Source organism: Cinclus cinclus, chromosome 6 (genome assembly GCF_963662255.1).
Source record: "Cinclus cinclus chromosome 6, bCinCin1.1, whole genome shotgun sequence".
NCBI lineage: Eukaryota > Metazoa > Chordata > Aves > Passeriformes > Cinclidae > Cinclus > Cinclus cinclus.
In genome coordinates this window covers 50,689,223-50,833,401 of record NC_085051.1, presented here as the reverse complement: position 1 = coordinate 50,833,401, position 144,179 = coordinate 50,689,223, and the positions used below count along the sequence as shown (strand labels likewise).

Sequence of the window (144,179 nt, the reverse complement as noted above, 5' to 3'; positions counted from 1 at the left end):
TTCTGTTTCATGTCTTCAAATATCTGCTGGGGTTTTAATAGACCTCAATACTTGCATAAGGATGGAGTTATACTGGGGGTGGGGATGGAGGAGGAGAGGGGGCAGAGGCAATACTGAGCAGAACTGATATCAGATAAAAAGTGCTAATTTTATATTCTAACAATCACAGTTGCTCAAATGTTTGCAAACTACAAACCAACCCCAACAAACTTAACAATATTCTTATTTTAAATGTAATTCATAAGGAATTCTGCAGCTACAAGGTTATGAAAAAGACATATATACTCTGCAGCAGCATAAAATATAATCCTATGTACAATCCAAGCATCAATTTTCTCTTCTCTATCACCATCAGTATTTTATCTTGAAGGAGCATCTGTCAGATTCTCCAGAACTAAAAATAGCAAAGACCCCTTTAAAGAGAACAGTTTCTGGTTGATATTTATAACTACCCTGTACTCGCTGTTTCTGGCTGCATGGCTATGAAATTTGTGCAAGATTTAATCAATTACCCAGCGTTGCACTTCATCATGCAGTTAAGCTACCGTTACCTGCAACGAACCCTTCAAGCACTTCTCCCCATGCACAGGGTAAAGATTCTAAAACGCAATAAATATCTGCATATTGAAGAACTAACTGTAGAGCTGACTGACATTACACAGCAAAAACCTTGTGAGAACAAAAACCAAGCACACTGATGTATAAAACAGAGAGCCTACCTGAATTCTTCAAATGCATACATGGCCTAGCAACTACACAAATGCTCTGAAATTTAAAATAATCTTCTTAACGTGCAGAGGACCATTTAGTTTGTCAAACTGCAGCAAAATACATAATGACGAGACAGTATATTTGGAATATTCTGAGGAGAAAGGGTATGCAGATACTGGCCTGCAGCCTACAGCTCAGCCAGCTGCTGACAAGCAGCAGCTAACAGGAAAAGGCGATAGAGTACCATGTGATCATTCCTGCAAGTCTGATTAATGCAGTATACTCCAAGAATACAGGCTGGTATCTTTATTATTCAAGCCAAATAAGTCAAATATGGTACACGACAGGCTTCACAGCTAAATTATCATTCACATGCTTCATGCACAAGCAGAGGAGAATAAAAAACTAAATATATATTGTAACCGAAGAGATTAATTAGGCCCATTCAAGCTGAATCTCTTACCTTGTAGTGATATTTTAGTCTGTTTTTATTCATCTAAACCATCAGTGATGGAACAAAAGACCGCATCCACAAACCTCCCCTTCCATGAATGCCAGAACATTTAAAGTAGTTTATCTGCTAGAAATCATTTCCTCTGTAGTCTATCCCCAACCACTTTAACTCCTTCAGCCCTGAACTCATTGCCATAAACCCTGTTTGCAGTGCCACGCAGGCTTTCTAGGGTTTGCAGGGTTAACACCAAGAGATCGCAGCAGTGCAACTGAATGAAGTGGGATAAGAGCCAAAGGAGTCATATCTGCGAGATCACAGAAGGGAGATAGGAATGAGGAAAGTTGAGCATTTCGTGGCATTGCAGTGTGCAGGCGAGGATGCTTCAGCTGCCTAGCAACAGCGCACGCAATCTCCATGGCAACAGCGCAGCCAGCGCAGGGGACAGAGCATCCTCTGCGCGCCCAGGGGCGACACACGGCGACAGGCTGGTCGGCACGGCCACACCACCCTGTGCCCCGCGCCGCCAAAACCCACTGCCGGGGGAGCCCGAGCTCCGGGATCAGGGGTGCAGCCTGCTCTCCTCCGTGGGCAGGTCACGGACACGCTCCTGGAACAGCTTGGCACATCTGCTCCTCTGAAATAGCAGCGATGCGTGAGGGGGTTGGGTAAACACTGCTCACAGTGCTGGGGAACACACCCCAAACACCAGGAGCCAGAGCTCACCATCCCCCTAGCAATCCCTTGGAAACTCTGGACGTGCGAGGATCACGGGCTGGATGGCTCCCATCACCAGTTTGCTTAGGGATTGTACGGTGTTAGCTGTGAGACTGGGGAGACTTTGCCCAGGCAGCCAAACTCATCTGCGTGATGGGGAGGGCCAAGGGGAGGTTTAACCCTGAAGCTGTGGACGCTGCATCACCTCAGCATCAGCCACCACAGCCTGGGGCCACCCAGGGGTGCCAGCACTGGCCAGAGCGGGGACAGGCTCTGCCAGTCACCTGCTGGCTAGAGAGCAGCTAAAAGGTGAGGACTGCTGGCAATGAGGGAGATTCAAATCCTGGGAAATCAACCCCAGCCCTAGGAAGGAGGGAGAACGGGGCAGTGGGAGAACATGCTGTCTGGGAAAGTTACAGGGAGACAGCAAATTCAAAGTTACCTCTGGGGCTGCTCCCCACCTTGACTCGCCTCTTTTACTGCTAGGGCTGGTTTCTAGCACAAGGAAACACGTGGAAGATTTTGGCTGAAGTCTGAAATACCCAAACCCAGCTAGAGCTCCTGAGGTTCATTGTGCTCTAGGGCAATGGCTGTCCCACTGAGCCCTGGGATTTGAAGGCTGGAAAAGCATCTAAAGGCTACAGACTGCCACATCTCCTAGACACAGGCCACAGTAACTGTGGCATCTGATCTCATGGCTCTGAAAAATATAGGCGGAAAGGGTTAGAATGAAAGAAAAAGGCACTCATGGCAAAACAACCCTAGCTTTGGGAAAAAAAAAATAAAAATCCACGTTTACTTGAGACATGGTGTTTTAATGTAGTAGTGACCTTGAGTTTAATTTTATTTCCTTTAAACAAATGTGATAGTATTAAGTGACAATAAAGGCACGCTGTAGGAACACTAAAACACATGCAGTCACACCATCTGACAGAAATTAATTCTTCCACAAGCATCCAGCAAGAAAAGGACTGCGAGGTAGGTGATTCTGGCTACAGCCTAATAAAAGACTAAAATTGGCAGAGAGGAGAACAGTGCAACCGTCAACAGAAGCCACCTTCCATATTTAGGCTGAACTTCACTGCAAGTATGCTCACTGTACACAGCACCCAAGCAGCTGGGCACAGGAGAGGTACCCCCTTGCAAACAACTGTTCTGCTACTGACTTAGTAGGAAATAGTTTTATATCTTCAGAGCTAGCCAAGATCCCTCATGGGGGAAGGACAGAATTCTGAAGTTCTGCTTTCTTGCTCACCACAATCTTCCAGTAAGTTGAATCAAGTGGAAGAGGGCTGGTTTTCACTTGGAATGTGTTTCCTTTTCATGTTGTTTATCTAAAATAAAACCTTTCCAGAATTAAGAGCAAACATACTACTTCCCCTAAGCATTCTTTTTGAAACAAAGTTGACAAAATCACTATCTGGTCTTCCAATATCTGCAGTTTCTCAACAGCCACAATGCAAATAAATAGTCAGCTGTTCAAGTCAAAGCTTCTGTCATCAATGAGTTCACTGTGAAGGACTAGAAAAGCAAACATCCTCCACAAAGTTTTCATATACAGTAGAGGTCAGCTGTTGAAAGGTTTCATTAGGATAACATTTTAACTTTCTTTTTTCTTGGCCAGCCTTTCATAACAGCTGATAGCATTACAGACAGAAACAGCAGGACTTCTGTCTTGTGAGACAACCAATAGTCTCAATTCTGGTTAAATAATTATGATGATTCCCATATTCAACAGTAAGATCTGAGACCCCCTATGTCCTACTGTAGACATGAATGAGGCTCAGCATGAAGTTTTACCAAACAGAACTCACAGGGCCTTCAGAAAGTCACATAACACATGCAATGTCCAAATACATAAATAGATGCAAGGTTATAATACCTTTTTATAACTTTTTATCAAAGACTTTAACCTCCTGTGCCCTGAGCCAGACTGAAGATCTTGAGAAGCAGACAGAAATCATGTCAGAAACCACAGTCAGCAGTGAAATTTTTTTACAAGAAGTTGTTTATTCCCTTCCTGGCAGTATAACTAGTCCAGACATTTGATGACAAATGTCCCACATTTCACCAAAAATTGAGATTAAGTCACATGAAAGAAAAATGTACTAAATATTGGGTGGGACAATTAATGCAATGGGAACTGTGGGACCCAGACCCTGCCTTCTGACCAGAGGCCAAGAAGATGTGACATTGAGTGCCCCTCCCACTGAAGACAAGCAGTAGATTTTGAGAAACAGTTTGCAATTTTAATGCTGGGCTCTAACAGAGAAGTGGTTAGTGTAATAGAAGTGGTTATCCATGACCAAAGGCTGCCAAAAAAGCAAAGGATGCAAAAAAAAAAAAAAAAAAAAAAGCCTGGAAATATGACAGAAAAGAACAAGGCAGAGAGTACTGGTGAAATTTCTGGCTTCATCTAGTATTTCACTGCCATCCAAGGGCCTCATGCTGATAACTCTGCTAAGGGCCTGGTTTCCTCAAGTGTAATGTCTTGCATTATTGTAATTTAGTATTCAGTGTATCAGTATTTGTTCTCCTGACCTGAGATTCCACCAAGGTCTTTGCCAGATGCTTGGTGACATTATCTGATCACAAACAGACTGAGATATTTTAATGAAGTAACTACTTATTCCCTTGATCAAGAAAGGAAGAAAGCCACTAACACAGTGGACTTCTGTCATTAAGCCTGCACTATCATTATGGTGAAGTGATATTCAGACCACTCTAAAAAAAACCCCTGCAACTGTGCTTAAAAATTCAGCATTCACTTCAATTCATGAGGAAGAAAACAGAAAGAAGAGAAATAAGCCAACAAGAGCATATCTAATGAGTTCATTCACTGCAGCTCCAAAATTTCTGCACAGTGGAGAATGTGGCAATCACAGGCAGTATCCCAGAATATGCTGAAAAATCTCCTTTTGACAGGATTTTCTCTAAGTTCAAAAGTCTTTACTGGGTTTAAGAAAATTAGATTTAAAATGTTTATTGAAATAGAAAATGGGTGGCTACCTTAGTTTGTTCAGGTACTGGGGAAATTGTAAAAATAATTGCAGTGCGCTTAAATTTACAGAACGAGGATGTATTCAGTATTGGAGTATTGACACAAAGCTTCAGCTGTTAAAGGAAAGGATGGGTGGGGCAAAAATGAAAAATTTTTTTCTCCTTTTATCAATGGGATTTCTATTATGTGTTGCCTTAAAATACAGTGTGAATTTTGATGCACAAGGATAATCCAACATATTTCAGGCTTCTCCTTTCACTCTCAGGCTTCAGGTCAACCACAAAAGTTTGTTTTTTGTGATGTCAACCTTCACCAAAAAATCCTACCTCATTTATATATCTTGAAATTATCACAGCCCATGAATATTTTCACAGAAAAAAAAATCAATTTTTTCCCTCTCAGCTCTAGCCCAGGTATGCTTCATGCTTTGCAAATCTCAGGATTTGAGATTCCTGATCACAGGATGACTGATGGCTTCCCCACGTTCTTCTCCCACGTCTTTACTCGTATCACACTGGGAGTATCACATTCCATTTTCATGAACAGATCCCTTGTACCAGGTGCAGACGAGCACACTGCAGCACACAGGGCTGAAAGGGGATGTTTTTCCAAATACAGCCTCATCTGCCTTATTCTAGTGCTTTAGGGAAGATGCACTGGAGTGAACCAGAGAGAATGGGGTTCTTACTGATTTTCTATCAGCCCTTGGGGATAGCACCAAGTCACAACTAGCAATCCAACAGAACTGAGCCAGTCGGGGTGAAAACTAAAAGCTCCATCCAGATTATTAAGTTATTGATCACTGCAACAGTGCCTGAACCATCCAGTCAAGGGTAGGACTGTACGGTGCTGAGTGCCATAGAAAGCTGAAAATGGAAAAGCAGTTTACATATACGACAGACAAGGATATATGAGAGAAATTCAAATCAGTAAAAGAAAAAATATGGTCAAGCCACCAAACATCTAAAAACTAAGACCCACTTTGTATAGCTTACAAATGTTTATTGATATGACCAGGATTGGGGTATTGCTTCCTGTTTATGATAAATTATTTTAAATCATACAAAATGTAGCGACAGAACAAGGGACAACTGCTTCAGACTGAAAAGTCATTTAAGAATAGATATTAGGAGGAAATTTCTCCAGTGAGGGTGGCAAGGCACTGGAACAGGTTGCCCAGAGAAGCTGTGGACACCCCATCCCTGGAAGTGTTCAGGGCCAGGCTGGATGAAGCTTTGAGCAGCCTGGTCTAGTGGGAGGTATCCCTTCCCATGGCAGGAGGGTGGTACTAGATGGGCTTTAAGATCCCCTCCAACTCAGACCATTCCATGACCCTGTTCATTAAAGAAACAAAAATCCTTTCCAAGGAAAGGGACAAGGCTATAGAAATTTGAAATGCAAGTAGTAATGTGTTATTTTTCCTAGATAAACCACTATCAACCTTTTTTTTCGGTTCAGCATAGATAAATGTGAATCATGCTGCAGATGAAGAAGTCTTCTTTGTAATAATGAATTACACTGCCTCAATATTCACCTGACAGTGACAATATCTTACAGCAGCTACATCTTTGGTGATTAGTATCTGTAACAAACACAGAACAGAACACAGAAGATACCATCAGAGAAAATTAAAGGAAATGTATGTTGAAAACTTCCTTAAACCTAGCTGAAATTAGTTAATTTTACTTTTTCCAAGTTATGAGGGAATAAGTGGGGGGAAAGGGAATTTAGAGGCTAAAACTCCACCAGCATTATCACCACTATCAAGTGAAATGTCAGTGGAACTGGAAATAGTGTCTGAATAAACCACGATCATCCACTAAAAAGGGCCCTTCACAATAAAACATTTGGACACTTGTGTGGGGTGTACACCTCAAATCTCAAGAAACACACACTGGTGTGCTTCAGACATTAATACAAATACACATACCACCACAAACACCCTGGCTTCTTGTCATTTCCAAGCAAGCCAGTCTTACAGATCTTACAGTTCTTTTATGTGTTTTAACTGTACAGTGGCATACTTGCAGTCAAAAGTAGCAGCCACCATGAACCAAGCAACTTCCCCCACACAAACGGGCACATTATTGTCTGAATTTCAGATTCGTTATCAAGTATACTGGCAAGACAGAAGTTACTCTGCATGGAAAATATCAGTGTCTACTAGACATCTTCTTGGTAAACATTAGAAGAGTATTCCTAGTAACCACTGGGTCTTCTTATTGTGAGAGACTGAAACAGTTGATGGATTCAACATTTCTACAACCACAGAAGGGCTTTTTCCCACTGAAGCAAACTGCAAAGAAGCAGGTGTCCACCTGCAACCATCCCCAAAGCCCACACCTCCCCAGATGTGAAGATCAACAGGAATTTGGACTGTGATGGCAACATGAGATAAGATAATGGGGATACTATTGTTTAATCATCCCAAGTCTGGGGAGAGGAATGTATCCACACGGGGTACTGGAAGAGAGGCTGGAATGGTGATGCTCAGACATTCCCGGGAAGCTCCGATGTGCAAAGTGCCAGCCCAGGCTCAGGGGTGAGCCCAGCCCTCCAGGCACAGCTTGTGTTGAGCGAGGAAAGGACAGAGGCAAACCCTGCCAGGCAGGTCCTGTAGCCTCATCCTTACTCCAGTGAGCTCAGCTGGGATATCCCCCTGCCAGGCAATCACATGTGGCCTGAGGTTTCCATCTCTGCTGATGGGCCATAAAGGACCATAATGGACCCAACTGCACTGACCTTACAGGCAGCTGTAACATCTTGGAAGGTGTCACAGAGTCCCTCAGCATCCCCTGATCCACAACATTACATCATCCACCTTAAAGTCCCCACCCAAGGGAGGTACCTGGGTGCTCCTACCTGAACCCGACAGAACAGAAACCCAACAGGTGGTATGGTCTGGGCATTTTTTTTCACTGCCTTTTTAGGATTACCACCACTGCTACCTCCTCATGGAATCAGTCTTCAACGATCCCTTTGACCAACAAACATCAAAAATAAACAAACAAGCCTCAGCATGAGGCCCATGGGTGGTGAGGTCTTTTCTACTCTTATTATTTCTTTCTCTTTCTTACACATTTCCTTAGGTGATACTTTTATGCTTTCATACTGTCATATTGCTGTAGCTAACTACAACCAAAATGGGTACATACCTGCTTTCCTGTGCAACCAAATTGTTCTACAATGAACCCTACATTTGTATATTTACAGACACAGAGCATTCAGTGTCATTTCCCTCTATTCTGCCCCAAGGGATCTATTAACATAACCTGGGTTTTGTTAAGCCAGGGGTGGGTTGTAACATTCACACATCTCTACTCTCTAGTTAGATGGTAGGATGTAGGCAAGAGAAAAACGAAGGCTAAGTTTAACAGTTCTGCTTCTTGGCCAAAAGTAACCTCACTGCGACTGATAAAACTCCATGGCTAAACTATCTGTTGAGAAAGCTCTCTGAAGCACAAGATCACAGCACCCAGGTCTTAGGAGCTATTGGCTTATGGCGATTTTGCATACACACGATGTGAAAGTTCAGACCGGATCAAGGCCCGGAATTTCACCTGGAACATGGAATTGTAGAATTATAGAATGAATTGGGTTGGAAGGAACGTTAAATATCATCTCATTCCAACACATGCAATGGGTGGCGGCATCTTCCACTAGAACAGGCTGTTCCAAGCCCCATCTAACCTGGCATTGAACCTTCCAGGGATGGGCAGCTTCTCTGGGGAACCTGTGCTAGTTCTTCCCCATGCTCACAGAAAATAATTTCTCCCTGATACCTTATTTAAACAACCCCTCATTCAATTTGAAGCCATTGCCTCTTGGCTTACCATTATAACCCCTTATAAAAAGTCCCTCTCCAGCTCTCCTTTAGGTGCTGGAAGGCTGGTGCATGTGGGGGTTATTCTGTGCAAGATGCTGTTGACAAGAGAATCTGCCAAAACTGAGCTGCATTGCTATCCCATTAGCAGGTACTCTCCCCATTCTTCCTACAAAAAAACAAAAACCCCACAGAATTTTTCTTTCCCTTGCATCTGATGCAAAAGGTGTTAGAATAAATGTGCTCAGGAATTATTCACACACACTGTGGAATTCTTTGTTCAGAAACAGCTTCTGACAGCAGCACCAGATCTAAGCTGTGGCAATTTCAGAACGTTTCCTCACTTCCATGAGAACAAAGTTCTGATTCCTCTAAGGCTTCATTACATCCTCATCAGCACTCATCAGCACTTCTACACACTAACCCAAATGACCTCACTGGCAGGAGAGTTTCCAATGTGTGGTGCCACTGGAGCTGTGCTTCCAGCCAGAGGGAGGTGACACCACTGTCACACTGGCCAGGTTCTGGCCAAGTCTGCATGAACAAGTCTTGCCTCCAGTAAGGCTTTTGACATCACATCATTATAGACACATTCACCAGTGTGTAAAAATACACAACGGGGGAGTAAAGAAGACAGTCAGAAGAAGACAGTACAGAAGTCAACTTTTTCTCAGATGTGGCAGGACAAGAGGCAATAGGTCCAAATTTTGAAATACAGGAAATTCAATTAAGAAATAAGAAGAAACTTCTCTACCATGAATGCTCAAACATTGGTACAAGTTGCCTAGAAAGGTTGGCATCAGCATCTTGGGAGGTACTCAAAATTCATTAGGACAAGGTCCTAAGCAAGGGTTGGACTCGATCTCCAGATGTCCTTGCCAACATCCACAACTCTTTGGTTGTGTGAGCAGGACCTTCCCATCCCTTGGGCACAGAACAGTTTGTTCCCAAAGTGTGTCTGGCTGCTACAGCAGATGTCCCACAAGCAGCATCAGGTCATTCCCACAACCTCTCCCCTTTGTGATATCTCATTTGGAATTTACTTACTGACAACGCGTTCTCCCCAAGGAAAGCACATATAGGGGAAGAAGATCATCTTTAACAAGAACCACTGACACAGTTAGACCACAGTGTTGAGACTTCATGCTGCCTTCTTCCTTTAAGGCTGGAGGAAAGTTAGGGGTGGCCACAAGTATATTCGACAACCCCGGAGAACTTCAGGGGGGCCTTTCTCTGAAATGCATGTGGTTTGGCCATGCTGACCTCTGCAGAGGGTCAATGGATATGTGCCAACTTTACCAATCTCTTGGCAGAGCATCAGTAAAAGCCAATACTTTTGAGCCAGACATAGCAAGGAGAAATATTCTATGATATTCTATGGCAAATCAAGACCAAAACAGGAAGCTTATACTGCAAAGTATTGTTTTGAATATCATGTTTCTATCCCTCACTTGTTCTTCACATAAAGAAAGACTGAAGATTGAAAAACGGTAGATTTTTTGTTTGTTTTTATTCAAGAAGCTGAGAAATATCACAGCTCCTGTTTTTTTCTGCTTCTGCTGGAAGGGTCCATTGGAGAGGGTCCACTGACTTTTCCAGTGAAACAGCATTAGGTCTGACACTTCAATTAAAGTGTCAAAATGAACAAAAAACTTTTTACCATAAGCTACACATTACCCTTTAGAGTTAAATGCATGAAAATGCCTTTATACAATCCATGAACCCAGGCAGTATTTAGGACTCCACATCACCTGAACATCATCCGTTCTCCAGTTTCCAGTGGCAGTAGGGATGAGATTCAATTTCCTAACAAAAGCAAAAGCACTAAAATTCATAAAAGAAAAACCTGAACAGAGACCCCATGTTAGGGGGAGTTTGTTTTATAACCAGAACTCTCCATGCATCTCCTAATCTTCCTGTATCTTCTCTAATAAGAGCAGGATTTCTGAGGTGGTGGCTGGAATAGTAAGTAAAGCCCTACTCTTTGCTTCAGGACTGTGTAGCAAAGTCACTGATTACATCTGAATTCTCATTTTGGCTCTGCCAGCCCCCAGACCTCTGCTCTATGCACAGTCTAAAACAGTCTTCAGCAAATCTAACCATTACTGTGACCTGTCCCAGGAGCCTAAGCCCTGGCCATCCACCACTCCTGTTCAAGACCCAGCCAGAATAAACCAGGACAGCCTGGAGGAGGAGCAGAGCAGGAGGTTACACATACACACTACTTGCCCAGCTATAATTGCATGGCTTATCATTTCTCAACTGAATGATCCCATTTTTTCACTCTGCCTTTAAAAAAGCTGCCTACTTAGTCTATACAACTATGACTAACTACCTATGGTAGAGCTAGTAGCATTTTTACAGCCAAGTAAGAAGCAGTAGTACAAATTGCCTTACACTACCACGAATCAAGCTTAGTACAACAGCAATTGCCTCCCTACCTGTGCTGAGGGGGCCTTTTTCATCACTGAGGCTAGACTAAGAGACAAGCCACTGCAGAACACATCCAATCTGTCCTGCAATCAGGTCACAACCTTGGAAAAGCAATGAGAGACATTTTTGTCTGTCCCAAAACTGCACAAAGGTATCCAGGACCAGGAAAGGACAGAAGGGGAAATCAGGAGTGGGTTTTGCAATCACAGCAGTCTGGCTCTAGTTCCACTGACTTATATTTGTACACCAAACCCCACAGCAAACTGCAGCAAGCAAAACCCTGCCAGCTGTGCTCACAGCTGAAACACTGTGTGCTCCCAGTGCCATCCTGCCCAGCACTGCTTGGGGTGCAAATCCAGGGTCCAAGCATGTGTAGAGTGTCTGGCACCCAGCTGGGCTCTGGTCACGGCCATCAGCCACGCATCCAGCATTTGGATACTCCAGGTCATGTGAAATGGAACTGGGCACCAATTCAGTTCAGAAAACCGTCTCGTATCTTCAAGTAGGAAGTATTTGTTCATGAGTCAAATCCCACTTGCCTCATCTCTGGAGGGAAAGAGAGAGGTGAGCACGACCTGTCCTTTAACATGAGATCTGTCTTTTCAAGTATGAATGACTTCCTGAAGCAAATGGTTCAGGTTGTCCCAGATGAACACTCTAGTAAATCCCAGTTTAGCTAATTTCTAATGAATGAAGCTACAAAGTAACCAGTGAATCCCAGCGACCTGAAAGGGAAGACAGAAACAGCAAGGCCCTGGAAATCAATTCACAAGACTCATAAAATGAGAAATTATTACAAACTGTCAAATACTACAAAAAAATTATTCCCCTTGCTTCCAAAATTCCTTCTAAGTTTCCAGACACAAACAAGAATCCCTGTTCTTCAACATTTTTAACTCACATTTCTCTCCCAGAGCACTGCACATCAGTCTGACACATGCTCCTTCCAGCCTCACATTCCTAGATGCATTGCCTGCACTGGTTGCAAATAGCTCAAGCTCTCTCAAGTTTCACAAATCTTCCTTTCCCATCCACTGCCGTGGGCACTGCCCCTTTTGCTACCTCAGGCTGGCATCAGATGCACAATACTAGGTGACATTAGTACTGACATTACTACCCTTGGGTTTCTTCTGCTCCAGGTCAGCAGAGGGCTTAACTCTTCCCTCTTCTTGCCCTCTCCCCCTGCCCTTTCTCCAAAGCCACACCAGCAGCACCAGTCAAATACTACCTCTGTCACTGCAGGGCAGGGGTGGGAACAGAGCCCAGCCTGGGCAGCTGCCTCCCCACCTGCTCAGGAACAGAAAGGCACTGGGAAGAGCAGAAAAGAGCTGAAATCTGTGTTGGGTCACTACAAGCATGGCAAGAACAGGTCAAGGGAAACCTGACAAGCATGCTGGAGGAGAGGATTCAATATCCTGGGGAGAAGGGTATTTTGTAGGAAGCAAAATCTGAAGGATAGGTACTAGTCCCACAGACAGACTGTGTTGACCTCACTCTCTTCTCCTGACTTCTCAGCTTCCCCAAAAACTATATTTATTATAAGAGTATTGTTGATGCTGGAGGGTGTCCTCTCAGGTATCCATGTTGTGACAGATCCATACGGCATTGCCCATCATTGTGCCCCAGGTCTCCAACATCAGTGTGGCCTGGAGGCCCTTCTTCCTTCAGAATTCACTCAACTGTGCAGCTGAAGTCTCTGAAGTAATTTTATATTCCACCTCTCTATCATATAGACAGAGGATTTAGGAACAACCACAGTGATTTTTAGGTTGCAATCACACCTTTCTTCTCTAATTCCCCTCTCTCTTTCAACTACCTCCTCTGAAACCCTTTCAAAATGTTGCTGAGATAAACTATCTCCTCTCTCCCCAAACAACTCCAAGTCTAAAATGCTTCTGTCTCTGACACTCTCCCTTCAGTTTATTATTTATCTTTATCCTGCAGGCTCTTTTATCCCACCACAGTTCACAAGGTGTTAGAAACATAAAGGAAATGTTCCTAAGGACTGTAAGGATCAAAAGTGTGATATCAGACCAGATTATTCCTAAACAATCCCACACTTACATAAACAGAAGACAGCACTCTCAACAAATGAGTAGTGAGAAATAAAAAGCTTATGGAGAAGTAATTATGATAAAAACATTTGAGTTTGCTCAGGAATACTGAAATACCAGCAATTTTTCATTTTATCTTTGAAAACCTGCTTTTTCTCTACATACTTTGGATAAGAGAGGTCAAAAGGGGTCTTTGGCCTCTTTTGACCAGCATATTGATTTCTCCTCAAGCAAATATTCCTGGGGAGGGGTGAAAAAGACACACAACACTTGCAATCTAGCACTGCACAAACCCAGGAGATTCCTCACTGAAGAACCATATAAAAGAAAACTGTAACGGAGCCAAAATATTCTCCTGTGACAGCCAAGCTTCTTGCAAGTTCCCAAATAAGGCCATGACTTTAAAGAGTATGTCTTTTCAAAGCCTCATTGATTTTCACTGCCTCATGAAGAAGCACATTGTTTCCGTGCCTGGGTGTGCTGATATTCCAACAGGATGGGATGGGCACAGCTCGGTGGTTTCAAAGCCTGGTTTCCAGAGGGAATGAACCAAATAATCACAGGAAGCTTCCAAAGGCTGACAGCACTGCTTTGGTCACTTTTTGGGAGTGATTCCTGGTGCAAACTCAGACCAGAAGGTGTGAGGATGCTAGCAGGAACAGCCAGCGTTTCCCAGTACTCTGGGGATAGACCTCAAGTGAATTTTGAAGCACAGTATTATATCCCACTTCACTTTGCAAAGTTCAGAGGCTTTTGCATCAAAGTTAGAGTTCTTGTTAAAATTCAGGACATGTTTTGGAGAATTTCTCTATTCTCCAAATAACAGTTTACTCCTATTCAGAGAAAGAAATAAATAAAGGAAAAAAAACCCCAAGCTATGCAATTATATCATCTTTGCTGTATCTAGTTCATATTTACCATCCACTCCTGTCCTCAAGTCTCTCCAGTATTTTCAACTTGGCAAGTTGTTGAAAATGATCAGGTGCTCCAGTTCAAACTTTACACTTGAATCACAGCACTGTTTTGCACAATTCTTTGAAAACAAAGTCCATCCTTTTAAAACACCCTTCACAAAGACTTCCAGGTCTCAGGCACTCCAGCTATCCCATCTTTACAATTATGGTGTGTCCATTCCCTTAATAATCATACAGCAAAAAATACACTCACTTCAAGGCCACCCACAGAAGAAGAAGAAGAGAAGCAGTCAGAAAGTGGGTCAGTAGAGCTTGTATGTATTGAGGGCACGAGGGTGATGCTGCTCAGAAGCCACATGCTCTGTAGTACTACTGAGGCACGAAGGACACAAAAAGCCAGAGGGAAAGAGTACAAGCCCAAGCCAAGTAATAGGTCACAGTTGTACATAAACACCAAGAAAATCAAAATTGGTGGTATGTGACTTTAAGCGACTCCAGCAAAGCTCATTTCTTCTGTCCATGTACTGTGTAACCCAACAGTGTGGGTGGAAGCAGGGTGTCTCTTGCACAGAGAGTTGACCTGAAGTGATTTCCCACCCTCTCCACCTTGATCACACATTCACACTCCTGTCTTCACCCTGTGGAGCACCACGCAGCCACAAATCAGGTGAAAAGGTGACTAAGCCAACAGAAAACTGATTAATTTCCTTTGCCTGGATTAGCAAATTAACAAAACATCCCACAGCAAAATGCTCACGAACTGCCACAAGAGGAGAGCAGTGGGAAAGTCCTCCTAGAGCCAAGGGGAAGTAAACACAAAATTATACCAGTTTAGGCCTAACTAATAAATTGTCCTGTAAGGTTTATCTACATGAGAAAGCTTTAGAAAGGTAATCTGAATTAACATTTCTGTAATGAATTAAACCACATTAGATCCCTGCAGACACTCTCATTATTAATTAAATCAACCCTATTTCATATTTAGTATCATTTACTTTGATGTGAATTAAGCTTAATCAAATTAAGGTCACTTGAATGCTGAATCAGGTAATATATACAATGGTTTAATTTAGTTTACCTAATTTACTTTACATTCACATTTTTGGTGATTCGAATTAGTTTCCCCTCAAATCCTTGCTCAGTCAGCTTTAGAATAGAAAGAGACAGCAAAAACCTGAGATGATGCTGCAAAAATTCCCCCCTATAATCAACGGTTTTGAGCTGTCAATGAATTCACCCCCCAGGAAAGGGGTACTCGAAGCTGTGTACCCCACTGAGGACACACTGCAAGGGCTGCTGCATGCTCAGTCCCCATGAAGGCTCTCCCCTGTCTCTGTCTTCACTGAATTTCCTCTGGTGCCCGGAGGCTGGAGAGAAAATCAGACCCTGGAAGTCTTCACTTCATCCTCCTGCACTGCAAGAGCTGAACAGATGTTGATGGGCCATGAGAAATGCATGTCCTGAAGGAAAATGCGACAATCCTCAAGGAAGCTGAAGCATTTGATGTGGTTATTTTTTAAATAGCAGGTCACGAAAATATTTGGCATGTTTTTTACTGCTGGGAAAACACAGCAGTTATCAAAGTTCTTGTTTGTAATAAAATAACAAAAAAGATCATAGAAGCCTGCTTCTTTAGGCAGACATGTTAAATTGAGTTGCCATGTTTATTCACAGTTTTAAGGTCTTCTCATTTTGTTTACCCTGCTCCAACACTTAAAAAGTCACCACTGAGTCTTCTAGCAATCTCCCTTCACATTCCTCTTACGTGACTATGCTTTTTATCATTAAAGAGATTTTTCTGTATACACAGATGTGTAGACAAATGTACTCTGTCGTATTTAGGACACTAGTCATCTGATATTTTCTGTGATGCAGGTACCATCTGTGAAACTGAACTGTAGTTCAGGTCTATCATACTGAGATGGGTGTTGGGGAATCAGAGACAGAAATTGATATTACATTATAATCCCAGTGCATTCAAATAGAAGACAAGGTCTCTAGCAAGGTCAGGCTAACCTTTACTACCCAGGCATACCTTTAAATATTTTTTCAGGGAACCTTTAGCTGTGTTGTTTGTTTTGCAGTATCCACTCAGGATTATCATTTTTTAAGGGCCATAAAAGGTGTCCAAACCTCTGAAGCAAAAGGATGATGAAGAAGCCCTGATTGCAACAGATGACAGCTGGCATCAGGGTGCAACTAAGGTTGCAGTGACATATTTTGACCAAAGTGACAAAGAGATCAGAGAAGGAAAACCATATAAAGCATTCCTGGGTGAGGAAAAAGGACTATTCTTTTAGCAATTTAGCATGGAAGTCCTTAGCAAACCACTGGGTTAATCAGACCATGCAGTGATCTGAATGTGAGCTGTTGCAAGGATGAAATCAGCACTGTGAGGAGGGTCAGACATGGAGCATCATTTCCACTTGGGCTGACCTGCTGCCTTGTGGGGCATCACAGCCTTCTCTGTCACTCCCACTGGTGTGGTGCTGACAGACATCTACACAACTGATTGAGGAGACTGAGCCAGCTGGAAACTGGAGAACTGACTAAACCAGACCTGTACCAGTACTCAGGACAGCAGTAACATCTAAATGCACACGCAAGGCATTCACCCCGCACACCTCTGAACACACTTCATAGCTTGAGAAATGTCCTTGTGTGCCTTTATTGCTCTTACTAACTTGTTTCCACATTCCCTAGCTTGCTGGCTCAGTGTCCCCTCTGCTATTTCTGTAACACTCTCATATTTAATACCATGAAATTTTAAAATAGCATGCTGGCTCAGGTTTTTTGAGCTCCTGCAAAGGGTTGCAGTCATGCAGTTCCCGGACTATTTTTGTTTAGCAAGCCAGGACAGAAGAGACAAGCAGACCCTTGCAGCTCACCCTTGGGTCACATCTTGAGGAATATAAAACGAGGCATTCCCTAGGGTCAATGTAACAAGCCCTAGCCCCCCCCCCCATAAGACACACACACTCTTCAGCCACACAAAACACACTGACCATCTTTCTGTCCCCTTCTTATTTCCATTTTTGCTTGTGAACCCCTGAAAGGGAAGCACCCACTTCACCTGCCTCACTAGGATGGCTCTGGAAGCCCCAGCCCTCCACACTGTTTCTCAGCAAACCTGCTCCTTGTACCACCTGTACACCTCCTCTGCTCCCCCAAGGGCTGGGGTTGTTTCTGACTTACCACAGGTCTCCAGGTAATAATTGTTCTTTGAGGGTGGGGGGGGATATTTAAAATACAATGCTTATATTCCTACTTGTATATGTTAAAGGTGAGGAGTTCCATACAGAGGATAGGAATAACTTTTGTCTCCCCTCCTGAAAGCTGCAAATTTCCCCTGCTGAGTCCTTCCCTCAAATGAAGAAGAGAGCCTTCACTGCTCCATCAGACCCCAACCCCTTCAATAGTTGCATGTATACTTAAATTTATTACGGTCAGTGGTCTCGTCATAATGGCCATTAGGTTCACAAACATCAAGGATGCTGTTCCCAGTAATAAGGTCAAGAATGTGTACAAGTCCTTTCAAGATTAAGGCCTTAATGCCATAGCATCAGCTGGCTTTCTCCCTGCCTCCAGCATTAGATGTGGGCAGCTGAAATCCCCAAGGATGGAGGCTGATGGCTCCAGGCTGACATGCAGGTACAGGCACGTGCCTCTGGACTGCTCCTGGGTGTGTGATGAACCAGACATCCCTGGGCATCACCCCTCACCACGGTGGCCTTGGAGACAGCTGTGTGTGATTCTGCATGCTGTGAACCAATGTTTGACAGTTCAGCACCAATTAAAACAAATAAACACAAAGCCAAGAGGCAGCAGGTCAGGCTCTGGGAGGATCCATCACAGCACTGGGTTACCAGTGGAATCTAGTGCTGTGAGTTGTGGATCGCTTTGGTGACAGATGAAAAAGCAGCACCTCTAATGGACAATACTGCATGTGCCAAAGTGTGATGGAGAGATGTAACTCCTTGTTCCACCTACCCAAAGATGGTTCTTACTATCAGGCAAGTAAAACAACAAACAGGGACTGATAAAGGACATTTTATTAAGCATACAGGTGAAATGAACATGTAAGTTCCTGTTTTCTCTCTTCTACTTACTGAATAGTCAAAGTAATTAATTGCCTGAGAAGACTGCTTTGTTTGGATGATACAACTCTTACTTCTCAAAATAACAGCCGTGGAATCAAAAACTAACCTACATTCACCTAGGTCATGTATTTAATTAATTAAAAGAAAGATTAGCATGCAAATGTGTTGCAGCATTCAACAATAATTCATGATGAAGTCATAATATTAAAGTGACATCATTCTGTCAAAATATACTTGTCCAGTATTTCTCTCATTTTAAATCACAAATCCTTTTCAAAAAGAAATTCACAGATTAGCTCAAATCCCACTACTGTTTGGCAGGTGGGAACTAGAATGACAGAGAAAACAGAGCCATGTAATAAAATCATTTTAGTATCAAAAGTATTTTAAGTGGGTAAAAAGAACAGTAGCAAGCTAACAGGAATAGGTACAAACATAAAAACTGCATGAAATATGCGCATAAGAGGATGGTTTTAAACTGCCTTGCTTATGATTTTTAAAATTTTTGTAGGCATTTTTTGATCTCTCTTTTGATGTCCTCTGGACCACGACACATGAATTGAGCAGTGCTAGTCTGTCCAGTGCTAAAGACATATTCCCACTCATCCAGCACACATGCAAAGACATTTCCAATTACAGCTTTAACACTTGAATTTAGTGAGTTCAGCTGTCCTTTCACCATGAGCATTCAGCAGCCCTGGGTGTGTTTAGCCGATCCTGTCGCATGCGAACACAGACCCTCGGAACATCGCTGCAGCCAAGCTCTGAACCGTGTACAGCTGTGGAGAAAAAGCATTCAGCATGCAATTAAAGGGATTACGGTGGCCACGGCCCTGCTTCTCCTTAATGTCATTTAACTGTATTTTCTAGATCTCCTCGTTACTGAGGGAGTGGCTTGCTGACAAGGGATAAAGGAAGGAAGCTACACACATGCAGACTAAGAAGCAGCGAATGATGGGAAAAGAAGGAAGGGGAGGAAGGGATGAATGGATGGCAATACACAATGGACTTTGCTGTAATGCTTAGCATTTACTACAAAAATGGTTGTCATCCTCAGAAATGCTTTTTGAACAGGAGACTCTCATCTAGCAAAGCAAGGACTGCAACAGGACCAAACTTAAGCCTTAAATCCTGTGCTAGACTGAGACCCAGCTACTTAATCATCTTAATTCCCTCTCAGGTAAGAATTGTCATCCTCCAGCAGATAAAGCAGTGATGCCAAAAGGGTTACGAGATTTAGCAGGTGCAGAGCAGCCAAGGAAGCAGAGCATGCCTGCACCATAAGGCTCACCCCAACAACAAGGACTGGGCCTGACCAGCCTTGCTGCATAAACACAAACTGCTGGAGCATCTCCCTGTGCCTGCACCCGTGGCACACTACGAGTCACAGTACTACAGAGATTGCTTTTTTTTTTTATTTTCTCTTTTACACTCTTTTCACAGAAAAAAAAAGATGTCTATCCATCCTGACACCTATGTGAAGCTGAAGAAAGAGAGAAATATAATTGTGAGATCTCAAGTTGCAGGAATGACACCTACTGCCTGGGAAATGAACTGCTCACCTAAATGAGATCGAACTCAATGGTGAGGAGCTTCCACAGAACAAACCAACATGTGGACATGAGCCAGCAATGTCTGCTCACAGCCTAGAAAGCCAATTGAATCCTAGACTGCATCAAGAAAGGTAGCCAGCAGGTAGAGGAAGATAATTCTGCCTCTCTACTTCATTCTGATGAGACCCCCACCTGCAGTGCTGCACCCAGCTCTGGGGTCCCCAGCACAGGAAAGACAGGGACCTGTTGGAGTGATTTTTAATGTCCCTTCCAACCCAAACCATTCTGTGACTCTACAAAACAGGTCCAGCCTCAGTGCTGACTTACAGAGTGATCACATGAAATACATGAAAATACAGGAAACTCAGTCAGGGAGGGAGGCTCAGTGATTCAAGGTGTTTAATTCCTGTTAAACAGTATTTATAGCTCAGGATAGGTAGAAACACCTCCATCATGGCCTCAGGTGAAAAATACCTTTTTTTTGAGAGGGAACATGGTTAGTAGTTAGAAAATGCTCATCCATACCCACGGCTAGGCTACACAGTTTGTACCTCAAAGCACTTGGGAGCCTGCAGTGGAACGGTCTGCAGAGCGTAAGAAGAAAAGGATAGTCAGAAATGTGAAGGCTTCCAGGCTAAAACTTTTGGTAAGGACTTGCCCACTCTGTCTCCTCTGACTAATAAAGATATATATCCTTAATGCTTCTACAGTTCTCAAGTGATGAATAGTTTTGGAAAGACTGTCAATAACATTCCAGGCATTTGCTCAACGCAAAAATGCAAAGTCTCAGAGGAAGAAGCATTCTGCAAGGCTAAATAGACCAGAAATTGTGGAGGGGAAATAATTAAACTGTTTTCAGTTTCACAGGGTCACAACCTGGACTGAAACACACTTTGAGTGTTACTGGGTGATGTGCACACACACCCATGAACCCGGAGGTGTTATGGGAAAAATGTGCCAGGTGAACCATGAGGTTCCTACAGCACAGGGCAGAGATGTCCCCACCGTCCCAGCCACTGGGAAACAGCCTGCCCCTACACTGCAAAGCTTCCCGTGGGCTAATCAGGAACTAGGTAGACTAAGCCAAGAGAGGTTGTGTGCTGCCATGACTTGCACCCTGTCTGGAGGTCTGGCGTCTTCTCTCTGGGTGGCATCAGGGCTGCACTGTGACAGGGACAAGAGCTTTACGGGTGTTCCCATCAAGTGTGCTGTGGTGGTTTTGGGTCCTTTCCCCCCATTATGGCACATTAGATCAAAAAGCAGATGAAATGAAAGTCTTGGGTAGGTGACTGGAGATGAAATCTGCCTGAGGGCAAACACTGGGCCCAGGCAAAGGAAGGAATGTGGCACAGCTACTCCACCTCTCCTTCCTGCTCCTGAGAAACTGAGTCTGGGCCACTAGGCTGAGAAAAAGAAAAAGGAGGGGAAGCACTGTGGATCCCTGGAGTTCTGCAATGACCGTGAAGAAAAGAAATATGTGGAGCAATACCTATATACAGCTGAGCCAGCTTTTGTGCTTACCTACTAGAGAGAAGGACAATAACAACACATCCATGAGATTTTGTCTGTTAAATGTAAATAAAGTATGGATGATACTGTGGTTCTGTTTCCACAGAGAACCCAGAAATATTTATAACTACCTTCTCAAAAAAAAAGAAAACCTGAAGCTCATTCAACTTATTTTATTTCTACTTATTTTATTTCAACTTACTTATTTCAATTCTGTAATTATTAGGATTTAAAATTAGTTATAATTAATTTTATTTTGGCAGCAGTTTTAGAAATATTTTCTAAAGAGGTTCCATACTGCTCCTTACACAGTGCTCAGAACTGAGTGAAACTGACATAGAAAACAAAAGGAAAGAAATCACAAAACTTGCAAGATACAGGAAATTATTTGAAACTGAATCGTGTCTGCACTTTGAAAAGATTTTTACGATTTCTTACAAGGAACACAAATATTTAAAGTAAAATACTTCAAAAGAGAGAAGTACTGTACTGCCCAAAGCAGTAGCCAGCCAAGTGCAGATGGATTATGCAGACACCTTTAACTGTGACATACTTTAATGAGGCTATTCTGTATTAATGTATCTGTTGTTTAACATGGTCTGAGTGACCCAGGAACAGCAGGGGCACACCACACAAACCCACAACACTGAGTTAAACATCTGAAAGATTATCTTCAGCCTCAGTTATACCACTACATAACACCCAAAAAATGAGGGAACACACAAAGATGTCCAGGATTTATGCTCTATTTTAGAGAAGGGGAAAAAAATTGGAAAGTATACGGAATAACAGTATGACAGAGGCACAGCTGGCCTGCCTGTTCCATGGGCTGACAGTCGGGGTACACTGATGGAAACCCAGCTCTGCCTGTTCCCAATGGAACACCACTGCTGCCTTTACATGGCCACAGCCAGCACGGTACAACCTTCACTGGAGGTCCAAAATCTCCCGACAACAAGTTTAACTGCAGCTAGAGCTTACCTAGCCCTCTAAATAACAAGAGCTAACAAAAGCCATTTTCTGTCAGCAGCATAGTACCCACACCTGGGATTTTGCTGACCAAACTGTGACAGGCTTTTCCTATTGAGAGATGCTGGCAGAACTGTGTGGCACAGGTTCAGCCTGAAAGGCTGCAAACCTAAACACATCCAAAGGCAGGGCTGTGGGGGGTGGTCTGACAGTTCCCAGCTGACCCCAGGAACCCCCAACCACAAACCATGATACCACAGCATACAGGAGTCAGAACATGGCAGGACAGAGCCTTCGAATTAAACAAAAATTAGCTAAGTTACATATTGCTCCAGCATACTGCTCCAGCTCAGAAATCAATTACTAAGTGACAAGGTAAAATGATATTTTATAGCCAACTTTTTTTATGGATTTTATTATCAATCTCAGGGTGCGCTCCTGCTTTTCTGCTAGAAACACTGAGCTACAAAGTCCACCAGTCCAGTGAGGTGGGTAACCCCAATTTTGATGACATTATAAGTAAAATCATCATGTTTTCTCTTGTTTTTTTACAGATGTAAACATAAAAAAATGGTAAAAAGAGAGAAAAGTTAGAAAATAACACTGCAGACATGCAACTTCAGTTACCCTCCATGCAAACTGAAAGAACTGGCAAGATTCTTGAGTTATCTTACAAACTGCTTAATTAATAAAAAATGAGGAGGATGCTGAAACGATCAATACATTGTGTTTATTGGTATAAATGTAAATACTTTGCTTGCTTATATCTGAAAATAAAAGGATTAAGAAGTATACTGTATATACCTTCCTGTAATTAAAACAGGTCTGTACTATGAATATTCAGTCCTCTTATTCTCAAAATGTTGCTCCATCCATTTAAAGTAGAACTAAATACAACATCTTCCAGTTGATAGCTATATAAAAACCTCAGAACAAAAAGGCTGAGTTTAGCTAAACTTTAAGGTGCTCAGTGACACTGTCTTCCCTCATAATTTCTATTCTGAACTCATTACTTTGGCTTGGATTAAAACATGTGCTACCACAAAAAAAAAAAAAAAAAAAACAAGGAGGTACAGTTTTAATCTGAATAATCCTGTTTAGAGGCTGGTTCCATCTTCAGATATTAACTTTATGTTCTGTACAGAAAAAAACTAAGTGCTTAAAGTGGGATGCTCCCCCCCCCCATCACTGCCTCAGGAGTACAGCACAGAGAGCAAATATACTCTCACTACAGACATGGCAAAAAGAGAGATGGATTTTTTCAGGAATCCACCCAAAATGTTATGTCTGGTTTTTATTTTTAAGAATAGGGACCACTGAAACACAGATGCCTTATAAACTACAGGTATGACTAAGAAATTACAGGTTACACCTCTGTTGACAGAATGTAAAAATTTTATTTTCACCTACAGTGATATTCATAGACATTTTCCCAAACATGAGCTAATTCTGATACTTCTAAGAATAAATTAATATCTACTGTGAAATAACTGCTACATTTTTTATATTAAAGCAGTATTTTTGTGTACTAAAAAAATAATAACACCTCTGCACTTTAACATTTTCCACGCAGGGATCCTAATCCATTTTTGAGGTAGAACATCTATTATAATCTTTTTTATTACTAAGGTGTCTGATACACCCACTATTCACACACTTCATACCTTTGAAGTGAAGACATAAAGAATTATCAAAAAATGGAAACCATCACATAAATGCAATAGGGCAAAGAATAGCACTGTAATCTATTCACCACAAAAAGCGATGCAAATAAAACACACATGGCTAAGCAAATGTTTCAAGGAGGTTTTTATTAAATGATTATATAGCCTGCCAGGGTATTTAGGAACTGTACAGCCTGTATTTATTAAACAATAATTGTTATTGGAAAAGGTTTTAGGTGATTTACAGACACATATTTGCTGACAACCAAATACAGCCTATTCAGTAATGTCTGTATATGCAAGGGAAAAAAATCTGTAATGGAAGCCTTTAAAAACAGGAATCTATTTTTAAAAATCCAACAAAACAATAATGTACGTTAAGTATGAAAGTGGTATTTATAACAAAAGGCTACTTTAAGTGTGCTGCACCTGCAGATGCCAAGTGTCACATGGGGAAAGCAGGAAAGGGCAGTTGCACAAGGACACGCCCAGCGCACACAGAGCAGCTCTGGCTGCCTCATGTAGAGCACAGGCAGCCTGGAGGGGTGCAACCTAAAGAAGCACCCCCTCCATCACTGTCAAAAATGAGGATATGGGAAAGTTTTGGAGCCTCTCCTGGAGTTAAGCTGCATTTTTCTCCCAGAACACCCTGTGGCTGACCTCCTCTGAGAGTGCCCTAGCTCTCCTGGTGGGGATCACTTTGGGTACATTATGATAACCTAATTCACAGTCTGCCTTGGTGGTTCTCTCTCCCCTATTCCCTCTCCCAATAAAAAGTGCAGCCACCAACTGTGGAAGTTCAAGTGGAGCAGAATCCCATTCCCCATCTTCAACGGGAGAAACCCAACATCATTGCAGCCTTCCAATCTGCCCATGGTCTCTCCTTGGAGTGAAAGATGGGCTTGAGTCAGTAAGTCAACTTTCCTTCTTCCTGGGGAGAGAGCTCTAGCAGCTCTTCTTCATGGGGCAAGAGTTCTCCCAACTGAGCTACTAGGTGAGCAGGAGGGAGCAAGGGAAAACTTCCCCACCATCTGTTGTGTTTGATGACTTCTCCCTGGAGGTCTCTGACCAGCATTCTGGTCAGACCAGGTGAGACTGATGCAGACACACCTTTTGCATGGAGACACATGACCACCAGACACATGACACAGCAGGTTTGTGTGCTTTTGGCCCTCCCCAAGAAAGCTACTTTAAGCAAGTGAGAAAAATTAATGGTAAATGCAAATGGCTAAAAAAAAACCAAAATCCATGCAGCTCCAAGTCTTCAACACGCACGATAGTGCCAGGAGTAAATGTAACTGTAAATGCAGGTGAAGGCTTTTCTGGACTTCCACTGCACTCATTAGGAGCACTGCCAACCCTGCAATCCAGGAATCACGGGCACCACAGAAAGATATCTAGCTTCAAACTGTTACTTCCATTATTAAGGTTTCCCAAAGCAATTTTACTCCGCTAAAGATAATAATTATTAAGTGGAAAAATTTACTAGAATTAAAGATGAATCGGGGGCTGGGTGGCTCTGACATACTGACAGCTCAAGTGAACTCGAATAAATGAGGAAAGAGAGAGGTTTGGACGAGCATAAACCAAACCAAATAATGTTTCCCCTCCATCCTTCCACCAGGAAATTAGGTTGGTGGGGCTTTTTCGCCCTTCCTGTTCACAACTGATAAATTGACTTCGGGAAAACTACGAGCTGTAGCACTCGCTGCCGGAGGAGCGGGAGACTGGGAGATCCGGCACGGCCCATGCTGGATGCTCTTGAGAAATATCCCATCTCCGCTTCTCCGGTGAAGTCCTCGTTCCCTTCCTCACACACCGCTCTCCCCGCCCGTGTCCTTCCACACCGCTCTCGCCGTCCCTCCGGCAGCACCGGGCACATCCCGGCTGCAGGGCACGGCAGCACCGGGCACATCCCGGCTGCAGGGCACGGCAGCACCGGGAGATCCCGGCTGCAGGGCACGGCAGCACCGGGCACATCCCGGCTGCACACCGCGGCAGTTTCACAGGCGCTTACAGCCTTTTGTAACCGCCAGATAATCCGTCAGATGGATTTAGGCACTGACAGTCAAACATGCCAAAAACGTCACCACCCATTCGTGCTATCCATCCGGTGAAGGACTAGGAAGCGCCGCATTGCTTAACCTCTCCTCCGCCTTCCACTGCCACAGGAAATCCCCACCCCCACGCCGTGACACCACCGCGGGGACCCGAGGTCCCCCCATCCCTCCGGCGGGAGCTCCGCGGCGCTCGGCGCATCCCCGCCCGCCCGCGCTCACCTCATCTTCCCGGCGGGGCGCGGCGGCGGCCGAGGCCGGGCCGGGGCCGGGACCGGGACCGGGACCGGGACCGGACGGTGTCGGCGGCGGGACGGGGGGGGGGGGGGGGGCCTCCGGCGGCGGCGCCGCCCCAGCGGCAGCGCCGGGCCCCTGGGCGCTAGCCGGGCAGCGCGGCGCCGGGCAGCCCCTCCGCCGGCCCGGCCATGTTGCCGGCTCCCGCCCGGCTGCGCTGCCTGTGTCTGTGTCTGTGTGTCTGTGTGGGCAGGACAAAGCGCCGCCGCTCCGCTCCGCTCCGCTCCGCTCCCACGCGCGGCGGGGCCGCCCCTCCCCTCCCCTCCCGCCCCGCCCCCGCCGCGGTGTCGGGGCCGGCCCCGGCCCTGCCCGGGGTCCCCGCCCGCCGCAGGTGGGGCACGGTCCGCGGCACCCACCGGCGGCTGCGGCTCCGCCGGGATCCTCGGCGGTGCCGGTGCGAGGTGCCGGGGACTTGGCCGTGCCACGTCCCCGAACCGCTCCCGGCTGCAGCGGGGCAGTGCCGAGGTTGGAGACCTCTCCTCTGCAAAGTGCTGTCCTGTGCAGGGCCAGAACCGGTGCTTTTGTTGGTAGAAGCAAAAGCAGAACTGGCATTTCCAGGAGGGCAGCTGTGGTTCCCCCTCCGTCACCCTTCCCGTTTGTGTCAACGAGTGTCCCTTCGAGCTCTCTTGCCCCTCCTTTCAGCCTCGTCCTTTCTCCGCACCTACCTTCCCACCACCCACCCTGGGAACCCCGGGCCGCCTCCGAGTCATGTGTTTTTCCCATCCAACTCTCGTTCTCACTCCGCATCTCAGTCCCGTCCCTAACCCGCTGCCCTTCGCCTTCCAATCTCCGCCTGCCAACCCCGTTGTGCAGCCCAAACCACAGGGTGATGATATTCACGAGGTCCAGAGCCTGGAACTTCCTTTACCCTTCTCCATGTCTCTTTACCTCTTCCCATGCACAACCCAGTAGAGAAAAGATTATGTTGAAGTTGGTATCACTTTATTATCCTCAAGGATCTGCCACAATACAGGACAAAATTATGCAGTTTTTTTTCAGGTGTTCCATACATGGGTCACCATAACTTGTTTGCCATTTCTCAAGGGTAAAGGCTCTTCACTCTAACTCTCTGTGGATCACCTCCCACTGATCTCTCCCAGTTCTGCATCACCCAGTTTAGACACAGAAACCCCCGACCAACCCTCTAATCCCACAGCAAGCAGTGGGCTTTCAGGCAGCTGGCAATTGTGTGCACATGGTGCCTGAACAGCAAAGGCTTCTGGCCTCTCCCTCCCTCTGTGTGTCTGTGCCCCAATTAACATTGCCCCCATCAATCCCTGAGACCCACCTCCATCTGCATGTGCATTGAAGGGCAAGGCAGCTGTGTCCCCTGTCTGTGTGCAGTGGTGGTTTTTGGGAAGGTGCAGGCAGTGTTAATGGGAAAGTGAGTTCTGGGCAGTGGGGCTGGGAGGGTGGGCTCTGGGAAGGTGAGCTCTGGGCAGTGCCTACAGTGTGAGGGCTCAGGGGAACGTGCCCATGGTGCAGAGCAGATTGTGAGACTGCACAGAAGGCGACCAGGTGTGGCACAGAATGTGCAGGAGATGAAGAGCAAAGCAGTAGGGCCCAATTTCTACATAAATACTTTACATTTTTATTTCAATTTCTCTGAAAAGTTTGTATACTCATGCCAATACAACACTCATTTTTACTGTAGTAGTAACCTCTGCCACCAGAATAAATGTTGCAAAAATCAAGCCCATAGATTTGATGCCCTACAAAACTATTTCACCATTGGCTTGTCAAGCTTTGCTGCTGTCCACTGCAGCTCCATACCAAATGAAATATACTACAGTAACAACTACAAAAATACGACAGCAACAAAACCCATGGTGGTAATCATGTATATGCCTTTTATTCAAGGCCATGCTTGTTTCTTGGTAGCTAATGCATATCTGATATCTGCTGTTTTCAATGGTCATTAATATGTTAAAAAAATAATTAGAGACAGTTAACTGAAGGACACTGCTTCTGTGCCTCACAAGCACAAATCCCAGCTCACGGTTTCCTGTCCCATAGCAGATCTGCTCCATCTTCTTCCCAAGTGGCCCCACCAATGAATCTAAGCTCACTTCAGATAGAGAGGGTCTCCTAGAGAAGCTGTTTCCCTTATATCTTAGGAGCCTCCTTGTTTGTTTGAAGCCAAAACTTGTACCCCTTTCTTAGAAGCAATTAATCTAAATCTCCTACAGGCACAATATACTTTGTTGGTATAAAGAAACAACTGTGTCAGACCACAGATCTGATGTGCAATCTCCCCCAAGTGACAGCGGCTTGGAGAAAATCAACCACATAATTTGTGATGAGGTTGCTGAAGGTAGTAAGCATACAAAGAAATAATGAGCAAAAATAAAACCTATTTTCTTATTACTATCATCTGACTAATCCTTTAGAGTGTGGGTCACTGCCCAGCTCATGGGACATATGGGAGACAGCATAAAGCAGGGAGGATGCTTATTAAACTAGAGAGATTCATGGTAATACTAGAATTTAAAACTTGATTAAAATAGAAAATCCATATGTGGTTTTGCTGATAATCTGTTTTTTTAAAAATATACTTTCCTTAAGATAGCTTTATACAGGCACAAATCAAATAGGCAAATAAATTTATGGTTAAGGTATAAAACTAGAATGTTTAGTTTTATAGAAGCAAAAATGTCTTCTGCTAAGCCTTTTATCTGTGCACCTTGGCTGCACAGCACAAAGGGGCACAAAGAGCTGAAATCAAAGCCCCCACATGCCCCAGTCCTGACCCATCCAGCCCTGCCCATGAGGGACTGCAAACCATTGGGTAAGGACGGGGTGGCTTCTGCCACTCACCACTCTACCTGCACTGCCTCCTGGGCACAGGTACTCTCTGTCCCTGGGCAAGCTGCAACACCTCACTGGATATAAAATTGTACAGCAAAGTGTTGAGAGGCTTAATTGCTCATGAGATAGTTCAAAAGTGATGCAGAAATGCAGTGAGATTACTAGACTAGACAATTATATTTGCTCTTTTATTTATTCTCACAGAAAGAAGCAAGAGAGGAAAGACAGATGCCAATCTTGCTGGTCACTAAATGGCACAAAAACAGAACAGCATTAAAAGTCTTTCTTGTATCAGAATCCATGAGGCTTCCTTATCAACATTCCCTGGTTGACCACCAGATCACTGTGTTGACAGAAAGACATGACTGGACCATGTAATAATTGTTTTGCTGGGACAAATCTGACATTATATTGCAATCAGAATTGTATGTCTTCTAAGAGACTTAACACTGGTAATTTGTATCGACAGATATATAATCTTTGACTGAGTCTTGTTAATTCACCTCCTCTTTGCCCAAGGGGAAATCCTGACCCACCAGGGTGGTCCCCATCCTGCTGGACTCATTGGTTTTCTCTCTTCCCATTGCACCTCTCCCTAACTGCAAATTCTCCTGCAGCGCCCAGTAAAGACCTGCAGAAGAGGAGTGCTGTCCCTATGGCTGCATCTTTCCCTGCTGAGACCTCAGCATGGCAAACCCTGATAGATCTGCTGCCATGCCTCTGGGTCCTGTTGCAAAAACTGCCCTGGGGCCTGCTCTCTTTGTTGCTTCAGAGATTTCATATTAGGAGGGGAGGAGGAGGAAGAGGATGTGCTCCTTATGCAGTCACACAGCCTGGGGCAACATCCTCTGTAAACATCCTCCTATCAGGAGCTCAAGGTCATCCAGTTGTTTTTCTCAGGGGCTCCATGCCATGTCCAGGCTGGTGCAGCAAGAGTCTTGTGGTCATTTTTTCCCACTGAATTTGTCCAGCTCAGAGCATTCTCTTGAAATTCTGGCACTTTCCTGTAGACTTGTCCACAAAACTACCTATTTTCAAGGAAAACTAATGTCCACAACAGTTTGTTTTGCACACTTATTATTGGAAGGCTTTTCCTAAGCAAGGAGGATTTAGCCTTATGAAGTCACCCTTGAGAGGAATTCATTATATGAATTAATTATATCACATCCAGTAATATATATATGCTTTTGTTTCTACAAGGAATTGTTCCTCAGACAGCAACGTGACTCAGAACTTTTGCCAAAGATGAAGTTGTACAATTTCACAGAGACCTTGCTGAGGCAGAAAGAATACGATTACCAAATTCAGGTGCAAAGCAACATTCAAAGATTCCCAAAATACAGACAGGTTCAGTCCTGCATATTGGGTTTTCACCCATCATCACGTCCCTACAATCATTGGCACCATTTGGCAAAGGCTTCCTCTCAGGTTTGCTGTCACTCACTGCACCTGGATTTCCTTAGCAGCACTTCATCCAGTTCTGGGATGAAGAGGAAAGGATGGGAAGAGAGTGGAACAAAGAATCAAGTAGCAGAAGAGCACAGCAGGTGCTAAAGGGGATAGGAAAATGGAGACTACAGAAAAATGAAGGAATTATGTAAGTTTGGGATTTTTATTTTTACAAGAGAAGGAGAGAAAAGGAAATTACATGAAAAGGAAAACATGAGAAAACATGAAGAAGGGAAAAATATAGGGAAGGACAGAGAATAAGTAGGAAAAATAGACTGTTGATATAGTTTAATTCTATTTTATTACACTTCTTCCAGTGAAGATGGACAAACTTTGCCTTCAGGGAGATAGTCAGTGCCTCCTCTTGGAAAGGGAGGAGCTCACTGGCACTTTATTTTTCCTGTTATGCCTTCTGAGAACGGGGTTTACAGTCACTGGGAAGGCTGAAGCAGGAAGCTGCAGACTTCCAGGCAGCAGGGAGGAGCTCTGCCTTGCAGGCAGACCCTGGGGACCTGTTCAAGGCCAAAGGTGACTTTCCCTCTCACCCAAAACTAGTGGGAAGGGAGACAGCACAGAGGTGATGCTGTGCTCCCGAAGCCAGAGGCAGCTGGGGCTCTCCAGGCTGCTACACTGCGTGTGGCCAGATTTTCTGCTGAGCAGGAGCTGCACATACGGGAAATGCCACAGGGCTTTTCACTTCGGCTGAGCCTCCTGTCAGCTCACTCTCCAACTGCTCGAGCTGTAGACAGAGACTCTCAGACAGAGCTCAGCTTCTGCTCTTTTTAGGCGCTGTAAAAAGGCCAAAACACTTGAACCTCTGGCATAATAACTTTCCCTGTGGTTGTACACTTATGTCATAAATTTGATGTTCTGTTAATGAAAGCTGATGAAAAGGAGAAGCAGGGAAGGGAGGAAGGAACCCTAAAATGTTGACATTTATCTCAATGAGAAACTGAATCCAAAAAGAACAGCCAGACAATTGATTTTGTAGAGAGGAGTTCTCTTCAGGCTCGTGCAGACTGTTCCCCCTTCAGCACATCTCTGCAGTGCAAGGACAAAGCAAGGCAATGGCAAATTACAATAATCTAACGTGGCTGCAAAACTCACCCAGGCTTTTCAATTTTTTTCTTTCTAACCATAATGACTGAACAGCCTGAAGGAGATTTCTTTATCCTACAACCTGGAATTTGGAGCAACTGTAGTTCGTGTAGCACTGACAGAATCCACAGAGCAGATGAATTTGCTTCCCTCTGGCTACATGCTTATTCTAGGTAATTCCAAAGGGCAGATTTAAAATATGTTCATCTCTTACAAGCTCGTGCTAAAAACCCATTCAGTTACATGAAGACCCAGAAAACAGGTCACCCTTCCCATGGTTCTGAGCTCAGCATCTCAGACTAGACCCAAAGAGGCAGCCTTTAAGGACAGATACGTCCACTACAAACAAACAGAAATGTCTAAATTCCTTTAGTGTAGTCTATAGTCAGCCAAAAGATGGTAGAACCAAACCTCTGTGAAGCTAGTAGGGAAGAACCACATGAGTCCAAGACATCAAGCTTTCCTAACAAGACAGAAAAAATGTGAGGTCCAAAGGAGGCCCCTTCTTATACTTGCACATTTGGCAGGAAATGGGGGATCCACAGTGCTGTGAACTATCCTGACTGACAAATTCTCCCAAGTGGCTTTTGAAGATTAGCCCATCAATATCACTGCTGACTCTGCTGGACTCAGAGCTAGATGGCAGCTTTGACTACACTGCCATTGCTACCTCCGTGCAAATTATCACTTGCTTTTCTGCGATAATTTAATGAATTCACAGGGCAAAGTAGTTCCATTAAGAAAAATGAAATTGCTGCAGAAGTTCATGACTAAAGAGAAACATCTTACTCTCCCAGCAAGAGATAATGTCCTCACTCATCCAGCAGCCAGCAGCCTCCACCCACAAGCAGACATCTGGGAGTGGTTCTGTCCTTCCCCCCAGGAGTCAACCCCTCATCTCCCTTCTTCTGGACAAGGAGGTGCCCTGGCTTGGGGCATCTCTTGTGCAGGGCAGGCTGCTGGAGCTGGAGCTGCATGGCAGCGACCAGACTGCCCCAGCACAGCTGTGAATCCCAGCCAGCAGTGAGAGAAAAGGATTTCAGTTCAGGCTTCCCATAAGTCTGTTCTTTCCACTAGTAATTAAAGTGACATTTTCCTTGCCATCTGCAGGATTTTTTGAGGATGCAATTGAAGATCTGTCAACAGATCTTTTTTTTCCAGTAGAAAACAGAGCAAAAAGACTGCCTGCTTCCCTGAGCAGAACCAGAAGAAATTAAAAATGCCAACCCTTGCAGAAATGGGGCTGTTTACCCTTGCAAGCTCTTGTCAAATGAATACTTTAGAAGGAAAATAATATCCTCTAATATTAAATCTTGTGAAGAATAAAAATAATCCAAACATTTCACATAGGAAATATGACCTTGAATTAACTAACCCCATATTAATTACAATAGTAAAAAATCAATTTTAACAAAGTTTACTTGCTCCAGAAGGAATTTTTAAAAATAATTTGAAATGGTAGGGTTTTTTTTAATTCACCAGCATTGCAAAAACTATTTTCTTTTACATTTATCCTCGTCATTGCCTGTTTTAAAAACCTTTTTTATATATAGTGACTTCTTTTTGTAGAGCTTATCTGTTGGAAATTGTTAATACCTCAGGTTTCAACAACCTGTCAAAAACAAGCACTATCAGAAACATTTATGTAATAATCATTTTTCAGAAAATAATTTAAATAGTGCATATAGGATTAAGTTGAAAATGGCTGTAGTTTTGATATCATACAAACATGAATCCTGTGTAAAATAAATATATGGACACAGGCAGAAGAGGCAAAAAAAATAATGCAAAGTCTCTACTTGGAAATGGCTGAAGATCCTAAAAACCAGATTGAGTCTATGTTTATTTTATAAGTGTGCAAAAGAGGGAGAAAGAAGCATTTTGAAAGCATTTGTATTGTTTTCTGAATAATTTAAGACTTAAGAGAATAGATAGTATCAACTTTAGTAGCTAATCACTTTGAAGACCCTAACAGAGAAGCATTACCCAAATACATGCTCATCATTTTGGACAAACATGTCAGTCATACTGTTGGAGTGAGTATAGGATCTCAACATCCCATTGCTAAATGCTACGGAACAGAGGGAAAAAAATATCCCTACCCTAAAAATATTTCAAAATCAAAATACATGATACAAATTACAGGCTGCCCACAGACAAACAGACAAGTGAGAAACAATGGGACAGTGCTGGTCCCCTCAGTGTCCCCACACAAGGAGGTGGAAGGGCAGGAAGAAAGGGCTAAAAGCAGATGCACTCACTGATACCTCAAAGTGCAAGTCAAGAAGTGTGAACAGAGATACAATAAGAAACCAGGAATACAGCCCCAAAACTATCAGAGAAATCAGGACCACTGGCTTTTTGAGAAGGTAATGGCAGCAACATGTGCCAGTCATGGATGCAGTCCTGGAAGCTGAAGAGTAACACTAGAAATGAAAGGAAGAACAGCAAGAAATGGGAACTGAAACCAAAGGAAGTTGAAGGGGAGTATCTGAATGCTTGGTAGAAAATAGAATACACAAAAGACATGAAGAGATGTGTCTTTTCTTCGAGCAACACTGCACCTGCTGCAGCCAGGATGAGAGGAGGGAATGGACAGAAGCAGAAGCCCAGGTGTATCTTTAGCTATGGACTTCAGACCAGCCTTAGGGTCCATGGTAGGGAAGGAAAAGAGCTGCTGCAGACAAGAGTATCAGGTAAAGAATTCAGGTGTTTCTGAGAGAATAAAACACACAAAGTTCGAGCATAACTCTTCCTTTATTTTATTCTCTTTTTCTTTTAAGGTGAAAAAGAAGACACTCCTGAGAAAACAAAAAAAAATGCAAGAACAAAGGAACAAGGATGGAAGAGAGGAGAGCTGAAGATTAGCTACAACAATGGCAAAATTGTGTAGAGTTTCCTGGATAAAGAAAGGATAATCACTTTAACAGTCATCAAACGGGTATTTGGCTTAAGACATTACCCACCATTTGCCAATTCAGCTAATACGCTTATCAGGTTTTCATAGATGAACAAAGACATATTTAACAGCAAAAGTTAGAAACAGAGGAGCAGCAGAGGCACAGATGGGATGGGATTGCTGAAAAGCCCTTTGATCAGTAACCCTAGGGATGAACTTGCAGTATTCCTCATCTATTTCTTCTAAAGGATAACAGTTCAAACTGAAGAAAGTGATCACAAATGCTTTACGATATCCCAAGAGTAGCACCATGTAAGAAGGATGAAAAGGGAATGAGTCAAGCCAATTTGCAACTCCTGTTTTCTCTGCTGCAAGTAATGACAAATCACCTACAGTTCCAAAAGCAGAAAACCTGAAAGCACCCCATTTGCAAAAGCAAGTAAAAAAAAAATAAAAATCAACAAACAGAAGGTATTGTGGGTAACCAAGCACCCAGACACAATAAAAACCCGTCCCTTGTGTGTTATGGACTCTTATGACTGGATTAACCTTAGAAAGGGTAATGGTATTGTGCCTTAGCTTCAAACACTTCAGGAAGAGGGAGATTAACATCATGATTTAAAAAAGTTGTTCCAGTGCTCCTCTGGCCATTTATTTTTCCACATTGCATATTCTGATCACAGTTAGATCAGAAGGTGAGGAAACAGGATTTTTTTGTCTGCATTTGTTGTTGTGTCCCAGCTGGGTTCTGCTTATGGCCACAATAACTCTTGTGCTGCTGCATGGGATCAGAGTAACCAGCTGGGACCAAGACCTCTGCCTTCAGTGACAGTGCCAGGTAACATTAATTTAGAGTGACCCTGAAACCATGGCTTTCAAAGGCCTTGTCTGAGGACAAGTTCCTAACACAGAAATGGTCAGGAGCTCTTACCATGAGCATAACTGAGCAGTGGAACAACATTCCACCAGCTGAGTCCCCAGAAACAGGAGATGTGTACTGGGAGGCAGGACAGAGGCAGTTTGTAGGTGAGAGCATGTGGTGTATCCTCCCCTGCTACAAAGCTGGAGTTTCACTCTCCAGGTGTGCATTGTCATTATGTCCCCAGAGTCATGGGCACACATAAAATTATGTACCCCAAAATCTGGATTTTACTGCTGAATATTTTCAAATGCATCTCTAATCAAGAAATCACAAATGTGTGTTGTTAAATAAAAACCTGTCTCTTCTATATCATGCTTAAACAAAGACAACTTACTAAACAGAAAGAATACATTGAGAATTCACTTTAATACATGTTTATTGGTGTCCTGCACTTTCAGTGTAGGAGGTTGGAGATGTAATAAAAAATTTCAAAATTTATTGATTCAATTTCATTTAAATCACTCTAAACAACCAGTGCTTTAGAGTTCAGAGAATTAACATTTACTGTCCATTACAAGCAAAATTTTAATATTACCTTTTTTGAGTCCACTTAGAACTCTTTTAAAATTCTTCAGATACATTCCTCATAGTAAACAATACATTTCAATCTGTGTCACAATCAACATTGATAAGGCCTTCTTAACCATTTTATACCACCTCCACTGTTACTTCATTGCAAAACACAATCTTATTTCATACTATAAATACCCATCCATGCACAAAACACAGGGGCCAGAAGTTACACATTAATATTTCACGTAGGCTTCCAAGTCTTCCTTTACCCTCTGCAGGTTTATGGTACACTTAAAAAGATATTTTTAGACTTGGTCTACTTGGTCTTAAAATACAAATATACAATATCCATAAGCATAAAAAAGTAAAGCTAGATGGCCTTACCATTTGTTATGAACTGCTAAAATCTTATACATGTACAATATAGCATCATGCTGATTAATATACATATTAGTTAAATATAAGAGCCAATAATGGGGATGTGGCCAAGCTTTATTGGTTCGTTTTCAAAAAGAAATTTTTCATATACAAGTAAAAAGATTTTTAATTTAAACTCATATAGACTACCTGAACCACACAGACATCTGTAAACCCTGCTGAGAAATTCAGGTTAAACTGGGACAAAGCCTGCTGATTCATTGGAAAAGGAACATATCTCCTCATGGGTGACACCCACGGTGTGCTGCTCCCAAGAGAATGCAAATCTACCAGCATTCACATTTTCAGGTCTAGAACACTAATTTTTGCATCTTACATTGCAGTTTATACTTTTTGTATCTATTCATCAGTCTCCAGCAGAAACAGTTCAGTACCTTGACGTTGTCATAGGTTTTTCTATAAGTAGATATATAGTACAAAGTGTAGATAGTGAAACGAATAAGCACATATATACAGTCTTTGAAAGGCATTTTTGTGACCAGTTTAGCAGTGTTTATAGAAAACATTTAAGATAGTCACATTCTGCTGATACCACTGTATTGCAAACTGTCAAGCCACATTTCTTATATTAAACTTGTACTGCATTGTATATTGTACAACAGAGAATGATCAATCTTAAGGTGTGACACAATGAAAAAAAAATACTAGACTGAGTAAGGTAACCAGCACAGGGCTTAATTTTCCTGAGGTTTGTAAGAATTTTTTAAACAAAAATCACAGTGACCAGGCTAAACTGCAAACATACTGTTAAGTTTTAAATATACAGTTTATACATAAGTTCTGTGCATGGTCAACTCAACTGTGTATGTTCATGCTGATATTTCCTTTAAATGACTCGCCACTGCATAATACTTGTATCCTTTCCTCCTGTGGAGATGAGATGGGTGTCTTCACAGAGAAAATCTACATTAGTTACATGACTACTGTGTCCACCGTACACATGGCTGGGAGCCTAGAAAACACCACATTAGTGAGAATAGCAGCTGTCATAAAAACATCTCTTTAGAACATTCATGCAACAATGAAACCAACGAATCACATCATTCTCTTAAAGTATTTCAATATTAAATTAACTTTAATTGCTGTCTCAATCAACCTTAAATAAATCCCTTAAATGTATAAATACTCCCATTCTTCTTGTTTTGATGTGTTTAGATTTGGGTTTCTTTGTTCATAGAAAAACAACATTTAATGCATTTGTGCAAACTACAAGAGTAAATTTTGGGGAAATACCTTACCCTAAACTGTGAGCAGGGATATGAGAAGAGATGTACTTTGCCAAAGTCATCTCCTGTTGATAGCAGTTTTCTCCCATGGGACCGACAGACAGCATTGATATCTGTACCATCTGAACCTTCAGGCCATACACCTGAAACACAGAGGGACTCATTAAGGGCTTTTATAATGGAGATAAAAGTGACAGCCTAAGTTTCTGTTAAAATATTAATAAAGGATGACTTGTTTAAGGAAAAAAAAAAAACCAACTATAAAAATAACTGCATCTGAATCAGAATGTGTACTTCCATACCAGCCTAAGTCCAGATCCTAATAGATAACCAAGCACAGAAAAAATGTTTTATTCCCTCTAGTTAGCAAAGTGCTTTTTACTCTGAGAAGACAAATTCTGCAGAATTAGTCATGTGTCTGAGCCCAAAAGAATTATCATATGGTTATGTGGAATAGTAAAAGTTACTTCTTTTATTTTCCCTTCTCATGTATAACACACTCCTTTCATATTACATGGGTATGATTTTCAGACTAGAGTATGATCCAAAATTAATTTATTTGTAGTACTAACGTCTAAAGTCTATGAAAAAAGACGTAATATAGTTTAAATTATTATTCATTAATTAACAGATCCCTTGAAAAGGAACTGAACCTACAACAAGGTTTTTAAATGCTTTTTTTTGACTGGAAGAACTTCTCTTCCTTCCCCACATACTGTACTCGTTGCTGTTCTTGCACAAAGTAGTGTCCTAAAATCAAACTCTAAGGTTAACAGTGCAGAGACCAAATCTGTGCACCACATCTTTAAAATCTCTGAATACTTGCCTGTAATAAACTGCAATTTTACTAAAATCCACCCAGTTATTGAAATGTCAGGATATTGTATGCAGTACTGCAGGCCTTTTTTGGTTATGATCTTCTAATTAAGATTTTATCTAATCCTTACTCAACATTAAGGGCACTAAGCTTTCAGAGACCACTGTCATCTTCAGTTATAGTGCATGTTCTGCCATAATGACTTGGCAAAACCCCTGCCATGTCTTGGCTCTGTGATTTTCAGTGCCTGGCCCTGTGTCACTCATCCTTTGCAGTGTGCCCCTGCAGCCCTGCCCACTCGAGTGCACACTCCACTGGTGCTGCTGCAGGTCAGGGTTGAGAGAGTTGCTACTCCCCTAAGAACTTCCAAGTTCAACAGCACACTCCAAGTATCCCAAGATCACACACCAGTTCCTCCTTCTTCAGGATACTTCTAACCCCACAGTGGGCATTCACCATGCACCATGGGAACAGCTATCCTTCAATCACTAGGATTCTTCCCAAATACAGCCTTTGTATCACTGCACAGCAATTCACTACAAGGAGGTGATTCCATGTCTTTATAAGGAATTAAAAATTGCTGTAAAAAAAATGCAAAGTCTGATTTCTAGACTGCTCTAAACTTTCCTGATGTGTGTGGAAACACTGTGTTGCTAGATCAGGGGTAGTAAAAGAGGCCCAAAGAAATGGAAGTTCCAAAGAAACACAATAATTGCTATTTGTGGAATTAAGAATATGCAGAACAAAGAGACACAGAAAAGCTTTTTAAAATATCTGCTTTGACAAGGAGAAGGCTATATGAATATCAAATGCTAGCTGAAAAGAGGCAGGAGTCTTCCCAACAGGTCACTATGACAAGCTGGAAATAACCCCTGAAGGAAATGGTTAAAGAAATGAGACTGCCATTTTGAAATGGGAAAGGATAATAACAGGGTTTTTCTTTGAATATCTTGGTTCTTTCAAAATTCATCCCAGTACCTCATCACCAGTTTTTATGAATATGCAAATTGAATCCCCCTTGCTGAAAAAGTAGTCCTTATTTTCTCATCCTCTGCAAACCTGTAAGATACCATTTCTTTTCTCTCATTTGAAGACTGATGTCATGCTATTTTTTCCTCCTCATCTCTAAAATTCATTCATCTCTTCTCCCAGAACAATATTTAGATGGATCATTAATTATTCTTGCTAGTCAGCACATTATCTGTTGGTCCAATATACAAAAACCAGAAGCAACCATTCCAGTTGTGACTGAAGCTGATACTAATAAATGGATGATTGCTCCACATTTTGCATGGCATCCTTTTCATTACACATCTCACTAATGTATCTGCCTTTCCTACAACAGCATAATGCTGTTGACTCATGTTCAGTTCGTAGGCAAGAGTAATCTGATGTTTCTGTGCAGATCTGCTCTCATCTGTTCTGCATTTGTACAACTGGGTTCTGCCTTTCTAGTGGGGAGCCTCCTCTTTGGCTCTATTGAATTCCTTCCTTTTTTCATACCACTTATCTGTTTCTCAAGAAACTTGCTAATCCTAAAGATTTATACCACTGACAAACTTTACCTGCTGATTTATCATGCATGCTATTTAATAAATATATTCAAACAAATGTTAACATTCAATTTACAGTGTTCTTGTCGGTTTTGAACCCAACTAGTCTGAGCTCTGCTTTTCTTGCAATGTTGTCAGGTTTGTACAGCATCTTAGATTTCTTCTGTTCCTGTCCTTCACCTCAAACACTATTTTTTTCAAAACTGGGAATGTGCTATGAACTGACACCTTATTTGTGTATCCAGCAGCACTTGGCTCTTGAAAGAGCTTAAAGATCAGTAAGTGTTTTAGTCTTTGCTCCTTCACATATTTGTGTTTGTATGACTAAGACATCCTCCCTCAAGCACACTTCTTTACATGCTCTTGACTTTCAGCTGAATCATCTCTAAACACTTCCAGACTGACTAATCTGTTCCCATGCTCAAAGACAGGTGTTCAACAGACCAGTGTTCCTTTCCCCCCTGCATTGGTTATGCTGATCTGTGGGTGCTGTGCATAGTTTGAGATTTTTATGTGGTTCTACCTGAGAGAAAAAATATCCCTAGTTTCAGTCAGCCATAGCTACTGAAAAATCAATATGCCAGAAGCCCCACATCCTGGATGCTGTAATTGCTGCTTCTGTGGGGCCATCCCAGCAAGTATGTGAAGACTGTTTTAATTGGCTGCTCTGAGGCCCCAAAGTACTGATGGACTTCCAATAAAAATGGACTGATTTCCACCTCACAATCTATGTGCTTCTTCAGTTTATCATTCTAGCCTCTCACTTTAGCCTCTGCATATGGGCTCTGAAGGTATATATATGGTCCTGCAGATATTGCATTAATTCCTCAGTTTTTCAGTACTTTGCCTGTTCTCTGTGAAGTGTTGAAAATAAGTACTAATGGTCTCAAGTTGACACTAACCAGATGCAGTTTACAGATACAACAAGGTTCATCACACTCAAATACATTGAAAATGCATGACTTATTTCAACTTTCCAAATTACTCCTTCCCTACTGAAAGTAGTAGGCACTAACTGACTTTGTCATCAAATCGTAGTAAGTCTTTTATTATCTTTCATTAAAGAAATGTTTTAAAAAGTGTTGGGTTTTGTAGCAGTTCAGCTTTATCAGTGTCATCTCTCCTTCCCCCTGAGCAGATTATTTTGTCCCATGGTCTGGCTCAAAAAGCTGATCTACTGCAAGGCATGGGGAGAATCCCTCTCCAGTGTGGCATGCCTCTCTCCTCTGACTTTCTATGCACCTAAAGCAGCCCCAGATTCTAATAGCACTGTATTTTCCAGGAATCTGAATTGAAAAGTAAGGAACCTTCACATAAAGTATTTAATACCTTAGTGTATCTGAACCTGTGATGCTAAATGCAAAGAATTTGTAGCTCTGCAACTATGTGTAGGGTGTACTCAAACCCCAGAAATATTTTAATAGTTTCATAAGGGCCTCTATCCCTTAAATGAAAAATACATTATGTCAGCATGCAGCCAATCTTCCAGGATTTCCTGCTTTTACTAAATCTGCATGCTGTGATATCCAAATGATATCCAAACACTGCTTGTCAGCTAAATGATAGAAAATTTGAACGTGTTTTCCCAGCATACTGCTACTGCCATAGCATCTTCAGGCACTGAAAATATGCCCTTTCTGGCTGCCTCCAAACACATCACTGCAATCTATTCTACTTGAAACATGGGTGCAAATATTCCTTGTTTACCACTTATACTAAACCAGACTCTTCTCTGAACTTCTACCATGGCTTCCTATTTCCTCTTGAGGACTCAAGAATTTGAAGCTTCTTGTACTCAGTGTTAGTAACCATCTGGCCAGTTCTGCAAACATTGTAGAGCAAGTGCAAAGCTTCACACTACACTGGGGAAAGTGGATCCTTCAAAACTAGCAAAAGAGAAGTCCCATGGAAACCAACTATTGGATTTTGTTATGTTTTTCTTTTTAAATTTCTTTCACTCAATTTAATTGCTACAGACCATATCACAATACATGGTAAGTTGCTAATGAGGGAGACTATAATCAATTTTGTGTTTGCACAGTAACAAGAGCAAATGAAACTATTTTTGGTAAGGGGATTTGACCCAGTAACTACCTAAATACATGACAATTTCACAGAACTGGTACTTTAAATTAAAAATTATGAAAAACTGTTCTACTGTGACAGAAAGGGCAGTGTGTGATTTTTTTCCTTATCTCCCACTTATGTTGTAATATGATATTTGTACTTGAAGCTAGCAAGAATATTAAATCAGAGTCTTTCTGGATTGAAACAAGAAGACAGATTGTAATAAAAATGGCATAGCAGAAGTTCTGTATTTTTCCCTGAATTATGAATAGTCATGTTTCATAAGCAAAAGTTGGCATTCCAAGTGTTTGTTAATAAGAAGAATGGTAAGAGCTTGCAAGAGGAAATATACTTACCAAAAACATGGAAACCTAAAGTACAGGTGTAAGTGGCCCATTCTATATCCCTAGTTGTTTCAACACTCACGACTTGTTTACAAGCAGAGGGGATCCCTACAAAAGAAAAAAAAAAAACACGTAACATATTTAATTTTCAAATTGTATAGATTTCTGATTACACCAGATGAATTAAAACATATGCTTGGTCTTGGCAGTTACATGGTCTCATTTAAATTTTAAATCTGTGTTAGACTGCCTGAACTTTGCACTAAAGGACTAAACATAATTCTTACTTACAGTATAAGATTTCATAGTCTCCTGAATTAGACACGAGATATTGTGAATTAACAGACCAATCCAGATGAGTAATGAAGCTGGAATGACCCTACAAAGAGAAAAAGTATTGTATTAACTGCACTAACAGTGTGCCACAATGTGACAGTATTAATACACATTGCATGTTGATACTGAACCAGGAGAAAAAAGGTTACTTACTGAACATTTGCCAATTCTAGTGTACTTTCTTCCATTTTCACTTACACCATATATATAAATACAGTTGTCATGGGAACCTATTGCCAAGAAGTTTCCATCTATAAACACAAAAGTGAAACTGCAATTATTTCTGTAAGAAAGAACTTAGGCTATTTTTGAAAAGTTTGTATGTCACAGACAAGAGGAATTGTTCTTAAAGGCCTGGATACTGAAAAGTAAATAAATGAAAGTATGTTTTTAATTTTCCAGTTGCATATTGATTTATCTATCAAGGCTACATAACAGCAATTTTATACTAACAGATATTACTGTTAAAAACACTTAAAATTTAGCTGGAAGGAGCTACAGTCCATTTAGGGCTAACTTGATTGCAGCAACCTACAGCATTAAGTCGTTTTTTCTTCCCTTCTTCACAGTGAAACCATATTGGATGTGCTGGGGAGGGAGGGAAAACAAAACTAGAGCTTAAGACTCTACCCATAAAGTCCTGCCAATGTTTCATGGCACACTTGTTTTGAACTTCAGTATGGCAAACAGGGGCCTATTTTACAACAAACCAACCCCTAATTTAATAGAAAATTCAACGCCTTTTTTTTTCCCCAGCAAATAAATGCTCTCAAACCTGGTGAGTAACGCATTACAGACAGCTGTTCATTTCCATCTGTGTGTACAGTGACCAAGTCTTTTGTTTCTGTGTCGAACACAAACCACCTGTTGTAAACACAGAAAGAGGCCAATAAATCATTCCATAAGGAATTTAAATCTACTGTAATCTTGACCAACTTTTCTTCTGTCAAAATAGCATAAGTTTTATACCAAGAAGAGAAAAACAGCAACTGCTACTCAGTTTTGTCTAGTTTTACTTTAACACAAGGATAGTTTCTTTCGCATCTCTTGTAAGCATAAAAATGTTCAGGCATTGACCCCAATATCAGTCTTCAGATTTTAGTGTGTTTTAATATGTCATGCATAAGAATAAAGTAAGCATTGCTTGTGATGTCCCTTCTCCTTAGAGACCTTCCTCTCTGTGCTATGCTGATGTTTGAATTGATGCCTGCATTAAATCCTAGAGCAAGGGAAAACAGAAGCAAGTATCGGGGCCACTCTCTTCTGATAGAAAAAAGAGGTGAATTAATTTATTTTAAAGTGAATTATTTTTTTTTAATTATTATTTAATTAATTAATTTTAATGAACCAAAAATTTGTTTGTGGAAACATGTAGAAAGTACAAAGATAAAAATTGCATTTCAATACTTGCACCAGATTACTAAACACAAAGAGAAGATTCCTCTCAAAGCTTCTCCTTTTGTTATAACTTATTTAGTAAATAAAGTACATTCAGTAACAAAAGTAAATCCTATTTTTAGGGCTGATATAATATCTGAAATAAGCTTTCCTCATAACCTACAAGCTTCCTATATGTTCTCAGTGAACTGGAACTGTTTTCAGTACTAACAGCTAAGTCTGCCCTCAAGTGACATTAAAGGAAAGGATGAAGTTAGGCAAAGGCAGTCCCTCCTATGAGAGACAACCACAGATAAAACTCAGCAGCTGCCACTGATGTCACCAAGGGCTCAACCTGCTGTCTAAAATACTCTTCTGCACCTCCGTTTTCTCACACTCTTCATGCAGAACAAGTCTCTTAAAGTGCATTTTTACATTATGTCTAGCACAGTGGAACATTCACCAAATTTTTTAAAGCCTCTGGTTGTCATTGCATTAGGGATCATGAACCACTTGCTACATTTTCCAGTACGCAAAAACTTTTCCATGTGATTTCCTCCATGCAGCCCTAAAGGCCTTGGGAGGAAATCTCCCTCCACATCAGCAAAGTTAACTCACTACATCAGAGTCCTCTTTTAGCCTCTCCTTTTTCCCAGGGGCCACAAAGATTTAATATTTAGGTCTCTGGTATGGTGACATATGTGTGACCGTGCCTGGTCTCACAGCTAACCTAGACTTCCTGCCCTCTCTAAATCTCCTCCTCCCACTGATTTTACAGTGTCTCTCTCCCAGGGCAGAAACCATCTCTTTGTTCATGCAACACTCAGCAAACACAGGGTGCTGGTCCAAGCCTGGGGTTTCTAGGCACTAAGGCGATACAAATAAATTACACTGTGACCTTCAACAGAGATCAGTAGGGAGTGAAGTTGTGTCATTGCATACATCTGCAAAGCCAGAACATGCACTTGGATGTGAGTGGGAAAAATCAGTGTTTGTTGGTGCCCAAGGTATAGCTCTGCACCTCTTACCTTCCAGTCAGCGTCCCTACTGCAACAACAGATGCTGAAGGATGAAAGCCTGAAGATTGTGCTGGATCCTGAAATGTTTCAGAAAGGAGCACACTTTATTACCAGTCCGAGTTATCAAGTTATAACAAAAATATAATTCAATTATCTGTCTCTGGAACACAATAAAACTATCTTGTTGATTTTTAGGGGTAATTTTTTTCTTTCAATATAAACTTGAGGGGTAAAAACGCATTTTTAAGTAATTGAATTATTATCCAATTAACTTCTTTGCCCTCTATACAAGGCCATTGTTTTCTTTACTGCCTAAAAATAATTCGGCAAGTGATTTCATAACAATGGCATTGGCAATGGCAGCTTCTCAACAAATCAAAAAGAAGTAAAAGATAAAAATAACTTCTTAAACTAGAGCTGACCTTAGAATTAAGCATCAAAGCTGCAGTTTACTTACAGTCTTAAGGAAAAGTAAGTCCCTTATTCAACAAAGGTATGTGGAACTTTGCAGGTGGGGTAAAGCCTAACTCCTACACACACCAACACCTTTTTCCAGTATCTGCCACGCAGCAGCTCAGTGGGAGATTAAGGGCATAAACTGGGTTTCTTATTTGAATGTGCAATTTTAAAACATTTTACTTTGTAAAGCTCTAGTGTCTTTCTTGCAATTTAAACACATGCCTAAAAACATGGTAAGCATTTTCTTTCTAACACCTGTCCAGTTCCAATTATAGCAGAAAATACCAATATAGCTTTTTTTTTCTCATACCATTAAAATGTAATTTTAAAATATAAGCAAAAAACCCAGTCCAGTGATCCATCTCATAGAAATTCTTGTGTCCGTAATTTTCTGTATTTTTAAACAGTATCACATTGTAGCTGTTTCAGTAAACCTGTTGATATTTTTAGTAACTGGTAGTTACCAGCCCTAGAAGTTAGGTGGAAAGGATTTCCTCATTAATTATAAGCAAGTGACTAAATTAAAAGAAATACTAACTCTAAAGAAAATTTCAGAGAATTGTTGAGATCCAGGATTTTTACGCACAGTTCTAGAACACTACAGCATTCTAGAAAAGAAAATTTCCTAATTTTTTTGAAGTATAATTTCATAGCAAATGCTATGATATTTCATTGAATAAACCAGGGTTTCAAACAGTGCATTTAATCTAACTTGTACTCAGAAGAGCTAGATTCAAAAGCTTTCACATTGATCTCTATGACAAAAATAGGTTAACATGAAATTATTTTTCCCCTCAAGTTAATATTTTAAGGTATTTTTAAACAACAATCTTAAGAAAAACCAAAATGACTAGAGAATTTCTCTAACAGGAGAGCCGTATTTAATAAATTTGTACCTCTATAATCTTACTCCAGATAGGATGGTGAGTGGTTGCATCCCAGAGTGTAATGTGTTTGTCATGTCCACATGTGAAGAACTGAGGCTTAGAGGAATGGACTGCAAGTCCCCAAAGCTCATCAGTATGACCCTACACAAGCAGAGATGTTTTTAGATAAGGACAGGCCACCAGAACTAAACATGGTCAAACAGTATTAAAATGACCAAACTATATATTAAAACATTCCAAAAATATGTTAGCACTAGATAGATACATATTTATAATGATTCTTATTGCTGAAAGCACTGCTATAATAAATCTTATGCATACTTATGAAAATTAAATTTAAACAGAATCTTTACTGCTCCTACACAGTTAGAAGTGTTCTTGTAAGGAAACCTGGCTTACCTGGGTGATTGGGAAAAAGTCTCCTGACAGAGTGCCCTGTAGGACGAAGTTTCTGGTGGTTCCTATTAATACAACGTCCCCTTTCCCCTCTGCTACTGTTCTTATTGGACCAAACTGCTCTGGAATCTGTGGTCATAACAGACAAAGGGATAGATAAGTCAGACAATTTGTCAGGTGTTGCCTTTTTTAAAGACATGTTGCCTAGCAAATGTGTTTTAATAAATATTGCACAGTGAAAAAAAATGAAATAAATTTATACTAGTGCCAGTCTTGCAAAACTTTATAACAACTTGCATCAGCTCAGTAACTTCTATAACACTCCAAGACAAGACATTCTTATCTACAGAATACTCAGATAAACCAAGTATTTCAAGAAACACAAAAGTAATTCAATAATTCAATATAATTTAATTGCAGCTGTGATATCAGACTAAGCATTTCTACTCAGAGCATTTTCTTGCAATGAATGTTTCTTTAATTACAGCCTAGGTTCTGAAAGAGCCAGTGCAAATACCTAAAATAAAGTTCAAGGGAAGATGTAAAATAACAAGGAATACCAGAATATGAACAAAAAAGAGAAAAAGAAGGACACCACAGATAGAAACAGCACAACGAGCGTGTTGCTTGTGCTGTCCTAAAAAATGAACATGCCATTCCAGTTGTATATGTATTTGCCCCATTTAATATTATTATTTAATTATTGTTTAATATTACATAGTAGAGTTGAAGCCCTTCCTTAGACTTTTCTGCTGATTCTTCCCTTACATTCAGTATGTGAACTATCAAAGTAGTTCAGTCCAAACAAACTCTGCATTCATCTTTTAAGTTCCTACATAGCAGCTGGAGTAATTTTCAAATTTTGTTTAAATTACATTTAAAAAACCACATCTACCAAGAAATTAATGAAATACTCTAAGTATTAACACAGTCAATAAATCCTGACATCATTTGGGGAAAGAGGAATATATAAAAACATTTCAATACTGCAATACTCTGAAGTTAAACATTACCTCACATTATTAAATGCAAAGAAAGGAAGAAATAATATGGGAAGATACGAACACAAGACTTGTTTTCCAGTTACCATAGAACTTAGAAAGGAAATATTATGTTAATGAATAGGGAATCATAGGAATGACCCAAGGACTGAAAACGAGGTATCCTGTGCAGAGCCAGGAGTTGGACTCGATGATCCTGATGAGTCCTCTCCAACTCAGCATATGAAAAGATGGTATTTTACCTTTGACTTGTTCTCCCATAGAATACATAGTCATAAGAAAAGTTATTGATTAAAAAAGCTGCCCAGAGGACATGAGAATTTAATTTTAAACAGCAGAATAATTTCAAGATAAGTGATATCACCTCAGTTTTGTGAATTTTTTGGTAATTTCCATTCCAAGATATCAGCTTTCGGTCTTTTCCACCTCCTGAGACCAGCGTGCCATCTCGCAGCATACACAGTGCAAATATTCCACCCTCATGTGCTCCTTGAACTGCGTGGCTTATTCTGTTGGTACCTGAACAGAAGAAAAAAAGGCATTACTACTGAAATACTTAGTTTAACACCTCCTTTCTGCCCATTTCCCCCCCTCCATTTCTCTACTATCTCTCAAGCGTTTAAATAATGATAACAGTGGACATGGGGTGCTGGACCAAAACACACAAACATACAGAAGAGGCTGAATTAGTGCATCTTATGACATATTCCCTCTACCTCAAAAATTATAAGTATACATACTCAGTCTAGATAATGGACAAAGTAAAATAGGTTCATTTAAACCTTTCAAGGGGGTTTAAGAAAAACAATGACATCACATTTGACCTGCAGTAGCACTACATACCCTATCAGTAAAAAACTCATAACCCAGTCACTTTTATCCTCCAAAGATATTCTGCAGCCTCCAGATCCTGAACTTGTACCGAAATCTGACTAAGCTAGAGGTCCTTGTACATCTGGCAGAATGTGTTGATCACTCTCCAGAGGAGCCTGTACTTCTTTATTGATGAACTTGGCTTGTTCAAGTAGCTTCTTAGATTCAACACTGTCAAAACCAACTACTTTAGATTAAGTATCTCTGATTTGGTGAATCTTTAATATTATGGAGTACAAATAAATGATTACTAGTGATTCTATTACTGAAATGTGCACCTTGCATCAAAGCTTGGCTAACATGATGTTTAGCACAAGTGAGGGGCTGATGCAAGTTAGGAAAAAACAATGGTGTTTTCCTTCATCCACGTCTATGGCTATGTGTCAAGCACAACTGATTGCTATTAAGAGAAGCTTTTGCTAAGGGTAGTCTGACCTGGTGGAAGCAGCCCTCTCTTGCACATAGAGCTCTGAGTCAAAAGTAGCGAAGACATAGAAAGTACACTGTACTGAGATAGAAAAACAAGAAAAACACTTTTGTCCAATCCTAAAGAGCTGGCAGAAGCTGAGATCTTGAGCACACTGAGAATTCCCTTTTATTTCTGGAAGAAAGGGCAAAAGAGGCTGCTTGCAGTCAAGGCAGAAATTAGTCTACCAGCATGATGGCAAACTTGTCCCTGAGCAGTGCACTGCCCCTGTATCTCTTGTCTGTTTGGCAGTCCAAAATAAAAATAAGAACAGGGACATGTGATAGTGCAATTTCTGAAGTCAGTTTAGAAGGAAAAGTATTGAAGTGCCTTGCTTTAAATTACCATAGGAAAAAGGAGAGGGAAATAAATGAGAAGCCAAGTTCCAAACACCATATCCACCCCTGTCCTCAGCAGTGTAGTGGCCAAGGAGATAATTAGCTGACAGTCCTTGGTAAAAAAAAGAAATCAACATAAACAGCTCAGTAAGGCTCAGCTGTATAACTGATTCACTGTATTGTTTTCAGGATCTTATGCATTTGAGTAGTATCTTGGGAAAAAACACTGAGTAAATAGGAAAAAGCTGTCATCCATATCCCTTCTTCCTTAACTAATAAGGCCTCCTTTAAGGGATTCTCCTTATTCCTATGCATGGCATCTCAGGCACTAACTAAACATTTAGGATGTTGCTGCTGTTTGCCCTCTGGCAGGCGCTGCCTTCTGCTGCCTAAAAAAAGGTCTCTTCTTACTAAAAAATGCTTTGTAAGAAGTTCTTACTATCCATCTGTTCATCTGAAATAAGGCTCAGGAATTCAATTAGATCTGAATACATTTTAGCTTGACTTCCTAGGAAAACAAATACTGCTATTTGTTGTATTTTTTAAAGCGTGTGTCACTAGGCATAATTTCTGCAAACAGTAGAGAGGGACAGGATAGGAGACTGGAGATCATCAGTTGCATTAACAATGATTTTTCTCTATATAGTGATTAAAGAAAGATTTATTTTTGTGACATCTCTTACATCAATAAAAGCCCCACATGCTGACATAGCTCTGTGATTCAGTATTTGACCACAGGGAACACATTTGATAGAATTTTGTGCTCTAGCAGTTAGGTACAGACATCCTTTAGCTTCTTGTAGAAAAGAATCCAGGCATAATCTGCTGGATTGGTTTTGGGAAAGACAAAGATAAAACAAAATTTATTCTTCTTGTAATGGAGCTTTACACTCAAGTCTACACTCACAGTCTAATATTAAGATTGAAGTTAATAATGAAATTTTATCTTACCTTTCCCCCAAACCAAAATGTTTCCACTTGAGTCTCCTGTAATAGTATCACCATTTTCAGAAAAGGTCACACACAGGACAAACTTTGGCTTCTCTTGTTTCTGCATGGTTATGAAAAATACACATTCACAGCAACACACAACCCATGGATTTTAACTTTACGCATTTGGTTAATTTAGTTTAGTCTTACACAGTTCTATTATTACTTAATTATCTACAAGAGTTAAATACTTTCCTACAGTCTAAACAGAATAATCTGTGCAAGGGCAGAAGATGCATCAGCTGAGGTTTGTGGCCCAGTCCTGTACCCTTTGATTGCAAGCTGGGGACAGAATGAGTGAGAAGGCTGCCAGCAGGTAATACATGACCAGGAATGCTCTGAGATAAACCAAATCCCCCAGCTACTGCAGAATGCCAAAGACTTTGGGTAATTAGATATGGCTGAAGTTTCAAACAAGATTTATTATTATAATTCTTAAGCCTGAAGTTTCTAGGAAAAAAGATATTACTAGAGGGCTTGGCTATGGTATAAGAATTAAGAAATCATCTCATGAAAGAAGCCCAGGTTTCAGTAATGAAACCCCTGTATTTAAGACATTGATAGCAACAGTACAATTAAATGTGTAAGGGAATAAAAACATCACTGGCAACTTCTAAGGACATTACACATTCCTTGCTGACAACCTATGTGTATGACCTCTTTCTCCACCAAACTAAGAGCTGTTCTACACTAGGGCCACCACCCTTTTCCAGCTCTAACCATCATCAAGACCAACAGAGCCAGAACAGAGAGAAAAATCCTTTTAAAATGCATGAAAAATTAAACGTAACAAAATTTAAATGCATTGTCTCAGCATCTCCCCCTGATTTTACATGAAGTAGATTAGCTGATGTTGTAAATAGTTGTTTTGACTATCCTTGGGAGCCATGACTCCCCAAACAGTTAACTAGCAGTCACTGGAGTTATCTGCAGTCATTGCAAATATCCCTCAGTTGTGCATGCAAGTGCTGTACAGCTTAGGCTATATTCAAGAACAAAACCAAATCAAAATCTTGAAATAAAAATGATATTTACCAAATAGGGGCCATCTTAATCTGTATTTGAATGACATATGTGCATGTGTCTGAGCAGAACACAGGAAAAGGGAAGAAAATTCATACAAATGTGTTTTTATGGGGTCATTCCTCTTACAAAATAAAAATCACCTCCATCACATTCTCTCTCTCTCTTTTTTATTTCTTTTCTGTTTTTTAACCTAAGTTAATCATAGAGAGTTTTAAGATAATGTTATTTTGCACTGGTTGTGGGTGGGAGGTTGGGGGAATGTAGCAAATAGAATATAGCAAAAAGAATAAAAAGAACAGTGGGTTCAAAGTGGCATTTCAAAATTTCAGTGTGGAAGTTTTACCTATGGAAAAGTTCTCTGTGCCTTACTATGAGTGCCACCTGAGGTTCTGCAACGTTTCAAGTTTAATAATGATCACTTGTTTTGACTTACTCAAACCTTATTAAACCTTACTTCTGTATGACTGTATCATTACTGTATAACATAAAATTAGAGAAATATTTTATTTTACCTCAAATAATCCTTGCTTTTTAATAAGGGAATTGCCTTCTAGTGTCCAAAAATAAAGGTGTGATTTTCCACAGGTAACTATTATATTTGTATCAGTAGGGTGAAAATCTGCAGCAAATACAGCCTCATTAGAGCACTTGGAAGGAAAAAGAAAAACATTGTATCAAAATCTAAAATGCAAAGGAAAGAAAACAATATTAAATGGTTCTCTAGTTAGGTAAACTGATACTTCTGATATAAGAAAAATTCTGAGCTATTCATTTACTAACAAAGACTAGAATACTTTGTAGTCAAATGATTTTATGCCTTTATAAATTAGTATCAAAATGCATCCTTAAAAATCATGTCAGATAATGAGAAGTTCTATGCAAAAAAAGTATTTCAGGACGTTTCTCCTGCACATGCTCCTATCATTGCTGCCTAGAATGTTCTAATCAATTCTAGGATAAAAACAACACCAACATTTTTCAAAATCCAAAACTATCTGGATAATCTCAACAGAGAGAAAATATTCCGTTTTTTCCTGTTCCTTGCCTTTTATACAGTGAAAGTGTAAAAATGGCACAAAAAGTTGAATACAGAAAGACATTTTATTACAAGAAACCAGATCTACATACAAGTAAGTAGTACAAAATATCTTATTGTAACACCTTGACATCTGCCAGCTTTTCTTCTTTCTGCCAGTCCCACACTGAAAGCACATGGTCATTGGAGTCATCCACAGAGCACAGGCTACTTCCTCCATTCTGAGGCAAAAACATGGGAAATATTAATGCATCTCCCAAACAACATGAGTTTATATAAGTACACTTTCAAAATAATTAAATACTTACGTGTAAGTGGAGATATTTACACCTATTTACACTTTGTTATACTTGTAGTTAGATCTCCATAAAATATAGTAATTTACAGGGTCATTGAAAAGATTGCTAAAAAGAGACCTAGAAGAGAAACTCTTGCAAACTGCAGACAAGTGTCAGGAATGTGGTAAGTATCTCTTCACAAATATTCAGTAGTGGAAACTCTAAAGGCAAACTACACATCATTATCTATTTTACTAAGAAAGCTTTTCCTCATAACTATACTGGATTTCTTTCTTTGCAATTTAAACAAATTATTTCTTCTCAGATGTCTGTTAATATAGGAAACAATTTTATTCCTCATTGGTATAATGGATCAAAATCAGAGAACATAGTAAGGAATTAGAAAGCAACTTATACCTGACAGGTGTCTTTTTTATAGTTATGACATTTATCAATCTTCCTAATCTTAATTACTCTAATTCCTTCATCCTTTCTCCATGCATCATATTTCCTAGACCTTTTCCTGCTGGTACCCATTTTTCTGGTGTGTCTTTTTACACATGAAGTTGCTTGCTTGTCATCCTGATGATTCAGGCCCACAATACATGTCAGACACAACTACAAAAACAGCTGTGCCAAAGAACCCACGAAGCGTGGCAGAGGCAGGACTAAGAAACCTGAAGAGAAGGCCATCTGAAGTGAGCTAAGTGCTGCTACACAATGGGAAGTGATGCTCAGAACAGGCCAAACTGTGAGCGAAATCACAAAGCAAACATGTTAAATTCTGGCTTTCTTCTGGCAAATGTCAAGAGTGCTCCTCTGTTATTTTGCATCTCTTTCCCTCCAGAGGGGTATTTACAGAGCATTTACTTGCTAATCCTTTTTATTTATCCTTCAAAGGTGATGTCAAACTGTGTTAGCTTTCACCCTTGTATTCTTAACTCATTCTCCCAAACCACCTCTCTCTTCTACTTTCTATAAACATAATTATCAATGGATTCCAAGTGTTTGTAGAAACTTTCACTGAAGTAAATTTTACCTAGAGAATACACCAGGTAGTCCTCTCCTATCTAAAAATACTGTCAAGACAACCAGACACCACCACTTACACTGCTTACAGATTCTGTTGCACACTGAATTTCTTTGCAGCTTGCATGTGTCAAGTCACAGATTCAAGTTTTTATATAGGACTCAAATGCTGCATGTAAATATTTTTTCTTTATCTCTCTGACAGATTAGAGTTCAAAGGATGGTGCCAAGAGGCAAAACAACAAGACTTTACTTTTTTACAATCCTTTATCCATATGCCTTTGCTGCTTTTCAGCAAAAGATTTTGATTCTCCTATGGGAGCCTCCAATTTTTAAAAGTCTTTCATCCATCATTTTAGATACAGTGAGAAGGTTAAAAAGGTGTGGAGAGTAAATTTTTTATATAGGGAGAAACAGAACAGGATGATTCAAGGAAAGTAGGGATGCTGAAATTTCAAGTACACAAGTATTTTTGCAGCTGCCAAAGAAATTAATTGCAGTTTATTTTAAGTATATGGTAAATCTCTGAGACTGCTGAGATACTGTAAACTTTAATAGCAACCTAAACTGTTAGAAACAACTGGGCTGCAAGCTTTCCTCCTCTAAAGAGGAACCTGAGAGAAGATACAGCTTGGAAGTTTGTTTTGATCACCTAAATTTGAAAGATTATAAAGATCTTTCCAGCAAACAGTCTTAATATGACTATTCATTTACTTTACTTACAGATTTAGAAAAAGCAATGCAAGTGACAGCTCGGTCAAAAAACCCCATTCCGATGACATGCAGTGTATTCAGAGTTACAGAATCCCAGACACGCACGTGTGGTGGCAGTTGCTGTAAAACAGGCAGAAAACATCAGCTCAAACAATGATGGAGAAAACCCATCAGGATCTGAAAAAATGAGAATGCATCTGAAAAACAAAAAATCACTTTTGAAGGTGCAAAAATTGTCAGAACTTCTCTAGAGTCACACATGTAAGCACGGATACATTACAAATGGTTTGCTGATTACTGTGCCTAGGACCAGTATCTGGGACTGACTATCCAGAGTGTACAGCAATGTCATGTCAGATGTCACTGATCTCAGTTTGTGAACTGAAAATTGTTGATGACTTTGTGACATGGGATTTACTGGTCGGTCCAGCTAGAGTTTAAACTACAAACTGAGATAACGCTGGTAAACATGAAAGCGTGAAAAGAAGCTCAGGAATTTCTAAAATATCATTCGTTTCAACATTATAAAAATGGCCCGGGAAAATAACTTTGTGTTCAAACTCCTCTTTACAACCGTAATCAGAACGAGATTGCTTTTTTGTAAATAAAACTCCAGATGCACATCCTGGCCCTGGATGAACTCCCAGTGGAAGCCCCGGGGTCCCCCCCTCCGTCCGTCGCTCCCCTCTCGCTGCCCTTGGCGGTGCCTCCCACGGCCACCAGGGGGCAGCCGGAGTCTCCTGCTCACGAGATCAAACTGTCTTTTAACAGAAATAAATGTCTATTAAAAAATCCCCAGGCCACAGCAGTATCTCAGTTATATAAGTGGCTTTTATATACCTATACACCACATTCCACTCAAGCACAGATCTCAAACTTTTAGGTTTAATTTCATAAATACAATGGTAATTTTAAAAAAAGCTCTAATACATAATAAAAATTACTAATTTACATAACTCAGCTAAGCTACCTTTATATAAAACTTATATTGAATAACTGGGATTTCACTTTTTTTTTAACTTTCCTCATTTTGACTGGGATAGAGTTCATTTTATTTTGAGTAACTGGGGCAGTGCTGTGTTTTGGACGAGAATAATGTAGATAACACAGATGTTTTGGCTGCTGCTGAGCAGTGCTTACCCTAAGTCAAGGACTCTTCAGTTTCCCATGCTCTGACAGTGAGCACTAAATGTGAAGCCAGGAGGGAGCATGGTCCAGACAGCTGACCTGAGCTGGCCAAAGGGATATTCCATACCACAGAATATCATGCCCAGTACATAAACTGGGGAGTTGGCCAAGAGAGGCCAATTTCTACTGGGGAATGAGCTGGCTATCAGACAGTGAGTGATGAGACATTGCATTCTACATCACTTTTCTTTCTTGGGTCTTACTTGTCTCTTTTTGTTGTCTTAATGTTGTTATTATTATTTAATTAAAATGTAATAATAATAATAATAACAGTAACAACTGGTTTTATTTCAAACCACAGGGTTTATTCTTTTTCCAGTCCTCCTCCCCATCCACAGGGGTGGAGGGGGTGGATTAGTGGCTGTGAGGTACTTGATTGCTGACTGTGTTTAAATCATGACACTCAAAGTAGTCAGCATATTGTTAATCCAGACTTTATCAAAAGTTCTTCTTTGACATCTGACAAGCAGTTTGCAATAGTTTGGCTGTGACAACAGCTGCATACTCTGCTGAGTAACACTTTCCTCATGTTTTTTACTGCCTCTGCTTGTTCCCATTCTTTCTCCCTTTTGTTAGCTCTTTGGAGCAATGTTCATCTCACTCTGTTCAAATAGTCCCAGTTTACAGCTAAGCTTATCTCAATATAGGTGCCAATAAAGAGAAAAATATTCTTGCCTAGACGATGACAGGAGTAAAAGTTTATTTTTTTCAGCAAACAACCTAAACCTGTTCTTTGTAGCCAGTTTTGGTAGCTGTGATCAAAAATGAAATTGTATCCTGTACAATTTAATGTCCTCCGTTTCTCCACACCCATCCACCCTCTCCGGTTCCCTTTGCAGCATTATCCCTCCATGCCTCTCAGAGAGCAGCTCCAAATTTAACTTTGGTCTAAGTCATGGAACTGAAACCACTGACCAGTCTTGACAATGGAACTGGGTAACTGTGATAGTGTGCAATAGGAACTCTTAAATTAAGTTTTGCTTCTGTTCAGTCCAAAAATGTAAATCCAATTACAATGGGAAAAGAATACAGCATGTATCATCTTAATAACATATTCTTATGAAATATTAAATTATACATCAGTAAAGCAGCCACTTACTTTCCCATCCTTGGATGTACCTGCAACTTGACCTGTTGCTATAGTGATCCTATCAGGATGAACAGCCAGGCTACAAAAGAAAAGAAGAAGCCAAACTTACATCTATTGACTATCTATTTCAACAAGCTATTACTTGAGCTTGTAATAAATAGCCTTATTTTAGTGATATAAAGCACACAACGTATGTGTAAAATATTTAAGAATACAAAAAGAGAACTGACTAAACAATTGTCATGCTCTCATATTTTAAAATAATCTGAAATCTTTTTTCACTGCATCTGCTATGCATGCAGTTCTAGAGGCCAAGTACCCTACAAAATGAACTGTGGCAATAATTCATTTAGCTTTACAAATCAGAAAGGCATCCTCTTTCCAGTAAACCTGATAACTTTGAAATATCTAGAGAAAGAAAATTTAAAAGAAGGAAATGAGATGGAACAGGTCCAAGGTAAAAATCTCCCTGTAAAACAACCAGATTTTACAAATAATTCAGTTTATGGAACATGCTCACAATTCAAGCAGATTTGGTTATCAGGCCTATTTTTGGCTTTGAGGGACAATGGGTGTTTCATAATGCCTAATCTAAAGAAGGGATGTTAATAAACTAGTTTCATACATTAGGGCCCATCAGATAATCCAGGTGCTCTTTCTCAGCTACGCTGTGCAAACAGACTGATACCATCAAGATAAAACACATGTTTATTTAGATTTAAGTTTAATGATTCTGATATTTGCTGGTATCTAGTATCCTCTGAGCTTCAGCACACTTAGCTCACTTTGAAGCCGAATCAGGCATGTGTGCATGACTGCAAACAAGCCAGGTCTAGTTTACAGGCTATCTGCCATGGGGTCAGCATGCCTGAAGACTACCAGGAAGACCACAGGTGAAATTAAAACTATTTTGCTAGTTAGGTTGAACATAAAGGAACTGTACGGGGCACCCAAGCCCTGGTGAAAGGCAATAATTCAACCCTAATTTAAAAAGGCAAAGAGAAGATTCTAAAGAAAAAGACCACGTTCAATCATCCAAAAAGAAGAGTAAGGAAAATGAATGCATCTATCTCAAATACTGTTTTATGAAGAAAAAAAGAACTATTATTAGATGACTTACCACTTTACATCATCATTATGACCAGTGTAATGTCTCTGAAGTTGCTCTTCCACATTGAATAACACAACTACAGAGGCAATGAAATACACGGTCTCGCCTGTTGGCAGGAGATAGAGATTGCTGCGACAGTCCCGACCCCTGTATCCATAGCTAGAGCGTTGGTCAAGCTGCAATAACGTTATCTACCAAGGAAGTATGTTAAAAACAAGGAAGAAGAAGAGAAACAAACAAACAAAAAGGATTCTCTCTACAGGAGAGGGCTGAAGCACTTTGCAGACTTTAAAACCAACATATCATACAGAAAATCCTGAGCAAAGAATATGGGAATTTGCAGATGTACTATTACTTTAGCATCCTCTAGAATTTGCTAAATATCAGACAAAGGCAATGTTAATTTTGTCCCAGGTGTATTTATTATTTATGCTGCTTGACTAATTAAAATAAAAAATTAGACTTGATAGAAAAAGTTATAAGTCATTCAGCACATCTCCCTGCATTACACAAGGATTGATTGCATTATCCTATGTGCAGGTTGATTGATTTCATTAATGTGGACATGACCAGCCAGATGGATAAAAACCATAAAATGGTTACATCATCCATTCCAATTTATTTTTGTAGTATTTAAAAGGCAGTGGCCCAGATTCTGATGTTAGTCATATCAACACAAATCTAAAATTAATTCAATGAAATGACTGGAATAATAATCTCATTTAGACTGAATGTTAATTCAGCCAAATTTTGTAGTTTTATCCTTCTGTAGAGTCATTAGGGACTACAAGAATTTTGGCTTTATTTTTTGTTTTAATGGGAACAGAAAGAAACCGTATTAGCAGAATCTTGGCAAAACAGAAGTGCATTCTAATGCAGTAAATATGGAGAAACTGGCTGTGAAAAATATACAGACAGACAATGAAACCCCAGTTACATGATCTAAACAAGATACTTGGGCACTATTCTGTATGGTCAATTATAAGCTACTCAAACTAAAATAGTCACGTTAACATTCTTGAAGTAATAAGGTCGATAGTTACCCTATACAAATACCTATTTTAGAAGAAACACCTTGCTGATTTTTTCTTAGAAATTCAATAGAATTAGTGCTGCATAGCCAATTATTAAAGTGTGAATTCAGAAGTAATGCTTTTAGTCTCATAAACTGAAACATCCCAGCCAAAGTTTCTTCAAGTTTGAGATATTAAAATGCAATGACATTGAAACAATCAATATCTTCAATTACAAAGAATTTACTATCAATTTGAATCTGTCTGTGACAGTTGGTGTTACTGCTCTAGATTTCTGGACAATGCTTTATTTGTTTACATTTATTTTTTTCTCTCTAATGCCAGATACCATTGCAAATTGAAGCCAACATAATATTTCCCATTATTTCAACAACATATACTCAAATATATAGTGAACCAACAGCTGAAGTTCGTGTAAGGAACTGAACTTCTAAAAAAAGTGAAGAACATTGCACAGACACGCATAAGGAACAAATCTCAGTGCATAAAAATATCCATTAAATGGGAAAGATTGCATTCTTTAGGGAAAATCTCCTTTCTTTACTATTCTTCCTGTGGGGAACAATGCCTCATTCAACCTTTCACATGACTGCTGTAGTCAAACACTCAATTTCTTTCTATCAGCCTTTTTTCTCAAATGCAAACTCCTGGGGTTGATCCCTCCTTCTCCTCACTGTTTCCCACACTCGGATTTGGTGGCTTCGACTTGCATTTGGTGAGCTGGCACTTCAGGGAGTGTTACCTTGACCTTTTCTTTTCATCTGGCCTGGAGTTTTTGTTTCAAACCTCCTGCTTGGCAAGTGAGTTGCTCTCAAATGGATCTGGGCAGGCCAGTGCTCCCACCCTGATGTCCCTAGTGCTGATTTCTCACTTGGATTTTCCACCTCTGCTCCAGCCCCCCTCACACTTCAGTCAGTATTTTTGTTTCTTCTTGTCCTAATATATATGATAATATATCAAAGGTGTGAATCTTTTTCAGCTTACCCAGACAGCTGCTAACATGACTGTAATATCCCTTTATGGTTCTGGTATGCCCTGAAATCTACATACATTAGATTTTCTTCCTTCTGTTTCTCATCATAGTCTGCTTTCCTTTCCATTTGCCCACGCCACCTCCGATATCTTTTTTCCTATCCCCACTCTTACATTATAGACCATTTCTGGCTGTACTCCCAATGGTAGACTCATTTGTCTGTTACAAAAATGTTTTTTCCTATTCCAGCTCAGTTACCCTCCAATCAAACAGTGCAGCTTCTCCAACTGAACTGGAATGAATGCCTGCAATATTGCTTGGTTTTCTGCTGTATTTGTCTTTCTTCTTAAATTATCTTATGCTCCTGCTCACAGCTTCTCTTCTTGTTATAGTCTGTAAAGTGGGCATCACCATCTCCCTGTTTTTTAAAAATTATTTTTAAACTGTCTTTCTAAACCTTCCATATACCTAGTCATTGCTATAAATATTAAGTATGGATATCCTGATTGGATTTAATTGCAAATAAATTAGAAACAGAAGAAGGTAGCACAGCATTTTTTGAAAAAAAACTGTGTCCTCCTCAATATCATTTAGAATAACCATCAAGGGTTAGTTAGATTGTTTTATTAATTCCCACCTCTTCTATTCATAGACCTCAGAGAGGACTCTGCTGGGTATACAGACACACACCTGGAAGGACATATGAATATTCAAACTAAAAATAATAGTCCATCTGGCAAATATTCAGTCATTAAAATAAGCTTAAGTGAGAAACTAATGAGACTGAAATCATGACCTACCCTAATTATAAATTCTTATAATAGTCTGAAATATTGACATCGGGTTCCAACTACATGTTGCTAATGACATTCTGCTTTGTTTCACGGTTGAGTGTTCTGTTGTTTCAGGGAGCTTTCTAACACTTTCTCCTTATCATCCTTAGGTCCCCGGAGCGAGGAGCTCCTTACAACTGCAAAAGACATAATTCAATTCTGTTGTGATACATGTTGAGAACCTGTATAATTAGATGGTAGAATGCTGCAAGCAGTGTTTATCACTCTAATCTCACCTGTTTTATTAATTTTATGGATTTTTTGTCATTTAAACTCATCTTCACTTATTTGTGCATGCACTTTCTATGCAGTTCCAGCAGAATGGGATAGAACCTACAGCCTCATCTGTGATAGGAATAATAAGATTGGTTACTAAATCTGTCATTAATCTCTTGTGAATACAAAGGGACTTTTGGAAACTCTCTGAACATTCTGAAACCACATGCAGTTCTATTTATACAACTTTGAAAAAGACTATATGCAGTCTGTCTTCTTTTATGAAGACAAAGTAATTTCCTATTTTCACTGTAACCAAAAAAGAGATCTTTCTTAAAAGAGAAAAACCTTATGAAGACATCATCTCTCCAAAGATAATGGATATTACAAATAGAGTCTGATCTTGTTGTGTTTATATTTTATCTTGAATCATCCTCTATATATAATAAGATTATACAAAAGTGAAATGTCTTTTTTTTATAAAGAAGATCATTATACTTAAAAGTGAAATAGGAAAACTTTTGTATGTAATTAAACACTTCTTTCAAGTTAGATTTCTATAGTTATGTCCACTCACAGAAGTCAGTGGAAAAACCTGGTTGCTCTGTATTTATGGTGTTTAAGCCCCCTTAAGACATAAATCCAAATATTATTTTATATACATTGTATTTTATAAATTTTATGGCTAAGCATGTATCAGTTGCACCACACTACCCAGTTCAGGGCTTATTCAAGTGGAATGTACCATCCTCTTAAGGACAATGATGTACATTTTATAAAACAGTTAAAAATGATAAATTACTGCTAAGAACTAGAAAAAAAACTGAGCTTGTCTTATGCATATTATAATTAATAATCCCAGCTCACTACATTCCTATTATATGCCTAGTTTAATCTTTGTCTAATTAGCACACTTCAGACTTAACCTTCAGGCAACATTTAAGCAAAATCTTCCTTAAGCTGCCACCCTGCACTTCACAAGGTGAAGAACAGCAGCCTTAAGAAATTAACCTTTTTTTCAATGGAATGTCACTTCACCAATTAAATTAACCCTATGACCTTAATACTGCTATACTTCAGCTCGAAAAGTTATTTAACCCAAATCATTATGGAATGATTGATTTCCAGTAGTCCTCCAGCACAGAAAGGATACACCCATTCCAGTTTAAGCCTCTTGGCTGGTAGTTCTACTTTTGCTTCCAAATTGTAAGATTCCACTTGCTCTTTGGGCATGTACATGGTAACAGGACGTCCACGAAGAAACATTTTTACGTATCCTTCCTCTACAAAAGGTCAGAAACGTTTAATGTTACACAAAAAAGCCACTGGGGAGAATTCCAATGCTCCTCCATCCCTTCCCACATAACAGTTTGGTGCATTACAAATACAGAATGACATGCAATCTCAAACTTAGAAATTTAGAATTTTTTTTCCCTAAATTGTAATCACTAAGCAGAATTTTTAAAAAGCATATGAAGTCCCTTCTTCCTCTAAATATTCTGACTAGCAGAATCAGAACTAAATGTCATGAAGAACTAAAAAACAGAAAGGTCTGAAATTGAAACTTTTTCTTTTAAATGTTACATATTATGGATTTTAAATATTAAAAATCGAGGGGAATACATCAAAGATTACAATTAACGCAGAAATGCCACTTAAAATTAATTTTATTTTTTAATCAATGTTTACAGTTGAGCATCAGCATCTAAATTATTTTCCAACACTCAGTCGCAATCTTTGCATCCCAGTGTAAAGATATGCTTTACACTTGATACAGTGTTAGAGATACATTCGAAATAAGGAACACAAACAGTGAGTAAGAGGAATCATGCTGATGTACATGCAGAAAAGATACGTGCTTTAAGAGTTACTAAACATTGAAAAAGGAATGACAACATTGACAGCACATTAAAAGAAAGGAAAATGACATACAGGAGAGAAGCTACAAAAACTCAATTGGCTGACAGAAGTAAACATCTCTAGAAGAAAATACTAAACGTAATGTCTTGAACTGGTAAGAAATATTTTTGGGGCAGAGAAGCAGAGATTAGTAACAGATCTGGAAGTACTGACTTGGGGACTTCATGGGGCTTATAAAACTAGGAGATCTGGGATATGCCATGAAGGTCTGACTAGGACTTTTGGGAAGTGGCAAGGCCAAAGTGGGTGTCCTGTGAACTTCTGATGAAGTTTGTCCAGATTCAGAACGTGCTGGCTCTTGCTGCTCCATCGGCAGTTCAAGGGGTTCAGCCTTGTTCGCATGCGAATCAAGCAGTTTTGGAGTCAGTGACATCTGTAGAGTTACTAGACAGAATAATCGTGGGCACAGAGGAAATGGAAGGGCAAAAGTAACAAAAATCATGTAAATGAAAAAAAATGATACCATTTAGGACTGTTAAATTATGCTATGAATTTTTAAGTATCATTACAAACATACCATTATTTTTAAAATATGAAGGCTAAGGCTTCATTTTAATTGGAAATATGCATATGCTACAAATCCTGACTAATTTAGTAAGAATTATCGATTGAACAAATAAAAGTCATAGCTATGCTGTATTACCTAACTAGATGTGTATTTTGCCTTTAGACTAAGTCATATGGGAAAGAGATCTACCTGATTTGTCACAGTAAAGTTACAGCTAGGTCTCTCTAGCTTCATTTACAGAATGCATACATAAAATTAAAGCAACAGAAAACTTAATGTTAAAAAGAAGAGATAATAATGATGAAATAATGGTGACAGAAGGTTGGAACTTCAAGATGCCTATTAAAACTATAGAATATTGGAATTGTTTTTAAAAGTCTACTCCAATATATCTGTATTGGAAAATAAAATAGAGGGTAGAGCATTAAATAGCAAAGCATTACAGCACTACTGTATGCGCATGCAGCGTCTATTTAATGAGCTTCAAACACGTGCCAACACTGCTGATGCTGGTGCACTGGAAGTCAACAGATTTTCAGCAATGTCAGCTACTGGCTGTACTTATCAAAGTCTGTGAATGAACCAAAGTTTAATTCACCGAGCTGCTTTTCTCACCTGAGGCTTACAGGACTCATAAAACTTGCATTTACAGTAGGAGCATTTGACCTAGTCACACCAGAGTAGGGAAGTACATACTAAACCAGTAAACTAGACCAAGGATATTACAGCAAATAAATTATGCCTTCAGAATGTGTGTATGTCTCTCTCCTAACTATAAAGAGGAACTTAGGTTGATTAGGTCAGGCATAAAAATCATATTGTATATTTATTTCCAACTTGTGGTAATATTCCACCTCTATTTGTTGTTGTTCCTAACCCACATACGTTATCTACACAATCAATCTACATCCTTTTTTCATACTTTTCTTAAGTAAGTTTATAAGACAGTAGAGTTCTAAATGTAAAGATATAGATATAAAGACAGACAATCATCAAACTACAAAGACAGACCAACAGTGGAACTTCTAGACAAATGTATCTTTTACATCTGCGGCTTTGTAAATTTGATACTGTTGTTGCATAAATTAACAGCTAATGAACTGAAATAAGAAGACACATCAATGCCAGTGGGATCTGCAAAGGAGACCACCACCGATTGCAGGCATAAATTTGTACAAAGAATACACGGAGGTAGAGACTCTCTAATAGACTTTGCCTTGAGAACAAACATTTTTTGCTTTGTAAAATTCACATTTATTGCAAAGCGGAAAGACGCTGATTAGTGTAAAAAACTGTTAAGATACAGCTATTTCTAAAAAGCAGATAAATCTGTGATTAGATCACAGATATAAACATGCATCAAAAATGTGCATATTTACACAACTTAACTAAAGCTTTAGACACCAACATAGTATGTTTACCAAATGTAACTTTGCTTTATGACACTAAGCAAAAAGCAATGAGAAATTAGTTGTAGGCCTAGGTCTGTTTACTTATTACAATCTACTCAGTAAGAAAAAGCAAGAAAAAAGAAAGGCTTCTATGATCATGTTAGGCTAACAGCAAAACAGCCAACAAGGGGGCAAATTCTATACGAATTGGAGCAAAAGTGCAGAATGCCATTTCAAACACAGTGAACATCCACATGTTGCCATATAGCTCTCTCAACATATTTTTTCTATTTCAAATTCTTAGGAATAAATCCACAGGAATGTAAATTATAACCCATTATTACTATTAAGGTGCTGCGGGTTATAATTCAGTAGATCATATAAAAAATGGCACAACATTTTTGTTTCACCCAAAAGAACTAGAGAAGTTTTAATATTGCAAAATGTGCACAAGTTAGAAAACAGCTGTGTATATATTGAGCTTTTATCCCACCAGAGCCATTTTGCTTCGAGAGCTATGAGGTTTTGGAAGTGAAGCCTACCTTTGCAGTGTGTCACACGACGCTTCCCTTGTGATTACAGAGACAGAGACAGAAGGGCTAGATAAAGATGTGTTTGAATACAATAACTCTCTAAATACCTGCTCTACAGGCTGTCCAGTCTTAGTCTGCTGCAGGTTAACCTGGAGCTTGACAAAACACTGAGCTATACACTGGGTAATTACCTTCTAAACCTCTTTCCTCAGTTAGGGGCCTCCATTTGGTTCTACCATTAAAACACTGGCTTAAACTCCATTATATAAACATATACTTAAGTAAAATACCAAGTATAACCTTCTTAGAAAAAAACATTCATTTAAGTAGGAATTTTGTCTATGTGAGAATGACATCAATGTAGTGTCACACCTGTTTAATTACTGACCTTTATCTACAGGAAAAATGGCAGAAGAAAAAAATATTACAAATACCTTTGCTTACATGGTATAAGGGAAACAGAAAAATTAGGCAAGGAAAGCATATTCTGTGCAAATCAGGAGTTTTCTTTTTCTAAACCATCAGTTTTCATGGAAGGTACATGAACCATGATTATATTGTCACAAGAGACTTAAGTACTTGTTTATTTTCATGTATTATTGACTTCAAAATCAGTTACATTAAACCTTGAAATATGGCTTAAGAGCTTTGTTGGATGCTGATCAATCCATGCCGTAAACAAAAGATCTCCAACTTTTTCAGCTTAATGTATGATTACTGTCACAGAATTATGCATAAAAAGAATATACCTGATAAATCAACAGGGTTTCCCCCCTTCCCTATTTTGTCAAAATAAATCTTTATTTTAGTTGTCGTTGACTTTTCAGAACCAAAATAACTGCTACATACACTAGTCAGCTTCATATTTTTATTGAGACTTCAAAATTTTTAACTGTCTAATGACAAGGACAAACATTGCTTTCACTTACACCTACTATTTCACTTACAAAATCTTTCAGCAGGGATAGTACCTAAGTTGGAAAAAATTGAACTGCTTTCCAAATTAAAGATAGATTACCAAAATTGTAGTAACAAACCACCCTTTCCTTTGGAATTTGACAAATTACATTACAAGGCTTTGTGGCAATCTTTAGAAGGCACCATTTTATGATTAGCATGACAGCATCATAGCTGGAACTTGGTATTGCTTTAATTACCAAAATCTTGGTAACGCTTTGAAAGAGAAGACACATGCAAAGTAAGAAGACATGGCATTTTTTTGTCCTTGTCTTCTTACAAAGAATCCCAGTTGTAAAGTAAATCTATAGAATCAATAAAATCTAGAGTGAACTGATCAACTTTTTAAAAATATATCACCATCAGCCTTTAAGTATGATGTTTAGACCCCCAGTACCAATTTCTAGGCATCCATAGAAGAAAGGGGGCTAGTGGGGGAACCCAAATACGTTATCACAGTTACTATCTGCTTAAAAATTTTAAAAGTTCCTACCTGCACTGAACATTGGTTCCTTGGGTTTGCTGTGAAAATAATGAAGAAATTACTATTTTAAAAGCTTGCACATACAGTCTGCACCTGTATATGTATCAATATTACATAAAACTAAAAATATAATAATATAAATTTTTGTTGAGTTTATGTATGAATAAAAATACTTTTTCAATTAAATTATTTACAAAGTAAACCCCCAGGCAAGCACAGTTAAACATTCTTGATAGCACTTTTACATTCAATATTCATTTCATTCTCAAAATTACAGATTTTCCTCCAGTAACTACCGAATTCTCTTCTTCTGTGAAGTTAGTCCAGTTACAGGAGAACATAGGAACTGTATCAGTTTTTGTTTCCAGCCTGGATATAAGGAGCAAACCAAAGTTTAAATCCTGCTTTTTCCAAAGACTTCACATAAAACATAGAACTGCCCAGTTGTTCCTTGGTGAATGACAATAATTGGTAAAACACAGAAAGCATATAAACATGATTAAAATGTCTTTTTTTTTACTGCACATCTGCCTGCAAGACATCTGGAAATGGGTTTTTCTTTTTTGTCTTGATAAAATATTTGGGGAAACTTGAGGGGAAAATATATACAGCACGTTGAGAAGCTCCTGGACAGTAGTACCTTGGCCAAAAGGAAGGAATCTTTGTTAAGAAATGCTAGTCATTCGGGGGTTTTTTGTCCTTTGCCCCTCAAGGCAAAGGGTGTCAATCAAGTTTGAGAGTGTTGTTTCTGATGAAGAATGGAAGGGACACAAAGCTATATTAGGCAAGTTTTTTTCTTCCCAGTTCCCTCTTTTTTAATGCAATAAAACTTTTGAAGCATCAGATAACTGCTGTAAGTTTCTTAGGGTGATCCCAAAAGGGTTGAAGCCCCTATCATTCTGACGGAGAAATGCTGAAGCGTGAAGTATTCCTAGAGCTTGATGCTATCTCAACACTCTCTCCTAGACTGCAGTGGGCAGATAAGGAGAAAAATCGAAAAAAGAAACAAGACTGTGTTGGATTTCCACACACAAGTTTTTTTCTAAGCATAAAAATTTCTCTCTCCTTAAATGAAAGATGTAGCAAATAAATCTATTGCACTTTTCACTTTGCTTTGGTTTGACACTTATATTGAGAATAATACTTTACTTAAAGTAAAAGCCCAAACCAAACCAAATTCTGATTCTACATCCGATGTAGCAACGTTCCATAATATCAGCCTTTGTGTTAATCATGCATCAAAATATATTGTTCAAACTGGCATACACAGCCAATGCCATTTATATAAATAGCATGATGTGCTGCCATTGTTAACATCAAGATGAACATTTTCTCTTTTGAATGAAGATATTTTTAGAAAACAAAAACCACTTTATGGGATGGAGCACTAGTCAGATATGCTGCCATATTAGAGACAAAATAGTCCCTAGCTCCGAACAGACCATGCCAACCTATTCAAGCTAATCAAGCAAATATGAAAGTCTTGATTCACAACAATAATAAAGCAAATCAGCTGTATTTTCTAATTATACAAACCTTAACCACACACAGCTCAGAGCTCTGGCTACCCTTTTTCCTGAACTTGAGTCACATCCTACTTAACTAATCCTCAGGAAGGCTTACTCCTGGCTGATAGCTACAGGAGTAAGGGCTCTTCATAGTAGCATGGGAGATTATGATCATCTCCTTATGCTTAAAGCTCCTTGAAAGAGCTTTCTATAGCATTCTGGCTTTGCATAACAGCCTACAACCTTATATGCTTTGAAAAACACAGTCACAGAATATCTCGGGCTGGAAGGGATGCAAAGGGGTCAAGGACACAAACTGACTGTGGGGGGATGGTTAGGTCAACACACTCTTCCTCACTCTTTCACACATACAGTCAGCTTTCGGGACCAGTCTTAGTTCCCAGAGTACAGAATCATCATTTTCCTTCCCGTAACTCTTGCTTTGTATTTTGCATGGTGGCTCAGTTTTGAGAGGAAGCATGAGGCAAGTTTTTAGTCAGCCTCTTCCACAGGATAAGGACACTCATTCTTCAAGGAGGTGAAAGCTGTGGTGCTGAACAGGCTGTGAGGGACAGAAATGAGGGCAAAAGTCTCTAACCATACAATGATTGTTACCGCTGTGGTACCAGCATCATGAGCACCAGTTGAGGCAATCTAATACATGCTCTTGATCAGTTCCTTGGAATACTTGCACTTTACTTAAGCATTGCCTGCCTTGTGTGCTGGACCTCTTCCCCAAGTCCTAAGTGAGTGATTTCTGATCAGTGCTGCTGCTCAACCTCTTGTGGCCTAACAACTAAAAAACTACATACCCATTGAGTTTCTGTTGAAATAGTATGTAAAAATTAGAAATGCATCTCAAGTACTGTGGTCAACTTTGGAGCAAAACCAAAACATTTTGCTGATAACCATTATTTTGTTGCAATGTTTTTTATTTCTCAGCTGTTTTGGAATCAATTTTCAAGCATACAATACATCTATATAGCTCCTAAAAGTCATAGCTTTCCTTAAGTGAATAACCTAACTAATAGTCTCACTTTATGTGTTTAGTAGCTTTGACATATAACTAATTTCAGACAATTGTCACCTTAAACAGGTAGCAGGATCGGAGATATATCCATAAAACAGACTTTGCAAAGCACTGCATTGTACTTAGATTTTGACATGTAGATCTTCCACTGCACAACACACACTGAATTAATCGTTTGGGCAATTGATTTAATATGATTTTTTATATCAGATAAAATACACAGAGCAAGGGCACTGCAGGATCTTGTTTGTTAAAACCTTTTCAAAAACTACAGTAAATTACTACAGCAAATTGGAAAAGCAATGAGATTCACCATTGCTAGGTGAAATGATTCTGTTCATATTCCAGAAACAAGCCTACCCATCTAAGTATTAAAATGTGTTTTTTTAACAAAATGTATCCATAAGACGTTTGTTTTGCTTATAGAAGATAAGGTTATTTTAATCAATGAGGTCACCACATAATGTCAGTTGATACGATTTCATGTGTGTGATAGATTAGGAAGTCATACATAGATGCAAAATGAAAAGCAAATCCTTAGAAAAAAAATCAACCATTTCAAGAGGTCAATACAGAAAACAGCAGCTCCATGCTAATGACTTCACCAAGGCAAAGTAGCTGCATGAAGTTACGCATCATTGCAACACTTCACAGAATTTGCAGCTTAAATTAAGAGTGAGCTGTTTTTTTTTCAGCTGTCCCTCCACTGGTCATTGTGGGTTTTGCTTGGTTTTGCCTGGTTTTGCCTTTCAAATCTTTCAGGCTCACTTGTACCTAAGATTGTTGATGCTTGGCTTGCAGATTCAGATGTGTGCAGATACACATTCTCTGTGTTACAAGTGTCTGAGAAAAGATTTTGTTCAAATCTGCATATCCAGAAAGACGCTTTGTTCCTAAGTAAACTAATAATAGATTGCTTTTCCTCTCAAAAGTAATATTTCTTTATAGATATTATGTATTGCTACAGTAAATTTTTTTCAGTTATATTTGTCTTTCAGAAATCTTGAAGTACAAAAATCTTAGAAACAAAATGAAACCCACATCTATTAGTTATTTGTTGCTTATAATTATAGTACAAAAATTTTAAGGGAAGGAAATTCAGATACTAGGATAGAGTCAAATTTCCATAAGTACCAGCAGCCCAGTCCTGTGGAATTCTGTTGGCGTATCAAAACTTCATTCACATGCACAGATGCAGAATGCAAACAAGACGCTAATTAGTGTAAATATTACATCTTCCTTGGTTACAATTTTATAACATTTTCTCTGATAGTATTTAAATTTTTTTCATTATTCCCTTAATTTACTAAGCCTTTCACTGAGTCACAGAACAGGACAGGTTGGAAGGGACCACGGTCGTTCATCCGGCTCAACCTCTCTGCTCACGCAAGTTTATACCAGAGCACACAGCACAGAATTGTGTCCAGACAGTTCTCAGTTATTTCCACTGAGGGAGACTCCACAATCTCTCTAGAGAGAGTTCCAGTGCTTGGTCACCCACATGGTAAAAAAGTATTCCTCCTATTCCTGTGCATCAGTTTCTGCCCATTGCCTCCAGTTATTGCTGGCACCACCAAGAAGAACCTGGCTCCATCTTCTTGACACCCCACATTCAGATGCTTGTAGACATTGATGAGGTCCCCTCTGAGCTGCCTCTTCTTGAGGCTGAACAGGCCCAGCTACTTCAGCCTTTCCTTGTAAGAGACATGCTCCTGTTCCTTGATCAACTTTGTAGCTGGACTCACTCCAGGAGCTCCATGTCCCTCTTGCACTGAGGAGCCCAGAACTGAACACAGCACTCCTGATGTGCCTCACCAGGGCTGAGTAGAAGGACAGAACTGAATAGTTGGACTTGAAGACCTAAAAGGTTTCTTCCAACCCTGGCAATTCTATGATTTTATATAGGATCACCTCCCTCAACCTGCTGGCAATGCTCTTCCTAATGCACTCTAAGATTCCACTGGCCTTCCTGGCCACAAGGGCACACTGCTGACCCATGGACAGCTTGTCCACTAGAACACCTTCTCCTTTATCCATGCATGCCGGTCCCTTGCCCACTTTTCCTGATTTCTTGTTCATCTGGATTCATTGTTCTTGAGCCTGGAAGAAGTGATCCTTGAATATAAACCAACTCTCTTGTATCCCTTTTCCCTGCAGGTCCTGTTCCCATGGGATTCTTCTAAGATCCCTGAGCAAGCTAAAGTGAACTCCTTTGAAGACCATGGTTAATATCTTACTTGCTGCCCTGCTTCATCCCCTCCTGGTACTGAGCTCCACCTCATAGTAATGACAGCCAAAGCTGCCCCAACCTTCACGTCTCCAACAAGGCCTTCCCTGCTTGCTATCACAGGGTCAAGCAGCACGCTATTCCTTGTGGGATCTTCCACCACCTATGACAGGAAGTTGTCAACAGTGCTTTCCAGGAACCATCTGGACTGTTTGTGTTTTGCTGTGTTGCTTCTTCAGCAGATGTCCAGGAAGTTAAAGTGTCCCACAAGAACCAGGGCCTATGACTTTGAGGCTTCTTCAAGCTACCTGTAAAAGACCCCACGCAGTTCCTTCCTGTTCAGGCAGCTTGTAGCCAACAGCCACAAAAGTGCCACCCTTACTAATCTGCCCTTTTATCCCAACCCATAACTTAAATTCTAAGTTCCACAGTTTGCACACTTGCTGTCTTGCTTCATAGTTGAAAACATAAACCAGAAATCAAGCTATTAATAATGTAATCACCCATATTTGGGCTGTAAAATAATACAGTACACAACCAGCTCAGTCATTCCTTACTCAAGCAAATATGCTGACATGATAAAAAGGAAGGAACATTTTGTGCCACACCATTGACAATGACTTGTGTAATGGCATTGATGCCCAAACAGAGCAGGTAAATTAAGTTATTAATTGAGCTTCATTAACAATATATTTTTCTGGCCGCATCATCTGTGACACAACAAAACAGTACCATCAACACTGTTTTTCACAAAGGAAACTGCAATAGAACAGGTCAAGTGAAATGGCCAAAACTAAATTTTGACTAGGAAATACAGGAGAGAACTGCTTGACCTATACTAACAATACTGATGAACCTCAACAAAACAGCTATTTGTTCAAGGCTATCCTAAGTCTGAAATCCTTGAACAAGATATCTCTTTTCTCTGTGCTATCAGCAGCACAGAGAAGCATGATCAGAGATACACAGAGATAGACACCACTTCATTCTGCTTCACTGAACAGCACTTGCAAGTAAACCTCTCCATTTATCTTTAATCTGGCTCTCAGATCAAGGCATTCATAGTTCAGAGACTGGCTGGACATCAGTCTACATGTGGGATGTGGTGACTGAATACTTCTCAATAATTGTTTCAGTTTTTCTTCCTCTTTCCTTCACTTCTTAAACTACCTTTATCTTGATTTATGAGTTTTCTCACTTTTGCTCTTCCTATTTTCTTCTCCTCACCTCACTGAAGGACAGGAAGTGAATGGCTGTGTGGTACTTAGATGCCAACTGGGGTCAATGCACCACAATCAGAAACTTAAAGAAGTACTTGTCAGGAATATGAAGACCAAGGGAAACCACTGAGGTATTAGAAAAGGCATGTTTAATAATTATGAACTTTCTCAGGAAACTCTAAGTTCTCAAACTGTTTATAGTTTGGAAATAAGGCAAATAAATTTAATCTAAATATGAAAACCTGTTTTATTTCAAATGTTTTAATAGATACTTTGGTCAAAAAAAAATGGATCTTTGTGAAAAAAGAAATCTTCCAATATTTTAAACAAGAAAAACTAAGTTTACTAAAGAAACTAATTTCATTATTAGAGCAGGAGGTAGAGAAAGGGGATAGATACTTAGATAACATTACCTTTCACTGTTCTTTTTACCACTAGATGAACTGCTGGTGGAACCAGTGCGGTTGCGACTCCCTTTGGAATCTCCATAGCTTTCCCTCCGACCTCCTGGGGACACACGCTCAGCTGAACTGGTTCTCTTAATGGTGCTAATAAAACAAGGAGCAAGTTTCACAGTGGCACTGGTAAAGGTATATATGCTACAATAAATATTTTTGAGAAATGTATCAAGTAGAACACTGATCCTAAAGCAATAACTATGATTTTTAAAAAATCTTGATTTGTTAAAGAGCCTATGTAAGAGTTTTGCTAAGTACCTGGTGCTACAGAGACAAACATACTGCTTTTTCCTTGATCATAAAATAGTAGATGGGCTAAATCAATTTCATAGAGTAGTTGCAATCATTTTTCCAGGTCATGTTTCAAATGTCTGACTACCACACCATACTTCTAAACTTTTGGATTCTCTTACAAAGAAGTGAAAGATTTAAAGAGAAAGCATATTGCCTGACATTTCCAGCCAGACTACAGAGAATGCCAAAATTATTGTCAAAATTTGAACACAAGCAAGCTAACTTTGGGTCCTCATCCAATATCAATTACTCTGTGGTTCAAAGCTAGTCTTAACATACTCCAAACTGCAATTAAGGGTAAGCTAACGTGCATTTTTTTTTATTACTGACAAAAATGTATGCTTCCTATGCTTCCTAGTTGTATGTATGAATAGATTAGATTCCCCACATGTCCAGACAGGAGGTTTCTCAAAGGCTTAAAGCTCACCCTACCCTCTCACTCTTCAACCATCCTTCCTGCCAAGACACCTATCAAAGGAGCTCCTGTGTGGCTTTATGGCACCCCTTAGACATCCAGCACTCTCTGATGGAAAAACCTGAGCCAAAACATAAGCAGTGTTACTTAGTAAATTAAGAGAAGCTCAGTCAGAACTTACGCTTTATAGGAGACCAAAGCACTTCTCCCTAAAGCAGTGCTTCCTAGCGAGAGGGAGCAGCTAAGGGTGAGGCCGCAAAGCAGGTAATGCTTTACACGTTGCTGCAGTCCCTTTGCAGCAGAGAGGCTCAGGCAGCAGTACCCAGACTGAGGCAGGAATCACCCCCCTGGTAGCAGCTGAACCACAGGACTCAGTGTCAGGGTCTCATTTTCCCCCATTTCAGTCCCACAAAAAGCACAGAGCAAATATCCCCTTTAAGCCATAAAATCTCCGTACTAAATAACCACCTTCAGCAGCTCTCTCACCCCAGAAACCAGAGACACCAGTGACTGCTTTCAAGCTCACATCTTTCTGCCCAAATCCCAACCACAAGCTCCATCCCACTGTGAAAACTTCAGTATTTTCTCCTTTAAGGTTAGTCTCATCCTAGTCACGCCTCTTATCATCCCCAGCCACCTCCCCCTTGGCCTCCATACACCCCCAGAGACGCTCTGCTTACCAGAATACTCCTCTCATGCATTCTTGAGGGCTACTCCAAACCTGCTCATCAGTCCTTAATAGCTATCCCTATTCCATCATCTCAGCCAGCTCCTCTGGCTCTGTCCCACCTTACGTGTGGTGCAAGTTGCCTCTCCATAACTAGAGGAACCGAGATAGACTTTTCTGTCTGGTCAAAAAATGCTTAGCTTAGCAACTGTGCACCATCTGCTTTAAAAAAAACACCCAAACTTATTTCTTTTCCCCTATGTCTTTTTACCAGCAAGGAGGGGAATGTTTCAACACCTCAGCTGAGACTCAGTTACAGAAACGATGGGAACACCTGAACCAGAGTCTTTCTGTAAAGCAGTTGCCCTTCTGGAAAGAAGGCAGCGCCCATCCAGGGACAGATCTGCAGAGGTGATGCATGTTAAGGTGCATCCCAGGCAGCTTGACAAAAAAACCTTCAGGTACATGCGATGCTAGGACAGATGTTCAGTGCTGCATTCTTGTAATAAAAAACAAGCTTCAAATGATTAAGCTGAAATTTTAAAAATAGTGTTTCTGTGGAAAAAGCAATGTAAGAGAGCAAGCAGAATGCAAAATGACACAAAGACAGAACAAAATACATTCATGGGGAAGAGAAGAGGCAGCAACAAGAATTTAGTTCTGTCTTAATTTCAGAAGTGTACTTCCTATGCTAGACTAACATTATCCGAGTCATCTCAATGTCAAATGCATGAAAAAAACCTTCTCCAGTAAATCAAAGAATATACTGTTAATTTAACTATTCTCCCTGCATCTCATAACATCATCCAAGTTAATACTATTCCAGTTTAAAAATAAAACCTTGATACTGAAAATGTTTATTCCACATTAAATAGTTTTATTAGCATGCGCCTTCCACTATTATATACATTAATAACAGAAACATCCTGTGTGAATTGTCGGGATCAATTCTTTATTTTGGCATTCTTTCCCAGTTAAGAAAATTTCAGTGTAGGCTCATGTTGACACATATTTTCTTCATTAAGGATAAGAGGCGTCAACATCAGCCTACACCAAATTAAATTAAGGACATTATCAAAGTATACTAATCTTAGAAAAAAAATTAAGTTACAGAAACAATTTGAAACTAATTTTAATATTGCTTGGGGTTTTGTTTTTATAGCTGTCAACATTCAGAAGATTAAATACAGGATAAGAAATGAAAGGCTGGGACTAAAATTTAAAAGTTTAATTCTATCTTCTTTCTGAATAATGCAGTCTCATATCACTATAACAACTACTCTAACCACAGGTGTAAAATTATTTAAACCCTTATGATTTATGTCCATCGCTACTTAAACTAATTAGTAATGCTATCTTCTGACAAATTTTATTTTAAGCTTTCAACAACAACAAAAGCGCAGTGAGAAATATTGTGGTTGGAAACAAGGATTATAACTCCATTATATCAACTGATTTTTGGCATTATACACATTTTATTAGCTAGACTGTTAAACACCAGTGATTATATCCATGGCTCTAGTAGATCCACTGTCATCTGAGGAGGAATTTAAAATGACAGAAAATAGTCATTTAACTTACAGGTTTGTAAGAGTATAACTGGATTCCAGAATTTGAATTCCCCATTAGTGATATGAAAGGAGAGCATTTGAAATTATGTAAAAGGATAGCATTTAGTTGCACAATTTTTAACTTAAAACAGCAATGTAGTCTAATACTCCCATTAAAAAATTATGTTAGTATGAAATAATGCAGATACCATCACTGACATTATTATCTAAGTTGTGTGATGCATTTATCAATGATGAGTAAGTTTTAGACACTTACTTCTGAAAATGTTAAAAATGACAATAATTATTACAATTCTATCATGTTAATGCTTTTACTAAAACACCCACTTTCTATGTGTTGAAATGGAAAGGAAAAACAACTGAACTTCAACACTACAAAGCTATTAAGGATCCCTCACCTTAGAGCAGGCTTTTTCAGTTTGCATGCATTGAGAAGATTCACAGACCTGCTTAATCCAGATTGAGAGGTGCATAAACAAAGCAGAATAAAAAGTGAATGCAACAATAAAATGTGGAAACAAGACATTTACAAGACTTACATTAAAAGACAAAATTGCATGCTTTCAAGATATGAAGTCACGTGCAAGAGTAAACAAAGTGCTTATTGACTCAGTTAGATGTTTGATCATTTCAAACCATACATTTAAGAACATCAATGTATCTTTGAATGACAAAATCTCAGCAGCGCCCCAATAGACTGACCATCCGTACAGCGACTCAAAAATTAAAAAATAAAAGAAATAAAAGAAATCAAAGACGATATTTGAAGGAACACGACAGATGATCCAGCTAAAAGACAAAGACTATTAAAAAAGCAACAGCAAAGACAAGAAAATAAGTCCTCATATATACATACATATACCACTGCATAGCATGAATGTTTCAGGTAGTTGCATTACTGAATTGTGGTGAACAAATCTGGCCAAAATTAAAAAGATATATACTTTATTACTAAAATTGTTTGGGAAAATACAAAAGCTTTTTAATAAAAGAAATTAAAAACCAGCACACAATGCTCTTAAGACAGAAAGTGATGGCATTAATATTTTGTCTAGCACTCATTCTGACCCTCATTTAAATCAATTAGAATGAACTCAGGAATAACATATGACTTGAATTTCATTATGCCTCTGAGCAAAATGCACTAATAACTTTAATTGTTAGAGATACTGTGAAGCAGCGTAATAGCTTTACCACCCGAAGTTCAATGGAGAGGGATTTCTTCTTAAATTTATATTCCAAATATTTTAAAGCATTTTCTTTGAGAGGCAAGTGTTGCACAGAGCATTTCACTGAAGGTTCAATTCAGAGTATGTGTGTGTGCCACTTACAAACCATCGCTGCCCCCCAACAGAACACACAACATTAATTCCAGGCGACTGAACCATTTCCTTGGGGCCATGTGTTTAGAGTTTAGAAGAACAGGAATTTATCATATTAAAGTATTTTATTCTCCCTGCAAACAAAGCTCTTTATGTTTTCTTTGTTCCTGGTTCTTCCTTTTGATCTCCATTGTCAGAGTTTTGCACCATTGTAATACTTTGCAATCTGCTGGGGGAGAAAGAATGACTGATTGTCTCCTTTAGAAAGGCAAAGCTTGTGCAAGCCTGTAGCCTGCACCAGCATCCCTACTGGGAAAGGTACTGTCTGCATTCTCCTTCCTTACTTCCCCCCACCCCCCTTTTCCCCCTCAACTCTTGGAAACAAAGCTATCCTAGATGAGTCACAAAACCTTAGATTTTAATAGGGAACACAAAACATCACTACTATGCACTGGCCAAATTACAAAGACAAATTTAGTGTTAAGCAGCAAACTTCAAGCCACATTACATGCCAAAGAAAGAGTGCAGGGGGAAGGGAAAGTTCTGCTCACAATACACTAATCTAATCTGGAAAGAAAATTTTAAATCATTATTCTAATCACAAAGTTTAGAATAAAACTATCGCAGCATTCAAATGCTGTTACTCAAAATAGGTCATACATTTCTAAATCACAGAATTGGTAAGTATATTAAAATTCAAATAAAATTCTCTGATCAAAGGTTTCTTGTGAAGATGACATGGAAACGCTTTTCAAAGCCAGGCAATTCTTGATTGTCCATCTGTGTCAGGTGATTGTTCAGCCTATCTCAGAATCACTCCAGCTCTCTGTTAGCTGGCTGGCACCCAGAGCCTCCCAGCTGTGTTCACATGGTCCCCAGAGCCTGAGTGCAGCAGCTCCTCTTGGTGCTTGACCACAATTTTGGTCCCAGTACCACCAGCATCATCTGGCTTTCTATCTTGCTCTGTATTACCACCATATACTTTTAAAATGCAGTTGATCCATGTTTTGGATTTGTGCTTTTGTTACATTGAAGTAATTTCAGTCCTTCCTTAACCTGGATAATTGGGTATTGACTGTATGAGATCTGAATGCTTTAGTGGATCTTGGTGCCCTCAATTCTAATTGAAGTCAGAGTCAGTTGAGGTTACTCAAAGCTCTGCAAGATCTGGATCTAATTATCACATTAGGCCCTATAACAACCTACTGATATCCAGTGGTACATGTTTTACATATGGAAAAGCAATATGCATAGAGGTTAAATGATTTGCATAAGGTCACTGAGAGAATATATGGCAGAACTCAAATAAAAGCCTGCTAGTTCCACCCTTTCAGCCTCAAGCTTTTTTTATTACCTCCGATTTTATATTCCTGCCAGAAGAAGTAATTTCCATTTCAAATATTAAATGGGAAATCAGAAAACATAGTGAACTCTGAACCATATCTCCTTGGTAATCCAGCAAGGAAGATAAGCCATATACAAACCTGTGGGTTCAAATGAGTTAACCAACACATTTAATACAGCTATTGTATGAAATGAGATTGTCTTTACAGACATACCAGTAAATACAACTATTTCTAAGCAGGAGTAATGTATGGATGCACACTTAGTCCCACACAGACTATTTGCATATATTTACATAAATAATGCACAACAAACTGTTTCAAGAATCAGAATGATGTCATTTCAGTTGGACATCATACAATCTTAACAATGCTAAGTATATGAGAAGAGAGAAATCAGAAATCATTTGATTGTAAGCCTTCTTTTCATAAGGCAGTAAAACATTTGGGAAAGACTCCATCCTCCTGCACTTTCTATTCGATATATGGTCACAGGTAATAAAAAAAGGGAAGATGATTTTTTTTACTATTGCAATCCTAGCAGATATTTGCCAGTCTCAACTGCAGATCAAAAGTTTAGAGCAAAAATATATTTTCCATTCCTATTGTATTTAACTTTAACTTTTAACTTTATTTTCACTTTTCAAATTTTACCTTTTCAATTGTGCACCTGTGTTGTATAGAAAAACTACTAAAAGCATTCAAGTAGAAATTAAGTTTTAAAACATCTGTAAACACCTAATACTATTTACAGCTGCTGTGTCACATGACCCTATTTTGGACTAAAGAAAGCCTACACTAAAAATTAGCCACAGTTCTGGAAGCAGTTAATAAGAAAAGACCACTGCTTAGCAGAAATCAGAACTAAAAAATAGCTCAAAATTTCCCACCATCTGGAAACTGCACAACACTGAGAAAAGCTGCTAGCACAAATAAACAAGGCCTACCCTCTGAAAAATGAAACAATTTGATCTTGCTGATGTATTTCCATTGCTGTTTTGTGCATAAAAACATGAAGTTCCTGAAGGCAAAATGGTCCAGTATAAACAAAAAGTGTGACTGAATTAATCTTAAGGATGCATAATGAATCATTTGTCTTGACTATATACAAGAAAGGTATTTAGAGAATTTATTGTATCATTTTTGAATAGTGAATATGTGGAACACCGTTTACTATAAAACCCCAAAATCTGACCAGTTATTTCAAGGTTCACTATTAAATGATTACAGAATAATTTACCAAAAAACGTTTTGTACAGTAATTAATTGATGAGGCCCTTACTAGTCCATTTTATTACACTTGAAGGATATTTATAGACAAGGCGTAGAACTATGCTTTAATATAATTTAATAAAGGTAACAATAAATAACATTTTCATGTTCAAGACACCAATACAGAAGTTTAGAGCATTTGAAGGGAACAATAATTCTACAGCACCTGAATTTATGACTGCTTTTTTCAGGACATGAAGCAACCCCGCTCTCCTAAGCACTCTTAATAAGTGTTCACCTATTTCAGCAAAATTGTCCACATATTCTTTTTTTTTTCCAAATATACATTTTCATGATGCATATTTAAAGCACCTTCAGCCTAGCTTCTTCAGCAATGAGCTGGAACAAAGCACAGTGAAAGGACACTGAATACTTGCCCTGTGGAAGGATTTCTCACACAGGAATCAAGACAGTCTAAAATTCCTCTCTTAGGATGCTCTCTCAGGACTTTCCCACTGGCATTCTGGGTATCCAGGCTGCACATGGGTCAGGTGGAAGGGATACAGGATGGCACTTATCTACAGGGATGCTAAGCTAGAATAATGCCTACAGGCTGCAGGCAATACTAGATGGAACACCTGAACTACATAAAGGCTTCCAAGAATAGAGAAAGCATGAGTATGCTCCTGACCTGCATTTCATCCACCCTGCTCTGGGGAAGAAGTCCTATGCTGAACCCTAGAGACAGAGCACAGACTCAGGAATCACACCCTCTGTAGACAGGTGAAGTCTCCCAATGCCTGTGCTCTCATATGTTTTATAACTACTAGTAGAAACTTAATTAGGAATAATGAAATTATGATAATTATTAAGAAAAAATAATTTATAAAGAACAAATGTGTTTTAAAATTCAGCATGTACTAAATACTACTCCTTTTTAAACACTAATGCATTTCCTTTTCTAAAAGGAACGCTCTTTCACATGTTTTCAAACTTCTGATAACACAAATCTAATAATGGAACAGTTTGGACAGTATTTGCTTTCCTCCACTTCCATTACAGGCTGATTCAGACCAGCCTGCCAAAGCCTAGAGCTGCAGTGACATCCAGCTCATAAGAGCACACAAGAGTTCATTTTTGTGACATAAACAAATACAGTATTTTCCAATTTTAATTGTACACAGTGTAACTTCTCTCCATAATAACAGATTCTGGAGTTTCTTGAAAATCAGCCCCCCTCAACACAGTAACAAAAACTGGCATATCCTTAGCTACCACATCCCCTTTGAGGAAAAATTCTCTTTATGAGAGAGGCCTCAGATCTTAGCAGGTTAATGCTCTCATCTCTACAACATACCCTCCATCAGAGCTGACAGCATCATCACCACAAAAAGATGAGGAGGCCCACAAAGGAAATGTACAAAAAAAACCCAACCCAAACCCCATACTATTATCTTTTACACACATACCAAGCAGCAGATCAGCACCACAACAACTGTCATGTGTAACTTGAACTTGCTTCACCCAGTCCATTCCATTCCTTACAACCCAGATGCATAAAACATTTAGACTATTTAAAAACAGCTACACACAAAGCAAATTGGGACAGAGCAGTAATTTTTTAAAGGGCTTAAATACATGCTAATGATATCTAAAGATGGATGTTTTCATTTGCATAAATATGTGCTAGGCAGAGAATTTTCCCCCTCCCTGAGATGCTACTAACCCTGTGCATGCAGTTTATATGATAATTTTGTTAGTGAGAGAAAACCACCAATGATAACATACTGATTTGCAATGATAACACTGTTTCTCTGCAGACTATGTATTTTCTACTAGCTAATCAAAGAATTATTGCACCACTTTTATCATCATGTTGGGCAACAGCACAGTAGAAAGGTTTTATTCTCTCTATGTTAAACTCTTAAAAGCAAGAAATGAACACAAACCAGTAAGACCAATCATTGTGCATTCTCTCAATATGCATGGTAGTAACCTCAATTGTAATTAGAATGAATAAATTTAAAGCCTCTTAGAATGAAATCCATCTCCTTTTCTTTCCAAACTAAATATTTAGACTTCTGCTTTGCAAGTAAGAAAAACTGCATATCTAGAAGGTTAAAAGAGAAGCTATGCCATGTTTTCAATTCCATGGCTTTAAGGTTTCTCATAGATGCCTACCTTTTTGCTGCTGGTGATACAGTCTCCTTTCTGGTTCCTGATGGAGAAGGTAAAGAGCCACTTGGTTTCTTTGGTAATACAGTTCCATTGTTAACTGTAGTCCTTAAAGGCAGGGTTTGTACCAGTGGCCTTGCTGTAAAACAAGCATAAGATGAGATCACTGCCTTCATTTACTTTTCTATGTTTTTTCCTCAACAAACAACACTAGAATATTTTAAATATTCTGCATAGTGTGACATTTTTGTGTTACTATGGCCAAGTTCAGCACAGATGAGGATTTTAATATTCAGGCATTTAAAAATTATTATAATTATTATTATTACTATTATTATTATTAATAATAAAAGTAAAAACTCTGTCCTAGATCAAGGAGCTTAGTGGAAAGCACAAAAGGAGTTGTTGTCCTGTAAACCAATCTTGCTCTGCCAAAAGAACATCAATCTCTTGCCCACCTGGATAGCATCCAGAGGAGTGCTAGAAATGAAGGCAAGTTGTCATCCCAGAAACTCCAACTCCTCATCCCCCAGTCTTCTTGGAGGTTTGCCACAAGCAAATTATCTATTAAGAAATTTCTACTCCCCCCAAAATGTCTTTTTTCAAAGAATGTGGGCTTATGTTTGACAGAAAGGATTTGTACCCTTTATTCAGAAAAAGCAACTGAAATCCACAGAAGAGTGAAGGTAATAAGCTGGCAATATCTACCTACATTCTTCTGATCAAATGTTGGCTCCAAAAAAAGGATATACATGTCATAGCTGTAATTAAAATTAGAATAACAGAAAAGTCCCGTTCAAGTAGTTAGAAGTTAGTTGCAAAAACAGTGTTTAAAGCTGCAAGCAATGAGCACCAACATGAAAACTATTGTGGATGATAGCCTCAAAACACAGACACAGACAAGACTAGTGCTCTCTCTACAGCTGGGAGAAAAGCTTGAATCACTTGAAATTTGACAGGACTTTGTATTAGAAGCCATTGTAAAGATGCCAAAAGCCTTTGGGTTCAGAGAAACACCACTTGAGAGAAGGCAGCAGTCACAAGTCACTTTAGGAGCATAAATTTTCATTGAACTTGGAGAGGATGGCAGGGACACCTAAGATATATTCTTCAAAATAGATGGCCAAGGATAAAAGATTTAAAAGGCTAAACTGAAACAGTACCAATTGTATGCAATTATAGGTCAAATCGTAAGAACATCTTATTCTAGCACTGACAGCAAGCATTTACTGACTTGTTCACCCTAAGTTTTCATATAGTGAACAAAAAGATAGACACAAAAAGCTGTGCCTTCAGAAGATTGTCAGTAAATATGGTCTGCTAGAGAATGCAATTTGCAAAACAAACTTTGTCTTGAAACTTTGTTAGAATACACACTTACTCGTTATGTATTTGTCATTTATTTGTTCAGAGGAGAGAAATTTAGAAATCAACCTATAAGAGAAATGCTGAAGGAGTGAGGCTTATTTGGCTTAGAATAGTGAAGGATGACAGGAAAGAAAGTCAACAAAGGAGATAAAAGAAGAAAATTTTCTCTTTGCTCACTGAGGGTGCCTTCCAGCCCTGCCTTCCACGATCTGTTTTAATTGACTAATGCTGTCTTTAGAGCTCATACAAAACATCTGAAGTTTACATTTAATTATTTTTTTTAATTAATGAATTCAGATATCTTAATTCTGTTTACTTCTCCTTTACTAATTTTGTTGCATATTAAATTCTTTTTACAGTTTTGTGCTGGAAGCTCCTAATTGCTGCATTGCTGTATTTAATCCATATGTATAAAAATGATTCTGCTGCATTCCATAGAATAAGAGGTAGCTGCATTTGAGAAGTTGTGGACCTATCTCTTGGCAAGCTTTCTGTAGCTCACAAAACTTTAATGAGCATTGAGAAGACAAGTTAGAACAGCAATGGAAGTTAAAGAAATAAATGATTAAAATATTTTTCTTATTTGTAGCTATTCAAAAAGAATGCCTATTAAAGAGTAGCTGGAGTGAACTAGCTGGAGTCTGTTTACTCCCCTAACCTTATGAAATTGAAACTAGCAGCAGCCAGGAATAAACCCTGCAACCTTTAACAGAAGTTTTGCTTCAGCTCCAGCACCAACCCACAATCCACACTTCTGGAAACAGAGATTTCAATGGTCAGCTAGTGTAGAAAGCAACACCATGAAACTCTTGCACAACACACAGAAAAACTGTGCATTATTGAATAAACCCACTGTTCACTCAGGAGCTATCTAGTTTTACTTACAACAGCTAGTTCACACCAGTGGTAACTGGCATCACAGTCACACAATCCCAAACATGTTGTTGCTGTTAGAAGTCAGTAACACACTGCTATTACTGCTTTGTCAGTAATGTTTATTTTGGAAGTTCTGGCGCTCCAAAGTCTTACCTGTGGTAGCAGGACTGACAAGTTTATCAGCCTCAGCAGCAGCTTTTTTAATCATACTCTGATCTATGGATTAATAGGGCTGTTAAGTTTACAAACAAAACCAATAATTGCAAAAGGAAGAAACAACAAACACAAGTAAAACAAAGGCAGGAAGCCATACTGAAACTCCACCAAGTAGTAGAATTAAATAAGGAAAGGAAGAAAAAACCCAAACAACTAAACAAAAACTCAAAACACCATTAGGGAAGGAGTTCCACAAAGAACAAGATAAGCCACTCCCTTTCCATGTTGTATACTGCTTTTAAGTTGCTTAACTCAAGTTTAGAACAAGAACACAAAGACTGAAAACAAGCTCAAGATTTTTCCATCATAGATTTGAAAGTCTGAAACTTGAAGTCTTTAAATTAATTTTAAATCTGAAGTACCTAGAAAAATGAATTAGTCTGTCCCATGAAGATTCTTGTTCTAGACTTTATAAAGTACCAGGAGAATCCTGTTTATCCAAAGGCACAGACCTCTCCCAACACACACTTAATTCTGATCTACTTCATCTATAGATCAAATGAAAACAGCAGCATACATTATACTTCAAACTCCAGTTTGCTTGGAAATAATTTCTGTGTCATTCCACTTCTTAAAATTCCTAATGTGGAATTAGTCATTAAACAATATAGGGGAAACAAACAGGTCCAGTCTATGTAGCCCAAGGGGTAAAGCATGAGAAGCCACCACTCCAGCTCCTCCCATGTCTAAAAAGCCCCTCTCCTAAGAGTCTCCATCAGGAGCCTCCATAATGCTATTCCAAATTAAAATTAGTCTTATGTTAAGTAATAGCATACAATTTGTTATAGAGTAGTTGTGCCGACTAAGGGAATAATATAAGGTGAAATATATTATATTTGACAAAACAGCTGGAAAAAAACCAAGTGATCAGAATACTTCAGATTCTCTTTCATGTTTATAATTCATGTTTAATAAGGTTGACCATAAATTAAATGATATAGCTGATGTAAAGCAAACTGGAAGTTCTTTACATAAACAGTCACAATACCAATCTTCTCCAGAAATTAGGTGGGTTTCATTAGCAAATACCAGGGCTTATTCTGGTAATTTGCAATGGAAGAGTTTGTAGTCCTCTATTTGCATTATTACAGTAAAACTTCTTAGACTGTAATTTCACACACATATTAAGAACCAGGTATGCCATATATACACTAAAAAAACCTCCAAACCACACACACAAAAATCCCACAAACAAACAAACAAATCCCTACAAAACCAGCCACAGAAGACAGGCAGATAGACTTTCAGCAGCTTTTCTTCCTTTTCTTCAATGTACATTGAACTATGGCTCTAATGGTCTGCCATGACCAAGAAAACCTCTCCTGATTTACAGTTCAACTTTGCTCACAGAATCCATGAAAATCTGGTTTGCATTTTTCTAAGTAAAGCCAGCAGGCAAGAACAGATTTGGTTACAACTCAGTAATAATTACTGGACTTTCATTTCCTCCATGCATCAGATAATATCTATTTTACAGGCAACATGAAGCCTTTTAATCCCTTGTAAAACCAGATTTGATGGAACATTTTATCACAGTGGAGGCTATCTTCAGTAACATTTAACTCATCTGATATTTTAAATTTTTTTTTCTCAATAGAACAAAGACAAAATAAGGAGATTACAACAGAATGGGAAGAGAACACGAAGACAAGATTGTAGATATTTAGTGCCTATTCCACCTGACAGCTAGCATGAGACACAACCAACTCATTATTTGGCTCTGTAATTCTGTCCCTTTCAGCTTTCCTCATCTCCCAACACAAAACTTTGTAACAAACATGACATCTCAGTTCAGCAAATTAGGTAGTTCCTACCTAGTCTGTTAAATCAATGACTAGAAGTATTTTTTGCAGGGTCACAAAGATATAACTGAGATTAAAGTCCTAACTTTAAACTGAGAAAATTATGAAAGTTTCTTAATAAATATGCAACATAATTCTCATGTAAGGTAAGGTTTTAATTAATATTACTATATATCAGGACCCCAAAAGAAGCAACTTCTTAAGTTAGACAACAGAGAGCCTGTGAAGTCAGTACTTTATTTCCATATCTCAGTTGCCACCACTCTTACTCCCAAGAGCACCCTAAAATACCTTGTGTGTTTCTCTTAACTGCACACAGGCAGCCTCCCAGGCCTTTGCAGCCTCACACACTACAGTAAATCACATTGGCTGGGTTCTAATAAACCTTCACTCCTGTGAAATGCTGGATGTTCAAGTCCAGCTTTTCTGAGTTGTGCAGAGAAAAGCCCATTCCTGCAGGGCAGGAGCCATGAGAGAGCACACTGTGGCACGTGGGCACAGCACAGAATTCTGGCAAGCAGTGACCCCTGTCACACCTTGCACCTTGCTGGCTCTGGCTCTGCTGCTCTGGAACATGGTCAGGCAACAGCCACAGCTCTACCTTTCCTTCATAGCTGAGCAGCTAATTTTGTACCATCTCCTTAGTCATGTCAGCTCTGTGCTAGTTTAGAGCTCTGGATTATGTCTGTATGATCCATAGACATGACATTTTAAATTAAATTTTAATTATATTTTACTTAAGTTTTATTCAATTTTTAGGATAAAAATAACGCCAACCTATTAGGATTTTCACTTACAGAAGATAATGCCTTCTCTAAAGACTTTATAAAATACCTTGATCAGAAGTAAGGAAGTGGTAGCAATGGTTAAATGTAGATTGTGGATTAAGCATTAAGAAAATGCAAATGATTTGCTGGTTCATGTAAACTCTAGAAGCCTCACAGATTTTAACCATCTGGATTTTTATGTATTCTTTATAACAGGTGGAATTTCAAATGTATTTTATTTAGAGTTTGATTTGTTGATTTTGAATATTTCAAGATCTAATGAATAAGCTATTTTAATACATATGAAACAGTAATTGAACTGCACTATCTATTTTACATCTATCTGAAATGCAAACCTTTGGTAGGTCCTTTCTTGTTCTGCATGGCCTGCTGCTCTTCTGTAATATTCAAGCGTCGGACCACATCAGCAAGGGCAGATTTGAGCAGCTGGATGTCATCCTCCTGCATCTGGACACGCTGCTCCAGAGAGGCAATGCGATCTGTAACCTCCATACTGCTGGCAGCAGAGGCACTGTCATCTAAACAAAACAGCAGAAAAAAAAAATGCATTATCAATAATGGGTAGCCATCCAGAAGTACCTTATGCAATTGGCTGCAGGTAAAAACAAGGCTTTTCTCAGACCTGATGACTTCTTGAGAAACTAGGTTTTTAAGTGACCAAAAGGAAGTGATGGAAATAAAAATAGACAAATAAAAGTCACATACTTAAGCAAGATGTGATCATGAGGTTGGTTTCAGGGCCAGTTGTTAATTGGGTTCCACCACCAATTATCCACATGTCAAAACTGCAGTGATCAATCATCACCCCTCACTGTTCTGCTCAACACAACTTCTGACACTGCTGAGTATTCAGGTAAAGAGCTACATTTTCTGATATGCTACACACCTTTCCTGATTTTTCTGTCTCATGTAGGTAATGGAAATTCATTGTAGATACCTAAGTAACAGACAGGGTTACACTTTTTCAAGCTACCCTACACAGACTGAAGAACAGATACTGACCCAATCTGCTAACCCCTAGTTTATACCAGCAGCTTTGAGACCATCCCCTCTGACTGAAACAACACCCCAAATAAATTCAGAATTACTCAGTAACTATACTCTGAGCCTGCAAGTTATTAAAGTGGTCATTACTTTGCATACAATTCACCCATTATTTGGAAGCAACCCACAGAGGCTTCAAGACTGCAAATCCATGATGAGGACTACACGTTCTTTCCACTCAAAACTAGTAATAAGAATATTTTTCCTAAATGAACACTTTTGTTCCTATCACATAGAAACACTGTCTCTTATTACAATATTAAGTTAGGAGAAATAAGAAGAAAACAACACCCAAGACATCAAAGTCAGCATTAAATAGGGAAATAATGTACAGCTTTTAAAGAGAACTGCAAAGTTTTATTTAATTAGGCCTTGAAACCCAAAAAAAAGTTAGGTACTAACATATTAGTTGATCTTAAGCAATGTTAGTCAGGGATCATAGCTTTCAACTCATGACTTAGTAAGTCATTCTGTAGCAAAAATGGGTATATACACTATCTGCAAGCATAATTGACTTATCCCTCTTTCCCAGGGCAAGTCTGCAGCCTGTACTTCTCTGGTGAGCTTCTCTTTGTGAAGATTTGTTTTTATTTCTTGTGTTCTTAGTTCTCCTCCATTCCAAACCAGAATTTTCCACTTTTGTAAAGGGCATAAAAGTTAAATGGTTTGTGTATAATAATAACTCCTGTTGAATTTTAAAACAAAGTTAAGTGTTTATAAAAGGAAAACAACTGTTTCTGAGTGCATCTAAAAGCACACCCAAAAATGTTAATGCATACCAACTTTTAATCTAGGAAAAAATGGCTTTTTTTTAGATCTATTTATCTCCAAACCTCTCCAATACAGATTGGTTTTGAAGTCTGTTAATCAGATCAGTTTTGGTTTCCTCATCCCTCACACCCTCAATAGCTATCTGTGGCTATCAAAAGCTGAAATAGAAACAACTCAGAAACAATGTAATAATATTACATTGTTACATTACAGTCCATAAATAGCTGCAGGCTATTATAGTTTAAAATGCTTGTTAATTCTGTTACAGGATTTTCAGACCTTATTTAAAATACCAGCATTAGGATATTGTTAGGCTGAATATAGTAGTAAGGTAAGTATCTGGTTCTGAATGAACTAAATCAGAACTCAAGTTCCTGAAAAATGTTAAATAACTTTCCCCATGACAAAGCTTTACAAACTTTGGCCTAATCAGACTTCTGCTCAACACAGGACTCTGTCCTGTAGCTATTACAGGTAATTAGTCCCCAGACTCAGAATAGCAGCTATGCTGGCAGCAGTAAGAGCTGCCTGCAGAACTTAACCTTCCCTCTACAAACAAAAGCCCCACACTCCTCTAATGACTTTACACTTTAACTCAGCTGGAAATAACATGGATTAGCATACTGGACAATAGGAGACCAAATCAAAAGCTTGATTTAACCAATACAAGCCAAATTCAAACTTCAGCCATTCTGCCAAATTCAATATCATCAGGAATAGTTTTCCTCTGAATTCAGTCAGCAAGAAATAGCCAAATCCCAAAAACAGGACAGTAAAGGAAACCCAGGGGAAAATCAGTTGGTGTTGAAATGATCTACCCTTGCCACAAAAGAAAACATCCTTATTGAAGTATCCATTTCACTAATTTTTAAGTGTGTAGGAGCAGTAATTTTGCCCAGACGTTAATCTTCAAGTGGTAAATCAGTGTCACTGGTTTATTTGCAGTCCTGTAAGAAATCACTCCCTCTAATAACTGTTAAGATGTCCAGTTCCCTCCCTTCTTCCCCCTTCCCCCATCTGTCACTATGACTCTTCCCCTCACACCCTCACTGACCAACAGGCCCCAGCAATCCCTTTATTGGACACAACATCTGCACTTTCCACTATCATCATTCTTGTAGGGTCCTGGCAACATAACCCTCATCCTTGCTGTAACCTACAGCTTGTTTGGTTTTTATGGTGGTTACCTCACTGGGTGCAGTTCCCTTCCAAGGATGCAGAAAAAAATTACTTTTAACAGCTTTCAGTAACATTGCAGGTGGAGACAAGATCCCTTACAGTCCAGTACCACTTCACTTTACCTCCTCTTTGCATGCATGTACAAGTAAGCTACAATAGAGGCACAGAATACTATAAAGCTACATTTTATGAAAAATGCAAAGCTCACTTATAAAATAAGCATAACCTGTTTGTCATGCACATTGAGGATGGAATGTTTATGTCATTGAGATCATTACATCCCTGTATGTTGAGCAATAAAGTTGCACCTTCAACACAGCCAAATAAGTGAAATGGTATGGTATCAGAAGAAAAAGAAAAAACAAAACAATTAGTGCTCAACATATAAACCAAAAATACAAGAACAAAAATGTCACTGCAGATGTCACCTACTCTGCCCACACAAGCAAAGGTGGTATTGTTAGCCTAATTTGTGACCTGCCTCTGCAGTGTACCACTCATCCTCACAGCAAAGGACATTTGCAAGGAGTATTTTGGCACACATTTGTAATGAAATTTGGAAAGGCATATGAAGGAGACTGCAAATCCAGAAAAATTGCCTTCAAGTGTTAGATCTCCTTATCAGTCACTACCACCCCTTGCCCATGGATGGACAGAACAGACATCCCACCACCTACAAGGATAGCAGAATAGCACAGCAGAATTAATCATTACCATTTTCATCAATGGGAAGGAAAAGGACTTTACAGTGAAATTTATGCAACATGATTTTAGAACTCTGAAGTGAGTCACTTTGTACAATGTTCATTTCTTTTCACCAACTTTAAGGCAAATCTAAATCATCGTCTCAAACATGTAAATCATAGAATGAGTTTGGTTGGAAGGGACCTTAAAGATTCCTGCCCACCTGCAATGGGCAGGGAGTTAATCTACATCTCATGAGATAAATGCCACCTACAATGTCCAAAATTAGATAAAACAAGGAGGTATCAATTCAGATGCCAGATTTTTCACTGCAATGCGTGTTTGTGGTAAAACTTGGAAAAAAGAGTCATTTATCATTTTTGCTTTGCTGAGATTCTACAAGTTTCAAAGGGAAGGCAACAAAAAAGGGGAACGTAGTACATGCCTCTCTAAATTGTCCAACCAGCTAATCCATGATCTCATCGATTGGAAAGATTTCTCATGGCAAACTAAAAGACAATACTGAGTCAGATGATTAATCTGCTTCCAGAGTGTATTCCAGTTTTACAGCAATTTATTACTTGAGCTTAGCCAAATGTGAAGAAACAGCTGAAGCAAAGCCAACAACAGGACGTGTATGCTGTTTACAAGAGTGATTTCAATACTATTTCATTGCATGTAGGCTAAAGCTGAATTACATACTGACACCATTAGTTAGAAGGAAGCCTGTTAGATGCATACTATTTTCTGCAGATTCCTGCCTTCTGAAAAACCTAAATCTTAACTGTATGTTAACATGCATGAAATAATTAAAATAAGACTTGGCATTCTTCCCCCCAGAAGAACTACTTTATTAAACATATTCCACCTTTGCATTATGCAGACATTAATTTTGAGGTTATCGTGTCCAGCTCAGAAATATTAGGAAATATTAGGTACTGAGTCTCAAAACAGTGGCAAACAAATTTGTGTTTATTCAATCTACATAGCTTCTTTGGAGCACCAATTAACAGGACAAAACTGTACATGAAGTACTTCCAAAACTGATTGCAACTGTGCTTGCTAGATACTTGTAATACATTTTAAAAGCAACATCTCAAAGTCTTTGCAGAGATGTCCTTGTGTTTAGATACTCTGCAGGTTATCAGGAAAGAAAGTGCAAGCCCTCTGAGGACAGCAAATTCCAGCAGTGGTCTTTGGCAAAAACTAAAGATAACCCACATGATGGAAAATATGGCAAGGGATGGTAGTGGAAAGACAGCAACACCCACACACAGAGCAGTTCTTCTTCTAGCATAAAGACATAGATTGTGCCAGAAGCCTGAACTGAGCTCAACTGGTAGAAATACTTTCTGTCACTGAGAGATTTCATTAAGTGTATCACGTTCTGCACTTCTCCTGAAATCAGCTGGTACAAGTATTTACATTCCTTAGAAATAGCTATGAACTTCAGGGCCACTACTACAGCTCTATGAAACTGCACATGGACAGAAAGGAATTCCCCACCCTCAGCATGCAGCTAACTCTACGGCAGAACGCAGCAGATGCTGAGGAAGCCATGCCATCAAATAAAAGTTAAAAACAGTACTTAGGAAAAAATAAGCAAACAAACAAACAAACAACAACAACAAAAAAAACCAACACAAAAAAAGAAAGTAAAAAAAGCACAATCCTGCAGATTAGGAGAGCCACAGCCTGAATTTGACCCAGTATGCTAGCAAGCAATTCAGAACACTGAAGGTCCTACACTTCCAGATACATTTTTCCACCCATAAAGGCCCACAGTTTTGCACTCCACTAACTGCAAAGCTGCCAGATGTGGCACAAGTCACTTGGCACATGATTGGCAAGTTCCACTTCTCCTGCCCACATCATAACTGAGATCTCATGCAAGTAACTGAGATACTTCAATTATTTCCTTCAAGCATCCTGGGAGTAACACTACCACTAACTTTCAAATGACCTCTCTGCTTCACCTCCCTTGATACCATAGGTTTAGCTTGAAACTTTAGGAGAGAAAAAACATGGCAGGCATCTCCTACAACTTCCAAATCCTGCCCTCCCTTTTTGGTTCATTTCACGCATCTTTGAGTCTGAGCCACAGAAGTTAGGCAGACAAGCTATTTGATAGATACACTTTTTCTGAATTGACAGCAACAGAGAAAAGAAAAAAAACAAACAAACTGGGAAGAGAGACAATCCAACTTCTCTCAGAATGAACACAAGCAGTTCATTGTTGCACAGAAACAGGGGAATGCAACCACAACACTGTTTCCAGACTTTGAAGTAAGATAGGAGAGTACCAAGTATTCTCCTTATATCAATTTCTGTGGCATAATGTCAGTGGTCATTCGCAGAGCAGAGTCTCTGTACAAGGGAACAATGGGAAAATAAACCAGCAGGTTTAGTTTCCTTTGACAACACCATGCCAATCTCCTTTGTTTAAAAGATTAGTGTCGACAGTATTTCACAGACTAAATATCTTTCCTCTGCTCACTTTTTTAATGCAAAACACTGTACCATACCTGAAACACAGCAGTAGCCCTCCAGGCTTGTCTCTTGGGGACAATGACAACACATATGGGCAACAGCTTATCATAAAGTCTGGTACACACTGGACTGGTCTGCCAGATTAGAGCTTTCCACTGTGAGAAGCACAGTGGATTTAAAGCCCAAAATAATGTTATCCTATTTAATCTTGTTACTTCATGTGGCTGAGGAAAAAAACAGACAGAATCTTTCAACTGCAGGTAAAACTGTAAACATTGCTGCTTTATGTGAAGTTTTGGAAATCAAAACTGGTTGCCAGCTGAATGTCTAATCCTCTAACTGCATTTTGCTATAAATGTATGCATAATAGGATAAAAGTGCAAGCATCATATATACTCTTTGAGATGGAAAATTTTGATTATGAGGAATAAGAACTCACGTGTAATATTTAAACCCTACGGGAACAATGCCTTGCATATCTATAAACTTATGTATGTATACACACATACCATTTTTGAACACCTAAGACAACTTTTCAGTTAATTCTGTATTCTAATGTATGTTCTTAAGATAAGAGTGATTAGCAATGCAAGGAGATGCCCTAGTTGGGTACAATCAGGTACATCTCACATTAAGTAATCTGAACAGCCCAGATTAGTTTTTCTATGTCCTCACAAGGTATGCACGTGTAGGAGGAAATGGGAAGAAAACTCTATCCCACACATCTGCCTAATGCCCTACTCTGGATGTACTGGGAACCACAGCAGCAGTAAAGTAAAGCATCATCTTGTGAGAACAGATCACTTCTAAACCATTCTAATAAAAAAATATTAATACAAGTATTTTTGTCAACTAATATGAACTACAGATGGTTATTTTTGTGAACAGCATTTTCTCTCCTCTAACAGAGCTAGCTATTGCAACCCAGTATTTATAAAATCTTATTACTGTATTTCCCAACACTTACTGAGGAATAACTTGTCCTTTTACAGTTTTACGACTAGAAACTTAAAGACAGCAAATATAATTCCTAAAATTAGAGGCAGAATTTGAAAGGATGAATTCATGATAGCAATCATCACTCAGAGCCTCACAGCTGGGAGCACTGCATTCATTAACAAAATGGGAGAGAAGAAAATGATCTTAACAGAATATTCTCAGAAAGTTCCTCGTGGCTAATTAGTTAGGAATCACTGCAGCAAAATTATAAGCATGTGCCCTTGACCTGCCTGTAGCTGTCAAGCTATAGTCAGCAGCTTACTATTTTTTCCCAAACAGATGGTAAATGAGCTTCTACTTGGAAATGAACCAGTTAAAAACTATCTTCCCCAATGGTGCTTAAGAAGATTGAAGAAATTTTTGACACATCAGTAAATTAGAGGAATTTTACCCATAAGAGGTCTATCAGTATAAATGCTTTAACAGTTCAGAGCTACTGCGCTGGCTCTGTGGAACATAGAAGTCAATAGAAAATGTTTTAGTCAGTTATGATTCCTCCACATTATGCTGGGATCAGCCCATACCATTGAAAGAAAAACCTCAAACCCCAGCACTGAAAACAGAAACCAGGAGAGTAAAGACAACATTCCGTAGCATAATATTAATGCAAGGATAGTAGTTTGAAAAGGAAGTGACTCCATGGTACCTGCCTGGAGTTAAGAAGCTGAAGATGCAGCCTAACAAGAGCTTGCTAATAAAGGAACCAGTAGGGTAATTAAGATATCAGGGCAGAATAGCCGGGCTGTCTTTTACCATTTTATATTCTCAGGGATGTGCTGAGAGTGTACCTGTACCACACCCTTAAAACAAGAGAAGAAAAATAGAGTGTGGACCATTGGAGAAGATCTCCAATGACTCTCCATCTCCATGTCACAGTTACGGGTCAATGTCCAAGTCACCCAACAAGAGCTAGGAAGGAATGAATGCAAATTCATCACATGATGTAAGGTAAAAAACTTACAGCTTTTGTTTAGCACTACCAGACAAAAAGAAGCAATTTAGATTTTCTTGTCCTAAATATACTTTAATGCACAGGCAAATAAACACCACACATCAGTTCACAAAAAGCATTCTCCTAGAAACTTTACAGCATTTAGTTCAACTTTTTTACTGCCATAAAAAACCTGAATGACTCAATTTGATTCTTCAACTATGCCATATGCATAAAAACAGAAAAAAATCCCTTTTACTTGTAGTTAGGAGAGGTTCAAAAGGCAAGAAAATTGATCTAAAACACCTTTTGAAAGTTATCAATGTTGGCCCATGGTAATGCATTACAAGCTGATTTTTTTTCTCATTTGTTGTGTATTTAAGTTATTTTACAAAAGAAAAATTGATTCACACTATCAAGAAACCCTAAGATATATCAGCCAGCAGCTGATCTGCAGTTAAATACAGCCTTTATATTACATTGGAGCCAGGACCATTTAAACACTTAAGAAACTACTTAGGTCAGCATACATTTTGTAATTTTCCTAATTTTCATATACAATATTAAAATGGGAACTGATCCTCAAATTTACTTGGACCACTAGCTTTTTACAAATATTTTTTATAATCTACAGATTAATTACAATTATAATCTATATATATATATATGGCTTTTTAACACCAAATTGAAAACAGTATTAAACTTCAGAAATACATAAGTAATTAAACACTTTTCCATTTAAGAAATAACAAATTTACTAAACTGAGCATCATTTACTAAACTGTATCAGTAGCAAGTAATCAATAATTATCAATTTGAAATAGTTAATGTTTTGTCTCATTTCATAAGTGTATCCTCTGAGAAATAAGAATTGGGAAATCTCAGCCTCTAATCAATAGCATTTATTTGTAAAATAAATACCACTCCCAAACATTCTACATTTACATTTCTTAAAGGCTAATCACCTTTATTGTTTTCTGTAGACTCAAACTAAGGGACACGATCCAAGGAGAATAAAACATCCCTCCTGTACCTGCAGAAGGGGCCATTGATGTCTAAAGCAGATTTATCACTTTTGTAAACTCTGGGTACCTGGTCTCAGCTAATGGCTTTCCTTTCAGCAGTGGTCTGATTTTTCTTTAGAACTCTGTACCTCGTGAATATTTTAGTTTCTGAAATTAATGCAGTGTTAGGCTTCATTACAGGCTGTCACAAAGACAAATCACAATCTAAATATTTAAAGGAAAAATCATTACAAATTTAGAAAATTAGTATAAGTCTTCTTTTAGAACCTGTCATATTCAGTACTGTCTTTCACAGAAATATAGAATTTTCTTTTAGAATGGGGAGTTAATCTAGTGCACATGAGAAGTACTTGAATTAATTAGTGACAGCCTTGCTTGGATGGCAGATGTAAAGAAGTATCCAGGAGGCCCATAAGAGGAATTTTACCCACACAGTCCCATCTTCATCTTCAGTTAGGGTTAAGTCTTCCCTTCACTTAATTCTGACCAACAGAATACAATATAATAATATAATTATTAGTAATATACTTTCTTACTGTAAATTCTTCCCAATACATATTCCCACTCTTCAGCAAAAAAAAATCTTTGCTGACATAAATGCAGAAAGAACAAACTGCCCTTGCCAAGGACTCAAACACAGCCAGAGATACCACATTTGATACAGTATTTGATGTCCTGGTATTAACCAGGAAGATGACAGCTTCAAGGCTGTCTAGGAGAAGGAAGAAAAATATCCCTTTATTTGCTATCCTTAAATAAAAAATGAATTCAGGTTTATTTCAGGAAATAGAGAAACACACATAGTCTGAAAAATTATTTGGTTAAAAATGCAACTCCTCTAATCGAAGACAATTTGCATTCTTTTTATTTTTAACTCAGTTCCCTAGCATGAGATCATATTCTTATTTCACCACAATCAGGTGCACAGCATTGTCACAGATTCACCCAGCTGCGATGCCATTCCCCGCACACTGTGCAAGTGTGGTCCTGCTGCCCCGTGAGAACAAGCGAGTTGTATTCCAAGGCTCACCTCATCCTCTGCACTACTTGGAAATGCTACAGCATGCACACTGCCTATGTTTTAAAAGGAACTCAGGCTTTCATGGAGGAGGAGACAGAGATAAAATATTTTATATCTTTCATGTTGGGTGAAAAAAGTTTACAAATACGCTTTGATCAACAAATGCAATATTGTCTCTCCCCAGGGCTACAGAGAGCCCTCAGTACCAGCGACAGAGTCAGCAGATGTCTGGTCTGCCCTTGGCTGGGAACAAGCCCCAGGCCAAGGTCCAAGCAGAGCCTGGCTCATGACCATTCCTCTCCTTCAAGGACTTTGTGGGACTGGTTTCCTTCTGGCGGCGGTCAGTACTTCTCCTGTATGTGTTTTCACTTGAGAGATTAGACGGGCGAAGGCTGTGCAGAGCAAATCCTTTTACAAAAGCCATCTCCTAATAGCACTGTACTGAAGGACTAGTGTGAACAAACCCTGCAGAAGGCCTGGCTGATAAGGCTCTCGTAGCCCTGTGATTACTGAGAATCTGAGCTTCAACCTTCATGATAAGGTGGAGCCTATCAGCAAAGACAAACCTTTAAGGCTAATACGGCCACTCAGCTTTAGGGCAAGAGTTCTCTTATGCTTTCTTAGCTCTGGATGTGGGTGAACCTCATGTAAGGCAGACTTCTGTATGCAAACGTACAGACACAAGTTAGGTCAAGTACAGCTACTTGAGCTAAAAGAATTTAATATTTTAAAGACACTGTTTGACAATACAATCTTTACTTACAATTCAAGAAGGAACATTTTTTAAAGCAGTCCCGCACATAGATTAGTGGTCTACAAGTATGTAAAGATTATTGCAGTGATAAGATTTGCCCAAAACAACATTCAGGTACAGTAAACTTCCTCAACACAGCACAGAGCACTGATTTCCATGGGCAGTAACTGAGCACCACATTGAACTTGAAAATCACTAGATTTACCAGAGACTCCCAACTCCACTGAAGAGATAGTTCAGAAAACAGTATCTCCTCACAGCATACATTTTTTAAGTCAATCATGGCAAGCAGAAGATGCCGTTTTCAAAATATCCTTCATTTTAGCAGAAGACAGTCAAGATTAAAGCCTAGTACAGTACAGCTCCTTCACAAAAATACCTAGTTACATAAAAGCCACAAACCTAACACACAAGCTCATGGTAAGATACACAGATCAGATGATCGTATTTCAAATATTTAGCATGACCACTTTGGAAATCCTCCAGAAGTCAGGCTCTTTCCATGGCAGAGAAGTCCAACTCCCAGGGCTACAGCTTCCCTGAGTCACTGGCCCAACTCTCCACCCTCAATGGTCTTATTTGTAACAGTTTCCAAATGTTGATTCTTCACCAAAACCATGCATTCAGTATTCAACAAAAATTGAAAAGAAAGGAAAAATGATCCAATTATCAGGAATCCTGTTACACCTCAGACAACAAGCAACTGCTGTAGTGCTAAGTGCCAATAGAGACAAAGGGGTCACACACTCAAGCAAATCTATCCACACCTCTCATTTTCTTCCTTTTAGATGGAAACAAGTCAGCTTCCTCGCTATCAAGTAAAAACATCAACAAAACACAACCCAAAGCAAAGAAACAAACAACTTGCTCCTCAAAAAATCCACACAAGAATAAACCCAAACCCAAATGGTTAACTAAAACCTACATTTTGAGAATTTATTCACAAAGTGTGATAGTTCCTGCTTCTCTAATCATGAAAAAAGAAAAATATATTTTCCTACTGTATTGCAAAGTAGTTCAGTACCCTACTAACTCCCTTTGCAAGAAAAAGAGGCTTTTGAACTGGACATCAAATTTACTAGTTTCATATTTACTGCATTGCAAAATTATATTAAATACTTTTATCGGATTTATCTGACTCCAGGGAAGTCTGTCTTCTGAAATGAATGAGGCCTAATTCTTACAAAAATTATATGGAATGATTAAGTAATTTGAAAAAACTTATAACACATGAATAAAACAGTTTTGTTTTAAGCTTCATTATTCAGCCTTAGTTTATGCATTTTCTTACTTCCCAGAGCTTAAAAAGGAAAGCTTTATAATTTTTCTAATTTTTCAAGAGGTGCTAGATCTTTGTGTGCCACTTCATCCATAAAATAACCAACAGCAAGGAGAGTGCATTAGCATCCATGGATCTGTACCAGATGATTAAAAAAAACAAAAAAAACCACAAACATTTTGTTTCATGGAAAACTGCTTGCAAAAAAAGGCGAGTCCCAAAAATTTTCAAAGCATTTCCTCCCAAACTCTGCAAGAGACCAGCCTGTCATGGTGCAGCTTCTGGAGTCTTCTTCTTTTCAACCTGCTCAGTGGTTGGTGAGGTACCAGAAGAGAGTACCCAGAGAAGCTCCAGATGTCCCATTTTTAGAAATGTTCAAGATCAGGTTAGATGGGACTTTGAGAAACTTGATCTAATGGAAGGTGTCCCCTACCTCCCTCATCAGTAAAATATACCCAGGCCTACCCCTGCAGCCCTCAGCCAGAGCTGTTCTGTGGGACTAAAGACTGCCCAGAGAGGCATGGCAAAGCCTGGAGGACATTCAGTTGTGCTGCTGACACCTGTACACAAAGCCTGATCAGCATCAGTGCTGTGAGAGATTGTAGTCCACCCAGCAGAAACATCTGCTATTTTGGCAGCTCCCATCTGATTTCTGAAGGACTTGGAGCCTGGCAAACAGGACAGGGGAGCTGTGGGGTGGGAAAAGAGTACCCCACAACAAGTCCTGCAGAACTCAGCCTGACCTTTTCTCAGGAAGTCTAAATTTGCAAAGGAAATTATATCCAAAAACTTCCAGCACAGACCAGGCCCTCACAACTGCCTCTTTGACTGCCCACAGACAAGTCCCTGCAATACAGGCAGCTGCTGCCGCTCCCACCTTCATGGAAGAGATTGCCCCATATCTCAAGTCAGTACACGCAGGGATACCTTCACATCTGAGCTGCACTCAGGAACCGTGGTCCCAGGGCACAGGGTGATTATAACCAGCAGATACTAGAGAGAGCTGGCAGCACTGCCAGGCTGGAAGCTCAGGGGGCTTCAGCAGCAAGGAGTGGGTCTCTGTTGTAGGAAAGAGACGGGATCCAGGGTACTGGTGGAAATTATGGAATCGGTCTCCCAGATGGCACAGCACACATAACAGGGACAAAATCCAATGCAAGCAGCTAGAAACATGGCAACAGGAGATGGGCAGTTGCCACTACCTGAACCCAGTTCTGCTGCCACCATTACATTTGGCCTGCTGATGATACCCTGCCAAATTATGCTAAAAATCCACAAATTCCACAGGGATACTAAATGCTATGTATTGCCTTCTGCCTTATGTGTATCTCTTCGTATTCATTTTTCTGCAGATTAATAATAAAATTCATACAGTATAGGTAGGTCAAGGCCCCACTTCACTCCCTCTTCCAATTTTTCCTTTTCCTTCTCAATGCAAATTACAAAAATCATCCTCTCCTTCAGCTGTTTTCCTGCATCCGTGACAGGTTGTAAAGACAGTAAGGGTAATGTTCAGAACATACAGTGTAAGAAGAAGTCCATTATTCCTGAAAGGTACTTTGAAAGTGAATAAATAAGACACTGGGTAAGCCAATGCACACAGTTCTAAGATTATACCCATAACATGAACTTCTTAATGAGGCCAAAGAGGTATTCAGAAAAAAAAATGAGAGAACCAGTAGCTTTCCCCAGCTTCCCTTGAATTATTTCAAACACATACAATCAATTTTCACTTTTAAACTTCTGCTTTACGCAACTGTTCAGAGGGCTTCATCTTCAGTGCAACATTACTTAAAAGAAAAATGGATACAAACCTGCATATCATTCATATCTAATGCCTTGCCAACCCACACCTTCTTTTTACTATTTAATTATCATGTGTGAGCCTGCCAAAAGTGTCAAAAGCTTTTTTTTTTAAGCTGCTACTTGTATCATCTGAAAGATGTCATCACTTTAACAACACTCATTTGTTTCCCATGGTTTGTACCTCCAAAAGGTCAGAAGAATTCCCTGGACCTCACTGCACTTTGCACTGGTCACCTTGAAAGGAGCCTTGAGGGACTGAGCTTATTTGACTGCTTCCCATTTCTACTCTCACAGCTGTGGAAATGGGAATTCTGCTCATACAGACTGCCCAATATGATAACTGACATTTAGTATGCAGTACTCAACCACAGCTTGCTAATGGACAGGTAACACGGACTAGAAAGAGCAACAACATGCCAATTTTTCCCAGTCATAACTGGAAAAAAAGAGGAAAGATTTCACAACTGTGCAAGTTGCTGACTTGTCAGCAGAGTAACAGAATTGCTGTTTGCAGCACAAAGTGACTTTAAAATTTTATGCGGGTCTACCTATATATGCAGCAGAACAAAAGTTATTTCAATAAACTGCATGTAAAAACAAATTATTTACACTTCTTAAGATAAATTAAGTTTCTATAAAAAAATCTTACTACTACATTTACATTAAAGATAAAGCTCCCACAGTGCACAGTAGAACACAGTTTGGTAAACTGAGCAATGGCTGCATGACACCAATTGTTTAAAAATCACGTTATGTATTTTAACCACTACTAAATCTAGTAAACCTAGTTAATACAAACCAGTGTAGTGTCAGAAGTTCCCTATACCAGAAACAGCTGTCAACACCCAAACAGAAAGACTTTCATCATATCATAATCAAGATGTTTGAAATAGCTTTTTTTCCTCCCTGATGTATTGTCCTATTTCTGATTCCATACAAGAAGACGCTTTAAGGGAGGCAGACTGGAAAAAGTAAGGAATAAGCAGAAAAAGGTGGCCTGTACCTATTTCATTCTTGGGGGAGGTACACAAGCAGTGCTGAGACACAAGCTTGCTCAGAAAGGTGAAGGTAAGGTGCTTGCAGTTTGGGGTACAGACTGCCATGGACTTGGCAATTGTATGCTCACTGAGCATGGGACTGGTAGGGACTATGCAGAACCAGAATTACAAAGAAAGAAAAACTTTGGCTGGGGTTTTTACCTCCACCCAAATAGCTTCCTTTGCCTTTTCTGGTATTTGTCAGTGGTACATTGGGCAACATCTAAGAAAACTGGGCTCCAACATCTCCCTCTCAAACCTCTTGTTCCACTTCTTAAATAGATTAACCAGTTCCTAGTGCCAGATATTAAAACACTGACAAAATGCATGTGGCTTTCCACACCACTGATTTCAGCAATTGTTCTAAATTAAAACTCAAAAAGAGACAGTCTTAGCAATTCTGTGATTTTAGGGTCTTTACTAAAAATCAGCTGTTTCACTTCTGTTAAAATACCTGCAGAGAGGCTTCAGCCAGGCAACAGCTACTTCAAAGCTTCACATCACACATGCCTAGAGACTTAAACCAAGAGAAACAACTGCCAAATTCAGAAGGCAGTAAAAGGCTTACATTTAGAGGACTCCCTGAGGCTAAACATTTTCTGAAGTTAAAAACTCAAGTATAAAAACTAGAAAGGAGAAAAAACCCTGAAGTTACCCTCTCCTGGAACAATATGCACACAAATTTCTTCGTCACAACTACCAAGGTTAATAACCCAGCATCAACCAAAGGATTTCTGAGCTTCATAAAATCCTACAGAGCCTTGCAGGAATCACTGGAGCTGCTTTAGGCTTATTTAACCTTCCTGGAAATAACAAAGAGTAAAGAAACAGGACAAAACTACTCTCTCTCACATGCAAAATTTTTAATCCAGGCCGTCCTATATGGGACCACTGAAGTTGAATACTAGCTCCTGGCAAGAGTATTTGTGCTTAAATTCCTCAATGCACAAAGTTCTTGTGGATCTTCCTCTTCTCCTTGCAGTGAGTTTACTGTAATCAAATGAATGCCCAGACTTGGTTCTGAGAACAGAGCAGCAGCATCACACTGATGAAGTCTGTTACTGATTAATTCTGATTTTAGGGTATGCTTTTTCCTGAAAAGTTATGGAATAATCTGATGAACATGCCCCTGAAACAAGTGTGCTTCCAAGTGAAGTAATGTAAGAAAGAAGAGATCATTGTTCTTTTGACAGAAATTTTACTTCTATCTCAAAACTATAAAGGAAAATAAAAGAAATGCAAAGTTACAAATTTCCAAAGTGCAAGAAAAAAGGGTAGGTAATATTCAATTACTAATTAAAATTTCAGTTTAAAAAAATATTCAGTACACCTGTGTCCCTGGTGCCAACTATGATTTTTTTTTAATTGAATATGATATTATATTCTGAAAAACACATAAAAAGGATTACAAAAAAGTTGAGATTCATAGTTTCCAGGGAGGCAAAAAAACCAACAAAACACACACAGACACGCATGAAAAGCAACAAAAACTAAATATTCACCAAAGACAGGAATCTCAGTGGTAAAAACTGTATGTTGGTTCACTCTGCTTAGAATGGGTAGGTGGACTGGAAATTAAATTTATGATGCATAGGTAATTTTCCACCTCTATGAACTTTAATTCAATTTTCAATCATATTTGTACCATTCAAAAAGTAGTTTGCCTCTTTATTAGTCTTCAGCAGCTGCATGTCTCTCCCTTGTACTGCCTCATGCAATGTTTTAAAAGTTTGCCTACCACCACTATGCCTGGCACAAGACAGGAAAAAGGGGATCCCTTCTACCTGCTACAATACATAACAGATGGGCAATACTTCTAACTTGGATTAATTTATTGATGCTGTGGAACACATGGTGCCACAAGCAGCTGCAATGACAAAAGCAAGGGTCCAGTTCCACAAGACACAATGGCCATTCTAGAAGCCCCCAGTCTGTCTGCAGCACCCGCTTCTCCTACAATTTATCTTCTGCTGCCTCTGGAAACTGATTTAATTCTCCCACTTGGCAGAAAACTAACCCAGCAAAAGTAAAACAAAAACACCACACACAGATACTGCCTGGTTTTAATTACTTTCTTTCTGTTAGGTTAGCATGTTAAACTAACTGACAATTTAGTCCATCAAGTAGGTAAAATCACAGACAGCAAGTGAGAGAAGGGGAAACAAGACCTTCCTCCCGAGCAGCTGCACAGTGTGCCGTGGTTTATCAGCCCCAGTTGAAAGTGGAAACAGGCAATGGGGCAGGGACATCAGGTCTGCCCTCAAGACCAGAATCCACTTAACCTCCATCTTCTGAATTTTACAGTCTTATCTTCCAGCTCCCATAGCTCTCTGGTTTATTAACCTTTACTCCTAAGGAACACTATACACCCTCTTATCACATAACATCTGAAGGACCGAGTCTGTCATCTGTAACATCCCTTTGTCTCCCATCTACGTTACTTTGTATCTTTTCACTTCATTGAAACAGTTGAAACATTATCACATAGTGTTACTCACCTTCAAAGTTAGAAAAATGATTGTATTACATCAGTATGCATCAGAAACAAGGTAGACAATTTTAAAAGTGCAGATGAAAGGAGAAAGAGTTCTTTTGATTCATCTTGGCCCTGTGGGAGTGTGGGAAGTGGTAAATTGACCTGATACAGACTCCCCCTATTTAAACAAAATTTAGAAATAAGCAGATAAATCATCCAGGTGTATGTGTTCACAGAAGAAGCTAGAATCCCAGCAAGAGTATCTTACCAAGGACTGACAGCTACAGAACAGAATTTCTCAAATAATTTACATGTGAGACAATGCTGGAATAAACCAGACTAGTCTGTTCACTGCTGTAAAGTTTCATCTTAATGCCTAAAACCCTGCGCTCCATAAAAAAATGAGTGAGCAGATACAAATATACTGCATTCAGGAGACCATACCAACAAACGTGTTTTCCAGCTTCTATGAATTTTAGTTATAAAGCATTCACTTAACACAACAGCAACCATTTCTCAATTCCATAGCTGAACATTTAATCCCACAACTCAGTTATTTAACTCTTTCCTAAAACCAAAACAAAGACTCCAAATCATGAAAGAAAGCTGAAATACCATTCAAATAACTAATGATGTAATTCAGCTATAAATCTGTTCTGAACTTCTACAGGTGTGATAGTCAGAACCATTTATTCTTTTAGGCTTGTGCAGATAACACGGTTATCCGAAGTCTCTTAAACAACAGGTCATCCAATGCAGCAAAAACAACCTAAGCAAAACCCACTATACAATGATAAGTAACAATCAGGGGAGGGAACCCCACAACCAAAGCCCTTAATATTTGTATCCTGTTTATTCAGCTTTAAAAACAGAGATGGAAACACCAAACTATTAAATAATAAAAAGAACTGGTAGACTGCTACACCCATATGCCTTCCCCTCTCTCTGCCCTAAAAATGAGTGGGCTTAGATCTTTCAGTAAAGCAGAACTGTTGTAAACCCTTGGTTTTAGTTCTGTCTGATCCATTAAAACTTTCTCAAAAGAAAGAAGTCCAGAGTTTTTAATTTTTTGTTCTGATCATAACGATCTTTCTGATAGAGAAACTGTGAAAACAATCTTCAGACCTAAAGAGGTGCTCGCACCCAATACAGATCCTGTGGTTCCTTGTTCACCATATTAAAAATCTCAAGAAAACCAGAACAGAACATCAAGGAAGCAACTTCTCAGCTGGTGTACTGACCATGCTGCTTCCCAAATGGAATGAATGATGGTTAAAAACTAGAGAGTGGGAGAAAACATCTCTCATAGACTACGACAGTACGACTGCCCCAGCTCTAGCTGCCACAGCTCCCTGTACATATTTCAGTTTGGATCCAAAGGATGCTGCAGCAGTGTTCATCACCCATCACCCCTCTTTGGTTCACAGAGGGGCCAAGTCTTGGGAGAGCACTCCAGCAGCACAGCAGGAGTGCTCCAGTGCAGAAGTGTGTTTGGTAAATAGCATTAAACTAGAGCTAGCCCCTGGTAAATGCAGAGACACTGGATACACCAGCCACACCACAAATTATTTTGCTTTACAGATTTCTTCCCCTTGTTCCACAGTTCCTGCTAATGTGCTAATAGTGCTGGAGTGCAGCATCACAGAGCTAGTGCAGCTTATATATACCTCTTAAAAGTATTCAGCCCTTCAGCTGCAATATCTTGCAGTATGCCAGTCAAATAAAGGCTTATCTGTATGCCTCCACTAGCTGACCCCATCCTATATGTTTGTTGGACCACACACCAAACCCCCAAATTTTAAAAATTGAACTTTTCTCACTTCTCTGTAGAGAAGGTCTCAAGTCCTGCAAACACATATAAACACTTTACTTAAAAACTGTAGGTATAAAATATTTGGTCCCAAAGGACCCTTCATTAGTTCATTAAAACTTCTGAAATCACTTATTTCCAAACTGAAATACAGCTACCACAAGGACTTCTCACACTGTCTAGCATAAAAGGGAGAAAAAGAAAGAACCTCCCCTCACACCTCCTTCCCTGCCTGGCATTATACAGAGTTCACCAAATTACAGTTGATATATATTTTACTATAATAATTTCTTATTGCTAAGAATCCTCATTTTTTTAGATTCAACTGGACTTTGCCATGATCATTTCCAGAGTTTCAAACTACAGTACTATTGAACTCTACAATTAAATTTCTATCACCTGTACATTGTCTGGATTTTGCTTCTTATCCCAAAGCACATCAGCAATTATTACTGTGTTACACTAAGGTATTGTATTTGTGCTCTATAACACTGCCTCTCATAATACATGGACAGAAACTCCTCAATGTCAATTTTAAAATTTAATTCAAAATTCAATGTTTAGATTCACAGTTAGTAACCTAAAAAGGATAGCCTGCTTTTTCAGATCATTTAAGCATAGTCCTGTGTGTCACTGCCCTATAATTTTGTCCTATATTTGGATGATGTAAAGCAAAAAGGCAGCAATGCAGACACTGGTTTGAATAAAGGCTGGCCTGAGCCTCAGAATATGCTAATTCCTGTAAGGTTTTTATCAGTTTAGATAAAGACCTCATTCCCCCTGTGGCCCAGCCAGCCTTGCTGGACCACCCAAGTAGCCACAGACCTCGGTCACCATGTCATTCATCGGGCACTGAGCAGTGGGACAATGTGGGTACACACAAACCCTGACATACCTGCTTCAGGGGCAGCACAAGGACCCACCTGCCACATCCTGCCAGCTCTTTAAAGCAGCATCTCCATGTGGGACATGGAAGGATGCTTTCTAGGCAGCAACAGGTCTGGATAAAACAGCTTGTGAAATGCTACAGAGGGAAGGGGAAAAGGAAGCAACAAAGTGATTATTTGTTTTAGTAAGCATAAAATAAATATGAAACTGTGTCAGGATCTTTCTCGGGTTTCAGAGGGATTTTTTTTTCTTTTTTCACCAAAAGAAAAAAAGTAAGAACTGCTCCTAATGCTGCTGACTTCAGGGTACAGAAACCTTTAACAGCCTCAAGGAAATTCTAGACACCAGTGCCCAGTCAGCCCCACTTGAGTGTACAGGACCTGCACTGGGAAATGTCAAAGGCTGCTTTAGTCTGCTGTGTTTTTCAACACAGATGTAAGAAAAAGAAAAATCTAGTTTTCATAAACACAAGATTAATTACAAAATTTTAATTTGAAAATATTTACCTTTACTAGCTTGAAACAAAGATTGTTTTTCTATGTACGTATTGAAATGTGTTCATCTATTCCCCATCTTAGGAACCTCACATTTCAAAGCTTAGCTTAGGCTCTTGTCCACACTCAATTCCCAGATGTCTAAAAGCCAGTAGCAATGCTTCATGTATTGGCCTGCAACAGATTATAGAAGTTATACTTAAACCCAGAAAACATTTCTTCATTCCTGTTTGCAGGAACCTTGATGCAAATTTACCATCAAATACGGAGTATATGGCGTTAAGAGACCCAAACTGCTTTCATCACAATGGAGTATTTATTCCAGATTTTAAATCCAAAAAGATGATTAGTTTCTACATTCCACAATATCTGAAAACAGTGCTAGAGATCTCCAATGGTAGTTTTCAAATGAATATATTATATTTATTCAATAATCAGTCATTTCAGAGCAAGATGAGAGTATGATGAACCATGTCAGATTTTACCCTTTGGAAGCAATGGAGTGTGGACAATCTCACTTAATTACTTTCCAAAGAATTAATTTAGTGAAATCATGTTAACATATCATTATCCCCACCCCATCTCCCTAAAAAACCTCAGGGAGCTACTTCCACGTTTTAATTATGTAATGGACAAACATTTTAAATTGTGTTTCATGGAAGAAGAGCATCATCCACAGCTCCTTTTGCACTACCTCTAAAGCTTTCACATTTCCTTATGGTTACCCAATTAGTGTCATTTACAAAGAGCAAGCACCCAACAAAAAATGTAGTCATTACACTCTTTCATACAAACTTCCTACATATTCTCTCTCATCATCCACAAGATTTTAGAGATCAAAAGACAGGTTCATTATTACAACTTCACAAAACTTCTCTTGACAAAAAACTGCACATCAACTTTAAAATCTTCATCTTCAATTTCTAAGGAAAGGAGAAAGAAGAGGGAAGTCAGAATAAAACCTAATAAAATGTATGTCACTGACTGGTGCACTCCCTCACTGTCTTCTCATGTATATCCACTTTTTTAATAATGTATTTTTAATATAATTTTAATCCTTATTTGAATTATTTGCATGTGTCTTAAGGTTCAATAAAAGAATTTCTGATTTGCTATTTTTAATTAGAACTTAAAACCTATATTTTATCCACTCTGTAAAGTAATATTAAATTTTTTAAAACTCCTAGAAGATCAGATAAAGCATGTTTTTCTGCCGAGAGCTGAATGCTTTAATTTGCAATTCTGTATGTTGTTTTATTCATGATAAAATACTTGATACTTGTAGTTCCTCTCCACATTGCTAACACTGACACAGATTCTCTATTGAGGTTTGACTATCACTAGAGGATTCTCTCATGACTGGTCTACATTTTCATTTGTTTTTATAAGCTTAGTTAAAAAAGAAATAAAAAAAGGGAAAAAAATTAAATTCCAGTAACTATAATTAACACCATTCATGACTAACACAAGTGTTAATAATTCATGTTTTGGAAATAAGTAGCTAATTAAAGGGCAACAAATTCAGCTTACTTATATAGTGTCTTATTAGTAGTAACAGTTTGAGCTCTAATAGGCTAACAATATATATTGTGCAAGTGTCCATTGCAGCAAGTTATTTTTAATTCATAGCATACTGATTTATTCTGCATACAATTACTGCACAAATCCAAAAAAAAAGTGTTTTTGTATGCCACCTCTCCCTCCTCTTTACTCAAGTAGTGAAGAAAAATATTATAGAATCAACTTATACTCCATATAGCTCCAAAATGCATAAAGCTAACATTTAATGTGGAGTCCAGTTCAGCATTTCTTTTAAGAGTTTGACTGCAAGAGCCAGAACAAATCTCACTGAAGGAAAAGTTAAGAAAATGCTGTCTAAGGTAATAAAATCTGTTCTGCAAAACTGGTAAAAGCCTCAAGTGAGGTATCACCTCCATTCCTGAGTTCAAAACATGCTGCTGCTCTGGAGAGATGCAGAGATGAAACATGAGAAAGTCTGATTTGTCTTCTGACTGTGTTGTTATGGACTTCTGAGAAAAACAACATGAGTAATACTATTAACATGTTTGCAACATCTTTTTGAACATGCTTGCAACACCTTTTCCTACACATAGTGCACGAATCTGCCCAGTGAAAATTGAATTAAAAAATCCAATTTTGTTTTGCATTATTGTTAGGAAATTATCATGGTAAAAGAAATTACAGTCTTTTCCAGCCCTTGATAGATTTGAACTGGTGCCCTGAAAGCTACAAGGCTCAACTTACCATTGTTCCTTCCCTAACCCATTCCATATTGTGTGCCTTTGGTCCAGCTGTAGGAAGAAGGTAACTGGCTGCATTTAGGAAGGTTAAGGAGAGGAAGTGTGAGAGTCAAATGGGAAAGGAAAGACAACCACCAGAATAATACTGTCCATACAGATTTCCTGTTTGTGGTGCTCACTTCCTCCCTGACAGGCATTACTCCACTTGCAGATACAGGAGTTGAAGAGAAGAGGTACACATATTCAATTTGTTTTCAGGAATGGAGGAGAATTACAGAAGCAAAAGATTCAAGCTGCAAATAGACTGACAAAAAGTGAGTCACACAATTTACTTTGCGTGACTTAAGAGTGACTGACATTTATCAAAGCTATTACCTGTCAAAAATCTTAACATGATTTAGTTTTTTGGGGGGGAGGGAGCCAAAAGAAACCATTACTTTTTAGAAGGGTTTTTTTATTATTATTGGTCTGTTCAGCCTGGAGCAGGAGACTTAGAGGAGACCTCACCACAGTCTACAACTTCCTCATGATGGGAAGATGAGTAGCCACTGTAGTGACCAGGTCAGAACCAGGGGGCATAGCCAGAAGTTGTGTCAAGGGAAATTTAGGCTGGATATTAGAAAAACGTTCTTCTCCTATAGGGTGGCTGGGCACTGGAACAGGCTCCCCAGGAAGTGCTCACAGCCCCAAGCCTGACAGAGTACAGTAAGTGCCTGGACAATGCTCTTGGCACATGGTGTGATTCTTGTGGATGGCCCTGTGCAGGGCTAAGGGTTGGATGATCAACGATCCTGGTGGGTCCCTTCCTGCTCAGCATATTTTGTGATCATTCTGGGTTTTTTTTTAGAAAATATATTATAGCATAATTTGTATCAACTTAATTTTTTCTCTACTTTTTTTTTTTACTAACAATTATACTTCAGGTAATCTGTTTAACAGAATTGTAATTAACATTATGGAGTCCCTTGTCAAAGATATCAATTTCATTCAGAAATAATGTTTCACGCTTTTTTTACTGCTTTACCCAGATACTCTAAAGTTGAAGCTTCTGTCAAGCACGGCATTTATGGTTGCAGCAATGGTCATTTGATTTGCCAGCTATGATTTTCCCAGTAGCCACATGAAGGATGTTTAAAAGAGGCTACAAGTTCCAAAGAAATCATATAAAAATTTTCACTTCCATCTTTAAGTCTACAGAGGCATTTTGCAGGAATCCCAGATTTCACACTTCACATTTCACATACCTAATAGTCCTGCCCACAGCAATTACTGTGGTGAAGGCTGTGTAAACAGATAGAGAATAGATAGATAGGGATTTGTGGTCAGAGGACCCACCAAACTCTGCCCACACCCTATGTGTGTTCCCAACCTGGCTATCATCGGTACTGATCACAGCTGCAACTTAGTAAATCAGCTGGAGGTGAGTTGAGCACTGTCCCTAATTCCACTATATGTCTTGTTTGGTAGTGTTTCATGTCCAACGTGGTTCTCTCCATCAGTTTTTAAGCAGATGCTAAAAACCTCAACACTATCGTGCCTTATCAATATCCTTCCACTTTTACCTTCAGCTTAAATAACACATGACTAGCAACCTGAGTGACTGTAGATAAACATACTGGCTTTCTATCTAAAAGTAACTTCTATAACAAGAAAGGTATCTATAACCAGGCACAGTTAATATTATCTAAGTTTTGGTTTACAACATGCAAAATAAACCAATGGAGTCCTTAATTACCTGGAAAGTGACACGTAAGTTGAGAATTGTCCTTGGGCTTTAAGAGAAGTTATTTTAGTGTCTTTCTTAAAAATAAACAAACAAACAAACAGAGCAGGCAGGGCAACTAACAAAACAGTTTGTGCATCTGAAGATTGTCCTCTGAAACTGAAGAGGGGGATACCAAACAAACCAATAAATATGATAAACTCCTCTAAAGCAGGCATGTACTTTCTGCTCAGTTTGCAACTAAGGAAACTAAGGCATCAAGAATGAAATAACTTGCCTAAAATCACATTGGAAGTTTGTACTTCTTGCTTTGATGTTATCTCAGATTGACAATTGCGTTCATTAACACAATGTTTCTCAAATGCCATCTGTACCTTTACTATTCTGAAAAAAGGAGTTTGAAGAAAGTAGGTGTCTTTGAACTAGCTGTGCTAAATATTTGCCCTAGATTCTAGACATGTAGCTCAAAACTAACATATTTTCCTCACCTCTTTCTTCACTCCCTTCCTTCTCCATTTACCTCATTTTTTACACATCACAAATCATAAAAACACATTACTAAATAATATCGCAAACTAAATCTGCATAGCAGTGAAGACCCAAATTCTTCTGAACCCAGGGCTCTTTCTAGAAAGAAAGGAACAAATCTGGAGAAAATCTGCTCTTGTATTAACTTTTTTCTCCCTGACCAGGTCCTCCACCAGACAAGGTCCTGCTCCTTCATCTCCATCACAGTCTTCTGCCCAGCTACTGCTCCCTCCTTCCCAATCCCCTATTGGGCTCCCACCCACTCCAAACAAGGAGAATGTATTGAGAAGTGGGAGAAACTGCAGCCATCCTTGGCCCAAGGCAGACCTTTGTTGCTACCCTGCAGGTGAATCACAGATACTTTTTCAGGAGCACAGCCTTTGCATCCTGATCTTTTAAAAGAATACATATGTGCAGTCTCTTTATAATTTCTTCTGTTTGAGAGCACCAGAAAATTCCATCATGTCTTTTCTTGTACAACTAAAATTAATCCTATTCAGACCAGGAACCTTTACAGCAATGACCACTTTGAGCACCTACCAGCCATTTTGTTTCTCACTTTACCATATACTGAAATCACACTGTCTTTCTATCTCTACCACTTGCTTGCTTTGTTTGGTTTCTTTTATATGTTTGCCCCAATCTCAACTTTACATAATTTTTCATACAGCCCATTATACTTTCAAGAGCTTTCTACTTCCCTATAAAGCAGTTTTATTTACCACTTTCCAACCTCAAAACCCTCACTGGCATCCTCTATTTGTATTTTCTTCCTCTCAGGTCATGTGTGAATGCCTGGCTACCTCAAGGTTGTACTCAAAGGCCTGATTATCTTTAACTCCTCATCTCATTTGATATAGGCTCACTAAAGGCTAACTTGTAAAATGAAGGGCTCCTGAATTCAACCACTTTCATAAGCACAGAATAATACAAACTTACAATAGCCCTTGAGGTCACTATCTACAGTGAGACAAAGCTAAGCAAGTGATTTTTTCTAGAAACACATTCTAGAATATAACACTTAAGGATTAACTAAGATTTTAAAGCCTGCATACAATATAAAAACATACAGCCTATTTCCATCAAGTATAATAGGTGTTCACAGACACCAAACCAACGTGAGGGACAGACCACAGGAATAAGCTGCTCTGCTTTTTCAGAGTATTCAGAAAGTGATGCTACTCCTTCTGCTCCCACATGCAGGCTACTATCATGATCACTGTAAAAGCAAAGCCCAGGGATTTTGGTAGGAAGACAGCTTGCTTATAAATGGATTAGAGTATAAACTTTGAAATACACTGCTGCATGTTTCCTTATTAAAAAACGCTTACAATGAAATACTTATTAAGTTTAGGCAAAACAGGCATCTGCTCTTAGTGTACAACCCCCGTACATAGTCATAGTTTTCTCTCCTGAAGAGCTCCAGAATTACGGTGTCACCACACAATGCACAGCCCACACACAACTCCTGCTGCCCTGAAAAAACTGCTCCCACAATCTCCAGGTCCACACATATCAGAGTTTTCTGCAAACCTGACTCTTCCTTGTACCACATGACAAAGAAAATAATGTGAAATTTATCATCTTCATATCTTCCAAGGAAAGAGGCAGCTATGTCTGATGCAGTTGCTGTCATGAAGCAATTTTGTATGAAGCTGACTCCAGCTGTTCAGACAGCAGTAGAAAGCAGAGACCACTACTAAAATGTAGAGGAATAAGAGAGCCACAAATATGAAATATGAGATTATGGATGCTCACAATTTTGCTGCTAGAAAGCAATAACTTATATCAAAGTAAGGTATTTTGAGATTATAGTCTACCATGAAGAACTCTGTAATATTTAGAATAGCTGATTTATTTCCCCCAAGGGAAATATCAGGTAGTTGAATAATCCCAAGTAGTATGCAGGCCAATCTCCAATAGTGCCTCTGAGGATACTTGCAGTTCCTTTTTTATGACCCGTCACTGCAGCCTGGCAGCTCCCCAGTCATGCTGCCACCCAGGTGATGCCGCCACCCCAATAACCCCTACCTTAAAAAACAGCAGAAAGAAAAACCAGTAACTGCAGGCCAACTCCCGTGACTCCAGTCGGGCATCTGGCACCTCACCACCGCCCTTGGCTGGTGCAGAGGCGCCGGGTGGGCTCTGGCAGCGGGGACGGGCAGGGGGCTGAAGGACACCTGCCCCAGCCGCGGTGTCCCACTGTGCCCCCGGGGTCACGGGCAGCTCGGCCCTATACACGTATATAAATACATGTCCTACACACATGTATATGTTTATTTATATATATACATAGATATATATTTATATGTGTATGTGTGTGTTTATGTTGGCAAACGCGCAAAGGAGACACGCAGCGGTGGGTGATCGCTTGAGCTACCAGATCTGCCTTTGGGAAAGATGCACACGGACATCTAAACCATCCGCACACGCGCACATATCTCTGCATGCTCCCATGAAGGAGGTGCAGAAGTTGCTCGCAGAGGCGCCCCGAGGGCTGGCAGGTTTCCCGCCCTATAACGGGGGAGGCTGAAGGGGGTGAAGTTTGCTCTCTCCTCCTCCTCCTCTCGGCGAGTTGCTCCGCGGAGCCGGGCGGCCCCGGGCGGCGGAGACGCCGCCGGCAGCCTGGACCAGGCCCGCTCCCGGCGCTGCCTTCCCCGCGCCGGCCTCCGCCCCCGCCCCGCCGGAGCGCCGGGACCCCGCCGCTCGCCGGGGGCGGCCCCCGCCCTTACCGTTGCAGAACTGGAGCAGCGAGGAGGTGTCGTAGAGGCTGCTGTAGCTGGAGAAGCCGTCCTCCATCCTGCCGCTGCGCTCCCGGCGTCCCCTCGGCTGTCCCGGCGGCCGCCCGCTGCCTGCTCGCCCACACGCTGCGGAGCGGAGGCGGCTGGGGCCGCGGCGGCCTCGCTGCCTGCCTCACTCAGTTGCCATGGCAACCCATTCACTCCGCCGCGGCTGGGGCGGCGGCCGCTCCGCTCCGCTCCGCTCCGCCGCCGAGGCTGGGGGGAGACCCGCGGGGCGGGCCGGGGCGGGGCGGCCGCCGTCACCGCACGGCACGGCACGGCACGGCACGGCACGGCACGGGAGGCGGGGGGACCCGGGGCGGCAGGACGAGCGGGGAGCAGCGTCCTTCGGCCCCCTGTCCTCGGCGTCCCCGCCGGCTCCGGGCCGCGGCCGAGGGAAGGACGAGCCGCGGGGTCCCCCTGCCGCGCCGCCGGGCCCGACCAGGCCGAGGTGGAGCAGGGACACCGCCCGGCCCTGCTGCGGGACGTGCCCGCCCGCGACCCGGGGGTTAACCCCCAGGTAGGACCGTAGGCACAATTAGGGCCGGAGCGTCCCTGCGTGCGGGGCAGGGGTTTTGCGGTGGCAGCTGTGCAGCCGGGGAGCCCCGCGTACACAGCCTCAGCATCCCTCCCTGCTGCCTCAGCGCTCGGTTGCCTTATCCGACGCTCCTCTCGTTTCTTCCGCTGAAGCAACAGCCTGCCTGTAGTTGCACCTCATGCCCTCCACTGATCTCAGTGGCGATTCTCCTGGCTACAGGACGGAGCTGTCACGATAACGTTGTAATTGATACTCTCTTACCAAACCAAAAAGAATTACACACACTGATTCCGTATGCCATTTTATACAGTTTAAACTGTGTAGTTTGAAGAGTGATACACTTTCCCAATACATGTTAACTGTTTAGCATGTTTTTATCTGGGTACGTTCATAATGCCCATTCAGGGTGAGTTGAAGGTAGTGGTTCAAAACTGGTGGCTAGTAATATTGTAAAATAATTTTATACATTTTGGGCTTCAATTTCTGTGCTAAAGGATGTTGGAGTGTCCAGTGACTGAAAGACATTTTTAGTTCAAGCTCCTCAAGGGACACAAGGGAAATAGTTCATTGCATATCTATAGCACCTTTCATCTTGAAAAATGCCGAAGCACTTAACACATCATGTCTTCAGACCCCAGTCCTTCCAGGAGCTTTTTGCAAGGCAGTTCCACCATGCGGATCCATTTATAGTGTGGGTTTAGTATATGTGAGTCTTCTCACCAACCACTAAACCATGGCAGTGCAAGCACAAAAGTATGCTGTAAAATTAGGCAGAGATATAAGTTCCATGTTAAAGTGGAGTGAAAAGTGCTCCCTCCTGAATTGCCAGTGCCAATACTGGTAGAGTTGAAGTCATCTCCAGCACAAGCTCTTACCCAGCCTGATGTGCTTAAATTGTATCAGACAAAAATAACTGCATTTTATAGCAACGGGCTATAAATAACAGAAAATTGTGGTAGTTTAATGATGTATTAAAAAAAAAAAAAAAAAACAAAAAAACCCCAGAGATTTAAAAAATAAAAGAAAACACTTCAAAAATACAAAAGCATATAGTTTTTCTTAGTGCTTTAAATGAGTCATGATTCTTTCTCATCTTTAAATTTAACACAGAGCCCTTAGGTTTTCTCATAACCTTTTAATTCATAAACCATCAAACATTTCAAAGATGCTACATTATTCTTAAGCATTGTACGCATATATGGGATTTTTGGCAGACAAGTTGCAACAATAGAAAAATGAAGCTCATTTTCAGTAAAAGTTTTGATTAATAATTTCCTTTATTTTAAAATGTTATTTTCATCATGTGGTTATTATTTTTGAGGTTGAGAAGTGTTTTAATATGCTTATTATCCACCATCTTGAGACAAGAGGTGTGCTCACCATGAGATGTCAATGTTACTGTAACCTCTATCTCCTGATATGTAAGTTTTGGGAAATAAAAATATGAAACCTATGCTATTTAAAAGTATTGTTTGTAGTAAAAACTGTGTGGTCAGTGAGATTGCTACAGAGATAATGAAAGTAATGCCCAGTAATTTTTATAAGATTTTCCAAAGTAGGAGAAAGGCCAGAAAGAGGCAATGCAGCTCAGTTTCAGAGAGTAGAAATCAAAAGTCACTTAGAAACTCAAATCTAATCTGTTATTAAAAAGAGATACAACATGTAAAACCTTACAGTATATTTCCCACTGAAATTAATGGTGAAGGTGTGTGTGAAGCCTTTCAGCTCAGCATGCTGCAAATCAGCTCAGAGACAGTGACAGAAAATGGTCTCGGCTCCAGTCTCCAGATGCTGTTATGATGCCATTATACTCTGAGAGCAAGGGTTAGAAAAGGGAAACACTTTCATAATTTAATGATTTTGAGACCTGTTACAATCTGATTATACTAAACTGCACCACAAGGCACGAAGTGAAAAAGAAATTCTGTCTGGCTGTGGGAACAATGGAACAATGGATTAGAAGGATGCACTAATGTGTCTCTGGGAATTCTGGTATGGTGAAACAACAACAAAAAAAATTAGTTGTCCACTTTTCAGTATACTGTAGCCTTTCATCATTATTACATTTCAAAGCCAGTTCTTTGGTAAGTGTGAAACCATAAAGGTGGGAATGTGGCATCCTGAGCAGTACAGTCCAGTGGGGCTGGTGTATTGGGAAAGGATTTGTTGCTGTACACTTGTGCACACTGACTGCTGGCAGTCAGAAACTGTATGATGTTACGTTTTTGAAAGCTGTATTTCATAGCTAATGATTAAACTTTTGATTGACTTGAGTAGTGTAATGCGAATGACTGTTATCTAAGTGAGAATAAAAGAGTTTTCACCCATCCCTCACTGAATTTTCAGGAGTTAATATACTCCAATGCTAGGACAAAGAAGTCTTGCTTTCACTCCCTGTTAACAGGCTGTAGTCAAATATCACCAAATCACAGATTATTCTGAGTTGGGAGGGGTTTGCTAGGATCATCGAAGTCCAGCTCCTGAAAATTTTGATGCTCACTTTATCCCTTCCTGAAAACAGGATCAGTCTGTTTTCACCATGTGGTGGGAGCTTGGACAGCCTCCCCGTTATAGCTGCCCCCTGCGTCTCTGCTGAATGCCACTGCTTCCAGCAGGCTTGTGCGGGGGGAGAGGTGATGGCACTCGCTAAGGGAAGGACGCTGGGATTTGGCTGTCAGTGGCAAAGCCCGCTGTGCAGAGCTGCTGATGGCACCAGGTGCTGTGAGCCCTTCTGTGCAGAGTTTACAGGAGGTGAAGGTTCAGTTCACCACAGAGGCTGGAGGGCTTTTCTTTCAGGTCAGTGCAAAGCCTGTCTGCTGAACAGATCAGGGAAGCTTGGATGGCTGCTGTGCTCACTGAACATACATTGTAACTGCAGAAATCTTCATCAGGCAAAGCATCTAGCACCATCAGCAAATGTGCTAGTTTTGCTAAAATTTATCAGTGGATATAATTATACCATCTATTTTACCATGACTAACTTTTGAAGATCCCCTCAAGCTCTTTAGCAATCATTTGATAGGTCACGTTTACTGCAGTGTGATCAAAGGGAGCTGAGCTCATTTCTGTAGCTCACTATGTTTCCATTTAACATGCAAGAGTCTGTTTCACCATTCACAGTGTTACTTAATGCAGCAGTTGGCCTCTGCTTGAGCCTGGAATCTTTCAAATTGTATGTTTGTTCAAGTTTTGCTTTTCCTCCATGAGTCAGAAGTTTCATCCATTAAAAAGCTGAAGCACTGCAACACTGGGTGCCTGGGCCCAGACTTCAAGCCAAAACACAAGGTACCACATGTGTGCTTCTCCCTGAATCCTCTCATTCAGAACCAAAGAAGTGGGCATCTTTTCCAGCTGTTCGTCCCCAGCACTTAGAGTTAGATGCCAGTTAGAAGCTGGCATCATAGCACAGGCACAGTGCCCTGCCTCAGTGTTGGAGGACACAGTGTTATAACAGAAGCTGGGGACCAGGGCTGAGCAGCACAACTCCCAGTGGCAGCAGCAGCAGCAGCAGGAGCAAGCTGCACACAGCAAGAGACTGGAATAGGAAGAGCCAATGCCTGGTTTAGGCACTAGCAGGATGAGATCAGCACTTAGGAGAGAGGCTCTGGGGTTAAGTTTTGGATTTAGCTTCCTGAGACTGGATGAAATCCTGATTTTTAAATTTAAAAAAATGTTTGTTTTCCTTTTCTGTTCAGAAAGCAGCAGGAATGTTTGTGCTTTTAAAGAGAATTTTATGTGGTGAATACATTATTTTCATTCTTCAAAAGTGGCTTTTTTCTCACTGCTAAGGCTGTCTCCAGGTATTGGCTGTCAGGATCCCATCATAGGCTCAAATAAGGATTTCCTCTCCTAGTGTGGTAGGAAAGGAAGAAGCGCCTTGCTGCCCAGTCTCCTTTGTGAGAACACTTCAACCACTGGAATAATCATTCATTCTAAATAGCAGGACTGCAGTGTTTCAGTCACAGCAGGGAGCTTCATGAATGTCACTACAAAGCAGACTTCATGCATGTGGGAAAGATGGGGTATAAGAGGAGGATCACCATTATACTAGCACAGTCTGAGCACATTAAAAATACAGTATAGCAAATGTGGGATGAAACCATCAAAGTATGCAGGTTTAACAATCCAAATGAAAATATGTCGCAATATGTCTGTATATATCATGTTGTTTTGAACTACATATATTGGAATTATGGAAGTTTCCCTATAATTAATAAGAATAGTCTTAATTACACTGCACAGGAAAAAAATATTGCTTTGCAGATTGGTTAATTTGTAAATACAAAGAGAAGACTTTGAAGATGAAATGAATAATGCTTTCTGCATGTATGACTCTTCCTATTCAAAGATGGAAGGCTGCTCAGCAAACACTGATGCTTTCAGATTTGCACCACCTTTTTGAAATAAATGTTGGCTTTATTTGCTTGTTTGGAAAACGGGAAGAAAAACATGACACAGCCAAAGTAATGCTGGGAAGTCTGTGACAGAATCAAAACAGAGTAACTACCAGTTATTGCACCAACTGCAATATGAGTCTACTGAGAATACCCTGCCTGTAAACACTGAAGATACTACTTGTATGGTTTGTTATGAAATACTTTCAAGCAAAGTGCCTGCAGTAGAAATATCACTCTTTTTGCCCCCTAACATGCTGGGTTCAATGCATGTCAAAGTATGTAATGGCAAAGTGCAGGCTTGCTACATCCACAGCTGTGACATTGTGACTTAAAACTGATGAGAAGCAAAATGTACTATAGATGCACAGGAATGCAACTCCTGTTCCATATTCCATTGCAATCTGCAGATGGGAACAGCATTTCTGAGATATTAATACTCTGTGGGATTGATGTGAAGAGGCGCAGTGATGGATGGCATCACACAAAATTATCCATCCACTCTTCAAAATTACTCCTTAGAAGTTTTCAGTTATAACTCAGTTCCATAACCCTATTTTTGGTGGCTTCAGCCCTCAGTAGAGGCTGAAAGCTTCTGCTAGCAGAGCTCTTTGAGATCTATGTACCCAGGGGCACAAATCTTACCTCCCATGAGAGGGGCATCTCTGGTTTCAGGTACAATAGTTTTGGCATGGGTTCACCAGTTCACCATCCAGGACACAGGAGGGTCATCCCTACAGGTCTGTGTCACTCTCCAGGGGGAATTCCCTCCCAGCAGAAGGATCTTTCCTGTACCTACTGGAACCTCAGGGAGCCCCCAGAATGTAGGTATTGGGAAATGATTTCAGCAAATATGAAGAAGCGATGTTTTGTGTGGCTTGCAGCACGCTGACACCCTTCTGCACATGGCTGAGATCAGTAGTTTTGTTTCAATTTCTATGCTATGATTATAAAGATGTAACTGTGACAGTATATATTCCAGAGATATTTTATGCATATATTTAAATATTTTGTTAAAATTTAATGTCTGACTTATACAAAGCCACAGCTATATAAATCTACACCTTCTGAATTATGTTAGAAAAGAATGAGACTAGAGTAAGCTATAATATGGACATATTTCTTTAAAATTATATTTAAATAACCGCATAGCAGGCTAATAATTTAAGGTGTACACAAAAATTACCATTTTTAAACAAAGTAGTTCTACAGTTCCCATTCTGTTCACTTTTTAGAAGGAGCATTTTAACTAGACTGTAACAATTCACATGAATGTATAAAGCCCAGAAGTACAAAACAGGACGTATGTCCAAAGGATACATCAGCTACACTGTGAGAAAGAAGTCTCTCTCTTCTCCAAACAGGTACCCACAGTGCCTATGATGAGTGAGAAGGATCTCAGCACTCTATTTTATAATCCCTGGCCAGTAGGATGGTGGTTTAAACTTGTGCTTTACCAGAACTGATATTCCAAATTTCCCACCTTCCTTTGTCACTGTTTCACTATTTTTGGGATCCAGCACAATCAAGGGCATCTTGTGGGAACTGATGCGTACCAGGAGAATTTCTGTCAGCCCCATAGATAACAAAGCACGCATAAAAATGTATGGATAAGACAAAGTGCCATGTTGGTTCAATATATTAATGTTAGAAGGGGCTAGACAACCTCATTTATGGCACTTTATACATTTACAGTTATCTTACTGGAAATTTGCCCAGATAGGGAAAATGAACGATGGCAAATATCTTCTGAGAAATAGATGAAAAAAATATTGTATTTATTCTAGTGATTTAATATGTTGTGCTTTCTTTTAGTGAATGATTTATTGGAAAAATTAATTTTTAAAAATTAAATAAGTCATTATTTAATAGCATTAAATAATGCTATTAAATAAGTCATAGGAAGTAACTGCAGAGAGTCTACCTGTAATTTTAACTCCTGTCATCACATAAGCCCATTTACCACTTCAACTAACTTAACTTCAACTTTTGTTTTTCATGCCCCTGTATCTTTCACCAAATATAATATTAAATATGCCAAAAGAAGTAGGAGAAGAAAGAAGACATTATTTCATTTGTATGGTGTGGGTTTTCTCTGCAGGTGTCCATACCATCTCCACTGGTTCAAACTCACTGAATTTTCATGAGCTTTCCTTGAGTGGGTGGAAGAACAGGAGGGTGGATTGCAGTGTGACCTACAAGGGCTAGGCAGGAATTCCAATCCACTGCACTTGCAGATTCCTTTGATATCTTACAGACCCCAAGACCACCTACACTGAGACCTTCATCCCCCCTCTATTTTTGCTGCTTCAGTGTATTTCTGCTTTACCAGTTCAAGATCCCAAGAACACAACCCTGGGGGTGGAAGGAAACAGTTAAATCATCAGCTAACCTCAGCTTGGCTGGCTGGAGAAAGAAGCAAAAGGAAATAATCCTTTCCTACAAATTTCAAGATTACTTTACACTGATTTCCAGCATGAGCTGTAGCTTTTATTTTTGTGGGTAACTATAGTTCTGAATTAAACTTTTTAAATTTACTTTGGAACAGCATTTGCCTTGGAAGAGACTTTTTTTTTTGTTCTGGTCTGTGCAATCACCCAAGGCCCACAATGTGTTCAAAGCAGTTCTGTGTTAAATGTTCAAAGTAATTTCTGCAGGTTCATAGCAAGTGCATCCAGAATTTTAGATAAATTTCACTTTTTAACTCCTTTGAACACATGAAATGAAAAAGAAAATGCAAGAAAGGAAGTGGTTGAACCAAAGAAGCCTTCACTGAATTACCCAGAAACACAAATAGGCATTAGAGTTTACATGGCAGGCTCAAGTCCATACAGTAATAAAATATCTGGCTTTGGGAAAAGAATTCTGGTTGTTCTTAAAACACCTCTGCCAGCCAGTGCAAGGTGTAGGATTACTAATCCTCCTCAGGGTAAGCCATGCGTGGCATTCTTCTGTTTGGTGGTGGCATTCAAGAGAGTCCTGGACAGAGGAAAAAGTAATAGGGGCAATAATGACAGTGTTTGAATGAAGCCTTGAGAAACAGCCCAGGCCCTGCTGCCTGGCTGCCAGCCATCCAAGCATGAAGAACAATCGTATATTTGTCTCAGATACCAAGTTACCTAATTTTAAAAACGTTTCCTGATGCAGCCTTTAATTTTTAAGTATTTCACCACCTGACATTTCTCTCTCAAGCTTTCAAAGAACCAAGAGAAAACCAGAGCTACAGATAACTGAAAGAAGAAAAGCTAAATGTTTTTTTCATTAGCAGTCATAATTCAAGAAAAAAAAAAGGGCAAAAAGACAAGTTCTTTTCAACTTTTTGATGCCATATAACCAACCCCTCATTGTTCCACCACTTTCTGACAGAATAAATGCTAGAATAAATAACAGAGCAAATCTCAAAAGAAAAATAAGTATTGTGCGCCATGAATTATACAAGCAGATGCAGCCATGAACAAGAGAATTAGGAACATAAAACTCCTGCAGTGTGCACTGACTGATGAAGAGCTGGGAGTTGCCAAGGCACTCTGTGACCTCCATGCAGTCCAAGCTAAGTTCTTGCTCTAAACATCAGCCTGCAACCCTGATATGCAAGGGTCTGTCACCTTTTCCTTTGCATTCTTCCTCTTAAACAGCTCTTTTTTAAAATATCAGTCACTGTTTAAAGAATGTTTTGGCCATAACCAGCTTGTGGTATATTTTAGAGATGTCTGAGAAATCTTGCACTGAAGAATTTTGCATCTTCTGCCCCAACCATCCCTTCAGACAAAGATTCCCATATTTAGGTGGATGAGTTTCTCTAAACTAAGGGGTGGGTAGAATAGGTCAAGGGCCAACTCTTGATATTTAACCTCACAGAGCACCATCAGCTTCAGTTGAATTCTTGGTTTCATTCCTTTCTATTTATTAGAAGTCTTATATAGTTTTGTGGCACTATACACAGAAATAATTACGAGCAACCTAGCTGCTTAATGCTCATCAGAGACTCCATTCAATGAAACAGTCTTTTGGCAAAGTCAAACCTCTGGGTCCAGATTTGTCAGATTTAAACATCCATAATATCTTCTTATTCTTTCATGACATCTTTCATTTCAAAACATCAGTAGATGATTTTTTATTCAGCAGTCATTTCAGCAGGAGAAAAAGAGTTTTGCAATACTGATGCAATTTATTGTTGTATGCCCAATTAAGGAAATAACGACACTTCAAAGAAGTTAATGGCATTCATTTCAGATAAGTAAGATGTTTTAAAGAGAACCCACATAAGACTGTGGCAAAGGACATTTTTCCAACTTCACAAATGCCATTAAATGCCATTAAATGTAATTTTATGGTTATCCAAGAGTAAGGAATAAATAATACTTTATGCTGGAAAAGAATAAATGTGATTCATGATTTTCAGCTGTTGTAGATGTGAACTTGTGGAAAATTATGCAATTAGAGGCCAGAAGCAGAGCAAAATATCTGTTTACATTCAGCTCTGCTGAGCATATCAGAACTGCTGAAGGGCTGGAGGAAAAAATGTAATTTTCTCTTTTGCTCATGTCCTCCATGGGCTACATTCTACTTGAAGTTACTTCATATTGAAGCAGTAAGGGACAGTCTTGATATGATTTAGCATTTTTTATGTTTTCCATTTGTCTGATGAAGAGTGTTTGCTCTGTCATTCATTCACCATTTTTTTCCATGTGAAATTAGGCAATACAGCATACGAAGTCTGAAACCCAGGTTTTTTTCCATCTCTGCATGTTTTCCTTTGGAACACAGAAACTGAATTTCTGCCAGTGTAGAGGAAGGAGAGAAAGTGTAGTAATAAAGTTCCTGGCTTCATCACAAGCCCCTTTCTGACCTGGCCAGGGGAAAGTGTGTGGAAAGGGATTGAACTGTTCAGGGTTAGAGATGAATGGCAGAATCAGAAAGAAAAAAAAAATCAGAAAGAAAAACCCACAAAATAAGATCTAAGCAGGGACAGTAGGTTACAAGATGTCATGCTACAAATGCATAGGAGGAAGGCCAGGAGAGTGCTGGTTCAGTACTCAGGGGCACAAGGCAATTGATGACAGATGACGTGAGCAATGTACAAGTGATTGATGACTTTTTTGTATCTGTCTTCACTACAGCTGTATTTCAACAAAAATATTGGGACAATCCTATTGCTGAAAAATTTAGTTACACCTTCCTTGCTTCACTCCACTCCCACCCCTTCACTGCTTTCCTTCATCCCTCAGTTGCAGTGATTTGTAATGGTATGCAGAGGTCTGGATGGGGAACTGGTCCAGCTGAAAATTAATCCAGCAAATAGGTGGTAGCTACTAAGATCAATTAGTTCTGCAGTTTGATCCATCTCTTAGTTGTACTGCAATCAATGTTTTATTTTAAATTAGCTAGATGTATTAACTTCATCCTATGATGCTTAAAGGGTAGAGTGATTAAATCTCTGAGTGATTGGATGTTTAATATGTCAGAGGATCAGAAGTAGGAAAACATGGGATCTGTATTTTAAATTGGGAAAAGAGAGTAGTAGATTATTGGTCAGTTCATTAAATTAAATTTCTGCTCCAAAGTTTAGAATTTTTTAGACATAAAAATGTCATGAGTGCCCATGTAATAAAAGGGAAGTGGGTAGCATTCAGTTTTCATTGTAAGAACAAAGTCTGTCAAATCAGCTTAGTTCTTCCCATGCCTGTATTGTGCTGTGGACAGGGGAAAGGGTGTTGATGTTGTTTAACTCAATTTTCATAAGGCTTTCTGCACACTCATGACACTCTTAGAAGCAAATGAGGAAACACAGTTTTGCTGACCCCACTACACCTGTTCAAACAGGTGTAAGACTGCTGAGGTAACCATACATAAACAGTGGCACAAAATGGAAGTAGGTATGAAATATGATTCCTCACATATTCCACCTTAGTCCCACTGCAATCCATGTTCTTATTAGTGACTGAAGAAGGAAGCAGGAGACATACTCAGTAAATGTGCTGATGGCAGATTGGTAGCTCTGCAACTGTACTAGCCAATAAGTAGATAATTTTATTCAGAAATCTTGTCAGCTTGAAGGAGCTATCTTTAAAAGCAAGATAAAATATACTAAGAACCAGTACAGGGGACTACATTTAGATAGGAATTATCTGCAGGAAGGTGGGTAATAACTGATTAGGAAATAGCTTGATTGAGGGTAGACCACAGACCAAACATGGGGCTGTGTTATGCAGAGTGGAAAAAGCAAGCAATATAACACAATGGATAAATAATCCTGAAAATGTATGAAGAAATCCAACCACCCTATTCAGCATTGAAGTGCCTCAGCTGGAACATTAAATTCTGTTTAAATTGTATCAACAAAGATTCTCATTCAGGTTAGACATTAGAATAAAAAACTTTTTCTATTGTAAAAGCCATAAAGCACTGAGGTAAGTTGCCTAGGAAAGTAACAGAGCTCCCATGAAATAATTTTAGGGAGCTATATGTCCTGTTTGATGTGGTATAGCTGGTCCTGCTCTGGGTCAGATTGACAAGATGAACTCTCAAGGTCTTTTCCAACCTAGGTTTCCTAAGAGTTATTGCCTAACCATTAAGCTTTCTGGAGAAAAGTAGCTCCAGTTCCATTTCCACGGGCACTTTGCTTTTGCTTTCACGTGAGGGGTTCACAAGTATTTGACTGGTGCACCTCAAATAATACCAATTTACTTAAAAAAAAAATCTCAGTTGCTATGAAGCTGGAATATAAATTACAATATTGTTCCATTTGTTTTTGTGTACTCTGAGGAGATAAATTTTTCCCCATTTAAGTCATTGGTAATATATTCCTACCACCTCCAAGAGCAGGTGGTGAAGAAAACAGTTTTGTTAACATCAGACCAGGAAATAATTGATATACCAAAAAGCAAGTCACTTTACTGAGTAGTCATGTGCAGTGCTACTTTTCTGGGGACTAGTGATGAGAATCAGCCTTTCTTCTGTCAGTCACTGGTGTGTGTCAAGTCAGGTCAACACGAAGCAACCACAGTCCACTAGTGCTTGTTATAAGATGAGCTAATGCCTCTTTCATTCTTGTGTGGGTACAAAGCAGAGTCAAAACTTAGCCAAAAAAATCACTATCACCGTTGCAACAGTGAAATGCCAAAAGACTGAGCAGGCGTTAGGACTGAGGTGTCCTCACTATCTGCTTTTCAAACAGTACATGGGATGCCTGGGACTTCATTTTTCTACTCTGTTCCCTTTTGTGGATCCACTCCTTTGATGCTCTTATGGACAAGATGAAGTGGAAAGGCAATTCACACTGGCTGAATTTTAGCACTTCAGTTAAAAGCCACTATTTGCTCTTTAGCAAGCAAACACATACACCTGTGGAAAGAAGAGCTGTCACGGCATTTGATGCTCCTGAGCATCTGTAATCAGCACATCTGAAAATATTTTAAACTGAGTTCAGCCTGTATATGTCTTCTTACCACAAAGTACTTCTAGGAACAGAATTGAATGTTGGATGTGTTTGTATTATTCCCTTGTATGAAATGGAAGGTATTTATATATCTCTTTTGTCTGCGTTCACACACACCTCCACATAAAAGCATTCTGTCCTCCCTTTCCCTTATAAAGAGTGATGATCTAATATGATTTATATCTTAGTGACACAGTCTCCTAAACAGGCATTGAAAATGATCATTAACCTTGAAGGCTAGACTATCTATTTCCTGTACTTGTCCTTCACAGTGCTAACAGAAGTAATTTCTACAAGAGAAATTTGGCTTTTACATTGCCTTTAAAACAATAAAATATATTAATATTTTATTTATTTCTGAACCTAAACCACATTTAAAATTATATCTTCACCCTTAAAAAACTCAGGTTCCGCTTGGGTATAGTGAGACATTTGAGAAAGCTGTGGCATTTGGATCTGTGTCCAACAGAGGGAGGTGTTCAGAAACACGGCTTTGGTCCAAACTCTTTCTAAGATTAAGGAATTCAGCAGAAGGGGAGAGGAGGACACACACAAATGCATGTGAGCAATGCATGCCTTACTATTGCAATTCAACTAGTTCAGTTGCTCTCTGAGAATTCAGGTGTGGAGCCACTGCTGCTTACAGATTCATACCTGCTCAGAAGGTTTAAGATCAGAGGGTTTTAAATCAGACAGGTGACAATATCACCTCTTTTAAAAAGGAACTATGAAGCTCTTAAAAAGAATAAGCACTACTTATTTCATATCAGCTTCTTGATGTAAGATAAACTCAAGCAGAGGTCCAGTCTGGCAGGCACTTTGGATTCAGTAAAAACCTGAGGTTACTCGGCTGTGTTTTCCTCACAGGCTGTCTCTATGGCAATGGGAAAATATTGTGAGGTATAGGAATGAAGGGAATATGACTCAGAGAGTACAGAAAAAGGAACATTCAGAAGCATAATTCCTAATAGGCACAGAGTACATTTTAAAAAATACACACAAATCAGAGAGAAGCTTCTGCTACTTTGCCCTGGTGTTTTTACTGGAGAATGCAATTAATAAGTAAGGAGCTGTAGTGCTACATATTTTCAGCCCCTCTATTACCAGAGGGAAATGGAAGCTGGTCGTGAAGAAAACAGTGGCACTCTCCTCTGCTCCTTTGAGTTGTTCACCATTCTCCACAGGGCTGCCCTGTGGCTGGAAGTGCATTTATCAGGAAGGACAGACTCAGTTAAGTCAATGTGCTACTTCCGAGGCCTTTCCAAGTGGGAAAGCTCCTCCTTTCACTTGTGAAACCACAGAAGCCCCTGTCTGAAGTCCCGTGTCTCACTGACCTGAGTCCCACCACCAAATTGGGATTTGCCCAAGGCAAGAGCCATCCTGCAGGGAGACATCCCTACAGAGCATTGCATGAGCAAGAATTCCCACACTTGTGCTCTGACTGGGCCAGTACCACAGTAGCAGGTGGGTTGCAGCTTGCCACATAACAAGCATTTATAAAATAGCTTGTCCTCAGAAGAATTTCCTCCCCATTTTCCTCTTTAGTTATTTCATCCCAGGAAGCATATATATGTATATATAAATACACATGAGACAAACTCAAGTGGTTATATTTATATATATTTTTTTCCCTTGTTTAAAAATATATTCTACCTCCTGCAGCTAATGATGATTTCATGGCCTCTATTAGCACTAGTGGTTCTCTAAATCATTTATGCTTTTGGCTTCAGTAGCACTCTGACATAGTCCCACAGGTCGGTTATGCATTGTGCAAAAGCCTTTCTTTTAATCAATTCTATGTTCTGCCTTTTTACTTAGTTTAATAACTCTTTGCCCTTGAACTCCAAGAAGCATCAGATTAACTACTTACTCTCTCTCTCTCTCTCTCTAGCATTCAATTTTTTCCTACATCCCTCTTAAGCTTCACTTCCAATTTAACTCAACTCCTTCAATCATTTCTGCCCTGAAGGAGGATAGAGCTTCCTTCCTTCTGGGACCTGTGGAATTTTGGGACTGTCCTTAACCTTCCCCTCCTGACCTGCAAGCTTCTGCTTCTTCATGAGAAATGCAGTGAGCCAATGCGGTCCTGGGCACCCTTTGATCCTGCTCCCCTGAGTTTTACTGTGGGAGGTACAATGAAGTCCTGAGGCATCAACATGATTATACTGTATTCCCTTACTTTAAAGGGCTGGCCACCAGTATTGTTGCTGAGCAACATGAATTGTGTATAACTGCTGGCTTCATTAAACTTTAAAAATATTTTTCCTTGCCAATTCAAATAAATAATTGACGATGACTTCACTGTATATTTAGCATGTCCATTCAAATTCCAGTATGGATGTAAAAGAGTTTCATATACCTAGAATTAAGAAAAAATGACTAATACTAGCTGCAAAATAAAATGCATGGCTGAAAAGTACTTGCACTTACAAAACAATTTGTATATTGCTCAAAGCTGCCGCATCAAATAAATGTCCAAACCCTGTAATTATTTCTTTAATGAACACACTACACCTTCTTTTCTATTTTTTTATTGCAAAGATTATTAAATCTTACTTTATGTGTTCTCCTTAGAAAAGACTGCAACAACTAACCTTTTAACTACTTTATTATACTATTAATTTGCTATAGTATGCCTATATTTGCTAATATAGGCAATTGAACGTATTAAAATACCATAAATAGAGAAGAACAGATATCAACACCAATATTTTCTGTTTGAGTAATAGTGCCTGGGGTTATTCAAAGAGAATGGGCTGTAAAACTCAAGTGTACTTTCTGCCATCTGACTGATGGACTGCTTGTTACTCACCTCTAGCATGGGTCCCAGCTAAAATAAATTGCTGCAACCCTTATCAGTAGTTTCTTTACTATTGTATGTGAGAAGTCCAATTTTATCTGATTGGTGGCATTACCAGAACATGTTTCTGCAAAAACAGGAGCTTTCTGGTAAGTGCAATTGCTACTTTAACCCATGAGAGGTGCAGTTAGATGCATATCTGTGAGCAGGATGGAGAAAATCTAAGCTGGGAGCTTTGGAGATCTCCAAGCTAAACTACTGCCAAAATAAACATGACTGGAGATAGAGGGATTAAACCTGTAATCCTCACTTAAGCAAAATTCCTGCTATCTTCAGTGAGATTCTCACTGGGGAACAGCTGTAGAAATTGGCCTAAATGAAGCAGAAATGAGAAAGGCCAAATTCTGCCTCTGGGTGTGAGTGTGTGACTTCTGTAAAACCTGAAGTGTGACACCCTGGGTCTGGGATAATCAGCACATAAATTCTCACCAAGGTCTACAGTACCAAGTCTTTTCTTGGTATAAATATGAGGCACATCCATAACCCCACAGGGAAATGTTTCTATTCAGGCTCACTAAAAAGTGAGAATATAAGTGCAAACTAACATTCAGAAATAAAATGGGCATTTTATTAAAAATTGTCTTACATTTTAACCAATCCTAAGAGTGTTTAGAGCATTTATCTTCACTGAACTCTGAATTATTGCCCCCATTTTCCATCTGGGGTGGAAAGCCAACATGCAAATTTAAGTGATTTTCCACAGACCACACAGCAAGTGATTAGTATCATGGGGATGAATTAATCTTGGGTGTAAATCCATAAAGATTAATGGAGCTCTAACAGGGATTAATTTGGCCCATCATCTCTAAGGATAGCAAAACCAATTAGATGATGTCATTAATCTTCTGGTTTGTAAAGGACTGTTTCTTAAGCAATAGTGAAAGAAAGGCAATAGAACAGGAATGACCAAATGATCCACTCCAACAGATGGATTGGTTATTCCTTGGCAGAGGATTTGCAGCAGGAACCTTAAACAGTGACAGCATCCTCAATGTGCCCTGAGGCTCCCATCCCAACTGAGATGCTCTGGGGCAATAGTTTATTTGAGGATTGGAGAGTCAGTCCAAACTTCAGTCACTGATTAGGTTCATGTCTTTTCTTAGGGCAGGACTTCCACACAACTGATTTGGAGTCAAATAAATTTGTTATGGCCCTGGGAGCCCCAAATCTTTGGAAAATACCAAGTGCTTCATGTCCTATGGAAAGTATCACTCGAAAGATTCATTAATTTTAAAGCTTCCACTTTTGAGCTGACAAAATGTGAACTATCCCATTAGAAAGAAGTCAGTAAGAAGAAATTAATCCAAAATCTGTATAACTGACTTGTTCTGAGATTTGGGGGGCAAAATCCTTCTTATTCACTGTCTGTGACTATGCACATTTTCTCATCTTAAATTCTGAAGATATTTCTGATGCTTTCAAAAGGGTCAAAACTGGCCCAGGGTAGGATCTTTCTACAGTTTGCCTCAGAAATTTTATTTTAAAAAGAAGAGAAACAGAAATGTTTTTGTCAAAGGGTGATGACCAACTATAAAAAAGGCACATAAAGCCGTGATGAACAGAACAACAAAAACCACAGCTTTCAGACCATGGTTGATGGAATTTATGGAAAAGAACATCTGTGACATTGGCAAGGTCTAGCATGAGGACATTGAATAGGGGATAGTGAATGTGTGCCTGAAAGTTGTGTGCATTACCTAATAGGCCTGGTAAAAATGTTCCACTGAGATGTTGAAACCAAAACCTGGCAACAGTGAGATCATTAAAACCCTACTGCATAGAAGCCTTCATTCAAAATGTTAAAATATGTATCAGGTTTTTCATTATTATCATGCGAAAGAATATTCAAGCTGTAATAGGGATCTTCCCATCAATAGTTCTGCCTGAGTAAGTATTTAATGGCAGAGATTCCATAATCAGTGAAATTACTTAAAACTGCTTTAATGAGGGTGTTCTTGAATAAAATAAAACTTCATTCCTCATTTTATATACTGTAGGGGTTCAAATGAGGTGATGTGCTCAGGCTGAGAGTGCAGCTCCACTCCAGAGGGACGATGTTATGGCGTTCCCTGGAGATGTGGTACAGAAGCAGGGCTTGGAGGGGCAGGGATTTCAGCTTCCTCCCCACCCTGCTCACCCCAAGCACTTTTCAGGAATGTTTTGACACACTGCTGCATCTGTGTATGAACAAAGAATGCCAAGAGGAGAAACGGAACAAGCACCTAATGAGAATATGAAAGAAACCTGAATTATGGTATGGAGATTTGAGTACAGAAGATGGAGGGGGAATGATAATGTTTGATAATGTTTCCGAGTCAGTGCCGTTGATGTGATTATACTTAGGAGTTGGTACTGCCAAGTACTGGTGCACATAAGCCTAGAAAGTGTGATGTGGAAAATTTTATCAGCCAAAAAGAGTAAATAAATGTACCAGGGAATGTTCCTACATGGTATCATCTGTGTTTCAGAAGGGTAATGAAAACAACAGGAAATGTGCTTCAGAAAAAGCTGTCAACTTAGGCCATAATATATATAGAGATAAAGAATGCCCATTTTAATATCTTCCTTCCACAGATGGATCTAAAGAACTGTTCTGAGAAATGCTTCAGCACAAGCCTATGCTTCCAGAAGGCTTTTCAGACTATAAAATGAAAACATTTCTGGTTCCGTTTTTATTCTGACAATTATAATCAGTGATTATTAGAGGAAAAATTGATTAAAATATTCTTATAATAAGTAGCCATTATATTTAACTTTTTAATTTCTAGGCAGAAAGAAAAATGTATTTTGGTAGACTAGCAAGCTTAATGCTAATTTTCCTTTTATTTTACGCCGGCTTTGTAATTTGAGATTAAGGGAAATGGGTAATGATCATATCACCATATATCCAAGCTTTCTAAAGGGCAAATTTACCTACAGCACAGTGCTATAAGCACAAGACAATGTAAAGCTAGACAGTAAATGTGCAAAAGCAGTACAAAATAGTGCAGTAAATGTAAACCTGGTCATGCTCTCAGCTCTGGTACAGTCAAAGTAGGAGCTGGGTACAGGTACCTTATCTTCTGCAGCTTATGTTTGTTGTAGAAACAATATGGCAACAAACATAGCATCACAGATATTAGCTTTATGCAAATAAACTTATATTTTAAACCCTATTTGTTGACCAGGGGAACAAAATCAATATTTTAATAATGTAATGAGCACCAGAGTAAAAATACCTGTGATTCAAATGCAAGTTATTTCATAAAAAATAACTGCACATAAACAATTACCACTCATCCAGTTCATATATCTTTGTTGCCTTACTTAAAATATGTGTTCCAGAAATAATTTATGAGGGAAGATATATGCATAGTCATAGTAACTACTGCTTCACAAGTCCAGCTGTAAATCTTAAAAATCTTGGGAAGTATCAGAAAAAAAGCAGGGATAGCAACTGCTTCTAAGCACTGTGAAGCTGTGTGGAGCCCAGACTTTGTCCTGCAAACAGTGTTAGCTCTTTGTTGATCATCTGATGGGCACGGCACTGCTGATTTCACTGGAAAATTAACTCTGGGTGTGTTTTAGGAGCAGAGTTATAGGCACCTTGAAATGAATATATATATTGAAAAGTCTTTTGTGTTCTGGTTTGAATATATTTGATGCTATTCAGACGATTACTGGGATCTTTGTTTTAGACTTCAAGCACAACAATGGAAACATTTATTCCTTGCCTTGCATAGACATTTACTGTTATGTATATGGTTTGTGGAGACAAAAATGAAAAATTTGGTTTACATCACCAGAGACATGTCATTTTCACATACCTATTTACAGCAAATTAACAACAAATTAGCTCCTCACCACATACTTGCAAAGAAGCAAGGGGCTTCAGCTGCAGTGGCAGCTTGTTCCCTTCACAGGTACCATCTCAATCACTTGCTACCATCCCACAGTGCCCAGTGTCACCCTGAGGGATGCAAAAACATCATCCTTTAAAATATCTTGGAAGATAATACCAGTCTGAAGCAGATAGCACAGGTCTATCCCTGCCAGGTCCCTAGGGAAGGTACCACCTTAAGCCCTGTTTTGGAGGGAACACAGTGCTCAGAAAATAGAAAAGGGAATTTTGGTGCCCCAGTAATTCAAAATGGACACAATCCCTTTGCTTCAGGTACACAGCTGTCAAGGGAGTAAATAGGAAGATGAGACAGACCATGGTCTGAAGTACATCCCACAGAGTTAGTGTCCTTAAAGCCTGAGCAGCTGGTTAATCTGATTAGAGGAGATGGAAAAACATCTTGAGGGTGACATGGCCAGGAGTAGAACATCAGTATGCAATAAAAGCCAAATAAGTGCCTGGGTGCATGCATGGGTCAGTGTTGACACCAGAAAATGTGCAGGGGGCAACCTAGCATGACCATTCCCTGCACAGTTTTGTGGTACCTCCAAAAGCCACTGTCCCCACCTCCCATGGGTCCCCTGTATGCTGGGCATTCACATTCCACACATGCTGGGCAATGTGAACTCCAGCAGTATGATAGAAGGGTTATTCATCCACATCTAGCTATCTTATCTCTTTATTTCAAGCTCAGAAGAACCCACAAGGCTGGATTCATAGCACCATCTATTATAAGCTACTTTTGTAAAAAAAAAAGAAAAATATATTATCTTCTACAAACCCTGGCATTCAACTTCCCAGCTGGATAGCTTCAGATAGCTGTAGAGGTCTCAGTGTTCTTCTGTCTCTCAATAGCTCCTGGATATCTGACAAAGTGTTACGCTTGGCATGTACCAGGATAAATGTCTTGGCTCTTCAATGGATCTCCTCAATCCTCAGTGTGCCTGTTCCACATGATCAAGCATAACATTTTTGTGAAGCTCTCTCTGAGCAAAGCAGCCAGCTCCGAAAGCATCTTTCTACCTGGGCTGCCCCAGCTGCTCACAGTTAATGAGTCTCATGCTATGAGATGCAGCAGTGGGGCTGTCAGAAGGACAGCTTTGAACCTGTTCTCCCTGTGCAGAGCCCAGGTTTGATCTGTAACACAAAGAAAACCCCTTGCTGATGGGATGCCCATTGCCAGGCTCGGGCAGCTCTGCGGGCTCCGCTGCTGTGAAGGGAGGGACTGCTCAGGGCAGCAGCAGCACACAGCAGTCACTGCCCGCGCCTCCCAGGATCACACCTGCAAACCACCAAGCCACTGCCATTTCCTGACAGGTCACTGTACCCCGGTACAGGACAGCTGGTGTTTCTAGTGTGGGGTGGAAATTCAACGCATCCTTCTGTTTCAAATCTGGTTTAGGGATAGGCTGCAAAAGGCAATCTACATAGATTAGTCTCTGCAGGAACTCCAGTCTTGGATTTTCTTGCCTAGATCTCAGATGTGGATTACTGTCATTAATGGGTAAAATGAAAAGATCTATAAGTCTACTACTTAGGAAAATGAAATATATTTAAAATTAATTATATTGATAGCTTATCTTGTTGGTTCTTTTCCTTACTGACTGAAAGTAGTTATATATAATGTCAAGCTAGTAGAGCAACAAATCCTTTCTTATTAAAGTAACTTAAACCATTAATGGCATTATAGCTTGCTTTAGATTTGTAGTCTTTCTTTTTTTTTTAGCCACCTGTCAACTTTCCAGCCTGTACTGGAGGAAAAGGAAAGCTATTTTCTGTTCTACACTCAGACAAAACTAGTTACCATGAACAGGTAATACTTACAAGAAACATGTGGTCAGAACAATTCTTCTTGCAGTTACGGTATTTAAAATCAGACCATACAGAAATGAGTAGTGCACCCAGACCCCAAAAATCATCATTGTACTATTCCTGTCTACTCACTACTTAACAACAAGCCCCCACCAATATTAAAGAAAATTAATTACTTTGTAAATTAAGTTAAAATCCCAGCTGTTATAAAATATAAGGCAATCATCATTTCAACAGCAATGTGGGATTAAGTAATGGAAGAAACAAATGACCTGCACAGAACTCTGGTGCTCCACTGTGGTCTGCCTGGGCTGGTTCCTCGGGGATGGACTTCATGTTCCTCAGTGATGCCCCTGGAGCAGCTGGTGGGTTATGTCCGGGACTCAAAGGGCTCTGCATGAGAGGCAGCTGAGTGCCTTCTCTTCTTTTTATTTATGTGGATGTTACAATGGCAGCAGACAGCAATGCATAGACACTAAATTAATTAAGCTGATTTTAAGCCACAGCATTAAGGTGATGTCATAAGAACATGCTTAGGATAGCAAGGTCACTGGAAAGGGAGAGTACATGTCCTGCAGTAAAAGACTATAGTTTGGAGGGCTTGTGTTGGTTGTTTTCTCTGAATTTGTCAAACTTTTTCTCAAACCCCACACCTGGAGAAATACTTTTTCTACCCACTGAAATATGCAACAGCATCTCTGAGTTAAACAGGCAAAGAGCTGCTACACCTGCTTCAACTCTGAGCAATACAAACACTCAGAAATTAGATATATTTTGAAACACAGAGAACTGGGAAAATATTTTGATGCAAGATAACATAGTTCATCTAATTTATGTCAGACTGACTTGTGTTTGCATACAAGCATGCTCAGAGAGGCATGTGTTGGGCAACCAGAAATCTGCTCATTTTATTGCTTCCATTGACGTGGCATTGCATTGCCATTTTGCATTGGTAGTCTGATTATATTGTACAACTGAGCCTGAGATTTTTTTTGTCTATTTCTTAAGTAAGTAGTTTTGTAAAAATCAAGAACAGCAACAGTTAGTTTTTATTTCATCACAGCTTTGCAAAATACTTTAACAGAAGAAATAAAATAGATGCTAACACATTGCAAATTTAATGGTGCTATTGCTTCATTTTGAAATATTTTAACCAGGAAATGTTCAGCATCTGAACAGTAGCCATAATCCTCTCATAGAGAAGCCTTTTCTACAGCTCGTCCAGAGTAAGTGCAAGCCTGTGTCTTCAGCGTTAATGGGATCAGCTGCAATGAGTAATGCTTTGTGTATGCTAAGGCTGTGATCCTGTGCACGTGGTAAAAAGATGGCAGTGCTGGTTTTTCTAAGCACAGTCCCACACGAGGTGAAGTGAGCATTCGAGATGGATGAGCAGCTCTCAGAAAGGAGCTTTTGTTCCTCATCTCCCGTCTCTAACAGTCACAGTGAAATTGTCTCTACCATCTACCTATTAGCATCAACATCACTGGGGCTCTTTGCATGAGAAACTCTTGTGCATATAAGCAGAGGTCACTCAAGGAGACTCTTGAATCAGGATTTATTTTGCAGCAAATGACCACATTAATGACCCACCACTGCCTCCCATAAGGAAAAAGCTGGAGGCAGCTATAGACACAAATGGGGATCAATTTTTCACTGAGAGCTTTACAGTTACCACTATTTATCTTTGTCTGAAGTGATCATACAAGCAAATGAAGATAAACATTTCTATTCACTGCGTGAGTTTCCTACCCTTTCTTTAGTTGTTACTTGTAATTGCAGCAAGAATAATATCCTGAGGGCTTTATGCTGATCTGCTGGATTTGAACATCAGCCTCTCAATTTACAGTCTCTATATCCCCACTGCCAGGCAAATACACACTGTTTTTGCTATCCAATAAAAGATTGGGAAGCAAGCTTAGACCTGCATAGCTTTTACCACTAATTGCATAAAAGGAATTGAATGTAAAATCGACTTGGTAATCATGCTAAAGGAGAAGGCAAATGAATTATTTCTGTTCCCCACTCGATGTCACAGGGCTCATTCTGTCCTGGTTTGTGGGTGACACAGCCGTGCTGCAGGGAGGGAGCTGGGCCGGGCAGTTCGTGCCTGAGAGGGGATGTACTCTCCTAAGTGTTACTTCTGGTAGCACCTCAGCACTTCGGAGTGCTCCAAGGTTATGTACTAGCTGTGCTTCAATGGTGCAGAAAAGTACTTTCCATTCAAAGTGAATAGTCATCGAAGTAATAGAGAAAATTGTTAAGTGCTGTCAATGGAAACATCTTGGCAGTTTTTATGGATGTGTTAATGGAATGCCCTGCCACAAATCAAAGGGGCTTTGCAGCCCATTACTTCCAAGTGGTGAACATAATGACAAAACCAAATATTGTGTTACCAGCTGGTTTCCATTATTGGGCTAAATAGTTGGATTAAATAATGATCCTTGCAGCTGAAGTTAAAGGATTTTGCCCGGAGCAATGACTAGGATATCAGAAGATGCAATCTCCCTGATCCTCCCAGAGGAGCTGAGGGGAAGCATATAAGTGGAGGTTGTCAGCACAAAGGGTGCCTGAGGACTCCCATTCTACCCACCTGGTAATGATGTGTGTTGGGAGAGTGTGCTACTACGCCATGGAGACACCTCCTCTCATTATCTATCTATCTATCTATCTATCTAGCTATCTCTCTCTGTAGGTCTGCTGCACAGCCAGGCCAAAGGCACTGTGAGTCCTGCCCATCTGTACAGGGAAGCCAAACGTTGTTCTCTATGGACTTTTAGCATCTCCTATCTAGTGCTTCACAGTTTTCTCAATGTAAAAAGCAGAAGTCACAGAGACATTTCTGCTAAAAATAGAAACTTATGCCCTGGATGATTCATTTGTTGGTGGGGAGTACCCATAAGTGCCTCTATCTAAACATTCTGTTCTCTGTCTCAGTATCTCCCGTGCCAGCTTTTATATGTCTCTCCAGTCTTGTTCAGGCTGTTTTCCTATGGCTTATATATATTTAGCTAAATATGTTAGTTTGTTTATCTCCCTCCATGGCAGCAAGACCGAAGCATGACTTCCTTTTGCTGTAGGAATTTAATAAATAAATCACTGTCCTTTATTTGCCTGGGAGCATAAAACATTGTAAAAAAAAAAAAAACCCCACCAAAACCATTTAGCCTCCCAAAATTAAAAATAATAGTAAAATAAGCCCCAACAAACAAAGCCAAGGAATTTCCACTTTCTTAGGTTAGATATGTTAGAATATGGAGGAGTATGCTGCTAAACTTCAGTGGCAGACCACTTTGCATTGCTCTGGTTTATGCAAGTAATAAATAATTTCACTGACTTCTAGAAGTACAGATAAGGAAGGCTTCATGTGACTTAAATGCCAGCCCCCAAACATACCCACTTGGGGTGATGGCCAGGTTTTAAATCAGAGTCCTGTAAATTGTCATGGACTGGAAGGAAATTAAATTGGGCTCTTTGGTGACATCCTTGTAGTTCAAGTGATGATTTATGAATGTGTAACTGAGCTTATTGATAGGTACTTTGAAGCTGAAATGGGCTGTGTTTGGAGCTGTTGGATTTTTTATTATCTGTTAGAATTTCACTATATTCCTGGAAGTATTCTTTATTTTTTGTAGGCAAACTCTATGCATGGCTAACAACATGAGGAAGAATGATGGAACAAGATGCTTCTTTAGTTGTCCAATAGTCTTCCTATGTCTGCTCCAGTGGGAAGGGCAGGTAAATCAGAGATGTTATCTGAGAGGGCAGGGCAATGAGAGTATGTTAATGTTACTCATGCGAGCCCCGAACGCAGAGGAGCCAAAACCTGCTTTTCCTTCAGAGAATCCGTGCAACTGCACATGGGTGAGTCAGACTTTTCTGGGTCTGGAACCACCACTCACTTATCATTGTGCCATGAACACCATCTTCAGAGGGAATGATGAATCTGGGATGCTGGGGTTAATAGTCCTTCTCTCTCTCTCTCTTTCTCTCTCTCTTTCTTTCTTTCTCTCTCTCTCTCTCTTTCTTTCTTTCTTTTCTTGCTCTCTTTCTTTTCTTTCTTTCTTGACATTGTTTATGTTTTGATTCACTGGTATCTAATAAAATACAGCTGGTTTTAATTTTTGCTGCTAAAGACTGTTTTGTGAGGTATTTAAGGAGGATATATTGCATTAGGATAACTGGTGAATAATGAATGAATCCTTTGGGCAGTTATACTTAGTTCATAGAACTATATAATTGTTTGGATTGGAAGGAATCTTATTTACCAACAATTTAGTCCTTTCAGTTTAGACAAGCCACATAACCAGATTTTTATGGTTTACGTGTTTTTTTGTAACTAAATCATATTTTCTTGATACAGTCACTGATACTGTTTGGCAGCCACCTCTTTTATATTTCCCTGGAGGCACAATCTGTCTTTGTTAGGAAACACTGTTACCACTGGCAAAGGCAGCGATGTCTTGCAGCAATCTGCACATAATACTACATGTCCTTACTGGAGCACAACTAGAGATACCGGCATATTTGTCTTCCAATTTGTACAAGTTTCCCCAAACATTTTTCCTTCCATCAGCATGTTTATGATTGCACATGCTTAGGCTATACAAATTATTTTAACAAGGTAACTTTGGAAAACTTGTGATTTATCCCTGTGTTCCTTCAAGAGCTGGGCGTGCACAACTCCACACTCAAAGAGGAAAACTTTTGGCTCCCAGCAGCCAAACAGCAAAGCAAGACTCAAGTGCTGCAGTTCCCTCTTAGTGAGTAAGCAGCTGAAAATAATACCTCTTACATTTTCTTTGGCAACAGGGCTTAAAGGCAATATTTGTCCTTCTTCTAAATTTTCTGTAAGCAACTAGTGCAAGATCACAGTAAACATCTGGAATACAGACACTAGTTTGTAGTGCTGTAGCTGGCTCCATCTCCAATTGAATGATGATAAATTAATCCATGAGATATTCTGCTCTCTTCTGCATAGTAGCGGACTTCGCAGCTAGTGTTTCTCCTTTCGTGTAATCTGAGCCTATCTTGGTCCCACTCTTAATGCTCCTTACCATCAGCCAAGGCATTAATCTTGAGAATGTGTCCTAAATCAATCCCTGAAAGGCAGTGAAAGCAGGTATCAGTGATATTTTTCAGTTCAGCCAGTACATGCCATAAAGATTACATTTGTAAAAGGCAAAACAAGACAAAGATGCACAACAAGACAAACATACACTTGTCAGCTGATGCATTTTTGGAGCAAAAAAACTCCCAAGAAAAATAATAGATGAGATCTTGAGATTTTAGGAGCATGAGTTCAGCCCAAACAGTAGGTCCAAGCTGAGCTCCCTGGAATCAGTGAAAATATGAGGAATGAGAGAGACTCAGCATGAATATTTCCAGACAGGAATGCCAACCACCTCCAGATATCCTGCAGCTGATAATTTCTACTGGGAGCAATGGCACATAGCACAGTTCAATAGCCTTTAGGGGTCGTGCTTATCCAGTGATGAGCACCTGGAGTATGCATCTTCTGCAAGACATTCACCGGGATTTATTCCCGAGTGGTTAAGTAGCAGGATTGTCCCACTGGAGGGCATTAAGAGGAAAGGGCAGCAACAGCTGGGAAGAGAAGCAGTGACCCAAGCAACTCCTATAGAAAAGAACAGAATGAGAAAATATCTGTGAGTGAGGTCCTTAAATCTAGATAATTGATAGCTAAAGAATGGCTCTTTAAACCAGGGCCTTCATTCCCCAAGCCCACAAAATGAACACTCTAAACTGATCTCTGAACCTTGTGTGATAGTTTTGATGCTTGCAATAAGTGAAAAATCACTTTACTGATTGCTGCTCCACATACTTGACACATTTACAATAAGTTCTATTCAAATCAAGAAGATAATGACTGGATGCCTTTTCGTCTAACTGTTAACTGAATAAGTGAACTTCATAGACACCTTTATTTTTCCCTTTCAATAAAAAGTAAAAAACCTTTAACAATCTCAAAAAAGTTTGTCTGTTTTTCCTGGTATCCTCACTCATGGAGAGTTCAGGCCAGCACACAGGGTAGAAGGAGCATTATCATCTCTTGCTGCACACCATCCAAGCAGGACTGTAGCCTGACAGGGGCCCAGCAGCCCTTCCCAGCACAGCCTCATGGCATTGCCAGAGTAAAGGTCAAGGTCAGTTGTGGAGGGTCGAGCAGTGGTTCCACACTGCTTCCTAAGTGCTTCTCCACACCATCTGGGCACAGCACCCAGCCCAGCCAGCCAGGATGCCCTCTGCCAGAGGACTGAATCCTCTCAGGAGGCTGCAGGATAAGCACCAGCACTTATCTGCTCATCAGTGTCAAGGCATTTGTGTGTACACACAGAAGAGTCAAGCTCACCTGAAAGGTCTGAACCTGCCCTTTTATCAGAGTTCCATCACATGTGGGAGGATTTGAGACTCAGGTACCCAAACCTTTGCAACTCCCTGGGATTCTGAACAGTCTGTGGGCTTAAAGTGTTTTAGCAGCCTGTGCTACCAGGCTCACAAACCATGAAAGACCTCAGAGACTAAATTCCAGCCATCCTGTGAGATCCGTCCTGGCTAGAACACAGGCCAGCTGGGCTACCCTTTGCCACTGACTGGAGCAAGGTCTAAGTATCTCTTAAAATTGGCCTCTGTACTTTTTCAGGGAAACCTTCCTTCCCTTTCACATATTTCATATCTGTATGAGGGCACAAAACCCCCAAAACAAAGCCCAAATAAGGATTGAGTTCATTAACTACTAATACTATTCATTACCAGTATTTGTACAGTAGCATTTGCATGGATGGAAGTTCAATACAAATGAAAATATATTCCTCCTTCACATGTTTTATGACCTCATTTATAAGCAGCATAGTTTGTAAAGAGATGGCAAACAAAAGACATGGGAGGATGAGGATTTACTCTGGATAAGCTCATAGCTACAAATGATTTTGAATCATACTAGAATTAAGTAACTTAATGCCACTAATGCCAGTGGCACTGCTACTAGCCTTGACAGTAGTGAGAGACTTAATCTAAAAGTCTCTTTTGATTTCTCAGAGGTTCCTAATGGTTAATTTTCCATTCATTTTTCTCTTTTTTTTTTTTTTTTAATTTCTCCTTCTTTGAGGCTTGTCAAGAAGAAAAGCTGATGTGTGAAAGGATCTAATCTAGGCTAGGCTTAGATTAGAGCAGGCAAGGGTATGAGAAACAAAATAGGAGCAGGGAAGAAAAAATATCTTGCAGTTTGTCTGAGCCACTAATATTTGCTAATTGCAATAAATATAGTACTGCACAAAAGCTCCTAATAAGCTGATATAAAGCATTTTAATGGGATGCTGTCTGGTTAAACATTGTGTTTAAAAATTTACATATTCTTAATAGCTCCAAATTAAACAAAATTAAGTTTGACTACCCAAATAATTTTCCCCTCTTCATGCCAGAGTCTGAACCACATTTCACACAACTCAGCTGCTGAAAATAGATGGGTCTTTTTTCTGCTGCTGGGTTGGTGCACACCTAGATCTCACAGGAGAGGACAGTGAAGGGATATGGCAGGCAGTGCTGGAGATGCAACTGCAGAGACTGAGGGGCCATGTTATGTCCTTGCTCACCAGGCTGCCTGGGCAGCTCTCGTTACCTTTGGCCCAGCCTTGGTCTTCCAAGACAGCAACTCTGGGGCTTCACATGAGGGTTGTAACCATCAGACAGCAGGTCTGGGGCTTGCAGAATGATTTCCACCCCAGGATGGCAACTCTGGGACTTGCAGGGGGGTTTCTACCCAGGGACAGCAGCTCTGGGGCTTGCAGGAGAGTTTCCCCACTGGACAGTGGCATGTCTGGGCTCTCCTTCCAGCATGGCAGCTGTGGGGCTTGCAAGAGGTTTTTCCCAGGCTGTTAATGGGGCCATTGCAGGTCCAATAGGATCAGCCCAGGGGTCCCC

The 144,179-nt window shown here is 39.6% G+C and overlaps 1 protein-coding gene across 3 annotated transcripts; it reads right to left on the bottom strand.

Moving 5' to 3' along the window:
* Positions 1-35,807: 35,807 nt before the first annotated feature.
* Positions 35,808-136,640, bottom strand: EML1 (EMAP like 1). Of its 3 annotated transcripts, none has more exons than XM_062495579.1 (24): positions 136,514-136,640; positions 87,675-87,857; positions 82,296-82,428; positions 76,636-76,686; positions 73,246-73,380; positions 66,857-66,885; positions 65,416-65,442; positions 62,208-62,337; positions 58,008-58,157; positions 56,897-56,966; positions 54,619-54,729; positions 52,714-52,809; positions 52,065-52,199; positions 50,488-50,587; positions 48,224-48,378; positions 46,862-46,987; positions 46,472-46,603; positions 45,126-45,193; positions 43,496-43,584; positions 42,874-42,971; positions 42,676-42,763; positions 42,397-42,492; positions 37,616-37,746; positions 35,808-37,329 (listed from the first exon to the last, which is right to left on the bottom strand). In XM_062495579.1, exons 1-24 carry the CDS (start codon positions 136,638-136,640, stop codon positions 37,204-37,206), a joined length of 2,586 nt encoding a protein of 861 aa, XP_062351563.1. In that variant the 3' UTR covers positions 35,808-37,203. The 3 variants fall into 3 exon arrangements, with proteins under 3 accessions (XP_062351563.1, XP_062351564.1, XP_062351565.1); XM_062495580.1 differs by lacking the exon at positions 136,514-136,640 and adding an exon at positions 115,272-115,338; XM_062495581.1 differs by lacking the exons at positions 65,416-65,442; positions 76,636-76,686; positions 136,514-136,640 and adding an exon at positions 115,272-115,338.
* Positions 136,641-144,179: the final 7,539 nt, after the last annotated feature.

What these genes read in the sequence shown, in the direction of transcription:
- EML1 (XM_062495579.1), bottom strand. Translation starts at nt 136,640, where the DNA reads ATGCAGAGCCCTTTGAGTCCCGGACATAACCCACCAGCTGCTCCAGGG. An exon ending in AAAAAATTCACAAAACTGAG is followed by an intron (nt 46,988 to 48,223) that starts GTGATATCACTT and finishes TTATGACCACAG; the next exon opens with ATTCCAGAGCAGTTTGGTCC. An exon ending in ACTTTTTCCCAATCACCCAG is followed by an intron (nt 46,604 to 46,861) that starts GTAAGCCAGGTT and finishes CTGCTTGTGTAG; the next exon opens with GGTCATACTGATGAGCTTTG.